The sequence below is a fragment of the Sinohyriopsis cumingii genome, chromosome 4 (assembly GCF_028554795.1).
Source record: "Sinohyriopsis cumingii isolate HCF-2022 chromosome 4, ASM2855479v2, whole genome shotgun sequence".
Taxonomy (NCBI): domain Eukaryota; kingdom Metazoa; phylum Mollusca; class Bivalvia; order Unionida; family Unionidae; genus Sinohyriopsis; species Sinohyriopsis cumingii.
Genome location: NC_142964.1, coordinates 118,264,961 through 118,409,139, shown reverse-complemented (window position 1 = coordinate 118,409,139; position 144,179 = coordinate 118,264,961). Strand labels below are relative to the sequence as shown.

General features: G+C 36.4%; 3 protein-coding genes across 4 annotated transcripts; all 3 read left to right on the top strand.

Moving 5' to 3' along the window:
* The first annotated feature begins 1,049 nt into the window (after window positions 1-1,049).
* Window positions 1,050-35,485, top strand: LOC149801975 (hillarin-like). Its single transcript, XM_089956371.1, has 7 exons — window positions 1,050-1,651; window positions 2,246-2,454; window positions 25,611-26,509; window positions 27,370-27,538; window positions 28,526-28,794; window positions 29,426-29,605; window positions 34,537-35,485. The coding sequence occupies exons 1-7, from the start codon at window positions 1,518-1,520 to the stop codon at window positions 34,585-34,587; spliced, it is 1,911 nt and encodes a 636-aa protein (XP_089812497.1). The 5' UTR covers window positions 1,050-1,517; the 3' UTR covers window positions 34,588-35,485.
* Window positions 35,486-52,931: 17,446 nt separating this feature from the next.
* LOC149801974 (uncharacterized) lies at window positions 52,932-81,407 on the top strand. 2 transcript variants are annotated; one of them, XM_089956369.1, is made up of 8 exons: window positions 52,932-53,050; window positions 56,867-57,205; window positions 57,705-57,776; window positions 58,784-58,876; window positions 60,409-60,472; window positions 64,150-64,201; window positions 71,325-71,427; window positions 77,776-81,407. In XM_089956369.1, exons 2-8 carry the CDS (start codon window positions 56,904-56,906, stop codon window positions 77,909-77,911), a joined length of 822 nt encoding a protein of 273 aa, XP_089812495.1. In that variant the 5' UTR covers window positions 52,932-53,050; window positions 56,867-56,903; the 3' UTR covers window positions 77,912-81,407. The 2 variants fall into 2 exon arrangements, with proteins under 2 accessions (XP_089812495.1, XP_089812496.1); XM_089956370.1 differs by lacking the exon at window positions 52,932-53,050 and adding an exon at window positions 53,179-53,400.
* A 3,089-nt stretch (window positions 81,408-84,496) lies between these two features.
* On the top strand, window positions 84,497-108,579 carry LOC149801973 (coatomer subunit epsilon-like). Its single transcript, XM_089956368.1, has 11 exons — window positions 84,497-84,655; window positions 88,288-88,451; window positions 90,212-90,314; window positions 91,513-91,562; window positions 96,908-96,961; window positions 100,005-100,086; window positions 101,910-102,065; window positions 102,895-102,963; window positions 103,322-103,396; window positions 106,680-106,753; window positions 107,611-108,579. The coding sequence occupies exons 1-10, from the start codon at window positions 84,557-84,559 to the stop codon at window positions 106,731-106,733; spliced, it is 906 nt and encodes a 301-aa protein (XP_089812494.1). The 5' UTR covers window positions 84,497-84,556; the 3' UTR covers window positions 106,734-106,753; window positions 107,611-108,579.
* The last annotated feature ends 35,600 nt before the right edge of the window (window positions 108,580-144,179 follow it).

The window sequence follows — 144,179 nt, the reverse complement described above, 5'->3', positions numbered from 1 at the left end:
CTGCAGGCGAAGTTTAGATCAATGTGACATCCAGACTGGATCCCAGAGAAGGAAAATAAGAAGGGAATGATGGAGAAAGTGAGAAGATAGTGGAAGAAGTGGAGAAAATAGAAGAAGAAGAACCCAAAAGGCCCTTTCCAGAGCCACACATATGCCTCGAAACGATTTACATTCTTGCCTAAAATTATTTTAGTCGATTGTATAGTTGTTTGTGTGATATATTAATGTTCATCCATCTATGTCTGTATGTTGTATGTGGTATATGTATGTGTCCCGCCAGTCTCGTTCCCGCTAAGCGTTCTAGGTTTTCCCCGTCGTCTGGTCAAATTGAGGTCAGCCCCTTGCTACGTTGTTGCCAATCTTCAGTACCATGACGTCATCTCACCTACTCCATTCCTATTGTCCCTATACAACTATCCACTTACCTATGTCGCTATGGTAGCCCCTTACATTTCCCATGTTAAAATCCCTTGTCACCAGAGTAGCCTACGACCTTTTAGACTGGGTTATCCATTGTCGCTAGTGTGGCCCACATACATACATACATACACACACACACACATACACACACACACACACACACACACACATATATATATATATATATATATATATATATATATATATATATATATATATATATATATATATATATATATATATATATATATATGTATATGTACCATACAATATTAAAACTGTTATTTAAGAACATATCACCGGTGCGTTCACGATGCACCATATTGAGACATTATTCTCACTGAATATGCTGAAAAAAAATCATCCACACGACCAAATGCGTTCACTTAGTTGTGTTTTAATTCTTAAAGAAATAACAAAATGATCAGATGAATTCATCTTGGAGGGCAAGTGGCTTCAGGGTCAGTATATGGCTATAAGGCGCCCGCGGTGAACTTTCTATCTTGCGACTCAACCAAGGACTTCGCTTATGATAATCTGTTAAAGACACTCGGGTTGATAGCTTATCTATTTTAGTATTTACACTGTATATTTAATGATAATAAATGAATAACGTGATAATGTACTTTGCTTATGGCGCCACCTAAAATTTCGGCGCCCGAGGCTGCCGCCTAGTTAGCCTAGAGGTCAATTCGGCCCTGGGTGGTTCATGTGAGTTAAGCTTTACTATTAATAAAAAACAATTATAGACATATCATTTGTTCTTCGGATGAGTGATATCGATAGCAATAAATGCATGAAGAACGAAAGACCATTACACAATGACCTAACTGAACATTATATACCTACATTCGAAGTATGGATTAAATGTCAGAATGTTCTTAATAACATCTGTAAACGCTAAGTATTTTCATTAAAAGTTTGAATACATTCCTCCGAGTACCAATGTAACATCAACGAACCTGTACATTTAAACACTGAACATATCGTACTTTGTTTGAAAGGTCCCTGACGAGAAGACATATAGCTACCAAGAGTTGAACGACTTTCTTACGACTGGTTTGGAAACTGACCTTCAAAAGTTAAGAGTAATTTTTATGTGGCTGGGACAACAAGACATAGAAAAGGGAGATTACTCCAAAGTATCTTCCAGTGAGACACCCAAAGGTTATATGAAATTGATGATGGAACAGAAAGGGACATACGCGTCGTTCTTCGCACTATTATGTCGGTAGGTATATCATGTGTATACTATACAAAGAGGATTCATAGTATTTAATTGTACATCAAGGATAATTCGCAATTGATTAACATTACTACGGACTTTAAAGGACGTAACACGCTTTTGTGCGCGGGAAAGTCGATTAAAGGCGAAAGTTTATTACCTTTTTACTTTCTAAAGTATGTTTTCGTCTCCTTTACTTTCCATGTTTTATCTATAATATTGTAACTGTATATGTTTTATTATTTTAATTATAGTTTTATATCTTACAGTAACTCTCATAAAGTTCCTTTGCATTACGGTTTCTTAGTCAAACCAAGGGTCTCCTTATTTATAACTAACATCATTATATTGACAGACGTTCAGTATTAGTGTATATAACCCTGCGCATTACCTTATTATCTGAATACACTACCACTGAGATAATAATTTTACTAGCTTTCTTTAAATAATGTATTTGATCATGAATCTTATGCTAATCCGAGAATGTTGCTATAATATTAAAGACTATATCAGCATTTTTACTATTACTCGGCATGGATTATGTAATAATTTAAAATTTGTGAATATCATGTGATGGGTGTGCAAGATTTTCGATTTTAGTGTTGCGGGGCTACAGTGTGTAGTCATTAAAGGAAAGGGAAAAAGTATGTGCTATCAAGTTGGGATGACCGAAGAGGAATGTCAATCCCTCAACAATACCTGGAATGCCGTGCTGGTCGAGGATTGCTGGAGACTGGTCTTCCCACTCTGGGCTTACAGGGCTAGAGTGGGCTACTCCGAAGGATATTTTGTGAAAGTTGAAGATAGAGGTATATATAAAGCATTTGTTCACAATTTTAAATACTTATATGCCATGGAAATCATATAATTTACTCGGCTTGTGCAGTTTTCAGTAACATTCGGTATGGCTGATTCAATCTCATTTATGTATTAATATAAGCTCTCTATACTGGCATTCAGTGTGTGCTTCTGTGACCGCAAATATCTGTAAGCAATAATTGATATCAACGAGCAGATATTTATCATATTTGTGTGACTTTAGCAGCAGAGAAGGCGAACAGCCTCTAAGTGATTCACTCTCGAATCGTAAAAATAATCCTTCCTGAAAATCGCAAAAAAATGGCAAAAAAGGGTTGCGGCGGCACCGTGACACATATAAGGCATTCGCCCTTTCTGCTGCTATAGTTAACTAAAGTTATAACAAATAATGCAAGAGAGAGAGAGAGAAAGAGAGAGAGAGAGAGAAAGAGAGAACAGACCCTAATTGACTCACCCTCGAAGTGCAAAAATAAGCCTTCTTGAAAATCGCCAAAGAAGGGATCGCGGTGGCTGGGTGCCGAGTAGAAGAGTTCGCACTCTCTGCTGCTATTAATTAAAAATTTTATCAAGACCACTTCGATATCGTGACCTTGGGTCATACAAGTTAATTGTTATGACACCATGCGGGGTTGACTGTGCGCTAGTAAATAAATTTTTTAACGATTATAATCGAAATCACCGCTACACCAAGTCTGCTGAATATATCTCAACGTATGTGTATCAACACCATTAAACACAGCAAAAATATTAAAATTATATCTGATCACTTTTGGTATTTGTGTATATAGCTGAATAACATAAATTACATCTGTGTTTTTATGTCTTCCCAACGAGAACATCCGAGCTGGATTTGACTGCTTATCCAGTATCACATCATCGTACACGACTAAATTGTTAATAGACCCATCAAGGTCATCCACGGACGGTGCTTCATTGATATCGGTAATAAAATCAATAACATCCTCGTCGTTTATCATCCATCCTCGCACTTTCGTTAAAGTCTTTAAGTACATCGTAGCATCGCTGGTCATCAACTGACGGAGCTATCAAACGCAACTTATCCCATTTCATCCACTTCATTATCAAATTAAGTAACAAGCGTGTCTTACCAGACCCGGACGGCCCATTTATAATCATTCGGACAGAATTTGGTAACGCTGGATGATGCTTGACCGGTTCGCGATTTCTTGTTGCCGAGAAATCAGTGACCTCCATGTTATAGAAATATAAAAAATAATATGGATTTATATTGTGTGACATGCAGGGTGCTTACCCTCAAAAGTGGACTAAAAACTACAACAACAAACAACAAACGACAAGCAGTTACAGGTAAGTGTGAACGATGTGGTACAAAGAAATTTAAGTTTAATTCAACAGGCGGAGTTTTAAAAAAAGTTAACTAAGTTACCAGGAACTCCATGGGCGAAATATCCAGGAGAAAACATCTTCCAGGATATAATTACTGTTGTCCTTGTACTCGACTAGCAGCAGGGAAGTTGTACAGACCATTTTTCCCAGCCAAAATAAACGCTCCTACGCGAACTTTCTCCGTAGAAGCCTCGGAATTCAAAAATAAAGCCTTCTACGAGACCTAATTTTCATGCATTTCAGACCCGATGCATCGTGTGGTCACGCCGGGTGTGTCAGCAAATATAGCATCCAAGACAGGAAAATAAATTATCGGGAATAATTTTTTGTGTTATTGTTTTTTGTTGCCACGCGCGGCTGCATTCTCATGAATAAATTTGATCAAGACCGATACGATACCGACTTCGTGGATCATGAAGATTTATCGTAATAAAACCATGCGGCGTTGACTGAGCGCGGCTGAACAAATTTTTAAATTTATTTATATCCATGTCACCGTTGCACCAGGTCTGATGGATATTTCTCAACGTGTGTGTATCTACGCCATTGAACACAGATAAAATATTACAATTGTCCCTGATCACCTTTGGAATCTGCGTATATCTCTGTGTTACGTAAATAACATCGGTGTTCTTGTGTCTGCCACGCGAAAATATCCTGGCCGGGTTGGTCTGCTTTTCTAGCATAACGTCATCGAATACAACAAGATTATTAGTATCACCGTCCAAATTATCCACGGAAGGAGCTTCGTTGATATCCGTGATGAATTCGATTGTGCCCTCATCGGTATTGTCGCTAAATTCCTTTAGCACTTGATAACAACGCTGATCGTCCACGGATGGTGCAACCAAATACAATTTGTCCCATTTTAGCCATCTCATGATCAAATTCAATAACAATTGCGTTTTACCTGATCCCGACGGGCCAATGATTATCATTCTAATCGAGTTCGGTAATGCCACATGATGTTTTACCTGCTCGCGTCGTTTCGTGGCTGAAAAATCAATTACATTCATGTTACTAAAATATATGGATCTATATTGTGTTAAGTGCCGCACGCACACAGCTACGATAAATCCAACCGAAATCATCACACGCAACAACAGAAATGCTATCGCAGGAGAATGCGAAGTTTGCAAGACACGCAAGTTCAGGTTTGTAAAAAAAAAAGTAGAAGAACCGGAGGAGATATCGCAGCCTCCTTGACAAATCTACCTGGGTTACCCTGGTCAAAATATCCCGGAGAGAAGCATCTGCCAGGGTACAATTATTGCGGACCTGGAACGAGACTCGATATCAGACTCGACGATAATAACCAACCAAATCAAGGTGAAGATCCGGTAAACGCCATAGATGAAGCTTGTTACTACCACGACCTCGCATATCGCAGCGGAGATTTACAACAGAGACATCTCGCTGATATCAAGCTAATTCACGCACTAGACGCGATTCCTGATAAAAATTTCAAAGAGAAATTAGCAACGTGGATGGTAAAAGGCGCGATGAAAGGCAAATTAGTATTCGGCGCTGGTAAATAATATGGAGCAGATATATTATTCTCCGCGAGGATTTTGGCGAGGAAAATCAGCGATCGCCAAACTCGCCAAGGCCGCATCGGTAAAACAATCTGTCGCTGAATCGTGGCTATCAAAACAGGCAATTTGACAAATATATCTTCCTCCACCTAAAAAAATACCATACGCGAGTTTCACCGTCAGCGTCCCCAATGAGGTCCATCAAGCGGATCTGATGTTTCTTCCTCACGATACCGTCGACGGAGTCACATACAAGTATGTTTTGACCATTGTCGATATCGCTAGTAGGTACAAAGAAGCAGAGCCATTATCGAATAAAACAGCAACGGAAATTGCTAAGGCATTTAACGAAGTTTATTCACGATCCCCATTAACATGGCCGAATCTTCTCCAGGTTGATCCAGGTCGAGAATTCCTTGGCGCGGTTACTTCATTGATGAAAAAAAATAACGTTAAAATCCGTCGCGGTATCGTAGGTGTTCATCGCAATCAAGCTATCGTCGAAAGATTCAATAAAACGCTCGCAGAACGATTATTCGGATACCAATACGCGCGTGAATTTATTGAGGATAATCGATCTCATGATTGGGCATCAAGATTGCCTCATGTAATCAACGCGCTAAATAATGAGACGACTCGAACAATATCGATGAAACCTGCAATTGCAATCACAAAATCGAATATACCCCTAAAGCGAGATTCCACAATTCAGCCTGTGCTAGGCAGCGTCACAGTCGGGTATTTATATAAAGAAGGTGAGGCCGAAGGAGGAAGAAAAAGAGCAACCGACCCAACCTGGAGCGTTACAACACATAAAATATCCGCCGTAACAAGATCATCTGGAAGACCGGCGATTTATATCCTAGATTCGTTAGCGCCACAACGCGGATTTACCAGAGAAGAATTGCAAATAGTACCCGAAGATACTCAATTACCGCCAGCGTCACTAATGTAGTTTACTCGAATTCGTCCTAGCTGAGATAATTTTCTTACTCTCGATACGGCCAAATATACCAAATTTGACCAAGAAATTCTATCATCGACGATCCAAACTTGACCATCGACGGTCAATCCCTGCGATGAGTGTATCGTTGTTGCGTAGCCTAATTTCCACGGTGATTTTTCTGCATTTAGCGCATCATTAACAAGATTAATATCAACAAATATAATATCATTCAGGACCAAAATCTTTTCCTCTCCGCATGGCAAAGTAACGCTGATATTTTGTTGCCTAGTATTAGCGGGCCTATAGCATAACGGTACCTGCAGCGTTGAAATTTCTCACAATGCAACTTGAACAACATTTCCTGAATAATATCACGAATAATTTTTCTACTAGCGACAATCAAATGATCAGGACGCCACAAATTTAGAAAATCGCTCATCGGAGTCTCGTCGATTATTTTCCTCATGACGTCACATTGAATCTTATTCGGTTGCAATCGAATCAATTTTTTAAACTCGGTCAACAAAATATCCGTCGATCTGTGATCAGCGTCGATTTCCTCGTAATAATCAACGAAGCTTCTGAGCCATTCGTGAGGCGATTCGCCATCAATCGGATTAGGTTGGCCATGATCGCCGCACATTATTACGGCGGTATTTTTCTCTCCTAGCCAAGCTAATATCGATTTTAATATATCTAAATTCACCGTGCAAATCTCATCGAATATTATAATCTTGTTGATATATTTATCGCCCATGCGCATTGAGTCCCATGATCCACCGCTGTACTTGAAATAGCTATGGTACGTGCAAGAATTAACGCCACGCTGCTTTATTTCTCGCGCTAATCTATGTGTCGGAGTTAATACAATCATATCGGAATTTGCAAATAAGTTTATTACTCGCGTTGTTTTACCGCTACCACCAGGTCCATTTAGGTAAACGAATTTGCTGCGTGAAATTGGATCGAATGCAGATGCGGCCACCGAAGATTCTTCAAATCCACCTTGGTGAAATTCATCGCAATCTTCAACATCGGCGTCCTCACAATAATCTAGAATATCCTCGTTTTTTATTCTCCAAGTTCCCCATGAACTACCGTCGGTAATTAAATTTTCCAACCTATATTGGTATTTTTTATCGATATAAAACGAATCCGTCGCGACTCTTACTGCGATATCAGAAAATTTGTTTATCATCGAGAGCAAATTTATACTCACATAGGCATGCATCGATGATCGCAAATGCGTATATTGCGCTGATTCTCCATCAAGATAGCTAATTACGGTACCTAACTTTTCTCCATCAATGATAATATTCTCTCTGTTGCAAAATATTCCTCGTGATACCGTATCGGCGATTATAAAATCCATCTCAGCGTCATTGATGAATAATCTAGCGTGCCTGTGCTTGTGATCAACGGATCCACCCTGAGTAAATTTGCCGATTATTTTTCTTCCTATATCTTTCGCGTTATCGCAATCTGTTGGCAACCACACATCGGTCTGTTTCCTGTACGATATAATCGCCTCACTCACCGTCAACGACACTAACATCGACGAATCTAGCATATATCTCAATAACACCGTAGGGACCCAGCGACGCTGAGAGAAGTGCTTGCCAAACCAAATGTAGCAAATTTTATGCAGATTTTCAGCAAATTCGAACGACGTAACACAAGCGAATCCGGTCATGACAAAATTAGGTAACGGTCCGTTAATTGCTACCCTTGTCATCTCGCTGGTAGGATGGCCGAATTTAGCAAAATATTCAGCACAATTGCCATATCCGAGGAAACTTCCAGGATAACACGCGCTCATGTCAACGGAGATCATATCTTCGAAATCGTACCTGGTATTCCATAATCCGCCATGGCCGTATTCGATACAGCTAAGTTGAATATCAGCAAGATACTCGTTTCTTGTAGGTCTCCACGAGTTTTTCTCTCTAGCGGCATGAGCGGCGACAGACGAAATTGTAAAGCAATTCGTTAGTAACTGATCGGGATTCGACGAATATTTCACCGCGAGTTTTTTCATCGACTCGTGTAGTATTTTGTTTCTGTAAATATCGCCACATGGCAGAATAAATTGATCGTATCTTTCTTCGCTCGAAAATAACCATATCGATATTGGATCAGATGCGCTTAATTTTTTGATAAATCTGAACATGTCATCGGAATTATCCGCCGTGGAATTTTCCACAGGATAAAATTTAACCACACGATCCCGCGGAAATATCATTACTGAATGCGACCACGCATGAGAATTGTGGTCGATAATCTCGATTGGTACTCCTCTGGATCTATACGGCGACGAGTATAATATTTCTCCCGATAATGTTTTCACCGTGATAGGAAATTTCAATTTTTTACTCAACACAGCTACGTCGTCCACCGATGCGCCATCAGCGACGGTCGTCGCCCACGCATTAATTTTATCCAACCTTAATTGAGACAAACCAGATCCACGTCGAGCGTTTTTCATATGCTCGATAACACGTTCAGCCACGCAATTTATCATCGGTGATTCTTTCATCGCAGGTAGGTTTTTCACATCCGGGTTGTTATTTAGCCGATAAATTCCATAAACAACAGCGCTGGCTGGATACGATCTAGCATAATAAGGGCCATCGATTCCAAGTAACAATCCTGGTTTAGAATTTGTATCAAGAATAACGTTTTTCTTACCGCCACGCACTGGATCTCGTTTATCGCGAATAATCCAAGTATCGTCAGGCATTTGTGCGATAAATTTTATCCCGAAGATAAATCGCTCTTCGGGGTGTTCGGTTTTTATATGTTCGATTATTTTCTTGGCTCGCTCCAGATTCATCGTAGCATCGATGGAATTTGTTTTCCATGTCGACCAAGTGTGAATCGCTCCATCATCGAAAAATTCTTTCTTCGCTCGATCAACCTCGGGAATAATATATTCTGCCTCATCAAGATCAAATGCATCCATTGATTATATTTTAGACAAATGTTTAAATAATATGAATCAATGCAAATGGCTATTAATCGGTTCAACAAAATTCTGTGACAAAGCCTGCAGAGGCGATTATTGCGGTGCTCATATACATGCGATTCGGCGTGGTAGTAAAGGACCACAGCGTTGATTAGTTTGTCAAGTTGGCACGCGAGGGAAAACTCGATTGTGTCTGGCGTGTGGAGGAAAAAATTATAGAGAATTGCGGCGATATTATGAAAAAAGATCCTCGTCTGTCATAACTTGCGAAGAAGATTATATTAATCGATTTCAAGCTAATAACGATTTAGACAAATAGATATTCCTATATGAATCAAAAATCAGCGATTCCAGAATCAATAATTTCAGAGAAAATGATTTCCGAGTTTAAAACTCATCCTACGATTACGGGATATGAATCGTCATCGGATGGTACTGTCAGACATATCAAAACAAGAAATCAAGTCGGCAACGTTGATAAACACGGATATCTCAAATTTACAATCAACAAAAACAAGAAAAGAAGATCCACAAGTTATTCCAATCATAAGTTCGTACACGAGTGTTTTCACGGACCAATAAAAGTCGGTCTTGTTATCGACCACATCGACGGAGATAAACTTAACAACAAGATATCCAATCTCCGAGCGGTAACTCCGAGTGAAAATTCCAAATTTGGTAATACCGGTGGCGGACGGCAACCAGCTAAGGCGGTTAAATCAGTAAATCGAGAAACAAGCGAGGAAATTGTATTCACGTCGATGAGTGCCGCTGCAAAATATTTTAGTATTAATTCAGCGTCGGTGCAACGTGCGGCAGAAAAAATGATCAACGCAGCATTTTCTTATAAACTTGGCGAATGGATCGAATTTTATTATATTCCGATAATATCAGATTCGGAAATTTAATTAAATATTACAAAATATAATATAAATGAACGAGGAAAACGTAAATAACATCATCGAAGCCATCGAGGATTTGAAAAATAAAAATATAAATTTGTCCTCAGATTTGGACGCAGGTAAAATCCGGTCCGAATTTGAGACGATCGTCCAGGGAAAACTCGAATATAGATACACGCTACCATCCGAATATAAGTTTATAAAGAAAATCCAGATTGCGATGTATCAATCGCTTGCGTCTGTCAGCGATGATCAAATCGAGGATTTTGTTAAATTATCGATGCTGGTAGAAAAAGTAAGGTCGAGTTTATCCGACGAGTACGAGTCAAGAAAAATTACTAGCTCGCGAGTCAGGCAGCTAAAAAAGCTGGTCGATGAAAGTAAAAATTAAAAATAAAGAATCTCCGATTCTCAAGATTTTCAAATTTCTATCACAAAAAAAACAAAAAATAAAAATTTTGCTAATTTTGAAAAATTTTCCGGTTTTTATTTAATTTTTTGGCCATTTTTTTCTGGCGGGCAGATTTTTAAGATCTCACCAGCAAATTGATACTAAGTGTTTCCTCACGTATATCAAGTAAATTTCCATTCTGGTCAGTTAGTTTGAAATTTATCCTCGATAATAATCGATTGTGACATCGCAGGTAAAACGGATTCACTGGCTCTTTTATTATCAAAAATCCCAGAGAGGCGCTAGGTGAAAAAGAATATAAGATAAATCCCTGTTGTGCCTGTTCTGACGTAGATGAATCCACATTATAACTACCTTCAACAACGTCCGCGTGAAGATTAATCGCGATAACTTCCGTTATATTAACGATACCCGGCGAGATATGCCGTCCCTGCCCGGTTGGATCATTATTGTGTTTGAGAATCGATTCTGATTGTGATTTTTTAGTCCACGCGGCATGTAATTTCGGAAATAAATCATCGATGGTATCAGTGACGGATTTTCTCATTTCATCAACGTCATAATCAGGAAATTTGAAATTTGGTAGCGTTTCCTCGGTTAATCCGAATACTGTCATGAATTTTTGTTTTTCTCCTGAATTTCTGATCAACTTGAAGCTGCTAATAGGAAGAACATAATCGGCAATTGATATATCATCAATTATCGCACGAATGAACATATCGTGATAGATTCAATATCATTCGCAAGTTGATTTAAAATCTTCACGCGTTTGATAATTTCGCTGCATGAGCCTGATTTATTTAAGATACATTCATGAAAGGATTCCCGCAGTAAATTTAATTGTAATTTATGTTCTTGATTAAATTCGTCGATGGTTCTTCTTATCAAGATATCGTCTATGGGGGCTATTATCCTGTTAATGTTGGTAACGGCGAAGATTTCCACACCTGGGGGGATTTTAGGAAGGGGCAACCACGAGAGAATTCTTTCGTCCCTGAAAGTAAAAGCGAACATTACCAGGTTAAATTTGTAGCTGTTCATGAGATTAATGGCGCTGTGGATTATAGGTTTATGTCTGATATCTCCGTACCATCCTTCATCGGTGATAAAATCAGATTTTTTTGGTTCCGGTTGCTCTGGAGGAGCTTCTTCGTGCCAACCTGGAATAAAAATATCTGGTTTTTCTGGTTTTACCGGAGGTGCGATTTCGGGCCAACCTAGCACTGTCCTGATCGATGATTGGTAAATATCAACGATATACGGCGATTTTACTTCGATGATCGACGACAGCGTTGGTTCGTGCGCAGATATTTTTATTCCTGGTGTAGCATCGCCGGTTATGTTCGATATTCTACCGATGAGTTCCTTATCGATTTGCTCAATTTCGTAACTGCCTGTTGGTATGCCAACGACGATCCAATCGGGAGTTCCATCGGGACGGTTTTTATTGGCAAAAACAAGCGAATTGTTCGATAATAATTTACCGAATGATTTCGATCTAACATTGGGCCAGCTGTTATAGACGCGTAACTGCGATAACGCAATTTCCTTAACGCTAATTGGGACTGGAAAATCGATACTAAATTCTGGCCTGGTTGAGCTTGCCGATATCAGCGTTGTTATCGGTGGCGTTGTGTTTGTCACGATTTGAGTTAGTTCGGACATTATTGATATTCATTTGTTCAATCTCGGAGTAGATATTTATCATCATGGAAAATTCGAGATCGGATATAACCCCGTCGTTGAGACTTTCAGAAAGCAGCGATGATAATTTCGAATAAGCTTCGTTGACCTGGGATAGTTTACTCGTGTACAGGGATAATTTTTCGTTTGTGCATGAGGATATTTTTTTTGCGATAATATTGAGAACACCCGCGATTGTCGTTGTCGACGAGATTACTATCGTTGCTACGATCGGCGCGATTGTTGTTACCGCGGATAAGATTATTCCTGCACCGGCGATTACTGCGCTTACCGCGTATACAGCAATATCGATGGTAACTAATCTACGCTGGTATTTTTTTATTTTTGTTTGATATTCGTCGAGGAGCTTTTTTAGCGAATCCTGCCATGAACGCGCCTGATTATATCGATAATCCGACGCGGTCATTTATTAGTTATTTATCTAACCAATTGTGTGGCGTGTACTGGATGAATATTCGATAATTACAACATAACTGGTTGGTCCCGTCGTGGTTCTATCTGGTGGTTCTAGCGTAAATGTTTCCTCGATATTTGCAATCATCAAAATATTAAAAAATTCGTCGTGGGTGTGACCCAAGGTTATTATTTTGAATCTTATCACGGAGAGAAAAAATATTCGATATACTCCAGTAATTGGCGCGGTAAAGCTAAATGTGTTATTCTCGGGTGTCCATGTACCTTTGTGTGTTTTTAACACAAATGGTACATGGCAGGGAAGATTTTTTGTTTCTACCTCCGATGGTATGACAATACGCGCTAATGTTTCAAGATTCGCTGACGATATTTTTGCGCTAATATCGTTAATTTTTGTAGTTGCGTCGAGAAGTTTCGTGTTCAAATCTCGAATCTCTCCGTCGTACAATAACATATCGACCTTTCTACGCGCCAAATCAGGCGTCGTGGAAATTTCCTCGTTAATTTTAGCAATATCCTCGTTGATTTTTCTCACATTCTCGCTGAGATCGTCGTGTGATGTTTTATCGACCTTTTGACGCGCCAAATCACGTATTATGGAAATTTCCTCGTTGATTTTAGTAATATCCTCGTTGATTTTTTTTGTTTTCTCGCTAAGATCGTCGTGTAATGTTTTATCGCTTTTCTGACTCATTACGATATTTATTTCGGTAATATCGGCGAGAATATTAGTAATATCCTCGTTGATTTTTCTCACGTTATCGCTGAGAACATCGTGCGATACTTGATCGACTTTTTTCTTTGCTAGCTCGTGTGCGGCGGAGGAATTATCGCCGGATGTTTTTATATCCTCGTCAATTTTTTTACTAAATTTATCTAAGGCATCGTCGAGTTTTTTAAGATCGTTGTTTAGCCTGTTAAATCTTTTTGTCACTCTGTCCTGAAGATCGTCGTGTAATGCTTTATCGGTCTTCAGAAGCAACGTTGCTGATAATTCGCTATCTCTTCGTTCCACATACGCGATATCAGCCTTCAGGGGCAACTTCGCTACAAAATCGGCGATATCAGCGATGGATTTTGATACCGACTCTGATAGGCGGGTAAATTGACCAATACGATCGTTATATTCGTCCCGCTTGATTATATCAGTTATTTTCACGTTGCTTGTTTGTAATCTTCCTTCTTTGTTCTGAAAAATGGCAACTTCGCCAGGATCTATCTCTGACAGCGACAGAAGATTATTAATATCATCCCTGGTGGCGAATTTTGATAGATCGACGTCGGCTACTTCCTTCTTCCTGTAGAGGAATCTTCCGTAAATATCAACCATGATACTTATCTGCGGCATATTCAAATACGATTCTATGATATGGACCAGATGATTTTGAAATTGCATCGAGGACGTTAATTGATTCAGGACCACATATCGGTGGATCCATTAGTGTCTGCGTCGGAAGTGTCGAATACCAAATTGGAATATTTAACTTTGACACGTAATCGATAAATTCTTTTGGTGGAGCTAGTCCGTACGAGTCAAAGTAAACAACTTCGCGAGGATTAATCGCGTAGGCGACCCAATGTGTACCAGGGCCGGTATTTGAATCGAGATTTATTATTCCTGTCTCGGTGGAATTTGGTTTTTCTGGTAATTGATCCCGCATAAATACGCCTCTGAAAAATTTTATTTTTTTATTTTTTGCTTCGCTGAATAAATCTAAATTTGAATAGGGCGTGCTAATCTTAGGCCGGATCCGTACGGAGGGGGTCGTCTTAGATAAAGGCCGGATCCGTACTGGGGGCGTCTTAGATAAAGGCCGCTTCCCTTTTTTTTACCGTATCGCCCTCCTATTTTTTCTAGTATTTTTTTACCTGCGTATCCAGCCGCGGTTGATGCTAGACCGGTTGCTATCGACGGAGCAATTGCGGCTAATAATCCAGGAATGGCAGCTAGTAGAGGGAAAAATCCACCTGTTTTGACCATATCTTTGATGGCACCTATACTAAGATTCACATGAACGCCGGAATTTGCTGATTTGGCTTTGGTAAAACGTCCATGTTGATTTTTAGTTAGCGATAGTTTGTTAGGCCCGCCCTGAATTTGATCATTCTTCAGGGTTAATTTCACACCGCATCGCTTTGCTATCGCTGACTGAAGTTTTTTCATCTGACCCGGGGTCAGAGTTACGCTGACGTGTTCGTATGGCATATTAATATCGTTTTAATCTAAATTTAGAAAATCTAGATTTTCAATCTTCGATGTTACATTTTCTCGACAGGCGCGTCGATGACTCTCATTCTGCCGCTGATGCCTTCCAGGATCATTGTTCTATCGCTGAGAATTACCGCAATTGCTTTATATAAATTACCTCCCGTGTTAATTCTGGCTTTGAAATGGATATCAACGACGGATTGTTTTACCAAATCAAGATGTTCCAGGGAAAAGTAATAGATAGGATAAAGTGTATTAAAATCCAGCTTTGATATTTGCAATCCGGTATCGATATTTTGATCGCGACCCATAAAACACAACAAGCGATGATACGCGCGAGCCGTAGAATGATTTTCAAAATTAATTGATATTTCCTCCGATGGTTCTTGTTGGCCATTTACTCTCAACGACACATTTGTTGCTTGGATACTATCAAATATCATGTGATAGTATAATTGATGATATCTTTCGGTACGCAAAAAAGCGATAAAGATATGCCTAGGTGCAGAGGTACCCTGCTGCGATGCAATACGCCAGGTAAAATCACCATTAATATCGGTATTTGTGGAATCTGTTGTTGTTGTCAGCCAAGACATAACAGATTTACCACCCTGGTTCATGAACGATAATAATTTTTCTTCCTCGATTATTGATGGAGTTATCGCTGGCATCCACAATGTAAATTTAGTTAATCTTACTATACCGTTATTATTCGCGGCATCATTGGGACCTATCACGCCAGTAGCGTAATCGACAGCACCTTCTCGCCAGATAGCATCGTTGCTATTTCCCTTTCTGACAAACGTAACGGTATGTTTTGCTCCGTAGATAATTTTCCTGAAATGTCTGCAAAATCCGAATATATGGGATAGCGGAATAGCACAAGAGAATCTTCTGCGATCTGCTGTTAGCATAGCTTTTCGCGTGGCAAATCCGAGATTATAATCAGGATAAGGTTTAATGATCATATCTTCGATACCAGCGGGAACAGCAGGATTGGCGCGATCGTTGGGTTGTCTAATATTGAACGGCCTACTTTCGGGACGATTAGAATTATCTTTGGCAAACATCATGCTAGGGCCAGCTGATCTAGTAAAATCATCCGAGTATCTAGCTAGACCTATAATCGTCGTTGCTAAATCAACATCATTGGTAATCGATTCAATTTCTCTTCCGTCGATCATGTAAGTGGCGTTTTTGAATAATGCCATAATGCCGTTGTTAACAAATCCGACTCTAAAATCTGCTGCATAAGCGGTATTATCCGCCTTAACAACTTCCCCGACAACTTCGATATACGCCTCAGATGGGAGAAAATATCTTGTCGTATCGTGAACTTGAATTTCCAAGCGATTAGGTGTGTTTGGTTCAACTGCGTCGTACGAGAAATACTGGAAATCACGCACGGATGTGTCCTTGCCTACAGGTTCGTCCATGTCGAATACCTCATTTGACACTTGTGCGAACATTTATTATTAAAATTATCGTCTAAAACGAAGACCGCTACCCGATATGAAACTTGTGTTCGCAACTTCATTTGCTAGATCATTTATTTTTTGATTTGCTGCGTCGTTTATAGCTTTACTGACATCAGCGGGCATTTCGCTGGTGCTAGGTAATTTGACAGGTTAATTTTTTTTACGCATTAAATTTGATATTTTGCTTTTGACAACATCGAAGCCTTTGCTGGCCAAATTACCAACACCAGAAATAACAGTCTCGTCGATCTTCTCTATTGCCTTTGATGCAATTTGCTTAGCTGTGGGTCCGATTTTAGGGACTACTCTTGTGACGAAACTTTTAACAATGTCACCTAATCCATTGCCGTGAATATATTTATATACGGGCAATCGAGAATTAGCCACGCATACCTGTCTAGGTCTGCGCTGATGCTTGTGAACTATCATGTTATCTAAATGTGATTGTTTTAATCGATGAGTTCGTCAACGAGCTCTTTATAAATGTAGGAATTGATAACACCGCCGCGAAATAATCCCTGACAAATATCTGAAGCCTCGTTGATTATTTCAGAAGAATTGTTTCCGGCTCGCTTTCCTCCGATTAATACCTCGAGGCGAGATACGTCGTTGACAACGCTGTCAGGACAAATAGTATATCCGCTTCCTGTTTTTGGTTCGTCATCGTCTTCGGGGACATATTCAGGATAACGCTCTATTCTCTCCATCATTTTTATGTCTTTAATAAAATTTTTAAACTCGGCATCGCTGATATCAGCAATTTTTCTTTTTGAAGCAAAAAATACCGAAGGAGCCCATTTTATTCTTGTCATTGTGTCTTGAAATCTTGGTTTTAAATATTTTTCCCTTTCATCAAATTCGAATCTAACAATTTTAATTAATTCATCCTTGTCATTGAACAATTTGAGAGCATCATCGGTAAAGTACAATTCTGGTTTAAAATCGGATCTTTTATATGCAGCCTTCTCTGGCGTGGATTTAGTTTCTTCCAATTTTATTTTCGCAGGAGAAAATACCGGAGATGTATCGATGGATTTTGTTTTTGGTATTGCCCCTAATTCCCAAGGTTGTGGCTCCTCCGAGGATTTAGATTTTCTTCTTACCAGGGGTTTTCTCCTATTATACAAGTATCTGTCATTTGCAATTTTCAAGAATCGGATATAAAGCGGGTCGGCACTCTTCGCCTGGGCTAAATTAAATCTAGCTCGAAATAGCGTATTATACCAAAGATCTCGTTTATTTTTTTTTTCTAATCCGTCCCGCGTCAAATAAACTTGCTTATTGCTGAAAGAATCTTCCGCGAATGTAGCAAATGCAAAAATATCATCACCGCCAGATGTTCTAAGTTCATCAAATTCTCCAAATTGTTTTATCAATGAGTTCCAACCGCCATCGGTAAAGTTTTCCATTAATTTCTCGCGAGGACTTTTCTTTTGGCCTTCTTCTTCTTCTTCTTCTTCTTCTTCTTCTTCTTCTTCTTCTTCTTCTTTTTTTTTTCTTCTTCTTGCCGCAATTGTTCTTGTTGCTCTTGTGCTTGTTTTTGCGCCCTTGCCTGCCGTAATTCTTCTTGAAACTTCTCCCGCCGCGCTTGTGCTTGTGCTTGTGCTTGTGTTTGTGCTTGTGTTTGGTGAATTTGTTCCAGCCGATCTGGCACTAATCGAGTCTCTCAACACAGGGAAAATTCCGCGTTTCTTGATATCTGGATCTTTTACGTCACCAAATAAGACTCGCTCAGTTGATTCGGTAACTGGCTTTAACAATTTCGACGATAATTCGGTAAATCCCTGTTCTGCGTCTTCGTGTTCACGAATTTTTTTCTTGAATAATTCTTTTGCTGGGATAAGTTTCTTTATTGCCGCTAACTGTTCTCGCGCTAATCTAGCGGAATGCGGCTCTCCAATTACGCTGGTTCTTGGACTCATATTATTTTCAAGTATATTATTTTAATGTGAGGTAAAATGGACCAAAGCAGCCCACGCGTGACAACAAAAAATAAACACAAAAATCTATCCCGTTGAATTATTTTCCTGTCTCGGATGCTATATTTTACGACACACCCGGCGTGACCACACGATGCATCGGGTCTGAAATGCATGAAAATTAGGTCTCGTAGAAGGCTTTATTTTTGAATTCCGAGGCTTCTACGGAGAAAGTTCGCGTAGGAGCGTTTATTTTGGCTGGGAAAAATGGTCTGTACAACTTCCCTGCTGCTGCTGGATTTATATTGTGTGACATGCAGGGTGCTTACCCTCAAAAGTGGACTAAAAACTACAACAACAAACAACAAACGACAAGCAGTTACAGGTAAGTGTGAACGATGTGGTACAAAGAAATTTAAGTTTAATTCAACAGGCGGAGTTTTAAAAAAAGTTAACTAAGTTACCAGGAACTCCATGGGCGAAATATCCAGGAGAAAACATCTTCCAGGATATAATTACTGTGGTCCTTGTACTCGACTTGATATCAGGCTTGATAACCAAGATCAACCAAAACCAGGTGAATATCCAGTTAATTCACGCGCTAAATTCCATTTTAAAAAAAAATCTTTAAAAGAATCATTAGCTAATCGGATGGTGAGATCTACGATGAAGGGTAAGCTTGTATTAGGAGCTAGTAATTAATCAACTGATTATTATCATAATGGAGTCGATTTATTATACCCAAAAGGATACTGGAGGGGTAGAGCAGTAAGCTCACCAGAGTAACAGGTGTCGAATGTGTTGCTGCTGAAAAATGGTTAGCACAACAGGCAATATGGCAAACTTATTTACCACCGCCTAAAACAAGACAGTACGCACATTTTGATGTCACCGTGCCAAATGAAGTTCATCAGGCTGATATTTTATTTTTACCTCATGATATTATCAAAACTGGAGGACGTCGTGTAACATACAAATACTCGCTAACTGTCGTTGATGTTGCAAGTAGATACAAAGAGGCAGAGCCGTTATCAACAAAGACAGCAATTGAAGTAGCTTCTGCGTCTGAAAGAATTTATCGACGTGGTGCTCTACGATGGCCACAGCTGCTGCAAGTTGATCCTGGCAAAGAATTTCAGGGTTCAGTATCATCGCTGATGAAAAAACATAATGTCAAAATCAAACGAAGACATACTGCAATTCATCGGGATCAGGCAATTGTTGAACGATTTAATCAAACACTTACTGAGCTGTTATTTGGATATTAATACGCGAAGGAAATAATTCAAGAGACCAAATGTCGCGAATGGGTTGCAATATTACCAAGTGTGATAGCTGCATTAAATAATGAAATTACTCGAACAACTGCCATGAAACACATCAATACAATTACAAAAATACATATACCCGTACAAGACGTAATTTTTCAAAACAACCAGTACTAGGTAATATTACTGTAAGATATTTATATGAAACCTGTGAACTTGAAGGTGGTAAAAAAAAGAGTGACTGGTCTGGAGTATTACCACACAAAATGTCCAGTGCAGTTACATCTACTGGTATACCCGCAATTTACAGATTAGATTCCACTGCTCCTCAACATGGATTTACACGTGAACAATTACAAGTAATTCCTGAAGACACACAGTTACCATCGCGATCACTTAACTAGCACCCCTACTTCAATTACACTCGAGACAGGTCAGCATCACATTTTCGCGTGTATGACCAAGACGACTATCTTTTCTATCCACGGTAAATTGTTTTGGATTATTACTCGAGTACTGCCACAACATTACTGTATTACAGCTGGCACAATGAAATTATTCTGCTTCTGCTTCAGCACTATGACAAATTCAAACATAGAGATCAAAGTTTCGTTTGTTTGTTTTTTGTCACTTTGTTTATAACCAGCTAATATTTTTCTTACTATATCATTATCACTTTGACATTTATCGAGGCTTTCTATAGCGTCAATGACAATTCTCCGCAGCTGAGATATTTTTTCTGACTCGAGACACTGCGAGATAAACTAAGTTTGACCATTCGATACGATCATCGACGATCCAAACAGCTGTATCAGAAATAGTTAACCCCTGAGATGAGTGAATTGTCATCACGTATCCCAGTGTCCATGGAGTCTTATCAGCGCGTAGCGCATCCTCAACAACACTGACATCAACCAAAACAACATCATTTAATAAGAGATTATGTTTCTCAGTCTGTCCTGGTATATCAATGTCGATATTCTGTCGTCTTGTATCAGCTGGTCTATAACACATTGGTACACGTAGACTTGAAAACTTTTCTTTATGCAACTGAAATAACCGCTGTTGAAGTGTATCACGCACTATCTTTCTACCTGCCACTATCAACTCATTTGGTCTAAACGTTTGCAGAAAATCGTTCATAGAAGTTTCTGAAATTATTTTACGCATTATTTCACATTTAATTTTATTCGGTTGTAGTCCGGCTAAGTTCTTAAATTCCCTTAATTCTACATCAAGAGATATATGATCATCAGTTATCTCCTCGTAATAATCCACAAAATTCTTTAGCGACCCGTGTGTCGATGGCCCAACGAACGGCGGTGGTTGACCATGATCGCCGCACATGATCACAGCTGTATTTTTCAATAACAGACATTCGAGAAATATTTTTAATATATCTCAAATGATCTTTGGAATATATTTCTCTCCCATTCGATCAGGAGTCCATCCGTCACCCTTGTATCGAAAAAAGCTATGATAAGTACACGATCGCACTTCTCGTTGTTTCATTTCCCTTGCGATTCTCTGTGTATAATTTAAAACAATCATATCATCCAAACTGTCTAAATAATTCGATCACTCGAGTCGTCTTACCATGAACCTCCCGGTCCGTTTAGATAAACAGTCTTGTGTCTGGATACTGGATCATACACAGATGCCGCAGACGATAATTCTGATAAATGATTATTTTTTAATAAATATCTTTGATTTCAACATCTGCGGATTCAGAATAATTATATAACATTTCTTGTTTTATTCTCCATTCGCCCCATTATGCATCGGTGGTTGTAAATTGTGTCAGTAATTCTGAATATTTTCTTTCGATATAAAAGGAATCCATTGCAACCTGACTGCAGTGGTAGGTAATCTATTTATCATCGATAATAAATTTATAGAAACATAAGCGAGCATTGAAGGTCTTAAATAAGTAAATTGAGGTGACTCACCATCAATATAACCAACAATTGTACCTAGTCGTGTTCCGTTAGACAAGTAAGCGTTTTCTCGACTTACAAATATATCTCTCTTTGTTGCATCGGCGATTATAAAATCATATTCAACATCGTCTATGATCAGTCGTGCATAATGTATTTTATGATCATATGCCCCGCCTTGAGTAAATTTACCGATTATTCTTCTACTGAGATCCTTTGCGGTGTTATCGTCATCAGGTGGTGGTAACCAAACTTTTGTCTGAGGACGGTATGATATAATTGCTTCACTTACAATCAACGATATTAATATTGCTGCATCAAGCATATATCGTAACAACATTATTGGTGCCCAAAGTTTTTCTGAAAAGTGCCTACCAAACCAAACATAACAGATCGGATGAAGAACCTTAGCACACTTGAATGATACAATACCAGCGAATCTAGTTAGATCAAACTCAGGAAAGGGTCCGTTTATAGATACTCTACTCATCTCGTGTGTGGGGTGTACAAATCGTTTACAATACCCAGAACACTCTCAGTAACCTAGAAAACTTCCAGGATAATACGCGACCATATCCACGGAAATAACATCGTTGTGGTCATACTTGGTATTCCACAATCCACCGTGTCCGTATTCACAGCAACTTACTTGTACGTCTTCAAGAAATTCAAATTGCGTAACAATTATTTAGCAATTGCTCAATATTCTCTATTGAAAATGTCTGCACAAGATTTTTCATTTCTTCGTGGAGAGAATTTTTACTATATATTTCGCTGTTAGGTTGTACAAATTGATCATATTTTTCATCATCGGAACTGTTAAATAGCCATATTGACACAGGATCGTTTTTGCTTTTCTCGTGAATAAAATCAAACATACCTCCTTGGTACAATCATACGGTTCGATCGCGTGGAAATATTGTCACTGCGCTGGTCCACGCGTGCGCATTATGATCAATAATTTCAATTGGAACCCCTTTCGATTTATTCTTTGATTCGTATAAAATCTCTTCTATTATTGTTGCTATATTATTGGAAATTTTAATTTACTTCGTAACTCGGCGACATCATTTATTGTACCTCCGGTGTCCTTAACTGATTCAGCCCATTTGTTTATTTTTTCATGTCGTAGATCCGTTAACCCATTTCCATGTATCGCGTTTGTAAAATGTTCGATTACTCGTTCGGCTACACAATTCAACGATGAAAATCTCATTGGCGCAAGATCATTAATATTGGGTTTATAATTTAGCTGATACGTTTCATAAATAACCCCGGTCATAGGATACGCTTGAGCATAATAGGGTCCGTCAATTCTTGTCAACATTCCTGGCTTGGAATTTTTACTTAGCACAGCGGTTTTCCATTAGCAACGACAGGATCACGTTCATCACGGATACTCCACTCAGCGGAATCTGTTTCTGCTAGCACAATAAACTTTATTCTGAAAAAATATGTCTGATCGTTGAGATAATCGATAATCGTTTTCGCTCGTTCATCGTTCATTATAACATCAATGACTTCGTCGTCGCGTATAATTTTGAATGTTGACAATATGTGAGATCCCCCATCATCACGAAATTCTTTTTTAGCATTCCGAATAATGTTAATCAGATTATTCGTTGGATCAGCCAGAGCTGGCCTCCGCAAGTCAGGGATTCTTCTGTCAAGATCGAATCTGGATTCAGGAAACGAAGTTTTCTGAGGCTGGATTGTAGATAATTTCTCCAACTCTTCCATATTATATTTTAGATAAGTATTTAAATAAAACATATTATATATATGATGACTCAAAGAAGGAATAAGTGCAAGTGTTGATGATAGGGTCTTTAACTCCTTGTAACAAATCCTGCGTAAATGAATTCTGCGGACAGCATTTGCAAAGCGTGCGTCGAGGGAGTCTTGGTCCAAAACCGTGCTTGCGGTGTGGTGTTGTTGTTAGAGGGAAAACGCAGTTGTGTGTGCAATGTATGGCAAAATATCTAGAGAACTAAAGCGGTATTATGATTTTAAAAAATATCAACCCCGACTCTGTCAAGGACTCTGCTATTGATAAAGTTATGAGAAACCCTGAAGACTATATAGCAAGATTAAAGAATCAGTGCAAGTGATTGATGGTAGGGTATTTAACTCCTTGTAACAAATCCTGCGTAAATGAATTCTGCGGACAGCTTTTGCAAAGCGTCCGTCGATGGAGTTTTAGTCCAAAACCGTGCTTACGGTGTGGTGTTGGAGTTAGACCGAAAACGCAGTTGCGTGTGCAATGTGGTGGTAAAAGATATAGAGAACTAAAGCAGTATTATGATAAAAAAAATAACAACCCTCTGTCAAGACTCTGCTCGTGATAAAGTTATAAGAAACCCTGAAAACTATATAGCTAGATTTGAATTCAAATTATAATTTAGACAAATAATATTATATATAAATGGAGCAAAAAGAATTTGTCAAATATCCTATCATCAAATGAATCAGCTATTGATGGTGTAATCAGAAACTGTCAGAGGGAAAAACCAGTCGGTGTTGCTGGCGGCATTAGCTGATATAATTTTATTTTAATTGATAGCAGCAGAGGGGGCGAAATCTCATACTCGGCACCCAGTCACCGCAATCCCCTTTTTGCGTTTTTTTTTTGTTGTTGCGACTTTCAGGAAGGCTTATTTTTGCAATTCGAGGGTGAGTAAATTAGAGTCTGTTCGCCCTCACTCTCTGGCATTATTTGTTATAATTTTATTTAACTATAGCAGCAGAGAGGGCGAATGCCTCAGATGTGTCACGGTGCCGCCGCAACCCTTTATTGAATTTTTTGTTGTTGCGACTATCAGGAAGGCTTATTTTTGCGATTCGAGAGTGAATCAATTAGAGGCTGTTCGCCTTCTCTGCTGCTACTTTACATAATACAAATTTAGTCTCTCGTAGAGAGTGTTTAATTATTTTAACTTAGTTTTCCGTTATATTTGTCTCAACCGTATTATAGCAAATATGTTTCATCGTTTCGGTGATTGGTGGAGCGAGTATAGTGAAGAAATGGTTCAGTTTTGAATTCGTAATCATGTTTTTCTAATTCATATTGCAAAAATATACCTGATAAAATATACGGAACAACACTTTATATTAAAAAAATCAAGCCGAGACTATGGACTTGATACATCAGAATGATTAAATCCATAAAATATGTTATATTCAGGCAAAAGTAATGTCATTCAAGCAGTAATTAAAAGCTCTTTGGAGTTGTTTCTTAGAACTACAAAACTAGTATAGATTCCCTGGCGTCTATGACACAAAGTTTTTGGCTATAAATGCATCCCGAGTTTCATCAGAGGTATGAAAGTTTAAACATGTTTAGGTTACTACAGTTCATGTTAAACCTATGGCATCTTTCTCCCAAAGTTATGCCTTAAATATACCTCCACAGTAGGACAACAAAGTGGCAAAAGCGATGCGAGGGCGTTTGCTGGTGAAATACCGGCATATTTAATATTTTTACAAAATGGATAATTTGCCATACTAAAAGTCAAACCAATATAATAACGCAAAAACATATAGATTCTTGTGATTTTGTTGTACTTAAGTTTCTGAAAAATGTATGCTCATTTTGATAAAAATTAAAAGCAAGATGCAAAAATATTCTTTAGCAGCCAAAGACCTTAAATAATTTCTGAGAGATTAATGATATTTAATGAAACACACGAAATGTTTGCTAGTAGAAGATCATTAGTTATTTTTAATTTATATGTAGCCAGAAAACGTTAAGTTTCCTAAATAATGCTTATTTTAAATATAAAAAATACATATTATGGAAGCTGGTGATGATAATGTCTAGAATCAATTCTCCCTTCAACTGTAAATTTTACTTAGGATATGCATGTATCATATCAACTGATCAATAAGTATTTGGTCAGAACCATTTCAGTGAGTAATTGTTTAAGATAAAGATACATACAGATCACCTAAAATTTAAGGTGTTTATGGAAAATAACGTCAGCGCGAAATGTAATAGCAAGACGCCTCTGAATGGGAGTATTCTGTGATTTTAGAAGTACAAAATTTGGCACAGGGCCCAAATTAATTTAAAAGTATGTATCCATGCAGGAAATGTCACGAGACAGAAAGAACTACCTTCTTCTGGAAGAAGTGTGCGGCATTTAAACGAATATTACTTTCTGACGAATCCTGAGGAATTAATCTTCATGTGCTATCCAGACGAAAATGAATGGCAGCTGTTGAAAAGTCCTTGGACTTTACACAAGTTTCTTGAAGTTCCTTACTGCCGACAATCATTCTTTGAGGAGAAAGTCAGTATAACTAGCGAACATACATGCAGACTTTATGCAGTCGATGGCGAATGCACAGTGTCAGTCAGAGGGAAAGATAAGAAAACGTCATTCAACTATATACTCTATTATAACGAAAAGGAATCGAAAGAGCCCATCTTTGACAATCCTCAGCTGCACCGTTATGTTTGCATGTCTTATGAAGAATCGGACGTCCATTTCAAAGTCAGATTTCCACAAGCCGGGGTCTATAAGATACAGATTGTGGGAGGAACAACTGATCCAAATTTAGAGCTGTGCAGTTTCAAGATAATCTGTACAAAGGCAAAAGAGAATTGCCAGCCACTCCCAATAACTCCATTGATCGGATTTGGTCCAACTTTTGAGATGGAGAAGGCAGGAGTCAAAGCAGTGTCACATAGAGGAGGGATCGTCCCAATCAAGGCATGCAAAGAAATCAAACTGTCTTTCTCAATGAACAGAACTGTACACCTTGAAACTAATTTGGTCCATAATACGATATCAAAAGAAGAGTCACAGTACTGGATTTGGCAAACAGTCGTTAAAGAGATTATAACAGTTGGTGTCAGAGTTATTGAAAGAGGAGAATATGTCCTGCAGATGTTCGTCAAACAAGAGGATTCGAGAGAAGAACCCAAGAACATATGCAACTATTTGCTGACGGCTGAAATGGGAAAGAGAAAGAAAACATGGGAGGTATTTTGTTCACTTTTTTCCATGCATGCACACATACAAAACATTAAAGTGTTTCCGAGTTTTGAAATTTGGAAAGTATCAGGATTTCTTCATCAAGCTTTTCATTTATCAGAAATTCATCCAGGGTGTTTAAGGCATATACCATACGATATTAAGTTACTAAAGAAAACTGAATCGAAGCGTAACAATATACTCCATAAACAAGTTTTAGGCACCTAATCCATTTAATTTTACGTCATAATTGGCATTCAACCAATCAGAAATCTCTTTCTGCCTGATTCGAAAACATAACTTTCTTGGTTCTTATCCCCATCAGTCTTTTAACTTTGATGCTCAGTCAAATGCAGATAGCATGTTAACAACTATTCGCGAGATTTACCAGGATTAATTTAGAAAATATATATGACGGCAATTTTAGAACAGAATGAAGACTAAGACCCTAGTAATGAAACTAAGGGGAAATAGAGATCAAGCCTGGACTAGACTGTATGTTTGATCCATATTATTCGCACTATGGTAAGAATTTAGGGCCGGGGAAGGCTGACGTGCTACGCATCTATAGACTATTAACTACTCTAAACAAATGCCTTTCTGCACGTTAATATCCGAATTTTCTCGTTTTAATTTTCCTCAGTGTAAATTTTGTGTGATTTCAAACGTTTCCAGTTGAGACTTTTTTAATCTTACTGACTCATGCGACACCAGTTCATTCTAGAGTTATTTTAAAAAATATATTTATTATACAAGAATAAGAAATGAAATGAAACAAAGATTATACTAGACTTGTGTTTTAGTCAATAGAAGCCTAGTCCTTTTAAAAGATTTTTTGTTACATGGAAAACTTCTCTTTACTCTTGCAGAACGCCAGAGAGAAGATTACAAGAAACAAGATGAACGAACTCACCAAAACTCATAATAACTTAGATGATCTAGAAACTGCGATAGAAAAATTTCAGGACCTTGATTTGGAGGATGAAGGCGATCTTACGAGGGCAATAGCTACCCTTGAGATTGGGAGAGCAGAAAGAGGTAGTGTAAGGGAGTGAGCCTTAAGAAATATTGACATATTGAAAACAAGAGTCGTAAAAACTAGTGACATATTGAAAACATGAGCAAATGTAATGTGTATAATGTTCATACCTATATTAAGAAAACTCTAATACAAACGTAAAAATACTTTAATACACGTAGGATTATTTTATTGAAGTGTTCCGCAGAAGTGACCAGAAATGTACAAAGAATAGCTAGATATCAACCAAAAACACTTTCAGTAAGGCTATATCTGGGAAAAAACACTTTGACCAATTCGGTGTGATATTCGTGAATATATCTAAGATATGATAAATAAAATGTTGTATCCATGACTGTAAAATATGCCCGTAACATACTAGAACGAAGTGCAAGCAAATAAGGTATATATATATATATATATATATATATATATATATATATATATATATATATATATATATATATATATATCTGTGTGTGTGTGTGTGCTTTTTCTCGTTGTTACTCACTGTTCCTTTACAACTCTGCGTGAGGTCATATAGTGTTTTAAATCGAGATACATCAGCATAGAGTTTCCATAATTAGCCGTTTACAAGGAATTAGAAAAGCTGCTGAGTGGGCCTGGTAGATTATGCTGTACTTGAGCCTTGTCTGCATGTAGATGGTACATACTAATTCTTATTAAACCATGTGTAAAAACCTAATATCCGTATGTTGTTTGCGGTACAGAGACTTAAATGTCCATAAGAAGCCCCTAACATCCATTTAACATGGACCAATAAGGTGTCACGTTTCACCTTTGAATCACAGTTACTGCGGCCAATCAGCAAAATTCACCCCCACCCCCCACCCCCCAAAGATCAGCTTCTATCAATATCAGTTATGTTGACACCATGGCTAGGTGAACTTGATGGTATTCTCCCATTTAATTAAGAATTTCATTTAATATTTTATTTCGGTTCTTAAATTTAATTACAACAATGAAATTTCACCTTGTGTTTGCAGCCCTCAAAGATGCACATAATAGGAGACGGGCAGACGTGTTAGAGACAGCCATTTTGCAAGCTAAAAGCAGCAGATTTCGAAAGACCCTTCAGATCGCGATATCACGGTCCGAAAAAATGCATGTTTATCTGAAGGAATGTCCAGGTATTCAGGATTTAAACGTGGACACAATGTCGGAACTCGGGAACATCAGTGAACCTCCTCGTGTCATCCACGATGTTATGATCGCAACGTATTTGTTACTTGGAGAGAATAGAGAACAATTACAGGTTATTCAGTTTAACAGAATCTATATTTACAATTTAACATTGTGCATTAGGATTCGTATTGCTTTCAATTTATTAAAATTATGTTCATTCATATAAAACGCAAATAACGTTTTGTAAACCAGCTACTGGAACGTTACCTTTCAACGTGTTTTTGGATACCTAAACAAAGAACATAAAGTTTATTATTATTATTATTATTATTATTATTATTATTGAATCAATGCACGGAGGACATTTTTCAGAATTTCATCCTTTCTCACAGTCTCCAACAAAGACTGGAAAAATTTTCACCATACGTTTATTATCAATGAAAGGATTAAGCTGGGGGGAGGGGCGGAGTTTTTAAATTCCATTCAAGATTTTTTTTGGACAAAATGTGAAATTTTATAAACTACTCAATAGACTAAGAAAATATATACGGAGGCTTAATGGAGACAACATTATCAATATATATTGAGAAAAGCATAATGACTGGTTACATACACAATTTCTGTCCAGACTTGACTTTCAGTTCACTGCCAAAATTAAGACAATACATTATTCGACAGATTGTTACAAAATAGGCGCAAAATCTCAATATGGCTTTTTACGTGACAGCATGGTCAGGATGGTTCACTTGTATTATTTTCAGAACTGGGAGAGGATTAAGCAACTCATAGGAAGACCTGGTGATCTGTTAAGACGAGTAACGCTATTTGACCCGACACGAGTTTCTGTAGAGATTTATGAGGACGCCCTACATATATTGCAGCCATACACAAAGGACAGTGCCTCGAAAGCCAGTCTTCTTGTTGGAATGCTTTATGTTTGGGTAAGGCATGATAATTGCTTATTGTTAATTATCTGTCTGTTTTGGCATTTCTCTAATAAATACAATTACGACTAATGAAAGTTCCGTGGGTTGCTGATTGATGTTAATGATTACATTAATCTACGTAACGTAAGCAAGCTTGTGGGAACAAGCATGGTGATAATGAAAATGTATAGCATGAGATGCGCTTAGGATTCTGCGTCAACCAGTCACATATCAATTTGCTTATGAGATGTCTTTCTGACCACCTAAGACTGGGATTCAGTTTCAGTTGCAGTTGTTCTGAGTGGCTAAGACTGGGAATAAGTTTCAATTGCAGGTGTTCTGAGCAGCTAAGATTGGGAATACATTTCAGTTGCAGTTGTATAATCAACAAACCAGATTACGCAGGCTGTAATGAAATACTGAAAATAAAGTATGCATTTGAACTTGAATAAATCCACAATTATTCTTAATATTTCGCTGTCATATTTGATAAATTTTTTAAAAGTTCAAAGCAAGATTATATTTTGCCAGGCATATTTATTATTTATATTGATTATGAAGTAATATTTTCAGAGTGGTCACATGGCAGCATCAAAAATTTAAATAGCTTATATATCGTTTTTCTCTATGTAACCACTCCATGCATACTACTTATAACCATGCCGTCCATAGTTCTTATAACCTTGCCATACATACTACTAATAAGCATTCCATCCATAGTACTTACAACCATGCAATGCAAAAGACTTATAACTATTCAATGCATAATGTTTATAACATGCCATGCATACTACTTATATCCATGCCATGCATAATACGTGCAACCATGCCATGCAGACTACATATAACCATGCAATGCCTACTATTTACAACATGACATACATACTACTCATAACACGATATGCATACCACTTATAACCATGCCATACAGACTACTTATAGCAATGCCATGCATACTAATTTTAACCATGCTATGCATCCTACTTATAACATGCCATGCATGCTACTTATACCATACCATGCATACTACTTATAACCATACTAGTCATACTACTTATATCCATGTCATGCATACTACTTATAACGTGCCATGCATACTACTCATAACATGATATGCTTACTACTTATACCATGCCATGTATACTACTTGAATATATAGTATGCATATTACTTCTAACCATGCTACATATACTACGTACATCCTCGCCATGCATAATACTTAACCATGCTATGCATACTACTTATAACATGCCATGCATACTACTCATGACATCCTATGCACACTAATTATAACATGACATGCATACTACTTATAACATGCCATACATACTACTTATAACCATACTATGCATACTACTTATAACATGACATGCATGCTACTTATAACCATGCTATTCATACTACCCATAACATGCCATGCATAGTAATTATAACCATAATATGTATACTTCTTATATCCATGCTATGCATACAACTTATAACCATGCTATGCATACTGCTTATAACCATATTATGCATACCACTTATAACCATACTATGCATACTAATTATAACCATACTATGCACACTACTTATAACATGCCATGCATAAGACTTATAAACATACTATGCAAACTACTTATAACGTGACATGCATACTTCTTATAACCATGATATGCATACTACTTATATCCATGTTATGCATACTACTTATAACCATGCCATGCATACTACTTATAACGGGGCCCCGAGTGGCTGAGTGGTCTAAAGCGCTCTCTGTTACGGATCACTGCCATCTCAACTCTGTCTGCGTGGGTCCGGGTTCTTCATTCACCATTAATACTGGCCACCATGTATAGTCTATCGTGTGCTGAAAAATGGTGTTAAACCCTACAACAACAACAACAACTACTTATAACATGTCATGCCTATTTCTTATAACAATACTATTCATACTCTTATATCCATGCCATGCATACTACTTATATCATGTCATGCATACTACTCATATACATGCCATGCATACTACTTATAACCATGCTACGCATGCTACTTATATTCACGTCATGCATAATACGTATAACCATGCTATGCATGCTACTTATAACATGACATGGATACTCCTCATAACATGATATGCATACTACTTATAACATGTCATGCATAATATTTATAACCATGCTATGCATACTACTTATATCCACGCCATGCATAATACTATGTATACTACTTATAACCATGATATGCACACTACTTATAACATGCCATGCAATCTAATTATATCCATGCCATGCAGTCTACTAATAACCATGACATACATTACACTTATAATCATGCCATCCAAACTACTTTAAACCATGCATAATACTTAACAACATTCCAACCATAGAACTTAAAATCTTTTCATCCATTCTACTTATAGCTATGCCATGCAGACTAGCTATAACCATGCCATGCATACTACTTATAACTATGCTATGCATTCTATGTGCAACCATGTCATGCAGACTTCATATAACCATGCAATGCATACAACTTATAACTGTGCCATGCATACTACATGCAACTATGTCATGCAGACTACTTATTGCAATGCCATGCATACTACTTATAATCATGATATGCATACTACTTATAACATGCCATGCATACTACTTATAACCATACTATTCATACTACTTATATTCATGCCATGCATACTACTTATAATATGCCATGCATACTACTCATAACATGATATGCATACAACTTATAACATGCCATGCATACTACTTATATACATACCATGCATACTACTTCCAGCCATACTACGCATACTACTCATTTCCACGCCATGCATAATACATATAGCCATACTATGTATACTACTTATAACCATGATATGCACACTACTTATAACATGCCATGCTGTCTAATTATATCCATGCCATGCAGTCTAATTATAAAAATGCCATACATTATACTAATAACCATGCCATCCAGACCACTTTTCACCATGCATTATACTTAACAAGATGCCAACCATAGTACTTATACCTTTTCATCCATTCTACTTATCTCTATGCCATGCATACTATTTATAACCATGCCATGCATACTGTTCATAACTAAGCCATGCATACTACATCCAACCATGCCATGTAGACTACATATAACCATGCAATGCATTCTACATGCAAGCATGCCATGCCATGCAGACTACATATTATAATGCAATGCATACTACTTTTAACATGTCATGCATACTACTCATAACATGATATGCATACCACTCATAACCATGCCATGCAGACTACTTATAGCAATGTCATGCATACAACTTATAACCATGCTATGCATACCACTTATAACCATGCCATGCAGACGACTTACAGCAATGCCATGCATACCACTTATAACCATGCTATGCATACTACATATATCCATGACATGCAGACTACTTATAACATGCCATGCATACTACTCATAACATGATATGCTTACTACTTATAACATGCTATGCATACTACTTATATCCATGCCATGCATACTACTTATAACATGCCATGCATACTACTCATAACATGATATGCTTACTACTTATAACATGGCATGCATACTATTTATATCCATGCCATGCAGTCTATTTATAACCATGCCATACATTATACTTATAACCAAGCCATCCAAACTACTTATAACCATGCATAATACTTAACAACATGCCAACCATAGTACTTAAAACCTTTTCATCCATTCTTCTTATAGCTATGCCATGCAGACTAGCTATAACCATGCCATGCATACTACTTATAACCATGCTATGCATTCTACGTACAACCATGTCATGCAGACTTCATATAACCATGCAATGCATACAACTTATAACTGTTCCATGCATACTACTTATAACCATGCTATGCATTTTACTTATAACATGCCATGCATACTACTCATAACATACCATGCATACTACTTACAACCATAATATGCATACTATTTATATCAATGCCATAAATACTACTTATAACCATACTATGCATGCTACTTATAACATGCCATGGATACTATTCATAACCATACTATGCATACTACTTATAACATGACATGCATACTACATATAACCATGCTATGCATACTACTTATAACATGCCATGCATGATACTCATAACATACCATGCATACTACTTATAACCATGATATGCATACTAATTATAACCATGCCAGGCATGCTACTTATTTCCAAGAATGTTTATGTGTGCATATTATTGTGCCAATGGCTGATCCAATTTCATATACCAGTAGTATTGGTACATCAAATTGCTTTATACCATCACTTTAAAAGCCATGTTATTTTTAATGTATGTGGTATAAATAATTATACCATATACATTAAAAATAAAATTACTTTTAAAGTGTTGGTATAAAGCAATTTTAATATATCAATAATATAGGTATATCAAATTATGATCCACCCATATATTTATTCTACATACATTAAAACTAATATCGATTTTAAAGTGTTGGTATAAAGCTATTGATATACCAGTACTATTGGTATATCAAATTGGGATCCGCCCATGACGCAATAATACGCATACATAAACATTCAACTGTGTGATGTTGGGTCTATTCCTATAGATCGATGATGAATTTCCACTCATTAATCATTAGTGTATGTATTTTCAAGTGATATAAATAAAATACATGTATAGCATGTACGCTCTATGTATTTTCAAGTGATATAAATAAAATAGATGTATAGTATATATGCTGTATGAATGATACGCCACTCATATAAATTTTTAATCAAAAGGAAACTCGGACAGCCTCGTTTCCTTTTAATGAAAAATGTATACATTTCGTTGACTATCACTGATGCAACATACATGCGATATATATATATATATATATATATATATATATATATATATATATATATATATATACACATAATTATTATTATTATTATTATTATTATTATTCAGGCATACCAGACATCAGAGAAGATGGTTCAGGCGTGCTCCAGCTCTGAATGATGTCCAGTATATGTTGCTTTTAAAGCTGCAGTTACGATTATGTTCTGACAGATTTCACGTATATTGTGGATGAAAAAAGAATTATGATAAGACTGTTAGTTTAAATCTGCAGCACATCTTATATGCAAAGATTTAATACCCTTGCTATTTTCTACACAATTAAACCGAACATATTTACTAACTAATGCCTTTCAACGATTTGTTGATGCACTTTCAACTGGTGACTGATGCGTCCTGAAGTTTTGCCATCCAGCTAAGATGGCCACACCGGGCCGTTGTTGGATCAATTATCAGCTTTGTGGTTATCGTTGCCCATCACTGGCATTCTGCTCAGTGGATGTTTAGGATTGCCAGCATCATCCATTTGATTCACACGGACAGTGACCTTTGGTCGTCAATCGTTTCACAATACACTTGGCATGTGTGGCTATCCACAACAATTAACTACTACTCTTCTATCTGATTGGATGCAATTTAAAAAAAAACGATCTAATCAAAATGATTCTTTTTGGGCCTAAGAAAATAGTTGGGAATAATCATCGATGCGTCCGTTGTCAACAGCGTATGAACTGTATCAGCCTCCGTAATTAACAATGTTCACAAACAAGTTTTTCTTTCAAACAGAGGCATACATTCGTATACTAAATAGCCAATACCAGCAACGCGCTCTCACTGATCAATAAATGTAACTTCGAACGAGCAATACAATTTTCACCTAAAAGAGCGTTCTTGTTCAAAGTACGGTCTTGGCAAGCTACCTGTGCCATATGTCGATATCGTACGAACGAAATGGACCGACACTGAAAAGTTATCCTGGTCATCTGATTGTTTTGTTTTTATATTTGTATCACATGTTGACAGTGATCCACCTTTCATAAATAAATCATTTGTCAAATAACCTTTGTTGCAGTACTATATAATATTGCAGTGCTGGTGCGTTGTAAACTCTCAATCAACCAGTTGATCAGTGTTGACTTATTTGATGTTTACGTCTTCCACCATTGTTATAGATGTACCAAAGATGGTATTACATTGATGCAGCTTCTGTTTCTTAATGTGTCTCACTATTTGTGTTCTACATATTGCTTCTAAATTTATATTTTCTTATAGTTCCTTCCTTTTTGTCTCTTCCTCCAGATCTAACTCGCTTCTTTCCCTCTGTATGAATAACAATAACAATAATAATAATAATAATAATAATGACAAAAATGTGCTTTAAAACACACCAGTCTTTGTATATTATTTGTTGATACACTATGATTTCTTCTGGAAACTCACTATTAAAAATATGAACCAATGTGAAATGTTTCACGCTCCGGTTATCAGCTTTCTGATCTGAACTGAGTTTGTGGGAAAGGATTTATTTCTTCGGAGGTAAAAAGTAGGAACGATAACAATAAATAATGGTTCGGAATAACCAAAAACATACCCGTTACGATTTTGAAATACTACTTAATCACCATTATATCATGTTATGCATATTTGAATCAATTTATATTTGATTCAATTTAATTGTTTGTTTATAAGTTTCATTTTTTTAATTCCATTACTTGTATTTTAATTATTTTTTGACGTAAACAAATTTATAGAAACATTGTATCTAATGCAGATCTAGTTACCTACCTTGATTCAGAACCAGTGATAGTTTGTAGTAAACAACATTTTTTTTTTGGCATGTTTTATTCTTTATCAGAGCAAGATTCATAAAGTAGAATCAATGCCATACTTGGACTACATGTTAAATAAATGTATCAATTAGGTTTTTCCAGAGGATTGACCCACGTCCGGGCATCTGTTTTGCGCTGTAGCTAGATTTATTGTTGATATTTTGATAAATAATTGTCATACTTGCCTTAGCACTGGAGACGTCCATGTGTTTTATGTTGTGACCAGCCTTTTTGGGCTAATTATTTTATTCTATTTTAAAGGAAAGTGGTTATTTTCCCTAGAAACACTAGTGCTCTAAATTCTTGGACAAGGACATTTGTCGAAACTTATACAGAAGTCAAATTGGAATTTATTTTTTGTGATTCAACAAAGAACTGTTGACACATTAGTACGACGCTGACCACAACATACGTCATTGCCTTCTATTTTGTATTTCATCGGGATTCGAACTCAGTTTCAGTAAGACTTTTTGTTTCTAGGATTTCTATTTTTTAATTCTTGGATTATTTTTGGATTTGATTCGTAAAACCGAAAGTTCTTTTTCTCATTTTTAACTTGTTCTTCAAAGGAAAAAATTATCTGTTAAATTTTATAAAGCTTGTTGTCTTCAGTTTTAATGGTTATGTTTTGTAAGAGCCTAAAACACGTAACAATCATTTGTTCAGAGACGTTAGGCCTTATAATAAGAAAACCACAATATTATGGAAATTAACATACGTAGCATAACCTTATGTTATTTCTCAGTATGCTGACAATGCATCATTTGCTCTTGATGGTTCAGAGAAGTTTCTAATATCAACTTTATTTCTCTTATACTAATATTCCGATTTTGTAGTCTAAATATAAATATCGAAAACACAAAGCTGGTTTGGATCGGACAGTAAAACAATTTGCAATAAGAAATACCGTCCAGAATATAAATTTAATTGGAGCTGCACTGAGTGTGTTGTCTTGGTTATAAAGTTCTCAACTAACATGGGATCAACAACAACTCTTAAGACCCTGCTAATTCCGTGCAATGAAAGGTTTTTAACTCCATATCAAATAATAACTGATGAAATGTTTTTCTGTCTCCAGAATTAATCAGCTTTCCCTGTCATTACTAAATCCATATAAACAGGTTCTTAGTGAACTTTATACACACATTTGCATGGGTCAACGAACGTAAGCAAAACAAATACTGCCTTCATTGACTCTCATGAAGGGAATTATATGTGAGTAATATATTTCAGCACGTGAATTCTTTGAACAATTATATGGTTTTGAAATATTGTGTCTGATGAATCGAACAGTTCTTTCAATTTTCAGGATTAAATATTGATTATTTCTTTTTATTTGGAACATATTTTGTTACATAATTAAGATAGACGTCTTTGAAACATATTTAGGACAAACTAGATCATACAGTATGGTCACATTTTTTAGAAAAATTAATATAGAGCTTAATGTTATATACAATATATGGAAGATTGTATTACAAAGCGTAGTTTCAGAAAGTCTTTAGATTTGTGACTGAATTTTTTTAATAGGGATAGCTCCTCGGTAACTGTTGATAGTTTCAAAGATAGATTTATATTATCAATAATTTCGGTGGTTTTCTAAGTAAACCTAAAAAAATAATGTACAAATAATTTAGCATCAATTATAGTTAAGATCTCAAAGAAACTTATATAAATATTATAGTGTGTACCGTTACAGGAAAAAAATGGATGTAACGGTAGATATGAAAAACTGAATGGAAACAATGAATTATCAACTTTGGGAAGAAAATGGAATTTCAAATTGGCAATATTTTTAAAATAACGACAATCAGAAATGGTTCTTTTACTATTGAACAATTCAGAGTGTCAAATACATTTATGTTTTCAGATGAAAACATTGCGTACAATTTCGCCTAAGAATGTATTTCTCAAAAGCATTATAATTATTTCAAACATTCTCTGCTTCTTAAGCATCTTACATATAGAGGCAATATCTCATGAATTTCGGATTGTCGCATAACTATGTTTTAAATAGTATTTTACAATGGATAAGTGTGGTCGTTCTGTATGCAAATTAATATATTTATGTATATTTAAAAGAGTCGGATCATTTAATCCCAGTTCATGCTTTTAAATTTAAAGTAGAAAAGTACAGTGATTATTGAAACTATACATGAGTGGAAACTGTTAATAGAGTGATAAATGATTGCGTTATGTATATTGCTATGCCGCTACTTCATGTATCTTCCGATCAGCTGATTTTAGTCACAACACGTTGTTGTAGTCGAGCGTAGCCATTTTGAGATATCCCCTTGTACGTCGAAATGCTCGTTACCCGTTCGCATATTTTGTACAACAATACAAGATTTTAAAGTTAAATTACCTGCACAAACATTCGAAGCTGAGAATAATATATTCGGGTAGGTTTGTCACGAGAGATGATATTGTCTAATATTATGTTAAATTAGAAGAATTAATACACGGAGTTGTGTGTATTACTGTCGTGAAGTCATGTCCCGTCAGCATGGTCGATTTGGATTGGCCGATCGATTGCAATACCCACCAACCCATTCTTTGTTTACCAGAATGCTTACACGTGCCAATCTTGTATGTAAAGAGCGTCGTTGTTCCAAGTCGGGAGACAGAGAGAGGTAGGAAGATAAGGGGGCAGACGGAAAAGAATAGAGGAAAGGACTGGTGAAGATTAAGGTCTAGAATAAAGATTGATTAAGTCAGAAAAATAAGAGAGGTAATTTTCGAAAAAGGAAAATTTAACGTATGAAATATTGAAGAAAAATTTGGAATTTAACTTTAAACTACAAGTTCTTATAAGCAGACGAATTCGCTACACACGAAATTCGTAACCCAAATTGGAATTCCGAAATTCAAAACGTCTTATGTCAAACAATATAATTTGCCCACATTATGTTTTACCAATCATGCTTAGTTTTCATAAATTATGAACTGATTTTAGATCATCGAGATATATATGCACTATGATTCTATCTACTGATATATTTCTATACATACAATTTTAATCTTTAAACTGGTAAAAAGTGTGCAGTTTTGTTTTACAGAGGAGAAAGGATTTAATAAACCTGTCCTGGATTTTTAATCTTTCTGTATTGTTGTTTTATCTCTATTGCTAGAACCCTTTTTGCTTCATGGTCTGAAAAAGAAAGCAGCAGCAGAGAGGGTGAACAGACCACTTGATGAAAGGTCCAATTTTGGAAAATAAAGCTTTCCACGAAAACGAAAAAAAAATAAGATCAATAACGTCGAACCATAGCCTCTAACTAAAACCGAGAGTTTCTCTAATTGGTTTAGTTTTTTGTTACTTTATCTTTGTCGTTTGTGTTTTTTTTTTAAATTTGTATGTTAGTTTTGTTTACACACCGTGAGACTTATTTGTGGTCGCACCCTCTCTGCTGCTATAAACGTGTGAGTAATTAAATCATTATTATATCAATAATTGAATCTTACAACAGTAGATTAGCTCGAGAAAGATTAGAAGCAATTAAAAAATATCTTCCTCTTCTTGATGCTATCAAACAAAGTAATGCGGCTTGTTTACTTACATGGTAAATAGCAACACAGCAAGCGGTTTTCCAAGACAAATATGTATTGCTTTTCAGGAAAATGCTAGAATAGATTCACAGGAACGAAATCCAATGGTATTTGACAAAAAGGAGTTTCTGAAGTTGTTTTGAGGATAAACGGACGTCAATAATCTTCTGAAGAAGTTTTGTTAAATTTGATCAAAATCATGTTGCACGTGCTTATCATCGGTTGATGACATTTATGGGACGTGATCAAAATGTTGACAATGGTTTACAGATATCTCAGCGGGATTTCACAACATTATATCAAATCTATTACTTTTCGTTGGAACATTTAGATTTATTCAGGCAGTCTGTCGTTTATGTACATTTTCGAGCCAGTGTAGCTCGACTGCCTGCTGGTGGTTACAGAGCAATCGCTGTTATACTTTCAGACAAAGCAATGCTACTTGAAGGTGTTGGTGGACGAATGTTAGGGTTACTCTGATTCCTGGTCAGATTAAAAAGCTTCAGTCAAATTTAGCAAAGAACTGCGGAATAAAAATATCACTTACAAAAAGACCAGATGACAGGTGGTCGAAATAAAATATCGTTGTAAGGATGTCAACTCAGGTATTTCAATAGCGCCAATCAATCAAAAACATGCGTTAAACTCAATCTTTCTGTTGGTGCGGTTTAACACTCAATTAAAACAGGCTTTATATTTTCACTTCTTGTAGCTATATTAGCGTTAATAGCCGCTGCAGTCCCAGTTGCTGCAAAAGCAGTTGCACCTGTTGCTGTTTGAACTACTGATGTGATGGCATTAAAGAAGGCAACAGGACAAGGATCTGAAAAAGGGGAAGAGGTCTAAGATTACCAGGAACCCATTATCGATACGGAAAAGGTATGAGACTTCCAGGAACACTTCGTTAATCTTTCCAATGTCAAATTTCGATTTACTTGATGCTGCCAAAATATTAAATATCAAAATTTTCATGAGTGTTTTTGTGCGTGATCAATTACAAAAACAACCAATCAATATTGAAACAGGCATCATTAATCTCGATTATAATTCTGGTCCTGGTACTCATTGGGTGGCATACGCAATTGATCCACGTGGAATTAATTATTTTGATTCGTATGGACTGGCCCCACCAAAGGAATTTTTAAATTATGTAAACACAATAAAAACTCCAGTCAGGTGTTCAACATTACTAAAACAGACAAAAACAGACCCGACAATGTGCGGGCTTGAACCAATTGCTGTACTCGACGTTATATCTTCATCAATCTTACCACCTCAAAAAGTGATGCACTGGTATACAATTTGCCGCTATTCATTTTAAACAGATCTTACAGTATAACGGTAGATATTTAAGGAAGGTCTTCTCCGAGTAAGACTCGTGGCGAAAATCAAGACGATTTATCTAAATATGCAACCCTTACGTGGCCAAGGATGAACTCGATAGTCTTTTGAGTCTTGCAAATGTAGACCAAAATGAAGTCGTTGTTTTTTTTTTTCAAGATAAACAATGACGATTAAAGGCGAGTAATATCCCGTTGACAAATGGTATTATGCGGGTTCCTGATGCAAGAGATGATAACTTAGTGTTGTTCACTAAAAACGGTAAAATTAAAAAATCAGATGAATCAGTTCTATCTATCATGGGCGAAATTGCTGGACGTATCAGAAGAATTGGATATATTATGTACGGCGATCTCAATATGAGTAAACATACAATTATTAATGTGAGAGAACCAGAATCAGACGATGATCTGGTAACAAAAAGATATGTAGACAGCAACAACAACATGAACAGAACTGAGATCTATGATCGTGTGTTAACCACAGGTGATTCAAGGACTGGTTCTCTCAATATGACTAATAAATACAATTATTTATCTCGGAGAACCAAAATCAGGCCATGAAGCTGCAAAGAAGAAACATTTCGATGATAGCAACATCCCGATGATGAACTCGTTAATGACAATCAACGATGGAAATATATTCGCAAGATTATGTTGTAGATATTTATCAATCATCGATCAAAAGTGTTAGGTTGGCCTGAGATAACATCTGAATATCAACGACCACAATAACTAAAATTAAATGAATTTCTCACAGATAAAAAATATTTATAACAACACCAGAATAGCGAAAAAGATATCCATGTAATCCTGATCTGTATTATTTCCCTCCAATTGTACATGATTCTGATCCAGAAACCAATCTAACTATTACTAGTGAAGATGAATTTAGATCACTGGCCAATAAAATTAAAGACGATTATAAAATTATGTCCATGACATTAGTACAATTATTTAAAAAATTGTATTTTATAGAACCTTAACGACAATCTAAAAAGCAACTATTTACTAATCGTTATAAAATAGATGAAGCAGATTTACTAAATTTTACATTACCAGGATTTTGATAGTGACAAACTAAAAATAAGTATATTATCAATGAACATTATCCACAAATTGTTGATGAAAATAACCCCGTCATCAAATATTGGCAAATATAACAATGATCGATGTGGTGGCGGCAGAAAGATTTCACCGGGAATTGTAAATATCACATCAACACTCGCAGTCAGTATTCTGTGTGATGTAATAGATGGTAACTATCAAATAAATCTTTCAAAATCTAGTCAGGCTCAGCAAGGATATATTTTATACACATTTACACCTCAAGTAGCTCCTGGATATTTGATCGCACAAGAACCGATTAATGCGGTCTATTTGCGATGTCATAATCCGCTAATATCAAGGATACATCTCAAACTACTGACCGATCCGGACAGGTACTTGATTTACGAAATACAATTTTGAATTTGAATCTATATTTAAAAAATCTGAACTATTTCATGGATATATTCAAATTATCGAAAAAGTTTTGCACAAATTATTTTTTTAATTCCTCATTCAGAATAAAGTCAGACGATAAATAAGCACGATCCCAAATGCCATAATTTTCATTTTCTCCAGTAAAATGTTTACTTTCACTTTTGTCATTATTATCTGACATAAACATTTTCAACTGCCACACGCGCGTGTTAAAATATTTTTCGTTTCCTATACTGAGTCAATTCTGATCTAATTTTCTCAATCACGCTTGAGAGAGATCGATGGTGTGATTAAATTATTCTTGAACAGTTGTTCAGAAATTGTTGTATTAACACCTACACATAGACCCGCAAGAGAAATGAGAGAAAGAAATATTAAATCATGCACTTATCACAAGTCCTTTCGATGGAAGGGAGTTAAATTGACCCCTATTGAATGGGAGATAAATATATTCTAAATATTGTTGTTTGGTATGAAATATGCACCGTTTCATTGGAAACGTTAAAAATATTTCTTGATTAGTTATGGACAAAAAATACTTCTGTAATAATGTGTGGCGATCATGGTCAACTACCGCCTTTTGTTGGATTGTCTCCACATAAATGGTTGGAGAAAATAAACTTGTGGATTATTATAAAGAAATAACTGGTGGTCATAGAAGGCTTGATCCAGAAATAAGATAGTTTAAGAAACTAATCAGACTACAACCAAATAAAATTCAATTTGAACTAATGCGTGAAATAATTTCAGAAACTCCTATTAACAGTTTTAGGAATTTATGAAGACTAAATGATTTGATAATGTCAAGTAGAAAGATAGTTCGTGATACACTTATAATTATTTCTTTTGCATAAAGAAATTGTTTTAAAGCTACCCGTAACCAGATATACGACAACAAAATATCGACGTTAATATACCAGGATCGTCAGAGAAACAGAATCTATATTAAATGATATTGTTTTAGTTCCTGTTAGTGTTGTTGATGTTACAATATAAACGAACACATCGCCTTGCCTGCAGACACGAGCCCATATTCCCTCACGACTAAGCACAAATCACTGAAAAATGATGTTACTCAGTCGGTGTTATATGCACTCGTGTGTAGCAAACATACTCCCATGACGACCTAGTAATTAATTATCATGTATCTACCCAGTCATTCCGGATTCCTATGAAAGAAATCATCGTATATAGAATTATTTGCAGAGAATTAAAAATATACACTAGACAGAATGGAAAGTGCTGTGCCTTTATTCCTATAAAGAATGCTTGATAATAGTAGGCAGAATTAATAACACAAATAATACTATCATAAAGGTCGTCACGTAATTGTATAAATTCTTTTATTTATTAAACACATGCACACGGGTTTTGTTTTTTGTGTACAACGATACCAGAGGGTGATTTATGTATATTCTACAAAGATTTCGCAATAAGGTGCTCGGTTTATCCTATGCCGCACGTGCGAAGTGCATTATATGGGAAGAACCGAATACTTCCAGGTGCAGATAATGTATTGCGGCATCATCTGTATATAAATATCTCAAAGTATGTCAAAATCTTTACGTTACGGAACATCTTGTCAGTGAGCGGTCTACTTTAAAGACTTGCACATCTTCAGCTGTAGATGGTATTTGAGTTATTAATTTCTTATTTTTGACTTAGCTAGAGATTTATATTAGCAATATATAAAGTTGCATTTTTAAGAAACGTTTAGTACCGTTGGCTTCTTGTCGGGCACAGTTAGGTTGACTTCTGAACTTGTGTTGTGTTTTGTAATTATTGTTCCCATAATGTAACGTATATAACGCCGTTATGTTTTATCGTATATGCCCATCATGCATAGTACACAGTGTTAGATGTATTTTCAGCTGACCAGAGTGTATAGCAAATCGGAGTGACCAGAGTGATCATGGTTATTGGATTGGTCGGAGTCGTCGTGGTACCAGCTGCAGAACTAACCAGAGAAGTTGACCATACCAGCTGTTTAGCTGAACCATAGCAGCCGTAGAGCTGAATAAACAATGTTGGTGTTCAAGTCGCATGTGATCGGGCCTTGCTTACCGAGATTGGTGGGCGCTGATTCCTTGATTGACCAGCCTGGAATACTGTTGGATTGACCAGTGTGAATGGTAGCCAATTGTGCTGGTGACATGTAATATTTTAGCCGTGTGCTAATATTTGGGGTTTCTAATACACAGTGTGTTGTTGGGGACTGTAAATAAATTGTGTACATCTGTCCCTTGGTTTCATCATTTTCTCTATTTGAGTGAATACATTTTTACTATATGAGTAAAGTATCACAGTTTTACTGAGTAAAACACATCATTCTTTCGTTGTGAAATCACTGTGAATCATACACACTTTGTCCTTGTACTGTGTAACGTCATTTATTTGTATTTGCATTATTTATTTCATGTTGATTTTGCTAATTGATCCAATATTTGATTTTTTACGCACGTACCAATCATAATTCTTTTCTCATTCAAGTCATTCGTCATTAAACATTGTATTTGTATCACCATCACAAGTGTTCTGTTGTAAATCCGAAATCCCACCCGGTTATCATGTTACACAGGTTAGAGAATTTTCAATTCATACCCTACGGAGATTCGAAACCAGGTCCGCGAGTAAACGGCACCCATCGCCTTGCCTGCACACACGAGCCCATATTCCCTCACGACTAAGCACACATCACCCAAAAATGATGTTACTCAGTCGGTGTTATATGCACTCGTGTGTAGCAGACACATTCGCATGACGACCTAGTAATTAATTATCATGTGGCTACACAGTCATTCCAGATTCCTATGAAATAAATCAAGGTATATATAATTAATCATAGAGAATTATAAATTATAAACCTGGGTTCGAATTTTCGTAGAGTACGAATTAAAAATTCTCTAACCTGTATGATAGTATTATTTGTATTGAAATATTAATTCTTCCTACTGTTCTCAAGCATTCTTCTACATGAATCCACGGATAGCACATTCCATTCTACATGGTGTATATTTATAATTCTCAATAATTAATTAGATATACATTGAATAAACAGTAACAAAAGAACAAGCGAAAACAACACACTTTAAAAAAAATTAACAAATAATTTATTTCCTGGAACAACTCTGTAAAAAGACCACAAAAAACTTAAGGTTTTAACAAATCAAATCCAGAAATAATCCAAGAATAATCCACGGATTAAATTTAGAAGTCTTAATAATGAAATGTTCTATTGAATTCAAGTTCGAGTCCCGACGAAGAATCCATGATGGAAGGCGATGACGTATTCTATAGTCAGTATAAAGCTGATTTGCTTTGTGATCCACAGACTAATAATCCGATGTTTGGTTTCCGAATAAAATTTCAATAAATCTCTTTGTCAGGGAATTTTGAATGAGCACTCTAATATTTCCAGGAAAAGAATTAATCTTTTAGAATCGAAATAATCTGAATAAAAATTAACTTAAGCTGTTATAAGAGACACTTTCCAGTGTAAAGAAAAAGCCAGACTGAGAAATAGCTCTGTAGAGATTGGTATAAAACCGCGCAACTGCGCAATTGCGGAAAACCCAGAATTGCGCAATAGAGGCTGTTTACTAACATTAACAATTTATAACCTGGACTATGTCAAATACACTAAGGTAATTCCATAACCTAGACCTTGACCAAAAAAACTAATCTACTTCTTTTAATAATGATCTTGATATATTTTAGCTATGTAATAGATGTTTACAGAATAAAATAAAAAAAGAGTCAATTGAGGTCAAGCAGAAATGAACATAATATTGGACAAGGTTATGTTATCTTTAAACATACAATGTTACTTTACAACTGCAAGTAATGAAGTAAAACAAATACACACACACACACACACGCACGCACGCACGCACGCATACATATATGCATACATACACACACATACATATATATATAGATATATATTCATATTAATGGTTGCAGATGTTTGAACAAACAGCCGAAAATAGATCACAATTTGCAACGTAATTTGTATCAGAAAATAAATCGCTTTTATAAGTGTCACCCTCAAGGAAGCATATAATGGATGATCGTATCCTACCGCTCACATGGACTATTTGGTCGGACTTGACCCATTTTCGTGCGTTAACAATTTTGTGATCAACATTCATCACTTTATACAAATTAATGGTTACTTTACTGCAGTAGGCACTGAAAGGTCACTTTTGTACACCAGTGTTTCTTGGGAGGACTTGAGAAATAGCTCCTCAAGAAGGAGCTCCAAAGAATTCTAAGTTGTTGCGGATTTATTGTTATCCGGAATCAAAATGGTTCGAAACCAGCGACAATTTTATTTTTTAATCTACCGATTAACTTCACGTCAGAGACATGATAGATATCAAACAGGTATGACGTATGTTTGAATACCCATTCTACCCCAGAGGGTAACATACAAATTTACCTGTTAGGGGCTGTCCATTTAGTACTTACGCATGGAGGGGGAGGGGTAACCCAAATGCATACGCTTGCGTATGGGGGTGGGGGGTCTACTGATAATGTACGTACGCATAGGAAACGGGTGGGTAGGTGTGTGAAACCTCGATAATAATTTGTCTAATGCGTAACATGTTCCACTGGGTTCAGTCGGCGTTTGAATTTTAGCGGACACTAGACAAACGTTTTAAAGTTACGCAGCTTATTTCTTTGATGCAGCCAGACGTTCAACGTCAGTGGACTATCTGTTTTATTAAACACGTTAATAATATTAATCCTTGATCATTTCTGTGTTGATTAAATATAGAATTGTGGGGGGGGGGGGGTCAAGCGTACATAGGCGTGTGGGGGTGTAAAAAAGTACGCATGTGTACAGGGATGGGGAGGGTTAAGCTTTGCCAGATTTTTGCGTACGTGCTAAACGGGTGGCCTCTTATGCAAACCAGCTGTATCTCACCAGTATCTGCTCCCGACCAGCTGACACACAAACATGGAATGAAAAACATGTTCTCTTCTTAACGGCATGTGCATTTAGGTCAAACGCATATGTTTTAATTAGGCTACATTTGAAAAGAGGCTCAAAGACGTCCCTGACGGAGAGAATACAGAAAGAACTATATTGATGAGGATATTGACAAAACTAGACCCATTGATACATGAGCCATCTTGAAATATAAAACCAAGAAGAAAAAGAAAACAAGCTCGTCCCTTCGTGATTGCTTTCCATCCCGATGCCACAAAACTATACTATATCATCTAATAGCATTGGCACAACATCGAAATCTTCCTAACTTCTGAAGGGCATATTTCAAGTCCATATTGGTGCATATCGTAGACATAACAATTTAAATATCCAGTCGATAGTGCCAGGACAGCCTCGAAAAAAACCAGATTCATACACATACTGCTGCATAATGTACACGTAACGAACAATAATGGGTACCGCAATTGAAATAGCATGGGAAACTTGGCAAACTTTACGCAAGTAAATATTCAATGCCTCCTTATATGATTTATTATTATTAATTATTATTATTTATTATCATTATTATTATTATGAATTCTTGATCGTTAACCCACTAGAATATTCTCAAGACATTTTCTTTACTACTTCCAGGCGTAACTATATCGGGATATAATATCTATAGTACGGAATATAAATGGCGCAGATCCTCTTCTTTCTTCCAGTCTCGAGGAAGGTCAAAACAAACGTTTAGTTCTGTGAATGGTAGACACGATCGTCAACTTTAAGTTTTGTTTGAAACCATGTTAATCTGACAGTAACACAAATATCAACATGTGCTCTATCCATTTTAAGACCGGCTTTGAATTTGATTTTTGTCCCATTATTTAACTCTTGCTTGTAGGTTCCACTTGTAGTTCAAAACAGGCAGAAGGCTAAGTTTTCTATTGGCAATATGTCGAGTTTGCTTTGTAGATATATGTTGTTTCTTGTATTTAGAACTGTACATTTTTATAGTTATAAAAATTATGCTTCTTTGCCTAACCTGCACACCCCTCCCTATTTATAATTTATAATTTTATAATCAATGCCGTAAAATCAATTTGCATTAAAATTATCTACTCTCCTCAATTACATGCGTCTTCAATTTATGCATGCATAGTGACTGGCCAGTACATACATACGATTTGTCCCTGACCAATTTATAAGTTCTGTTTAAACATTAAAAGCACAGAAGTCAATTTACATCAGTAGAGTATACTTAACACTTACATGCAGTGTTGCAATACACTGGTCAAAATAATGGCCGGCCAATACATCATTGCATTCATACCAAATCTTAAATATAATAGGATAAAGACAACCAATCGCAAAACATACAAAAACACACATATCTGACAGGTGATAATGCATCAGAAGCGTATCACTGTTAGGTGTATCATCATTAGGGAGAAAAATCCATCCTAAGCCACGTGTAAGCCACATAATTCAACATACAGGGCAACCGAATGCTGCAAGCACATCCCCAAAACTAGGAAATGGTACGCCAAGATGTAACTGATTAAGGTAGAAGCAGCAACTAATTTATTTGTATTTATATTTAAATCATTTATACAATAAATATTTTCAGAGCAAGTCTTTAAGATGGATTTAAAATTGTTAAAATCTGAAGGTGTTCTTGTATTATTGGGGAGATAATTCCATGGTTTTGCTGCAACATAGCTAGAAGATTGTAACCCATGCCTGGATGGTTTCACTTTTAGGAATCTCCACGGTGTTGACAAACTTAAAAGGTTAAGAAGATTGTTTTAAAACTACTAGATCCTTTTGGTATATTGGACAGTTATTGGTTAAAGTTTGTGAATTTAAAGTACCATATAAAATTTAATTCTCGTAAATGTTTCGCCGTTAGTTGATTAAAGGAATATAATTGTGGTATTAGCGCATTTAAGAACCCTTTTTTGACAGCAACAGTTGTCTTGAGGCCTTTGTAAACAGAGAAAACATCGACTCAAGCAAGTTTCGACATTACTTGCTTCGTTCATTCGTGAGAAGTTGATAGACACCTTGCGTCCTTCTGAATGGTGTGTCAAGATAATTTTTACATATTAATGGCCCTATTCCATAAAGAACGAAAAATTATACATCACTAATTTGTTCTATTCTCCAAAATCAAAAATAAAGTTCCGAAAGGATAAGAGAGAGAGAGAGAGAGAGAGAGAGAGAGAGTATGTATTCCTTCTGCTCTGGGATTGGATGAACTTTCTTCCTGGATTTGTTTGCCTTAAAAAAGTAACATTGCTTTCATGTATCTTTTGTCACTAATATATCACCTTCATTTTTTAAAACTCCGACACTGAAAGCATGTTTCCTCTGTCCTTCATATAGATTTTTATTATTTGACTATTACTGTCCATTTTCAAGTCCTGGAAACTATCAGTATTCAAATAATAACAAAGCAAATACTTCCCATAGTGTGTATACTAAATCCAGAGGAAAATAGTTTGAATTGATACAGAAAAAAAATGTTTGTCTTTGTAATTAAATTATATATTTCGTCTGCAAGAACAAAAACACAAAGAATGATTCCTTCTTGAATTACAAACAACTCAAGATTAAACTTTAGGAATCCTGTTGCATACAAGAATCTTCAGTGCACATACATCGTGTACATGCGACTCTATTTTCAAAAAAGGGAAACTATGCGGCACACACGTCAACGCCGAAATATGATTGGCTCAAAAGGTTATAATTAAATTACATCCATGCACCGTCACCGTTCAACAATGCAGAATATTTGTACCCGGCAAAAATAAGTACCGGTATTAACCTTAAATTAAAATTTCCAGAAATACGTTTAGATAATGACTGAAATATGTATTTCTCTGATGCATGGATGTTATTTAATATGTAAATTTTGTTAATCTTCTTCCATACCTAATGACAAATGGTCATTAATTATCGTAACATAATTTGTTGCGTCAGCTTTCATAGAGAATAACCAAATTAAGTTAGATAGCAATGTTATAATAGTACATTTAATAATTTACCTGGAGGAGTTCTGACAGTAGTAAAAACAACAGAAAAAGGGCAAATCTTACGGTATTGAAGAATTGTCGCATGAGGTGTGGAAAGTAGAATAGTGAGGCGATTTCTAGCATACGGAGGAGTTCGAAATTATATCACTCTTTTATAATTAGTTGTGTAATAATAATACACATGGACAGTAATTTTCGTTTTGTTAAAGCACATGTTTAATTTGAAATGTTAGCGCAATCTAATTTCATAGAATTTGGTCACGCGATTTCACCGGTTAAGTAAATACCCGGGCCAACTGGATAAACCTGAGATATAAACCATGTACATGCAGAATTTAAAAAATATAACAATAAACCCTAACCCCCACCACACACCCTACCCCGGCCCGGCTACGACAAACAAATGGTCGGAGTGGTCGAAAGACATAGCTATATAACAAGGACTCCAACAATAAACAGGAGCTGGGGTCAAACAAGCCAACGTTTCAAGTAAACAACAAAAAACAAAAACAAAGAAAACAAAAAAAATACAGTAATAACATCAACACAGTAATAACTTCAACATTAGATTCACAGTAGGTAGTAAATTAGGGTCAGGGATAACTAAAGACATCATCCTCCCAGGTAAAGAAAGTTTTTAATATAAAAAAAAACACAATCTAAACATACCAGGCTAGGAATAAATAAGCAAAATTAGCATATATAAGATCTCACTGGATAGTTTCGTATGTTGATACCTCCATAATTTGTAAGATAGAAGGCATTAACCTAATTATGAAGAGCCTAGTATTATATATTCAGACATAAGCTAAATGTTAGGTATGGACGAAGATGGACCAAATTTACATATTTCCAAAAACCCTTTACTCTCTGTGTGTGTGTGTGTGTGTGTGTGTGTGTGTGTCCATAAGGGAACTAAATGACATATTTTTAAATTGTAGTTGTTCACATCGAAACCTGAGTTGTTTTCTCTTTGCTTTGGTTGGGAAGAGGTCCCCTCGTTTGGTGAAGCTCTCGATGAGTCACGCGGCAAATTTCATAGGACGAGACTACTTGACATCACGCAATATTGTTCTGGTCCTTAAATATTCCTCTGTTGGAATCAGATTATAATTAATATTACTATATATTCTCTACATCTGTTTCTTAGTATTGAATTTTCCTTGATGTCCTAATGATAATAAAACACATCTAATTCTAAAGTACCTTCAAATATAAACTTCAGCGAAGTTATTGTCATAGGTTCACCGGCATTTCTTTGAGAGACTGGACTGTAAACAAAGCAATGTGCGATGGAACACAGATTTCACTTCCAGATCGTTATCATTGCCTTATTACTCACAATGCACTATCGCCGAAACACACACAGACAACCAGATAATAACCTTATATTCTGAAGAATAAACAAATAACTTTAAATGTATACGAATAATGCCTTATTCTAACTCTTGTATCACCACAACAAATACAGGAATAATGCTCTAAAAAAAAAAAAAATAGACTGGGACTACATTCGAACCGGTACTAATACTTGTGATCTGATTCCTGTTCCAGCCAGTAGCTATAGTTCTGTAGTTAGGGCGTCCGACTCATAATCCAGTCGCAAACTGACATCGGCTGCCTGACGTGTCCTAGGGAATGGAAACTAGCTCCCATTCATGGGCTCAAAAAGCCTGTAATATGTTTAGTTGTCGTTAAAAATCAACCAACCAGGAACCAGCAGCCGCTCCAATTTTGGTAAGATCTCAGGTCAGTACAAGCAATATATTTAAAACATTCCAACGCACAAAAGTCATGCAAGGATGATGGTATAATGTATTAGATAATAAGGTACAACATGCGTTATGATAATTAACTTACCATTTAAAAAAAAGACAAACTATGCAAAAGAAAACACTATAGAAGAAAACGAATTTTAAAATCTCTTACTATATTTCATGTGCTTTGTAAACTTGTATTAAAATGAAGTATATATCAAGAATTTTATTTTATAAAGAAAACAACAGTAAACAAACAAATAAAAGGAAAAACAGAAACTAATAATTTCGTTAATAAGGACCTTTATACATGGAACGGATTATTTCGGTCAGTGTACACACATACTATTTGAGATTGGTTTTACTTCATAGCTTCTCATAATTAAATATCGTTGCATAGTTATAGTTAAAATAAATCATGCATATGTTTAAATGTTCATTTATTTTTTTTACAAATATTTTGCTAATAACATATATTGGAAAAAATTCATCAAATAAGCAGTGTTCTAATTCAACAGATAGAATCATATTTTTCCGGAACGAATCAAACCGTTGTAGAGTATTATATTACACGCGATGTGGTTCCGTGCAATTCAATTTTGTTTTATCTTCTTAGTGTCAATTTCAATAAACCAGACAAATTGAGCGCGAGAATCAAGTATTGTTTGTGGGAGTATTAATTTATTTTGAGGTAAATATGTCACCTTCTTGCTATTATATGTGTATAATACTTGATCTGCCCTCAAACTTTATTTTATTGCCCTGTTGAAAGCGTTAAAGCTTTTGGCGAAACCTATTTTCGTTGTTCAACATCGATAGGCCGGTACGTCCTATTAAGGCGATACCACTTGGGAATCCCCATAGGGCTTTAGTATACTTTTCATTACTGCATCAGAAATCAACGCGCGAAGCGTTGATGATGAGCCAACGCGTTATGCGTTGGTGATGATGTTTGGTTTTCGTTTCCGATCAACTGATTATGCTGGGTTAGCTGACATCTGAGGGAAGAAGCTCTACAGTATAGTAAAGGTCTTATCACAGGTTAGCCCTAACTGTAAGACCTGACGCTGATATTTATGTTTTGGGCGTCACCTAAACAAAATCAAAATGTGCTATGTCTTACAAGTTACACGTAGGACTAATCACAGGTGCACGACGCAACCTTAATGTTACCCTTGAGTCCTACATGTAAGACATAGCACATGTGGATTTTGTTTAGATGCTAGACGCCCACAACATAAATACATGTAGGACTAAATGTTACCCCCCCCCCCCGCAATAACCTGAAGGAAAAGTCATACCCAGTGACAAAATTTCCTCAGATTACAACCATGACAAATGACCCTGTCTGTCTGTCTTATCTTACTTTAAAACAGACATTGTAAGTAACTTCCAAAAACAGACTTTCCTCGCCTTACCATTGATCTGCTGTTTTCGTCTTTGAAGGCACACGACCATAACCTATGGCTTATTTTACTTCTGAGATATTTTCCTATTCATCAAGCTATATTGATTTTTCTGCAATGCACCAAACTAAGTATTGCACAATGTGATAAATAATGTGCATATACATGAAATATTCATGAATCTGAGTATAAGATCATGTTAGAAAATTCATTTATCAAATCCCCTTAGAAAATACAATATATATATATATATATATATATATATATATATATATATATATATATATATATATATATATATATATATATATATATATATTTGAATCATAGTTCTCATTTGATCTGTATCCCATTGTCAGCAAACAGATTTAACGAAACACTCTTGTACACACTATCCTCGTAGCATGTGGCTGTATAGTTGTTTATGTGCTGCATGTATTTGTACTTAAACTGGCATAGACTTTGGTCAGAGGCAACTGTGATGCCGAGGCTACCAAGGGGATGAGGCTATTCATAGGGAAATGAAAACACTTTCATTTCATTTGACAGTCAGATTCGTTTAAAAATATTGGAACTTCAACTTTGGTTTTACATCGCCATTGGTAGTGATCATAGGCAGGAACTTTTTAGTTGCAACAGGAAAATTTCATGGCACAATAAATACGTTCCAATCGCTATGAAAAATTAACAATGCTTTTATTTAAGTTTGTTGCTGATATTCTTTGATCAAAGGTCTTCGGCTTACTTTGATGCAGGTACATGTGTTATTGAAGGCGTTCCTAAATTCCCTCTTTGAAGGACCAAACAAATGCTTGTTTGTTATTGCTGCAGCAACATCAGATAATTGTAGAACATTGACCAAGACAGAATTTTTCTGCCTTCAGAGGTGGTTGATTATAGTTAGTCAGGTAGCACAAATATTTTGGTTACGTTACAGCACACTGTACTAAGGCCAGACATCAGCATAACCAGATTATGATATAACAATGCCATAAGTAGGGTGGTTTGTCAGTATGAAGAAAGGATTTGTTTATGTAACGATTTTATATCCAGATTTGCGGCTTCCTGTCATTGTGCCTTTGAATATCCACTCTGAACCCAAGATTGTTTGTATAGTTTTTAACAGCCAGAAATGTTGTTACCCAAAAAATTGCCAGATGGTATATTTTGTCACCAGTAAGGAAACAAAATCACAATTTGTGATATTGGCAAAGCCCAGCGCAATCCCAGGTTGCACAAATTTTGCCTGCAGGTACAAGCTTGCAGTCGTATACAGCTTTATTTACTGAGATATACAGCGTTTATGATGCAGTGATACATTCCTTCATTATTGAGAACTGGTAGATGCGAAAGTTCCTAAATTGATTCAACTTTAGGAATCCTGTTCCATAGCACATTTGTCATGTTAAGTCCACACAGATGATATGCAAGTTAAACTCATTTTCGAAAGACTATGTGGCACACATGTTAACAGAGAAGTATGATTGGCTGAAAGTGTAATACTTAAATAAAACCCATGTATCTGGTTCATGTTACCTTTTGAGCCAATCATATTTAGAGGTAGTCACTGCAAGAAGTAGAACTGGTCATACTTGAATAACCCACTCCAACATATTAAAGGGTGAAGATCCACCTAAGTACATTTCTTACAATGAAGCCTTTGCTGTGAAGCAGTTTATGACATGTTATTGCTGTCTCCAACCCAAGCATGATTGTAACTACAATGTTGTGCACCGGAAGGAACTTTTGGATACCATAAATGTGTCTTGGATTTTAAATTTCTGGGAGGAAGTTAACATTTATTCTAAAATGTAGTTTTTGTGCAATCCTATTTCCTCTGAGTATTTTAACCAGCATTTGTAACTTTTGTTATGTTAATCACTGCATTTTTTAAATTTTTATCTAATTAACATTTTTGCACTATTTACATCCCCCTTTCATTGGGAACCTACATATATTTTCATCACATGATTGTTGTGATTTTTTATTTTTTTCATTGATATATTTTTTTATCATTTAACCTTTTTTGTGTTGCTATATAGCCTTATACCCCCACCCGTAAAATCAATAATCAACCGTCAACCAACTTTACAGTTTTGCCACATTTCTGATCAGTTTATTATTGATCAGATTATTACTTTTATTGATAAATGAAAAAGTATTGATGTAATCACTATCAGAATTGTTACATTTATCATCTATATGTTACTCTATATCCTCAATTTAATATGGTGCTTGCCAGAGTGAGTGTGGGTTTTTAAAAATTGATTTTTTCTTGTTGCTGTATATGAATGTATCATCTAAGTTACCAGGTTAAATTATCTCCCTTTCACATTAGTTCAAATCCTTTTGCAGAAACTTAAAAGAATTTATAAATTGTCAAAATTAGCTCAAAATACATATTGTGCTTTATTTTTATATATCCATATCTCAGCTATTTAAATTACAATTTTGAAAGTGCAGTACATGATGTGGAGGTGTTTGAAAACGGCTTCAATATCACCATATGACAGTCTAAAAATGTTGGCTAAAAGCAACATGATTATTTTTTAATAAAGATTATGCATGCACTAGTTCCCTGAAGCTAAAATTTGGTTTTGTTGGGTAATGGATTTTTCTGTCCCAGCAGTAAAATTCTAACTATAATTAGGTGCATATTCACCAGAAGTAACATAATCAATTTCAAGTTATTTAAAGCTTGTTTCTACCATTTTACACCATAAACATAAGTTTCGAGATGAACCATGTAAGAGTTTGCAGTTTTGTGCTAAATATCAGTGGATTTATTCAGGGAATAGATGTGTATGTAAAAGTCAGTTTGTTACAGGACCAAGACATGCTGAAGAAAACATAAGTGAATGTCCAGATGACCCAAATAATTTTCTTGAGTTGTGAGCCAGAGCCCATTATTCTGGTAAAGAATGGACCCATTGGGATAACAATATTTAGGAATAAATTGCCAAATTTGAGAATTCTGCTTAATTTTTTACTCTTCCTGATTTTTATCTCTGAGGACCCCTTAAAAAACATTACTGGATGTCCTAGCATGATCAGCCTGTTTATAAATATGGACAACTGCCTGTATGTTGTCTTTATTTCAGATTCATGTGAATATATGTATCAGAAAGAAACAGAAAAATGTCTGTAGCAGGAACACCTGAACTTTTGAATGTTAGCTCTCTAGGCCAGGCACAGGAAATAACTCCTGAGGGATTCACAGTCAGTCCCCTAACAAAGAACACAGATTTTGCTGGCAGTGTGCATGACAGTTGTGCCAACAATAAAACTACAAGGATGAACAGTTATAGGGCAGAAGATGGTTTCCTGTATCATGACTGGTTAAAGGCCCAGGTGCTGCAGCATAAAGCTGAGCTGCTAACGCTGTCAGACCCAGAATATAGTGAATTTGACTCCATGACTAAGGAAGAGCTTCAGGAGATGTAAGTATTGGGGACCAGACTAGAAACTGTTTAGACTTTAAGTGGGTCTTTAATTTCTTGCCTTTGTCAGCAGCCAATGACATATACAGTAAATGTCACTCTCTTGTATCATTAGCAGTCTGATTAAAATCACTGTCCTCTGTGAAGGTATGACAATGGCCACTTCGGGGTAATGTTCTGGTGACTCATGTTTTTGCCATAAGTACACATTTTATCAGCCAGTCAGATGAAGTCTTGTATCCTTGTATTTAGAGACTGAGCAGTGAGGCTGATGAGCATCAATTTATGCCAAAAGATTTGATTCACTTTCAGATTTTTGAAAGCTGCATTTCATTCGGCTAATTCAAAAATCACCAAAACATTATTATTAATTGTGAAAAATATCAAGTACTATATCAGTCAAGCAAGTAGGTTTATCCACATGATATGGTGATTTTCTGTATTAAAAAATAAATTTAGTTATATTTATTAATTAAATTGTCTTAATTTAATTTTTCAGTATGCCAAAATTAAAGAAGGACCTTGTGATTGCAGCCTCTGTACATAGCTGTCAAAACAAAGTCATGAAAAGGTTTGCTTCTCTTTTAATTATTACATTGCTTTTCTATGGAATAAAAGGCCTGGATTATGTTGTCCTGCCCATTTTTACTTGTGTCCATCTATTAGTAATGTCGTGTATATCATCCTAGACCATTGAAGATACAAATTTGAAACTTTGAATATTATTGGGGATCATCTTTCCATGTGGACAGCAGGTATCTTGCTGATAGATTCCTAGTGATCAACAGTGTTTGTGATAAAATATTATTTTTTATACATGTTTGTATTATTTCAACACTTTTTGAAGAAAAACAAAATATAGAAAGCATTATATTTTGTTTCAGTGTACTTGTTGTAGCTGCCATTTCCCAGCATTGCATTACATTGATATGAAGATAATTAAGGTGACAGAAAAAGAAAGAGCATCAAGTATTAACATGGGGCCCCAAGTGGCCAAGTTGTCTTAATCTCTCTCCATTATGGTCACTGCCATCTCACCTCTGTCTGCGTGGGTTCGAGTCTACGATTTGGCCAATGTGGGTATGTAAGAAAGCGTGCAAGTAGCTTCTCGTGCGTTGGTGGTTCTTCCCAGGGTTTTCCCTGGTTCTTCCTCCACCATTAATACTGGCCTCCATGCATAGCCTATCATGTGCTGAAAAATGGCGTTAAACCCCACAACAACAACAACAACAGAAAAAGAAAGAGCATCAAGTATTAACTGGTAAATGCTAGCATCATGGAAAATGAAAGGATAATGAAATATCTTGGAAAATGTGATTTTATGCTTATTTATGTCAATCTTTCATTCAAGTGAAAACTGCTGTTTTATGAAAACATTGCACAATATACATGTGCAAGAATGTAAGATGCACATGCAGATTTTTGATGCAGGATTCCAAGTTACAACTTTCTTGGCCAAAGCTATAATCTTTTCATGTTCGAAGGTGTCAGCATTTATTTATTTAGTTATTTATTTTAAGCATGGATATATAAAGGTCTGGTCTTTCTCTTCTCAGTTTATACATTTCTTCATTTTAGCTTGTATTTTACAAAGACAATAGAACAGATCTTGTTTGGTGGAGATGCCTCATATGGAAGTGGAGACAGTGCAACAGTGTCTGAAAAGAGAAGGTAACTCCTGATACCTTAGACAAAACTGCATGCATTCTTAATAGACAACTTTTTTTGCAGTATCAATCAATTCATTGATCAAGCAGATTCAAGCATTTCATTTATTAGTATAGGAAGAAGAGACTAACTTAGGTCTGAAAGAAGATTAATTTATCTTGATGCTAGTTAATTTTTTGAAGAAAGCACTTCATGAATGTTCACTGTAGACCTTTCCATTTAAAAGTTATTCCATTTTTACTTTCCCAGGCCACTGTGTCAGTATTTGTGTAAGAAATTGATGTACTGATTGTATATAAGTCATCACTGTTTTAGCAATCTATGCCTTAAGAAAATACTGTATGAGTCATCATTGTTGTATCATTATCACTGCCTTAAGAAAATACTGTACGAGTCATCATTGTTGTACCATTGTTGCTGCCTTAAGAAAATACTTTGAGTCATCATTATTGTACCATTGTTGCTGCCTTAAGAAAATACTTTGAGTCATCATTATTGTACCATTGTTGCTGCCTTAAGTAAATACTGTACTTGTCATCATTTTTCAAATATATCATCGTTAAATACTGTTCAAGTTGTCATTATTTTACCAGTGTCAGCCTTAAGATATTTCTGTATGAGTCATCATTATTTTACCAGTCTCTCTGCCTTTTGAAAATGCTTTTTCAACCTCAGCATTAAGAAAATACTGTATTTTCAAGAAGTCTGTATTTTACAAGAGTCAGCTCTCAGAAAATACTGTACAAGTTTTACAAATCAGTGTGCCTTAATTAATAAAATACTGTACAAGTTTTACAAATCAGTGTGCCTTAATTAATAAAATACTGTACAAGTTTTACAAATCGCTGTGCCTTAATTAATAAAATACTGTACAAGTTTTACAAATCGCTGTGCCTTAATTAATAAAATACTGTACAAGTTTTACAAATCGCTGTGCCTTAATTAATAAAATACTGTACAAGTTTTACAAATCTCTGTGCCTTAATTAATAAAATACTGTACAAGTTTTACAAATTGCTGTGCCTTAATTAATAAAATACTGTACAAGTTTTACAAATCGCTGTGCCTTAATTAACAAAATACTGTACAAGTTTTACAAATCAGTGTGCCTTAATTAATAAAATACTGTACAAGTTTTACTAATCGCTGTGCCTTAATTAATAAAATACTGTACAAGTTTTACAAATCGCTGTGCCTTAATTAACAAAATACTGTACAAGTTTTACAAATCGCTGTGCCTTAATGAATAAAACATTGTACAAGTTTTACAAGTCACTGTGCCTTAAGCAATAAAACACTGCAAGAGTCATCGATGTACTGATCATATGAAGATAGAAGTTACACGTTGAGTAGATATGTCAACATTTTAGGAAAGTCATCTGTCTGTGCAGTATGTGAAGGCAGATCTGGGTCTATGCATTTTTCAGGTGGACCAGAAGTATAAATGATTACATATGGTTAAAGATAAACTTTAAAATAACACTGTAGCGACATTAGTAGTATTAAAGGATCATTTTTGAAGTTTGCCATTTCAGACATTTGGAAGAGCTGTTTGAAAATTCCTGTAGGATAGTCACAGAGCTGGGTCAAGTACAGCAGGTAGGTATAATCTGTGTTACACTTGTCTCTGTTCTGTTTGTTGCCACAGGTGTGACACATATATCTTACATTTGTATTCAGCAGTAAGACTGGACTCAAACTTAAATCCACCCTTTTGTACAGACTTCAAGCTCAAAAAGGGACCTCAAAAACAAACCCATGTCCTGTTGATGACCTGTTGGTAACATTCCGAATGTTTTTCGGTTTAGCTTCAAGAAATTACTGAAAGTATAAGGGCTTTTTTCTTTTCACCTTGAATGGATTTGGTATAATTATCTCCATTCCTTGTTAAAAACCACATCTACTGATTCTTTATGTGACACTTAGTTAAATGATTGTAACTGCTTAAATCATATAAATTAATTCAGATAATTAATTATTGTTAAATATTCCATTGTCATTCATTTTTACCACCATAGAATTATTCAGAGTTGACTTGTATGTCAAAGCGCATGTCAATCAATGATTAGTGATACTGTGATTTTTATATGAAATTATATTAATTGTGTAATAAATCTAGTATGAAATTATTTCAGCTCTGTTTGAATATTAGTTCAAACATTTTTGTTCTTATCTGCATTGTTAGATCTCTCATTATCATTACTGACAGCTGTGCTTCAGGTGGTCATTTTCAGCTCACCTGGCCATAAGGGCCAAGTGATCACATGGTATGACCTTCAGTGTTAATTGGAACTTCTTCGCAAAACTTGTTGAAAAGAATGTTACAGTTGTTTAAAAGAGAGCATCTTGGCATGTAGCCCACCCTCCATCAAATTAGGCCACTGTTACTATAAATAGAAAAAAACTTTCAATGACTTCTTTGTAAACACCAATCAACAAGATATGACCAAATTGGCAGAAAATGTTAAGGTCTATCAGATTTGTTCAAATAATATTGATCGACCTTTGAAAATGTCTGTTGTTACTAAAAGCAGTAACAGTTAAATAAAATCTCAAAAGCCATTCAACAAAATTTATAACATTCAGATATAGATGGATTTCAGATAAGGTTACCATTTAACCAAAATGTTAACAACTTACAACTTCCTCACAGAAACTGCTGATTAAAATTAGGCTAAATTTTGACCCCCAACAATTTCGGCATGAACAGTTTTAAGATTTGTGTAGAAATTATGCAAATTCACTATTAACTAGGGCCAGTGTTACTAAAATTAGAACGACTTTGAATAACTTCTCAAAAAGCACTCATCAGAATTTTACTAAATTTGATAGAGCATCTTGAAATGATTTTTTTAAAAAATTTCTACAAATGATGAAAATTGACATCAAATATGGCTACTTTTGCTACAAGTGGAGAAACATAATAAACTTATTTGTAAAGGTTGCTTAACAAATTTGAAGGAAAGCATTCTATGTTGACTGTGTTTCACATTTGTTGAAATGATGTTTATTCACCATTAACTATGGCAGCATTACCAAATATATTGCATACACAACTTTATTTTTTTTAAAAAGACAATTTGATAGAAAGCATTGTGACATCAAGGCCTTTCAGTATTTGGCAAATGATGTCCATGTGCCATCAGATGTGAATGAAGATACAGCAGCTGGATAAACCTTAAAACAGTTGTTTTCATAACGTACACAATCCAGAGTATTGGAAGAAATTTCAAAAGCAAGCTTGTTACTGACACTGACATTTTGGCCTATTTCCGTTGCATCTGGCTGTTGGCATGTCAGCTGGTGAATGATCTTGAGCCCATTTGGCCCCCTAATTTTAAGATGGGAAGAAAAGATGGGTACCCTTTACAATAAGTTCCTTTTCCATTTACTGCAGTCTTTATTTGGTACAAGGGAGCATTTTGGGCAAACAATGGACTTACTGCCATTGAAAATAATTTGAATGTCTGGATTTATTGTCAGCCTTTTCTTAAAATAAAAGTGGACAGAAACACTTTGTATGTATCAAACAATTATTGTACAGTTGTATACATAAGAGAGTTCAAAGGAGGTGTTTCGGTGATTAGGAGAGGGGCAAAGGGGGGATGGAGGTAGTTGTTCCACTGAATAGATGTGGAGAGTCGCAGAGGGGTTAGGGAATATGGTTCATTGATCTGGAGCAAAGCAGGTAAGAAGTGGCTGGTTTTGTAGCAAATACTTTTCCACAGACAACATTGTTCCTCACCCAACAGTTTAGTATTTCTTCAAACAGGCTTCTTGAGAAATGTTAGCTTTAAATCTGCACCATTTTTAATGATCTTAAATTTGTATGTTCTTCCTCAGAAGCATCATTGAGTTTTGAAATGAATTCCTTGGTACATAACCTTATGTAAATAACTTTATGTACAGAACTTACATATAGAATGTACACACCTTTATTAACAGAACTTGCATACAAAACTTATATACAGAACCTTATGTACAAATTATTATGTATAAAACATGCTTATAGAACTTGTGTATAAAACTTGTGTATGAAAAATTATGTATAAAACTTATTTATAGAACTGTATGCACAGAACTTGATGAACCAATCTGGGTTGGACAGTGTTGTACTGGTACATGTAGGACATTATCTGCTGATTCATCACTTTCTGATAGAGCTAAATTTTAAATAATTACATGGTCCCTGATGAGACTTGTACAGTGTTACAGCATTACCAGGAAATCTGGAAAAGTTGTGAGAAAGAAGATGCCTGAGGAAAGCTCTTTGACTTTGCAAATATTAATCAAATTTGGAAAAAAAAATGGGAATTTTCATTCACCACTTGATAATAGAAAAATATTTAATTGAGTTGTAATTGGACTGATAGTGAGTTAAATTAGTTGGGTTTTTACCAAAATGTTCAGAGATTGTGGAACTCTTAAATCAGTTGATATACATTTGCTCTATATATATATATATATATATATATATATATATATATATATATATATATATATATATATATATATATATATATGGGTGCTTATTCTAACCATATTTATATAACCCAAGAACTCGGGCAGTCAGATTGGTCAAGTAGATTTGTTTTGCCTTAATCCGTACCATATCATTATCTTGTTTGTTAGATGTGAAAAGACTGGTCAAACATCTGATAGTGACAACACATTGTAAGGTGTGACCTTGATTAATGTTATAATGTTATAGAAGAGATCCTTGAGTGGGAACAGTGTTGAAGATTTTTGTCAGTAGTACCCCCCCCACTCACCTCTGCAATGAATTTTTCTGTCAGAGTTTGCCAAATATAGAGAAATCTATTGACTATTGGGGCAGTTTTTAATACAGAACCTTGTGCTCTGGGTGTCCTTTCACAATGATTGCATTAAATATACAGCCCATAGACAGATTGTGATTTTCCATGAGACCTGTGGTTTAATACATGGCCACATGTCTGAATTAGATGCTATGTAAGAGTCTCAGCATAGAAATGGTTTTGATTTTATAATCCATGTTTTCTAAACAAAAATGTTTTTTTTAACATTCAATAAGAGTCATAAGTGAACCTTGGGGGGTAAAAAAACATTTTCTTACAGTAAAAACCAGGAAATTTTTGTTTTAAACTTATACATATTTCTATACTTCTTAGCTTTCGCATTATCTGCTGTATTAAAGTTGTATACATGGTTGTAAATGTTTGCAAATATTGTTCACTTTAAACATATTTTCAGCTCTTAAGTTTCTTGTAGATATGTAGATGTTTCACTCTTTTCAGGAGCTAGAAAGACTTAGGGATGAAATTATTGCTATTAAGAAGAGGAACTTTGGTGAGTAGCCAGATACTAATTAACCCCATGAAATTAATTAAAACTGATTGACTATTATATATATACACACCACATACATTAAAAATAACATGGCATTTAAAGTGTTGGTATAAAGCAAATGATATACCAATACTATTGGTATATCAAATTGTGATCTGCCCATGGCACAATAATACGAATATATGAACATTCTTTAAACTGAAGGCCTATAGATCAATGATGAATTTCCACTCATTCATTAATCATAAATGACATATGAAAATAACGATAAAAAGTATTAATAGTCCCAGTTTTCTAAATGAAATTAAAATGGTACATAATTTCATCTGAATCCTTTCATTTTTCCATTCCCCTCCCCATTTTGTGCGTAAGGGACAAAATAAGCAAAGTATATGGAGTGAGAAAGAAAGCATATTGCACTGGACGAAAACATTAAACTGAACTTGTACCAAGTAACCTACAATAATCTGGTTCATCATGACAGTATGTTTACTCTTTCCTTGTGATCTATTTACAGTGTTCATAAAATCAATGATACATTGTTCCAATAGCTAGACGACACTAGGCCTATATGTTTAATTTGTTGGTTACAAGGAACACATACTGTAGCATATTTAATGTTTTGTTGTTGTTGTTTCTTAAACCTATTATAATGTCCTAAAAATCGAATGTTAATTACTTGATATAAAAATGTCCAAATGGTTGCCCCCACCCCCCTCTCTCTCTCTCTAATGGTTTATCATAGCTAGATATGGGTGAAAACCATGACAATATGAGTGTTAGGGATTTTTGCTTGTGTCATACGATGGTGTCTCTGGATCTATGAATGATGGTAAAGTTTAAGTTTAGTCAAATCGTCCAAAGGAGAGGAGGGGGGGTCTATAGTCTTTAGAAATGTTAATTAAAGCAGAATAATGACTGAATAGATGAACTGTCAGTATATTAAAATATTTTAATTACTTATTGTTGGCTCGTCATTTCACTTAGTTTGTATTCCACACTAATTTCCATATGCCAGTACGTGAATGCCTGACAGTTCGAGTTCAGTGTACAAGAAGCTAACTGTGCACATAGTGCACTACTTTCTTCATAAAAGCCATATTTCATGTTTAAATCATGAGTGTCTTATACTGATTTGATAAATGTGAATAAAAATAGAAACTCAAAACCATATTTCATGTTTAAATCATGAGTGTGTCTTATATTGATTTAATAAATGTTAATAAAAATAGAAACTCAAAAAGAAAACAATCAACTTATCAATTTGCATATGTGATTGTGAACAACAAGAAAAATCGTAGAACTACATTTTGTAGCAGATACACTCACAAGGATGTGAGGAGTTCATTCACTCTGTCAATACACAGTTGCCCAGAGCATATTGTAACTCCATTCAAAGTGCAAATATGTGTATTTGTAAGTGAATGTAAATAAATTAAATGTATAGTACATATGCTGTATCAATGATGTACCACAAGATGTATAAATTTTTCGTTTCCTTTTAATGAAAAATTTATACATCTTGTGGTATATCATTGATACAATGTACATACTCTCTCTCTCTCTCTCTCTCTCTCTCTCTCTCTTTATATATAATCACTTTTTTTTAGACAACCTATAAGTTGAAACCTTATGAAAATAATGTGCTGTAACAAAATATATTACTTGCCAGCATTAAAGGCTGTTAACAATCAGAAATTTGAATGCATCAGACAAATGAAACAGTCAAAGATGTAACACATTAACAAGTTTCATTTTGGTTAAAGTAAAAAAATGACAGAGAGAATATGAAAAGATATACTAAGCCTCATAACCAGACAAACGAAGTCAACAATAATGACACAGTAATACTCCAGAAGAACTTTTATGGCTCTAATCTAAAAGTCTTAAAGATGCTCTGAGCACTCATTAGTTTTGAATCATGCAATACACAAACCAAATTTCCTCTTTATGAGTGTAACTACTGTAGATCAGATGGTAGTAGAGCTGGGTACAATGAAAAATGTTGTACCACATATTTCTGAATATTCCATGGTATTTCACAATTATTTTGAGAAACAACAATTTAATAATTCTTGGGCAAGGTCCTGACACCTTGGTGGGTGCGGGGTGGAGGGGGATACAAATTTCTGTCTGTCAATAACTGGGAAAAGTATCTAGCTCAGATTGATAAGAAAATAACACCATATCATATCCGTTGCATTTTTAAAGAGAAAATATCACCATATTGTATCCATTGCATTTCTAAAGAGAATATAACACCATATTATATCCATTGCATTTTTAAAGAGAAAACACCATATTATATCCATTGCATTTCTAAAGAGAATATAACACCATATTATATCCATTGCATTTTTAAAGAGAAAATAACACATATCATATCCGTTGCATTTTTAAAGAGAAAATAACACCATATTGTATCCATTGCATTTTTAAAGAGAAAATAACACCATATTGTATCCATTGCATTTTTAAAGAGAAAATAACACCATATTGTATCCATTGCATTTTTAAAGAGAAAATAACACCATATTATATCCACTGCATTTTTAAAGAGAAAATAACACCATATTATATCCACTGCATTTTAAAGAGAAAATAACACCATATCATATCCGTTGCATTTTTAAAGAGAAAATAACACCATATCATATCCATTGCATTTTTAAAGAGAAAATAACATCATATCACATCCACTACATTTTTAAAGTGAAAATAACACCATATTATATCCATTGCATTTCTAAAGAGAATATAACACTATATTATATTCATTGCATTTTTAAAGAGAAAATAACACCATATTGTATCCATTGCATTTTTAAAGAGAAAATAACACCATATTATATCCATTGAATTTTTAAAGAGAAAACACCATATTATATCCATTGCATTTCTAAAGAGAATATAACACCATATTATATCCATTGCATTTTTAAAGAGAAAATAACACATATCATATCCGTTGCATTTTTAAAGAGAAAATAACACCATATTGTATCTATTGCATTTTTAAAGAGAAAATAACACCATATTATATCCACTGCATTTTTAAAGAGAAAATAACACCATATCATATCCGTTGCATTTTTAAAGAGAAAATAACACCATATCATATCCGTTGCATTTTTAAAGAGAAAATAACACCATATTATATCCACTGCATTTTTAAAGTGAAAATAACACCATATTATATCCATTGCATTTTTAAAGAGAAAACTCCATATTATATCCATTGCATATTGCATTTTTAAAGAGAAAATAACACCATATTATAACCATTGCATTTCTAAAGAGAATATAACACCATATTGTATCCACTGCATTTCTAAAGAGAATATAACACCATATTATATCCATTGCATTTTTTAAGAGAAATAACACCATATCCTATCCATTGCATTTTTAAAGAGAAAATAACACCATATTGTATCCATTGCATTTTTAAAGAGAAAATAACACCATATCATATCCGTTGCATTTTTAAAGAGAAAATAACACCATATCATATCCACTGCATTTTTAAAGAGAAAATAACACCATATTGTATCCACTGCATTTTTAAAGAGAAAGTAACACCATATTATATCCACTGCATTTTTAAAGAGAAAATAACACCATATTATATCCACTGCATTTTTAAAGAGAAAATAAAACCGTATCATATCCGTTGCATTTTTAAGGAGAAAATAACACCATATCATATCCATTGCATTTTTAAAGAGAAAATAACACCATATTATATCCATTGCATCTCTAGAGTGAAAATAACACCATATTATATCCACTGCATTTTTAAAGAGAAAACACATATTATATCCACTGCATTTTTAAAGTGAAAATAACACCATATTATACCCGTTGCATTTTTAAAGAGAAAATAACACCATATCGTATCCATTGCATTTTTAAAGAGAAAATAACACCATATTATATCCATTGCATTTTTAAAGAGAAAACACCATATTATATCCATTGCATATTGCATTTTTAAAGAGAAAAGAACACCATATTATATCCGTTGCATTTCTAAAGAGAATATAACACCATATTATATCCATTGCATTTTTAAAGAGAAAATAACACCATATCGTATCCATTGCATTTTTAAAGAGAAAATAATACCATATCCTGTCCATTGCATTTTTAAAGAGAAAATAACACCATATTATATCCATTGCATTTTTAAAGAGAAAAAATGTAATTACAATATTTTGAGATAAAAGAAAACAAAAATATCTCAACTCAAAAGAAAATTGCATCCCCTACCCCAGAAAATTAAGTTGTCAGTACCTTATAGTGGATGGATAAGCTGTGCATATATTAATTTTTGTAATAATTTTTTTAAAGTGAGATGAATAAACTTACATGGTACATAATACCCTGTGAAAGAAATTTAACTGACACTAGAGAATATGTTAATAAAAATAGAAAATGTTGACACAGAATCCTACAATTTACTAGCCACTCTATCAATATACATGTAATAGATGCATAAACTTTTGGATGACAAAACCCAGGCAAGATTCTTATCAGAAAGGACCAGAAAACATGAAACATACAAGTGGTCTTGAGAAATTGTGTGAAATTTAAGAAAAAACAAATCGCTGTCCTGGAAATCTTAGACTGATGCACAGTTCTACAAAGGAATACATGTACTTAACACATAAATATATACTAGTAATTAGCTAACAAAAATGACATCTTTTGTTCGTTGAATTAATCCAAAATGTTCCAAAAAAAAGGATTTGGCCCGAATATATTTACATCTTATTTAGCCACCACATGTCGGACATTTGATTCTGGAATTCTGAATTCTCCTGACTTGATAATGATTTTATTATATATGGTCTATTTTATAAAAAGAAATTTAATCATCTCCCGTCTGGTTTTTAAAAAGTGTTCAGTACAGGCCCATTCCAAAGTAATTTAACTGTGTAAGGACTATTTTTGTAATTGTATTTGTTCTGTATGTGATAATGGTCAAAAGTTTTCTAATTGGTCAAAAGCTTTCTAATTGGTCAAAAGTTTATACATGTCACATAAAGGGAACTGATGCAAATAAGCATGCTTACCAAACATGGTGTCTTGAATTATCATTAGAGACACAGACATTGACTGTTTTGAAAAATATGTGGAAATGGGGAATGGCTTGAATGCAAAGTCAGTGGGAACATAGTTGGTCAGTTTGTAACAAAGCTCAATGCCAGAGGAATAACAAAAGATTTGAATTGGTGTAGCATCTAATGTGTTAAATAGAAAGAGTTTGACCAGCATAACGTGGAAGTTAGAAGATTACTAACTGATTCCCATTTAGAAGGGCGGCATATGGATCACTGGTGAGGACTTGTTGCCAGATACCTGTATCTTTCAAAGATGGTAATGTCTTAACTGAGTTGTTTTCATGACCCTCACATAGAATCATCTTTGAATGTCTTTAATAATAATATTGACTCCAAATCAGGGAAGATAAACATAGAAACTTAGAACTTAGTACAGAACAGCAAATATGGTTTGAAAACATCAAGAAAAAGTGCAATACTGTATTTTAAGAAAGATTTCTTTCACAAGAGGACAGATACGACCCTGTCAGAAAATGAAAATTGCATGTAGACAATGCAAGCAGGAACTTGAAAGGATAAAAAACCTTGTGCTGGAAATAATATTAGAGAACAAGTTGGTGTGGCAAAGAACATTGTGAGGGAATATTATTAGAGAACAAGTTGGTGTGGCAAACTCTTGTTGGGAATAATTATTAAAGAACAAGTAGGTTTGTCAAAGAACATTGTGAGGGAATATTATTACAGAACAAGTTGGTGTGGTAAAGAACATTGTGAGGGAATATTATTAGAGAACATGTTTGTGTGGCAAACACTTGTTGGGAATTATTATTAGAGAACAAGTTGATGTGCAAAGAACATTGTGAGGGAATATTATTAGAGAACAAGTTGGTGTGGCAAAGAACATTGTGAGGGAATATTATTACAGAACAAGTTGGTGTGGCAAACTCTTGTTGTGAATTATTATTAGAGAACAAGTTGATGTGCAAAGAATATTGTGAGGGAATATTATTATTAGAGAACAAGTTGGTGTGGCAAAGAACATTGTGAGAGGGATATTATTACAGAACAAGTTGGTGTGGAAAACAACATTGTCAGGGAATATTATTAGAGAACAAGTTGGTATGCAAAGAACATTGTGAGGGAATATTATTAGAGAACAACTTGGTGTGGCAAAGAACATTGTGAGGGAATGTTATTACAGAACAAGTTGGTGTGGCAAAGAACATTTTGAGGGAATATTATTAGAGAAAAAGTTGGTGTGGCAAAGAACATTGTGAAACTTTTCAAGTATTGTTTAAAGATGGGCAAGTTTTTTTTTCAAATGATCTTTTCTTCTTCTTGGAATGAAGTAACATTATTGTCAAATGTTATGATAATAAGGGTCATCAGAAGCACTTTTGTGTGCTGTCAGAGTTTATATTGTATTTGACCTGGGGACATTGGCCCCTCCTCCCCCCCCCCCCCATCATCTTGGGTGCCACCTTGAGACCACTGGTGGAAAACCCACAGACTCCACTTCATAATTTCATTTGTTCTTTCTTCAGAGCCAAAATCATATCTAAAATGTGACTGAAAGATTAGACTTTTATATTTAATGTAGGCACAGATTCTGTAAAGACTGGCACAGATGTATAATACAGTTGTGTATAGGTTACAGTTTCTGTAAAGACTGGCACAGATGTAGGATACAGTTGTGTATGAGTAAAAGTTTCTCAAATCATTGCATCATTTAAGAGCTCATTAAAATTTAACAACTACATTTTCGTTTTGAAATGGTCAACTGTGAAATATGATTGAAATCTGACTCAATTGTAAATAAATAGAAAGATGTCATGTTGAATCCTTATTTCTTGTGAAGTAAGTCCATTCAACCTTTATTGCTTTCAATCATGTGGTGTAACAGTCTTTATGAATTAAGTAAAGTTGAAAGATTGCATTACACAAACCAGACAGAAGCATCAGCATTGAAATGCACTCTTTGAAGATTGCATTTAATAACAAGTTCACCAGCTCCAGACTGAAGATATTTCACAGTTACAATCTACTTAACATTTCAGAGCTTATGAAGAAAAGTAGACAGTTGTACGCAGAACTTCAAGCCAGAAAACAGACAAAAGAAGATAATATTGTAAACCTTTCTCAAGATCAAGAAAGCAGAAGGTAAGCATCCTTGGGAAATTTATGGAGGACACTCAGTTTGCATGTACACTTTATGAATCCATGATTTGTAGTTTTCACTGTTTAATAAAAGCTACACCCCCCAACCCCCAAACAGTCTCTTGTATCATTTTCTCATTTGTATAGACTGGTTAAACTTGGCTATCACACCACATGCCAGGAAAAGGTTTTTCTTACATTGCCCACAACTTGCTCTTGAATGTGAGACTTAGCATTTCACATATTGTCTGATCATTCTCAAGTATATTAAGGTTTTGCATTCAAGCTTTTAGAAGTCATATAACTTGTGCAATAGGACAGATGAAAAAGGGTTTCTGCATTTGTTAGTATATCTAAATTGTTAATCCTGAATACAAGAAGGAACCAATAACAAAAATGTATATAATAGATGTGCAATAATGGAACCACTTAAAACATTTCTGAATAACAGAGAACCAATTAGAAGATCAGTGTAAAATGGGGAACCCATTGAAAGGAGTCTTTGTTAGTCAGACTTGCATATGAGGGAACATATTAGAAGAATGAAATGCAGTCGTTATGAACAAGCTGGTCTTTTTATCAGCCTTGAAAAATATACTGTCTGGATATTCAGGAGTTACTTCCCTTATTAGTCAATCATTGTTGTGCTGGATATCAAATTATAACTAAATATAAATGTTATATAGTATGAAAATTCAATATTAGGGGTAGGTTTTTTCATCAGAACAATACTCAAATTTTTTTTTCATGAATGTTTTGGAGTAGGAATTTTGGTAAGATTTCATCCCTACTTCATAGCTTAATGTATATATTTTTTTTTAAATACATACATGAGGCCTACATTGTCTGACCTTATTGTTATGCACAGCTGGTCATTGTAATAGTTTGATTGTCTATCGCCTTCAAATAAATACATCTTCACATTGTATTAGGATAACTTTGTTTCCTACCTCCAAATCTTTTTGTCAGTATTATATGCCTGGTTTAAACCACTTTTTACTTTTACTAGCCATGCTGTAAAGACATCTTCCAGAAAATCCAGTTAAATTCCATAACTTAATCATCCACATTTCTTTTTCATTGATACAGTAAGTGAAATTGTTGTTTTATGATTCTTGAGCAGTCTGGTCAATTGATTCATACTTTAGCAATTATCATAGCATTTGTTATTGTTGTGTGATTTCAGTCTACATGTAATGTTCAGTTTCTGCAAAGAAATTTTTGGGCAATGTAAATTTGATAATGTTGTTTACATTATTTTAGTTTATATGTATGTTTGTTGTGTGCACTTATTCATTCCTCTTTTTCATTACAAAGATGATTTTGAAATGCAGATAATATAAATGAAATCAGGTTGTGGGTAATGGACACAAGATGGCTATGAAATAATTGGCCAAGTGTTTTGAAAAAGCAGCTCAAGAGCTGCAAAAACAAGCATGCTCAAATACATTCTTACATACACCTCACATCTGAATAATTTATTAGTCTTATTCGAGGTGACTTCCAAGAATCGCATCAAGTTGACAAGAAGCCATCTAACTGACCTAATCCAGCCACACCGGACCAGCATTCCATAACACGATCGTTACTGATGGCGTATCCAATGGGCAAAATGATGGTGCTTGCTGGTGATACTTTATCAACATTTCCCATGATATTAGTGCAGGAATATGCTGATCCAACAAAGAACAGAATTAATTTAGTTGACTGTAGCAATTGAGAAAATCTATAGGATTTTGTCTACATCAGAATATCATTGTCCACCTTCAGTCAGTTCTATCTACAAGTCCATTGCCTTGGTAGATGTAGATAATGATGATCACAGTTCAGAATCTTGCTATAATTGTTAAAGATTGTAAAAATTACTGGGCATCTCTTGGAGCATTTACAATTCCAATTACATAAGAGCTTCTTTACGATGAGTCAGTTGCATGCAGCTTTCTCATCCAACATTTTAAACATCATGTTGAGAGATATTTTCCCTTAAGAAGAATCTTGTTTGTTTGTTGATAAAGTACACAGACAAACCTAACACCATGTTAAAAGTATTCAAGAATGTTGTGTCGACTTCCTTTCTACTTAGTCCATCTATTTTTGTCTTATCAAAAAAGTCACCAATGATCTTTTCTGTTTTGTATGTAATCTCCTTTTCAGTTCTCCGCATATGATCAGGAGTAAAATTGAGGAGATGAGAAAGCAAGAGGCACAAAAGTTTTCATTTAACTTTTGATGCAATCTCTGCATGACTCAGGGAAGATATAAGAGAAAGCACGATTGTTGCCAGAGAATTAACAGTTGAAGTTCTCAACAATGGAAGTTTTTTTTCCTTAATTTTTTCTGGCCAAGCAAATTACAGGTGGTCATATGCTTCTATTTTCATAGGCTGGTGGTGGGAGGAGGGAGGAACACAGTTTCTCATTTCCCCAGGCCATCATCAGATTTACACTGTTGCACATCCACCCTCTGATGACTAACCAGAAGTGTCAGACTATTCCTTTTTAGTCAGATTTGTATCAACCATCCTCACATTGTCAAAGGGTATTTCTCATTTTGTTGTCCAAACCCCTTCTCTTTTATAGTACTACCTTCATGAATGAACTCCTAAGAGATCCAATGAAGGTGGATATTCTTACACAAGAAAATCCAGTTTTATAGCTTGCATAGATAGTATGAAAACTGCACAGGCAGATTGTATTAAATGTGAATCTGAACTGCTTTGTTGTAAGTTTATACCTGCAAGAGAGGTATAAGCATAATTATTACTTATTATGTAAGTGGCAACAAAGCTTAATATGAGCATATGAAAATGTTCAATTAACATCGCGAGTCACATTCAGCCAAATAACATCATGAGTCACATTTAGCCAAATAACATCATGAGTCACATCCAGCCAAATAACATCATAAGTCACATTCAGCCAAATAATATCATGAGTCACATCGATGAAAGCCCTTTTCTCTTAATATCTGGCATTGTTGTTTTTTCTTTCTTCAGTTTAGACTGGTCTGCTACATATGTGTGTAAAACAAATTACTGAATCTGACACTAGGTTTCACATTCAAGAAACTGGCTGTTTTAAAAGTTCTCCTTCCGGGAACTTACCATTGTGTCTGTGCCTTTTGAAGCTGTCTGATCCTTGACATTTATTTATTTATTTATTCACGACCTTAGAAGCATGGGCTGCACATGCTCTTGTAATTAGCTAGGAGGTTATGTGGGCATACTCCTTGTAGTTAGGTGGTTATGTGGGCATACTCCTTCTCTTCATAAATTTTTATTGAGAAAACAGTTAAAAAGTTAGGGAAACAGACTGCATTATTTCTGAATGCCCCACTAAGATGAAGACACACTGGATCAATAAGCTGCTCAATTTAGTGAGACATACTCAGACAAGTCATTGTGACTTCCACTCTACTCATGCAGTCAAGATTACCACTAATCCATCCATGACCAAAAAAACTCCTCCTTCACTCCTGGCTCCTTTCAAGGATATCTTGATTGATAGAGATCATCTAAACAGCAGAAAAATCTCTATTTTGAGGATATGCAAGTGGAAATCTTTTATAATGTCAATGACTGGTGTCACGTAAACAAAGTCACACCACTCTCAGTGCCCATTCCCCAATGACGGACCTTCTCTTTGAAAAGATGATAGTCCCGATGATACAGTTTCATGATCTTAGATACATTCAAACTTCATGGAAAAGACGATTTTGGATGGAACAAGGTAATCTCCAACTTGCTGACCAGTTATAACTTATCCAGACCACCATAGAATCTCTCATGGGGCTTTCCATGGCTAAACAGATCTAAGTTTAAACCACCAGCACAGCCTGTGAAATGCAGATGACTTCTGTGCCTGGTCTTGAATGTAATGTTTCAATTTAGGATATAGTGGTCGCAGCTGACTGGCACACCCAGTCTTCCATCTTTAATTTCTATTTTGCTTGACATGGCCTCACTTAAGTTGAGAACTGAATCACACTGGGTTAGTGGTAGTGGCACAGGCAGGGACCACTCCCCATTCATGACAGTACAACCTAAGACCCAGACATGAATTTGCTACTTTTGCTTGACGCACTTGGGAAAATTTTGATGGTGAGACAATAATCAAGTGTGAAATCCCACACTGATTACCCAGGTTCATGTATAAATAAATTGTTTTTTTATCTAAACCAACATTAGATGTTCATCCATTTAGTAGAGTAATCATGCACATACTGGGTTACACAGGTAGAGGTTGAATGCTTAGTATTTCCTTGTCTTCTTAACTATTACCTAGTATTTTAATGGGGGCCTTGAGTGGCCAAGTGGTCTAAAGCGCTCTCCGTTACGTATCACTGCCATCTCACCTTTGCCTGCGTGGGTTCAAGTCTCAAATTCAGCCAGTGTTGGTATGTGAGAAAGCTTGCCAGTAGCTTCTCATGGGTCGGTGGTTCTTTCCGGGGTTTTCCTGGGTTCTTCCTCTACCATTAATACTTTAATGTAATGTGATCAGGTGATGTATTTGATGGACAAAGTAAATGTTTTTGTAAATTATATTTCTCGATAATACTTTCCTGATCACATTAGTCATTACAGATAATCTCTACGGCACATCCATGCAATGTGTGCATCCTTTAAGGTGTTGCTCATGTAAAAAAACTGGTTTAAATCATGTGTAACAGAAGCAACCTAGCAAGTAAAAAGGGAAGCTATCTTGAAGATGCTTCTTCCCTTTGTCTATATAATATATAGATGGAAAAATGTTTTTCAATCTTTACAAGAAGGCAGCATGGAGAGTTATCCTAATGCAATGTGATCAGGTAAGTGTTATTGGAGAAACGTATTTTGCTAAAAAAAAGAGTTACTTTCTTTGACTGGATCATAAAGTTCAGAGCAGTCTTTAATGATATGGGAAAAAATCCAACCTGCCAATAACTAAACAAAATACAGTGTGACCCTGCTATAAAACATTGGTTGGAGTCCCTAGAACTCAAATTTGTTATAGATCAAATCATGTTATAACCAACCAAGTCATATAGCTGAAGAAAATGATGCATGTACGTATAAAATGGTGGAGGGGGGCAAGATAATAAAAGCGGGTGCAAAAATATGTGCTTTTGATTAAAATAAGACAGACTTGTCTGAAAAACACTTGTACATTGTACCACTCACACTTAAACTTGTGTAGTACAATCCATAATCTGTTAAGTATTGTACATGTATATAATAAATCCATGAATTAGAGTATTGATTACATGTTATAAAATGATTACATGTTATAAAATTCAGGTATGAGTCACATCCCCTTAAAAAACACAAATGACACATATTTTAAAAAAATGGTAGTCCTCACTTGATCTATATCCAATTGCCACTAAACAGTTCACTGCAATATTGTCACCAGTAGCATGTGGCTACAGTTGTTTACATGCTGCATATACATCAGTCTGAATAAAATCAGATTTCCACTGTGCTACATGAATATCTAACAGCGGCCATTTAGCGGTCTTGTTCCGGTTTCCTTTCATGGTGTCTTTGAGTGCATTTTATATCAAGGTTGCAGTTTCCTTTCATGGTGCCTCTGAGTGCCTTTTATCTCAAGTTTGCAGTTTCCTTTCATGGTGCCTCTGAATTTCTCCAAACCCAAATTGTATATACAAGTTTAAACAGTCAACAATGTCGCCCTTCAAAAAATTGGTGATGGTATATTTTATCGCTAATAAGGAAAAAAATTGAAATTTGTGACATTGGCCAAACCTAGCCTGATCAATGGATAAACTTTGTACTCATTAGTTTTTGTATTTTTAAGAAAGAAATTGTTTGTGTACAAGAAAAATACATGTATATAAAATTTCAGGAGCCATTCCATGATTGTGTTATATCCGAATTCGTGTTAAAACAGAGTGTTATAACGGTGTCACACTGTAGCTATATTCATAATTTTATTCAGATTGTTGAGAAAAATATGAAAAACCTGAGACTAATCATATGGTACTGTTTATTGGGTTTTATTCTATAAAATAAATCTTTCCTCATTCTTTTATTCAGCATTTATCAAAGTTTTTGGAAACCTTTTTTTTATTGTTTTAAAAATAAAACCAACAATATTTGAAAAGTAACCAAAAGATGCTCCAAAGCACACGATAGTTTTATGGGATTCTCACTCCTGCTAGAAAGGAAATTATTTGGCATCAGCAACAATATTTGTGGTATTTGCTACATTGTACTGGTTTACTTTCTTCATTTGAGAAATGTTACAGCAAATCATTTTAATTTTGTCACTGTTTTGTTAAAGGGAGATAACTGTAATGCCTTGTTGCTACTGGTATTCTATTGCTAATAGTTTTGTACAATTTTTATTGCAGGCTGAGTGATCAATACAAAAACACAGTGCAGAAAATTACTATTCTCAAGGAAACATTGCAAGGACTTATTCTTGGTAGTGGTGTTAATTGGATGCAAGATGAGAAGCTAGCCAAAGTGGTTGAGCTGCTTGCTTGATGATATCATGGAACTTTTCTATAGCATGTGAACTTACTATTCTTGTGTGAGATTATGCAACTAGCATTTTTGTTTTGTAAACTGTATAATAAAGAAAATGATGTTTATCACCTAAGTGTAGCTTTCTTTCATACAACAGTAAAATCATTTTCTGACTTTTTACAAATGTCTTTCTTCCAGTAAATTGAGCTTTGTAAAGTACTTGGCCCATCACTGAAAATTTTTTAAAATTAATAGTGCATTCCCAGTTTTACATTTTACATAGGTTCAGTTTGTTAATTTCAGAACTAATTTTTTTACTTTTACAGTTTATTTGTTAGTTTAAATTTCAGCTCAGTAATTGGTCACATATCTAGTTTAGATCACTTGTGGACAGAAATGATGTGGATACTCTTGCTAAGGCAATGTGCTCCAGAAATATTTCAGATTGAATGTAGCTGGTAATCCTCACTAAGATCTGGCAATATGATCTTTTCATGGAAATTATTATTTTCAGCCATTGTAAATAAAAAAGAATGTCTCTTAGATTTGCATGACTTTTAGGCAAATTGTGTGCTTCATGTGGCCATGGTTAATGTGTTTAAATACTGCAAAAAGCAGTTGCCTCCAGCATCATGTCTTTTATCAAACATGTCTGAACTGTTATCTTAATGTGGGTTTAATATTAGTGCAAGACCACAGGAAAGAATGCTGCACCTGAAACAAAATCTTAGGCATGTTGAAACTAAAAGATGGATGGGATTAAAGTAAGTCTTATCCATTAATAGTTCAATCTTCCTATGAATTGTCACAGTTTAGTGCCAATTTAGAGATAAATTTATTATATTGTCATTCATGTAATAATATAAAAAAAATGTGAACAATGATCAAGCTCTTTGATCTTTTTTTCTTCTCATAATAGTAATGCTTACATGGTATTAAAGCTAAGGCATGGTGGCAAGCACAAGTTTATCACTAAGGCATGTGACAAGCACAGGTTTGGCATTAAGGCATGTGGCAAGCACAATTTTGGCATTAAGGCATGTGGCAAGCACAAGTTTGGCATTAAGGCATGGTGACAAGTGCAAGTTTGGCATTAAGGCATGGTGGTAAGCACAAGTTTGGCACTAAGGCATGGTGGCAAGCACAAGTTTATCACTAAGGAATGGTGGCAAGCACAAGTTTATCACTAAGGCATGGTGGCAAGCACATGTTTGGCACTAAGGCATGGTGGCAGGCACAAGTTTACACTAAGGCATGGTAGCAAGCACAAGTTTATCACTAAGGCATGGTGGCAAGCACAGGTTTATTTCTAAGGCATGGTGGCTAGCACAAGTTTATCACTAAGGCATGGTGGCAGGCACAAGTTTGGCATTAGGGCATGGTGGCAAGCACAAGTTTGTTACTAAAGCATGGTGGCAAGCACAAATTTATCACTAAGACATGTTGGCAAGCACAAGTTTATTGCTAAGGCATGGTGGCAAGCACAAGTTTATCACTAAGGCATTGTGGCAGGCACAAGTTTGGCATTAAAGCATGTGGCAAGCATAAGTTTGGCACTAAGGCATGGTGGCAAGCACAAGTTTGGCATTAAGGATTGGTGGCAAGCACAAGTTTGGCACTGAGGCATGGTGGTAAGCACAAGTTTATCGCTCAGTCATGGTGGCAAGCACAATTCTGGCAGTAAGGCATGGTGGCAAGCACAAGTTTGGTATTAAGACATGGTGGCAAGCACAGGTCTATCACTAAGGCAAGATGGCAATCAAAAGTTTATCACTAAGGTTTGGTGGCAAGCACAGGTTTATCACTAAAGCATGGTGGCAAGCAAATGTTTGGCACTAAGGCATGGTGGTAAGCACAAGTTTGGCACTAAGGCATGCTGGCAAGCACAAGTTTGGCACTAAGGCATGCTGGCAAGCACAAGTTTGGCACTAAGGCATGCTGGCAAGCACAAGTTTGGCACTGAGGCATGGTGGCAAGCACAAGTTTATCACAAAGGCATGGTGACAAGCACAAGTTTATCACTAAGGAATGGTGGCAAGCACAAGTTTATCACTAAGGCATGGTGGCTAGCACAAGTTTGGCATTAAGGAATGGTGGCAAGCACAAGGTTGGCACTAATACATGGTGGCAAGCACAAGTTTGGTACTAAGGCATGGTGGCAAGCACAAGTTTAAGACAATGGCATGGTGACAAGCACAAATTTATCACTAAGGCAGGGTGGCAAGCACAAGTTTGGCACAAAGCATGGTGGCAAGCACAAATTTGGCATTAAGGCATGTGGCATACACAAGTTTTGCACTAAGACGTGGTGGCAAGCACACGTTTGGCATGAAGGCATTGTGGCAAGTGCAAATTTGTCATTAAGGCATGGTGACAAGCACAAGTCTGGTACTAAGGCATTGTATCAAGCACAATTTTGGCACTTTGGCATGGTGGCAAGCACAAGTTTGGCATTAAGGCATGTGGCATGCACAAGTTTTGCACTAAGACATGGTGGTGAGCATAGGTTTGGCATTAAGGTATGGTGGCAAGCAGAAGTTTGGCACTTAGGTATGGTGGCAAGCACAAGTTTATCGCTAAGGCATGGTAAGTTTATCACTAAGGCATAGTGGCAAACACAAGTTTATCACTAAGGCATGGTTGCAAACACAATCTGGTATTAAAGAATATTCGCAAGCACCAGTCTAGTGCTAAGTCATGGTCATTCCATCATGTCTTAATGGCTTTGGGAAAGCCCTGCTCTGCATTTCACTGGAAACCAAGTGACACTTTATGTTCCACATTTTGATTAGTGATCAGACAGATCGACCCTCATTGTCACTAATGTAGAATCTGTTGATGTATATGACTTGATGTAATGTGCTAATTACATTATCTTTTTTATCACTTATCTCTAGAGTCCACTGTATACAAAAAAACAGTAGAACTGATTAAAGAAACATAATATGGGACTACAAACTGAAGGCCCTGGAAGCTGGGGCACTTAGTATGGAGGGGTCTATTTGTGGTATCAGAACTAGCTGTTTAAGTAGTGAGAGTATATTTCTATAATAGTTTTATTTTGAAAGTATGGATATTGACTAACAGGTCTTCCTTTACTGTCTTTATTCTAATGCATGAAAATTAACTCCTGCTTTGGAAATCATTTGGGGGGTACAGTGCTATCTGTATGATTCAGTCTAAACAACCACATTTCTAGAGAATTGAGGGTGTTTCATCTTGTGAGTCTAATTGGTTCAGTTATGAATACTTTATATGTAAGCACACCTTCACAAATACCTTAACCATAATTGAACTGAGTTCCAATTGCTTTCGGTATGGTACTGTATTATACTGCCACATGACAAAGTATCAGTGAAATACTTGATGTATTAACTAGCACGAAAGGAATCCTTACTTGTATGCTATCAAAAAAAGTGATTCCAAGTTAACTGATATACAATATTTTTGACTTGCATATATGAATCTTTACCAAAAATACTAAATTCAGAATTAAATCATATGATATTTGTTCTTTTTCTCTTATGTTATTATTTAGAAGTTTTTCTGAAGCAGTTGGAAAAGCTATCAGCTAGAGCAGTCTCATGTTCAACTGCTTCTGCAACATTAAATGCATTCAGTCTCTTTAGTGAATTGTTCATGCTTTAGTCCGTGGTGAACGTTAATGAGTTTAACATCAAACGTGTTTTGTAAAGCTTGAATACCAATCTTTTGAAAAACTTTTGAAAGTAGCAAGACTACAAATTACACTTATTCTACTTGACAAAATATAAAATGAAAGAGTTAACTTTTAAAATAATATCTTAATACAAAACAATACAACACGATCTGACACTAAGAATTCTTACAGAACTTGTATCACAATAATATAATTCTATATATCTTCACTGATTTGCAGTCTGCCATTGGATATAGTCTCAATTACCAGAAAAAATGGTAGTTTATTTGACTTCTTAGAATGTTTTTTTCAGTGTTGAGCAAATTTCTCCAGCAGAATTTTTGCATTCAGCTTTCAAATGGTACTGTTCCACACCATCACAGAGAGAAACAAATATTATTTTACCCATAGGAAGACTAAAGGGGAGGTACTAAAGGTGCTGCAAAAAAAATAGAGGTTTTATTAATAACGTGAAAAGCAATATTTTTCAAAGCATTAGCTTGAAACTTTCTTAGTAAAGAAATGAGTCACACACATACATCTGCTATATACTCATGTATGAGTCAAACAAATACACCTACTAAATACTTATTAGATGAGTCACACACCTACACCTACTATATACTCACTTATGAGTCACATATACACCTACTATATTCTCACTTATGAGTCACACAAACACTTACTTTATTCTCACTTATAAGTCACACATACACCTAATATATTCTCACTTATAAGACAAGTCGCACACATACACCTGCTATATACTTGCTTACAAGATGAGTGATACACGTACACCTACTATATTCTCACTTATAAGATGAGTCACACATACACCTAATATATTCTCACTTATAAGACAAGTCACACACATACATCTACTATATTCTCACTTATAAGACAAGTCACACACATACACCTACTATATTCTCACTTATAAGATGAGTCACACACATACACCTACTATATTCTTATAAGATTAGTCACACAAACACACCTACTATATACTCTGAGTCGCACACCTACACCTACTATATTCTCACTTATAAGACAAGTCACACACTTACACCTACTATACTCTCACTTTTATGATGAGTCACACACACACACCTACTATATACTCACTTACAAGATGAGTCACACATACACCTACTATATTCTCACTTAAAAGATGAGTCATACACACCTACTATATTCTCACTTATAAGATGAGTCACAGACATACACCTACTATATTCTCACTTATAAGACGAGTCCAACTGCAAACTGCACAAATTCAGATCTGCCATCACTTAATACTCCAGCAGATCTGGGTCTGTGCAGTTTGTTAAGAGTAAACAGTTTAACAAACAGCATAGACCCTGATGGTGCATTATGCTGCAGCAGATCAACATCTTTGTTGTTTGCAGTTTGATTTCACTTGTAAGCAAGTATATATGGTATAAAACAGTAAGATATACCAAACCTTTCATTGGATTGCATTTAAAATTGTCAGTAAGCCATGGTTGTGACTACTGTAATAAAACTAGTAATCATCAAAGCCACTTTGAGTTTGAACAGAAAAAGTTTTCCTGGATTTCTTGGATACTACAAACCAAGAAACCATGAAACTTTGACGGATTATCAAAATAATATTTTTTATATTTTTTTTATAAAATCACTAAAATTTGTGTCCATGAAAAATAAAAAAATTCACAGTATCAAACTACATACACACACAGACAAACCTTTATATATCAGCCACTGATGGAACCACAGAAAAGTGGTCAGTATAAGCAGATGGTCTATATATATATATATATCTGCGAATGAAACTCCAGCAGGCTTAGGAATGTAAAATGTTGGAACTACAAAAGTTTAATGTTTAGCATGGCAGAGTAATATCCAAAAGAGTTTAAATTCTACAATTGAATTGCTGAATATAATCAACAATACGTTGAGCCCAGCTGCAAACAACATAGATCCTGATCTGGCATAGTAAAATGTGCCTGTAGATCAGGGTTAATGTTGTTTGTTCAACTGATTACTCTTAACAAACTGCATAGATCCAGATTTTATTGTGTATGATGCAATGGGTCTGTGCAATTTTCAGTAGCACTTGTCTCAAAAGCAAGTACATATGGTAATCTGGGTTGGTTACAGGGGTGGGGTGGGGTGGGGGAGTGTAACTGGATAAGACACTTTACTCCAATATCCTCATTATAAAATAACCTACCTGTATTGCTTTTCTGGAAAATACCAAATCTAAATCTTTTTTTTTACAATTGGAGATAAAGGTGGATTATACTATATATACACAGATGTACAAATGCCTTTATCAATATACAATTTTCTATCTTTTTACTGCATGCATCATTCATCTGTTTATAAAAGCATATACAGACTTTTAATAAAAAGCAAAAGGAACTAAAGAGTTATGGGTGGATGGCTGCTTGAATATATATAATAATAATAATGAGGACTTTGTATAGCGCCTAATCTTTAGAAGATCTAAGCGCTTTACAACATTAGACAACACATATAAGATAAAAAAAAACATATAATGATATGATTACAAAAACAAACACCATGAAATTAGAAAACATTAAAAAACAGGCTGAGAATATTTAAGGTAGGAAATATTATTAGGTCTTTAAGTTTGTTCTTGCAGTTGAAATAAGTGAGTTTTGAGAGCCCTCTTGAATGTGATCACTGTGTCTTTGTGTCTAAGTTCAGTGGGTAATTCATTCCACGTTGCTGGGCCCTGGTATATATAAAATCATGATAAGATGTTAATTTGCTGTAAAAGATACATAAAAAATAACAGCTAAACTAATGTGAATGAAAGAATGGATAGGGTTTGGCTAAGGGAAACAATCGAAGAAACTTCTTTTCGTTTAAGTTAAAACAGTTGCGTCCCTTATAATTTGACGTGTTTCCGTTTCTTAAATGCATACTTTTTAACGATACAGATGTAAAACATCTCTTGACCTAAGACTTCCGTTGGCCACGCAAATCGAGGAAAAATGGCAACGACCGGCGATGTAGACGAATTATTTGAGATTCGCACAGCTTTATACATCGGAAATTTTCAACACTGTATCAATGAAGCTCAGAAACTGAAGGTAGTACAGATCAGACATGCATTCTTATAGTTTTCTCGCATTTCTGTTTATTTTCACTTCATAATGTCAACATATTATTGTTTTTGTTTTTATTTCACAAAGGTGTTCCTCAGCAAAGCAGACTTGTTATTATTTTTTTTTACATTATCGGTACTGGCAGAGAACAAACTGTATCGTGACATATTGAATGGTGGACGTTCTGCCCCGTAGAAATACTTGATTTTGGTCAACTTGGATGAATTTATATAGACTGGCATTTGCCCTAGTCCTACAGTATTAGACGTATCACGTTATTTATGTTTTAGTGCTACGTCCTACTGCACAAATAATAGCATTGTGTAGCGTGTTCCGATGTCGGTTAACATGCTGTCTTTATCCTGGCGGAATCAAAACCAGACACTTGCACATGGACGCATTTTCATATTCTGTTCAGTGTTGGCATACATTTGAACTGATTGAAATGTACAAGTAGTTGAGGTATGCCAAAGTAGGTTCATGTAAGGATATGTTTATTGATCGAAACAAAACAAAACGTTGCTTTCTGCTCCAATAGGTACTATAGACATTATATATTTTTTATTTATTTCATTAAAGAATAAAACTTTAACTGATTTCAGCATCCCTGGCTTCCATCACTTACAGCCAACTGAAATATAGTCCTTCAAAACTTGAAAAAGGTCCATTTGGTTTTGAGAGAATTTGAATTTATTAGGAAAAACACATCAAAGTATGTAAAGTCTGACTAATACATTATAACTTGAGCAGCAGAGGGTGAACAGCCTCTTATTGACTTATCTGTCAAATAGCAAAATAAGCATTCCTCTGAAAATCACAAAAACTCTAATTGACTCACTTTTGAATCACAAAAATAAGCCTTCCTGAAAATCATTTTTTAAAAAGATCACGGCGGTGACTGTGGGGGCTGAGACAGCGCCCTTGTTGCTGCTGTTAATTAAATAAAATTATAACAAATAATGCCACCAGCGCAGGAACCTTACACAGCTAGAATAGCCCGAGAGAGCCTAGATGCAATTAATAAATATCTTCGTTAAGAGATGCTGTTTAACAAAAACTCCAAGCGCAACAAGAAGCACAGTCAAGTTGAATATGTAGAAGGCACAGAACAATTATTTAAACCCGTTACGACGGTTACTGAAAGAGTTGCAACCGCTACTGAAGGTCTTCTTCCAGCATTAAAACAAACCGCTGGACAAACTGAAAAAATAGCAGCAAGAACTAAACAAACCAAAAGGATTTTTTGACATCTTCCCACTGATATAGCTGCCGCACAACCTCCACCCATCGATGAAGAAATACTTGGAAGGTATTGGCAGAGTTCTCAGAAATTGCCGATGTGAAAAAAGAACTTGCACCTAAACCCAAAATAAAAAAAGAAAATATTGAGTTGATTGAAAAATTTAACAAGGGTATTGTTGAATATACTAAATATACTTAAGAATGTGAATTACTTGAAAAAAATACTACTGTACTTGGTTTATATGATAAAACTAAAATATCAAAACCGGATTATAAATCTGTAATGGATGAAAAATTTATTAAATGGATATATAGTTCCGTTATTTATGCAGTAAAACCTCGATGCCCAAAACAAAAATATCAAAAATGACATCTTACATTGCAGGACTAGCATTTGCTCCAGATGGCAAATCAAATCCATTTTCTTATGACCCATTGCAACAAATTTTCCAAACGCGCACTGTAATTGCACTGGATTGACTATGGATTACTTAAGCGGTTGTTGAACTATTACATGCATAAAAATTGCCTGCCATTAAATTTGTGCAGTAGGACTAAAATTTTGATTCAAAATCTAATCAAATATAAACATATTCAGACCAATGTAATAAACTCAAAACATTAGTCAAAACATACATACATACAAATAATAATATAGTTACTTTGAAATATGATATCCATAGTTAGATATTTCCATGGCTTTTCCCGTTGCATGTTAGATATTTGGACATTTGTGTTGAGTACATGTTCAGAATATGTCTGCTATTCACAAGATGGAATTTGCCACATTAGCAGCATAGGGTTGTTTTAGCCAGGGGCTAGTAAATATGTGACAAGGTATCAAACCCAGATTCACATTCATCCCAAGGTATAGTTCTAAATGAAAATTGCGCTAATTAGCATATGCAGTATGGCTACCATAATGGCCATCTTGAAAATCTTGGTATTGCTACTCCTTTCAAAAGGATGGTCATACCAACTTGGACTTTTCACTTTAAGTCTCCTCATGACATCTAGTTGGTCATAATTGAAATAGGTGCTAATATAAGATCTAAATATGACCACCACAACAGCTATCTTGAAAATCTTGTTATTGTTCCGAAGTGAAAAGTTATATTGACATTGGGTTCTCACCAAATACTTGTGAGCTCAACATTTTCATTTATGAGCAATCAGATATATTAATGACAACATGCACAATTGGGAGTCTTTCAACACTGAATGTCATTGTAAATATCTGCACAGCTATGATGATCAGTTGATCAACACATTTTCCAAATCAGCAAGGATTGAAGCTGGAATGGCAAGGCTTTGAATTTGCCACCCAGCTATTGTGTGTGTATGGAAGACTATTGCGTAAGTGATTTTCCTAGATTAAAAATTTGCATCCAAATGTGCATGATTAAACGTTTCCAAGACCTCAGGTTGACGAAGATTACCTACAGTTCTCATGATTGGTCATATGGTAAAGTGCAGTTCTCAATGGATCCTATTCATATGGAAGTTTTTTTTTAATACTAATACCAGTACCTTTATGACTATGATCAAATGTCTTATTGCAGAAACAATCAAGAAGGATTACTGAAATGTCTCCTCAAGGGATATAGTAAATTGATTAAATGATCAGCCATTAGGGAAAAATCTGAAGCAGAACAGATATGAGTCATTACGAAAGTAGATGTGGGCTTCCTCCTCTTCATGTGAAAACTTTGGTACTGAAGGAAAATGATGCTGATAGCATCCTCTATGGCTGCCACAATGAACCAACCTATTGAAAATCTTGTCACTAATTGTCATAATTGGATGGTTATATTGGTCTTGGGTTTTCACCAAAAATCCTTGATGCGGACTGCTTGAAGAAACTGCATGAAGACTCACCAGCTGAGAAAATCTTGAATTTTGAGATGGAATGCTGTGTATATTAAAAATTTGCTTTTTGTGTTTTACATTTGTTACCTCTATCTGTCATTATCCACATATTTTACCTTACTAAATTTTTGAGCAATTCATTGTTACAATTTTAGAAATTTAGTTGATGCTACATAGCCACTTTTATGCTAAGTTACCATTAAACACTACTATATACATACATCTAATGGTGTCTAGTTTGCCCTAAATGAAAATGGTGCTGATCTTGCATCCAATTTGGCCACAGCAGCAGCTTAATTGAAAGTGTCGCTTGAGAATTTCAGTTTGAACACTCTACATTTAAAACAATGGTCTTATATTAAATTCCTGAAAATTTGGTTTGGATATTCAAGGGACTCTTTTTTGTGGAATTTCTTTTTAATCCTTGATAGCAGTTTTTTCCATTCCAATTAATTCGTATGGAAAGGCTTATGTTTTTGCTCTATCAATTTTTATTTCTCTTCCAGCCCACAAACCCAGATATTAAGACCCAGCGAGATGTCATTTTATATAGAGCTTATATTGCTCAACGGAAATATGGGGTTGTTCTAGATGAGATTAATTTTTCAAGCCCTGAAGAACTGCAGGCAGTCAAAATGTTTGCTGATTATCTATCCAATGATAATAAAAGGTAGATTTTGATAATGTAAAAATATAATTGCTGAGTCAGCATGAATGAAAGTTTTTTCATATCCTCTTTTTTTAGGTTTATTACTCCCTGTCTCCAATTAGATTATGACATTTGTTTATAGCTGATGATTTATTATTGCAATTTTATTTGTTTTACTGTATTCTGAGTTTTCTAGTCTCTATTACAATTATCCTTGTTTTGTATTGTATTTAAAGAATGTTTTATATCATTAACTTTTATCTTCAAGAAATATTATTTCCTTATATCTGAAGAATTTATCTTCCTGAAGATATGTTTTTTTGTTTTAGCTTTACTACATTGCTTATCTTTAACTCTGCAATATTTAGCCATGATTGTGGTGATGTACTGTTCAACGCTGCACACACACACACATCCCACTAATGTTTATATGAGATTGGCATGTAATTGATGATTTTTTAAATGACCTTTTGGTGCACAAATATATTGAATGACTGGGAATATTCCAAGTCAAAGGACCATTCTCTTGGAATTCACACAAGTTTAGTGATGATAATAAGAAGATTTACCTTACTTGAAGACGTTTCAGTTTTGCTTGAATATGACATCTTTTTAGTTTGTGGTTTGACAATTTGGAAAATTTTATTTGATAAGAAAATTAAGAGTGCTTTTCCAGTTCCAGTTTATTTGATTTTATATGGGGGCATGCAGAGATCCTAATGCTTATTTGTTCCAGACATGTCGGTTGGATTAAAGATTTTGACCTGCACATACTCGGAGTAATTGGACATTGGTCATAGGAGTTCTTGAATGTCATCATATCTGCTTTTCTTTGAATTGTTTTTCCATGAAATTGCCAAATAAACATCTCAATTCAGAGATCATTAAGTTTACAGATTGAATTCTTTCTTTGTCAGACAATCAATAAAGCCTAATTGAAAGGTGACTAGATCTAATTTACACATTGTTTCTTTGTTGAACAATCAGTAGAGGTGTTGCTGACTAAGTTTGTTTGATCATTATGTTTTCTCATTGCTTGAACCATCTGTAGGCACAAAATACAAAGCAAATGAGGGGTGAAAATTTATCTGGACACCTCTGTAATTGAATGATTGATAGTGTCTGTATTATCAACCTTACATTAGACCTTCTCGCCATCTGGTCTTTGTTGGCATGTGTTAGCACACGATACCTTTAGAACAGACTATGTGAAGCTTAGACCCAGATGTAGAACAAAGATGTTAGCAGCAACAAGTAACTTTTATTATGATGTATATTATTTATTTGGGCACCTGATTAAACAAATGAAATTTAACTACATGGTTAATCCTTATAAATGCCCATGATTAGGTGTTTTATATTTTCAAGTCAGCATGTTGTCAGTAAATAGATTTTAAAATGACAGATTGTTTGTTGCTGGGTGAAATTCTGTTGTGCATTTTTCTAAAGAAAAATGATTTTTATAAATAATTAGTTTGTGAGAAAACCAATGTATTGTGTATGGATAATACTAACAATAAAGCAGCATCATTTCCATAAGCAAATATGGCACATTTTCTTGTATATTTAATAATTTGGTTTGTGATTGTTTTCTCATTTGTTACAACTTGTTCTATTTCCTTTGAAAATTTGTATGTTAAACTTCACAAATTTATGGCAGTCACGTTGTCAGAAAAAATGGTCAACAAGAGCCATTAGAATTTCAGGATGAGGTATAACATGGGGTTGAATATTTTTCTTTGAAAAGAAGTAAACTGACATAATTTCATCTTTTATTACAGGGATGCTATTGTACGGGACTTGGACAGCAAAATGAGTGGGAGCATAAATGTCTCTAACAGTACATTTCTCGTAATGGCAGCTTCCATATATATGCATGAACAGGTAATGTTTAGCAGCATGTACATTTTCTGTGCAAGAGCTGTTCAGCTCATCAGTGTATTACATATCTTGATGTCAGTTTCATTTGAATATATATATATATATATATATATATATATATATATATATATATATATATATATATATATATATATATATATATAAAATCTCCATTTCAGTTGCAGATATTTATTTCCATGATTTCTATTTTATTATTTTATTATTGAAGATGGTAGCAAGTCAGTATTGTATCAGCATTTTTTCTATTACATATCAAATACCCAAATCTCCCAGTCCCTTCACTCTTCACTGCCTCAGGCTCATGCTGGATTTTGGTAGATATCACTTTGTAGTAAAACATTTATTGCAAGTTTTTCCCAGGTTGTGTTGAAAATTTTTGTTAACCAGTTTTACGATACATAGAATTTAGTATTTATAATACTTGAAAGAAGTTAAACACAGCAGTAACGACAGTATTTGTATGATATACATTGTTATACTTTTTTCTTAGAGGTCCTCAAGGGAGAATAGTCTTTGATGAAATGAGTCATGGTCTATAAAGTATATGAAATGAGTCATGGTCTATAAAGTATATTTTTATTATTATTATTATTATTGTCATCAGGCCCACTTTAGCAGGATATGAAACATCACAATCGCTTTTCTGACAGTGACATCATCAATAGTATCTTGGGGTTTTGGTTAAAAATTTTGTTGCATATATTTTTTAAAACCCATCAACACATTTTCATCTTACTTGGGGCATGAATCATTACGAAGCAGTGAAATTTCTTTTTATAACCTCTTTGCTTACCTTTTAACCTAGAGTCAAGGTCAGTGATAATTTCTGTGAAGGTTATGGTTCAGTTTTTAATTTGTTGCTTTTATTTCCTAAACCCATTGATGGGTTTTCTCAAACTTGGAGTTAAAATTTATGAAGCTAAGACAATTCGTTCATTGCCATGCATGCTTGCTTTTTAACCTTGCTATCAAGATCATGGTCATAGAAAGTTTGCATTAAGGTTTTCGCAACAGTTTTTTCATTTGCTTATATTTCCTACAACTCGTGATAAATTTTGTTCCACAGTGGGGAAAATAAAATTGTGAAGTTTAGACAATCCATTATTCATTATGCTTGCTCTCCTGGTTGACTTTACACCAAAGCTTTGATTGTGGACTTGACATTAGTTTTCTTTTTCAGAATTACGATGCTGCATTGAGGACTCTTCATCAGTCTGATGCATTAGAATGGTATGGTAATCATTCACGTTTTTAATTGTACACTCAAATCTCTCTTGAGAAGATACCCCCCCCCCCACCTCAGCCAATAAAAAGTCTCTAATGACAGCTGGGTTCTCATTAAAAGTTAACACAAATTTAAACTATTGATTTGTGCATGAAACGCTGGTCTTTAACGATGGATGTTTTTTCAGACAGTGGTCTTTCAGTGCAGGTTTTACTGTAATATAGAAATACTATGAAAAACAAGTCACCTTTTATTTTGTATCACTAAAGCAGGCATGGTCCTGGCTTTTAAAGAGTTGTCACCAAAAAAATCTCCAACCTCTACTTTGTCGCCAATTTTCAAAAATGGTCACCAGAACAAGTACTGAATATTTTTCCTGAATATTTTTCCAAGTCTGTTAATGTGATAGGCAATGAAAAGTCTGTTAATGTAATAGGCAATGAAAATTGCAAAAGAAGGGATAGTTATTATTTTATTGGCAACAAGCAATACAGCTGTAATATTACAAAATAAATCATTACATGACTTTTGCCCTATTAAAATGTTATTGAATCTCACATGATGATCCGTCATGAATTTAGGGCTGCCCACTTATTGAATGCAGTTTCAAAGCCTAATTCTTCGCATCTGTACATGCTGGATCTCAGTAAATTATCTAGAGTTGAGATGCCGAGTTTATTTATAATGTCAGTCTTTATGAGGTTCATCTTACTGAATCCACGTTCACAGTCTGCAGTGCTGATAAGTGACACCAGTAGTCTCTCTACAACCACAGATGCACAAGGATATGTTGCCCTGGATCTCACTGCCAACTGATTCAAGTCCTTAACACATCATTACACCTTACCATTCCTGAAAACTTGAACCCTAACATAAGCCGCAAAGCCATCCAACTCCTGACTGACCTCTGGCAGATTACCTAACCCACAAGTAGACAAGTAATCTGAAACAATCCCTGAAACCTCTGAAAGAATGGAACTGTTAACCTGTGAGCCATACAAATTGGGATCAAACTACTTGGTTAGAGCACTTAAAACTGTTGAATCCCCCTCCTCCGTGAACCTTGCCTTTAGATTGTCTATAACAATATTTACAAATTTGGCACAAGACCATGCAGCCTCTGACCTTTGCTTAGCACCATTGTTAATTGTATGGCCTTTGTACTCAAAAGTACACAAACCTGATGAATCTAAACTTGGTTCTGTTGGAATCTCAAAGAAACCTAGAAATGTTACTACCAGACTTGGACCTCAGACTTTCAAGAACCTCAACAGTGGAGTGGAGAAGGGGATTAACCTTGGTAAAGTCAATACCGGATCTCTGATAAGCTTGACACAGAACTACCAAAGGCCTCAGAATGTCAGCCATATAGTGTGCAGTATAAACAAATTTGAAACAAGTAATGGGCTTATGCAGTGTAAGAGCCTTTGCAGACTTGTCTTCCAAGAAGACACTAACTAGAGCTGGAAAATTATCAACAACTGCCTGCACACTACCTTCAAAACTCAGCCACCTTGTGTGAAATACCTGATGCAAGCAAGTGTGAGAAGCCTCCAACACTGACTGAATAGCCTTAAGCCTATACATACGGGGGGAATATGCAAAATACTTGTACGTATTATTCAGTAAATCTTGAAACTTTACCATGTCTCTAACCTCATTAGCTGCAGCACCTTTACCTAGAGCTAACCTATGTGCAATGCAGTGAGTTGCAAGCAAACCTTTAGTAGCCTCCTTCAGTCTGGTAACAACACCTCTTTTGCAACCCAACATGACTGCAGCACCATAGGTTGATACACCAATAAGATTGTCCAGACTAAAACCAAATGACTTAATTAAAACTAACAACTCTCAGTACGCAGATTCTGCATTTGCAGTTTGAAGCTGACGAATACCTAGAAATTGTGTAACTGGTTCAACACTGCCGACCAAACTCGTTAAGTACGCAACATAAACAATCAAATTCTGATGTACTGAAACATCTGTGCTCTCATCAAGCATGACACTGTAAACATGAGATTCCTTGACCTCGGTAACCATCTGTTAAACTATTACTTAAGCCAACGACTGCTGAAACTCACTGGTGCTTTTGTGACTGTCATACGATGTGTGCATATCTACTTTAAGGCCAGAGCGTTAGGTGGTGCCCTGAAATGGAAATAATCCTTAATTTTTTATGCCATAAATATTTCATTTATAATTATACATGATCTGATATACATACATACATATAAATATATCATAATAAATATTTTAAGGTTGTACACGTGTTTTTCCCCATGTTACTGTCAATTAAATCCATAGAATATTACAGTTAACAAGCTATAATATGATATTCTCAATACCTTTGTGATACACAACTGGTGCAGCTTTGGGACAATTGTATTAGCCAGGTTGTAGTAAGCCGCAAAGAAAGTGTTCCTCATGGCACTGATAATGGTATTTTTACTTTCACTAAAAGCAGCGATCTTTGCTACTTCCATTGTCTTTGCATCCTGCATCACCGTTATTGCATTGATATGACTTTGTCACATGAAAAAATGCATTATCAAATGTAAAATATCTACTTTCCTGACATCTACAGTCTCGCTCATTTTGTAAATAGAAACATCGGATATTAAGCAAATCTATATTGTGTATATTATTTTCCAAATAATAGCTTTGTAAGGAACTTTAGTTAATGACATTTTAATAATAAAACCCTATCATCTATGATTGTACTTTGCAATGTAAGATTAGTGAAATATAATGCAACCTTTGATTTCATGCATTCAGTAATTAAATGCCCTATCTTTTTTATGGCTAGCTTCACAATGTACATTTCCATCAACCGGGATTCAGAAATTTATTTTTGCCACACTTTACATGCTTTGTTTGTAGTGAATTGCTTCCTAAATCCCAAGAATGATCACTGGATGCTGTAGAATTTTTCTCGACAAGCAAAGTAGGATCTCCATTCCCACCAATGAAACTTACACGAGTCAACACCTGGCATTTATGTACCATATATATAAGTATCAATTGACATCATTAAATTAAAAGTAGTGAAGAAACTTAGAGCATGTGCCCCCCACAAAAAAAACCAGTTCGAAAAAAAAATTGTATTGAGTCAACAGTGTTATATGCATATACTAGTTATTATTAAAGAAATGAGGTGGGGTATAAAATGTGGGAAAGAGTTATCACATGTATGGTAGTTTAAGACAACATTTGAACTGTTGAAATAAATTCATGTCCATTTTAGGGATTTTTAGATGTAGCAAAAACGGGCATGGTTTATTTGCCAATCAATTGCTAGTGATTTCTGTAACATTAACATAGGGAAATGTACAGTACTTCTGTATAGGCGGTTTCACTGAAGTATGTCAAAGAGGCTTAAGCTATTGTATAGATAATGAAATGGGGATACTGGGGGGGGGGCAAATAAGGCCTCCACAGGGAGAAACTGCGTGTCCTTTTTGAAAATTTCATGTGTATTGGAAAAATTGGAGAATACTTAGTGATAATGATGCTTAAATATGCTGCATAAAACTGCCTGATTGTAGGTCCCAATATGCCTGTTTTCGGATTCAGTCTCCCAACTTGGCTTTTGAAAAGATTTATTTTTTTGCATGACATGCTAGAATAACTGTACTGTATGGTATGAACTAAGTTTATTTAATGACTATTTGAATTCTTTTAAAATTAATTAATTCTTTACCTACGTTTGAAACTTCAACACAGAAGGGGCATTTTTTGTTGAACATATTCGGATTTCTTGCAACTATTGAAATTGATAGGACTTTTAGGAACTAGGAATTCATTCACCATGCTGTAAGTTATTTTAATTATATCACTCCTATATTTTGAGAAATAAATTATTTTTAATTATGCAAAACTTGTTTGTTTTGCTATTTCTTGTTGCGTAGTTTAAGTCTCTGCAGTCATAACACTGGATTGATGGCAAAAGGAAAAGATCAATGAGCAAAATTAACATATTACTTACCCCGCCTGGATTCATGTTTGGTGACACACTCCTTCAAAATATCACAGCCAGTTGTAAATGAATTGACGACTTGTGCCTTGATACATATATCACTGTTTTCACAGAACATCTGCTTTAACTTTGTATCATGTCTTAGCCACGGATGCCAAAGTTTCCAGCTGTCTAGAAATTTTCTGGAACTTTTGACCTGTTCATCATGGTTTGGTGTTGAACTTGAAGCATTACTACCATCACTACATGTAGATGATGTTGGACTGTCAGGTATAACTTAGGTTCTGTGACTGTGTTGTCTGATGAATTTGCAAAAAATCCATATGCTGTTAATTTTTTTAACTTAACTCTTTGGATGAGATGATGAACATGAAACGTCTAACTTACATTTAACCATGATAATGTTGCACTGTTGACAGTATATAATTGTGATTGAGATTTTTTCCATTTGCTTTGTATTTATACACAGCAATCGGTCTTCAAAATTAATCAGTTTTCTTTGAAGTTTCAGTAAAACTATTTTATTGATATATTTTTTAAAAAAATAACAGAAGGATTAGCCGTTCAGTTAGTTGTAGCTGTTTCTGTTCGTGTCTTCAGAGGTCTGTCAGTTGTAGGTATAGTCCGGTAGCATGACTGAGTGTATCACAGCATACAGTACTCAGGCCAGATGTCAACATTAGTGGTTTATGATGTAACAGTGCACTGTAAAGATGGGGTTGTCATTACAAACATTGGATTTGTTTATGTAACAGATAGATTCCAGTGTATTATATAGCCAAGTTTGTGGCTTCCATTCATTGTCCCTTTGAATTTCTCTGCTCCAAATCCAAGACTGTATGTACAAATGAAACAATGAAAAGGCTGTCGCCCAAAAAATCAACAGATGGTATATTTTGGTGCCAATAAGGAAAAAAAATCGCAATTTGCGATGTTGGCAAAGCCCAGGATGATCCCTGCTAAAGCCTGTCTCACTTAAGTCAGAGAAGCCACATAGTCCTGTCATCAGTTTTGTCCATTTGTCTCATTTACTAGTCTATTTATCGGTTCCATATTTTGTTTCCACACCTGAACTCCAGTATCTGCTATTGCAAATTCTTTTAATTGGATTGCATTTAAGGCATTAAGGCAAGGAAGAAACCTATTGGTGGAGTATAATTTTTTAAATCATTTTAATATGAATTCTGTGAAATCAAAGTATGCTGGCATATATTTAAGAAAAGCTGCCTTTTCTGGGTACCCCGTATGTTTAAATAGAACAGCCCTAATGAATTACATGATGTTGTTGCATTCTGTTTTATAGAATTGTAGGAAACAGTTTCAGTTTCAGAGGTATTGTATGTTTGTTAATACAATGCAGTTTATCTTTTTCAGCTTAGCACTGATGGTACAGATATTGTTAAAACTGGATAGAGTTGACCTAGCCAAGTAAGTGACAAAATAATTTATACATGCTTGAGAATTTAAAAAAAAAAAAAGTGTGCAAACAGTTAATTAATTTCCCATTTTTGACACAGCAAAATAAATCTGAGCTTTCAAAATGTAACTTTAATATAAATGTACAAGTCTATACTCACCTAGTGCTTCACATATTATCACTACCCTTCCTTATCTTCTGTAAATTGACCAGAACAGATTTCCTATGATTCTTAATTCTCAGGTTATACTGGCATTTTTGCTAGTTTTAATTATTTTGGAGACGAATACTCTATTTTGCACTAATTGCCTTCATTTTCATGCTCATTGATTACCCCAGGCATTGATCTCTAACTGTCTTCTGATAAGTTTTTAAAAAGTGTTCTTAATGAACTTTACAGGGGTAACATAGCAGAAAATCAGCATAGTCTATTTTTTTGAAAAAGATATAGGTTGATTCTAATATTGAATAATGCACCAATCAACTTCATGAATGTTGATTTCCCTGTTAATCCATGAAAGATAAGTGTCATATCACTTGATAGAAACAAAGCAACTTGCAGTTCAAGATGCATCAAACATCGTTGGACACTGTGGTTGCCACCATTAATGTGAAGGTAGCTTTGTTTTTTTTTTTTATCCAATGAGTTTTTAAGAAAATCATTTTTTTTATGTCAGTCTAAATCCTCAGTGCCAATTTGTTAATCTACATGCTATAATTGTGTGATAACCATCTAAAATGTTGCAGTTTTCATCCCTGTTGAACAATATTGTGACATAGTACATTTGGTTTTAAGTTTCTTTGTACAGTTAAAACATTTGATAAATTTCTTTAATAAATAGCTACTTTCAAGCAAATTACTCCACTTAAAACAATATTGTCGAATTAATGGAGAGAAATTCTGAATCATTTATGTGTGTGGCTGCCATAATGTGTGTACAGTGTCCAACTCGGAAATATTGCCAACTGTTATGGATAGGTCTGTTAAGGTGCCAACAATTGGATTGATCATAAGTTTATAATGTCTTTAGTGTGGGTACACAAAATATCAGTGTGCATGTCATTAATGGTTACTAATCCAAAATATACATATACCTTCGGAAGTACTTAACTGTGCCCTACATTATGGAAGTACTGTACAGTTTACTGTGTTACATAAGTTCAGTACTGTGTCCTATTACAGAAGTATTAGACTGTGCATTAAGTTAGAAGTACTGTACTATGCCCTGTGTTACAGAAATATTCTACCTTGCTGTATGATAGAGAAGTATTGTAACTTTCCCTATGTTATAAAAGTAATGTACTGTGCCCTACGTTACAGAAGTATTGTATGTGCCCTATATTACAGAAGAACAGTACTTTGTCCTATGTTACAGAAGTACTGGGGGGGGGGCGAGTGGTCTAAAGTGCTCACCATTATGGATCACTGCTATCTGAGTGTGTTCAAGTCTCGGGCTCGGCCAATGTGGGTATGTGAGAAAGCTTGCCAGTAGCATCTGGTGGGTCAGTGGTTTTTCTGGGTTTTCACTGGTTCTAACTCCACCATTAATACTGGCCGCCACATATAACATATCTTGTGCTGAAAAATAACATGAAACCCTATAACAACAGCAACAACAAAAGTTCTGTTCTGTGCCCTATGTTAAAGAACTACTGTACTGTGCCCTATGTTATAGAAGTATTGTACTGTGCCCTATGTTACAGAAGTATTGTACTGTGCCTTATGTTACAGAAGTTACTGTACTGTGCCCTATGTTACAGAAGTACTGTATAATGCCCTATATTAATGAGGTATTATATCTTGCTCTATATTATAGAAAGCACTGTACCGTTCCCTGTTACAGAAGTATTGTATTGTGCCCTATGTTACAGACGTACTGTACTGTGCCCTATCTTAAAGAACTTTTTAAATTTGCTCTTGATTATAGAAAGCACTATATCATTCCCTATGTTACAGAAGTACTGTACCTTTCTCCATGTTATGAAAGTACTGTATCATGCCCTATGTTACATAAGTACTGTACCTTTCCCCATGTTACATAAGTACTGTACCTTTCCCCATGTTACAGAAGTACTGTACCTTTCCCCATGTTACAGAAGTACTGTACTTTTCCCCATGTTACAGAAGTACTGTAGCTTTCCCCATGTTACAGAAGTACTGTACTTTTCCCTGTGTTACAGAAGTACTGTACCTTGATCAATGTTAAAGAAGTACTTTACCTTGCCCCATGTTTCAGTAGTATTTTTATGGTACATATAGTACAGATGAATTTAACAAAAGAGCTTGGTATTTATTTATGTTGACCTCTCTTTATCATGTAGAAAATCCTTCCTATTTTCTTAAGAATCAAACATCTTTTTTTAATAAGAGTCTGATATGTAATCAGAATAATAATTTGTGAATTATTAGTTTAGTTTATACATATAGTTGTAGATAAAAACATAATAATTTGTCAATTATTAGTTTAGTTTATACATATAGTTGTAGATATAAACACAATAATTTTTGAATTGTTAGTTTAGTTTATACATATAGTTGTAGATATAAATGTAATAATTTGTGAATTGTTTAGTTTATACATCTAGTTGTCGATATAAGCATAATAATTTGTGAATTTTTAGCTCATTGTATACTTATGATCATAATAATAATTAGTGAATTAATAGTTTGATTTGTGCATGTGGTCACTATCTCTTGAAGTAAATTCGTGCAATAATGGAGACAAAAGGAAAATATTTCATCCATGAAAAATATGCTTTTTTGTGCTAAATGTTTGCAACTTTTAAAGAAAGCTCAAAAAGAAATCTTTGATTTTGGCAACTGCTGAATATTGTTTCTGCTTCAGCTAAAGCAGATTTGTTTTATAATTGTTATTATGTAATAAAATGACAGCTTGATTATTATATCTTTCTTGCTAAAGAAGAGCTGTTTACATCCAATACCTTTGTCTAGCATGCAATTAAAGAGATCAAGCATATTCTGAAGTCTTTGTATAAAAGTTTGAAATCATTTAATTAAAATAACACTGGATATATATTTTCCTTGTGCTACAGAAAGGAGCTGAAGAGAATGCAGGATTCTGATGAAGACCATGTTCTCACCCAACTGGCACTGGCCTGGTTCAACCTAGCAGTGGTAAATCAAGTTACTTCCCCTTAGTCTTTGTTTTCCCATCCTAAAAAATCTTCCAGAAAGTACCAATTATTGTTGTCCCACATCTGTTTTAACAAGTTTGTAGTGATTACAAATCCACAAATATGACAAATTATTGAATATTATTTTGTACTGCTCACAGTTAGATATGGAAGATTTCACTGACAACAACATATTCTGCTTACCAAATCCACTGTAAATCACTTTTCTCATGCCAGGATTATACTAAGACATACAGATGACATTAAGTCATTTCCTCCCCTTTTTACTTTTACTCCGGCATTAATTTTTACTTGATTCATCTCATTTATGACATGGTGTTAACCATTTTAAAGACATACTGTATACCAAGGGTCTCAAACACATGGCCTATGGGCTGCATGTGGCTTGCCAAGCAATATCCTGTGGCCTGCAAAATGATTGGCATCACAAGGTGTCATGTGAGATAACAAAGGTGGTGCGGCCCTTGGGCCGTTGAAAATGCCCTCATGCAGTCCTCAGGGTGGTTTGAGTTTGTGACCCCTGCTGTATACACTAGACTATAAGTCAGATCCAACTGCATAGATTCATGTCTACTGTTGCACAGACTGGGAAAAATGTTCTGTATTCTTGAGTGCTTTGTCACTTTGGTATGAAGGGTAATGAAATGGCAGATAAAGCTGCAAAAGCTACCGATCAATAACCATTTCCGAATCAAAGATTCCATATACAGACTTCAAATATTGTATAAATCAGCATGTTCATTATATTTGGCAAAATATGTGCAGTGAAAACTCCACAAACATCAAACCCACTATTGGAGAGTGGCATCTCTTGTATGAGAGAGATGAAACAATGATGAGTTGATTATGTTTTGGATACATATACTTTGCTCGTGCATTCATCCTGAAAGGTGAACCTACCAGAGTGCATACTCTCTCCATGTAGCACATTATTGTCAAGTATGTCGACTTACACCCTGTGAAACATAATTAGTTTGACACAAATTGCTTAGAGAAACTATATAAACATGTACCAACCAAGAAAATAGTTTACCTTTTTAATGGAAAATTGGTTTATATAATACATTTTCACCATGTGTTTTAGGGATTTTGTAATTGCTACAATTATCTTTTATGTTATATTCATGTTGCATAATTTTAACATATTTACTATTTATATTTCATCATGCTGTAGAACATTGTAATACATTTATTTGGTAGGGTTTATCTAAGTTTCTGTTGAATTCATTTTTACATATTTTTAAACTTTACCATTATGGACACCATATAGCCAATATTGTGCTGATGTGCCCTAACACCCTTCTATGTACATAGATAATGAATTATGTGCCAGCAGACCAGTGTCTTTGTTGTTTGTTCTACTAAGTAGTCCTAACAAAAGGCATAGACTCCAATCTGCCAGGGGGCCCCGAGTGGCCGAGTGGTCTAAAGCGCTCTTCGTTACGGATCACTGCCATCTCACCTCTGTCTGCGGCGGTTCGAGTCTAAGATTCAGCCAATGTGGGTATGTGAGAAAGCTTGCCAGTAGCTTCTCGAGGGTCGGTGGTTCTTTCCGGGGTTTTCCCGGGTTCTTCCTCCACCATTAATACTGGCCGCCATGTATAGCCTATCTTGTGCTGAAAAATGGCATTAAACCCCACAACAACAACAACAACCAATCTGCCAGTGCATGATGCAATGGAAGATCTAGATACGTGTACAGTTTTGCAATTGGGTTGGGTCCAACTTGAACAATATCATGTACAATACTTATCTGACAGAAAAGAAAAGAAATCTAGACTTTTTTGTATTCATTTTTCCAAGGGAGGTGAAAAGTATCAGGAAGCTTACCACATATATCAGGAGCTGGCAGACAAGTTTTTGGGCACACCTCTACTGCTGAATGGGCAGGCAGCAGCCTACATGGCCCAGGGAAGGTTTGATGATGCAGAATCGGTACTACAGGAGGCACTGGATAAAGTAAAATTTTTTGACAACAATTTGCAAATCTAACAAATATCATCACAGATGCATTATCATGTGAATACACAAGAAATTATTATAAAATGGTGACACAGTGGGTTGCAATCTTTATGATAAATAGCTATACAAATAATTATAGAAGCTGCATGATATCACCTGACCTCATTTGTAAATAAGGTTCATTCACATCAAATTGCAACATCTGTAGTAACTTGATCATGTAACCAGGAAACTCATCAGCCATGAGTGTTCATTTAATCACAAGTTTGTATATTAAATAATGATATCAATATACACAAGATTTTGATTTGAAATTCATCATTTTGCTAGATGTGATTGGTTGTTATTTAAAAATCAGTTAATATAGGAGAAGCAAATTTAGCGGTATTTAAGTTCAGGCATGTACTTAAGTTCAGGAGTTTTTAAATATCAGGCCAGGTTACGATCAGAAAATGCAAAACGATCAAGCTAGGTTAAACTGTCAAAACTTTCCATTACATTATTTTATTTTATTTTGGCATTTATGTAAAATCTTTTTATGCTTTAATTGCATGTCATCGCCATTTGTTAAAATTGGTTGCGTTTCCAAATATGTTTACACTTAAGGCATAATTTAGTTTAAAAAAGCGTAATGATTGTGCCAAAAGCGTAATGGTTGGCATATATGGATAGACTCAGAAAGTGCCAACAATTCTTTTAATGAGTTTAATAGATTTTAAAAAAAAAGGAAACTCTGTACATGTGCATATTTTTGTTTATGGATAGAGATTTTTGGCATAGAATAGTTGATGATGCAGGGATTGCACATTTTTGTGGTTATTTTTAGGACAGCAACAATCCTGAGACTTTGGTCAACATGATAGTTCTGACTCAGCACTTAGGAAAGGCCCCTGAGGTAGGTTATATTCCATATCATCTATATTAGTTTATAAAAATGAGAGTATTTTTTATCAGTATACTTGTGAAATGGGTAAGGGCAAATGTCTGCTTTTTTCTTTGTTATTATTATTGCAACAGCTGTTTTATATTATCACATTATTATTATGCTGTTCATATCTGTTGAAAAAATGTCTCGGTCAAGAGTATATGCTTTTTTTCTACATGTTTTTCCCAATCTTAAAACATGTTTCTTTGTTTTCTGTTAAGATACTGAAGAAAAGCCAAATTAAAATTTTCCCTGATTTCTCAGGGATTTGGTAAGAAGATATGAAAAAGTTGGCTTTTGAAATATGTTTTCTTTTTCCATTTTTCAGGTCAGCAACAGATATATTTCACAGCTAAAGGATTCACACAGAAGTCATCCATTCGTGAGAGATTATTTGCAAAAGGTACTACCTTCAAAAACCATATTCTTTCATATTATTATTGTTATGTATATTTGATTTAATTTATATTTGATATGATTTAATTGTTTGTTTGTCAGTTTAATTTTTTTATATTCCATTACTTGCTATTGTAATGTAACTTTTCTGGAATAGAGTTCAGTTCTGACTGATTTATTTTATTTTTGACGTAAACAACTTCATAGAAACATTTTATCTAATGCTATTCTAGTTCCTGACCTTGATTCTGAACTAGTGATAGTTTGTAGTAAACACCTTTTTGTTTTAATTCTTTCTCAGAGTAAGATTCATAAAGTTGAGTTGAAGCCTTACTTGTAGTATGTGAAAAATAACATGTAGCAGTTGTTGCAAACTCTGGTTTTTGCAGAGGATTGACCCATATCCGGGCATCTGTTTTGCGTTGTAGCTAGATTTATTGCTGATATTTTGAGAAATAATAGTCATACTTGCCTTAACACTGGAGACGTCCGGGTGTTTTATGTTGTGACCAGTTTTTAGGCTAATTATTTCGTTTTCTTTAAATTATTTTAAAGAAAAGTGATTCTTTTCCCTGGAAATACTAGTGCTCTAAATTAATTCTTGGACAAAGACATTTATCAAAATTTTTACAGGATTAAAAAAAACTGGAATAATATTTTCTGTGATTCAACATGAGACTGTTGACACTGCAGCACTTCACAGGTTACAACTGACATTGTCTTCCATTTTGGATTTAATTGGGACTCAAGCTCAGATTAATTTAGGACTTTTTAATAACAGGACTTCTATTTTTTAATTCTTGGATTAATTTTTGATTTGATTCATAAAAAGTAAGTTCTTTTTCTCATTTTTATCTTGTTTTTCTAGTGAAATAAATTAATTTGTTAAATTTTACAAAGCTTTTTGTCTTCACCCTTTTTTTGTTACATTTGTAAGAGCCTACACATAACATTATATTGTCATTTGAATTGGTGACCTAATTTAAAATGTATAACTCCTAAAGACCATCCATGCTGCTTTATTTGTTGAGAATTTTTGGAAGAATTTTAAGATCATAAGGTAGATTAGATTGATCGATAGGTGGTTAAAATAAAGAAAAAATGTTGACAATAGATTGTTATTATACTTAGTCTGTCAGCAAAGATAATTGCCTTTGACATGGATCTTCATTCATTAAGGCCCAATCTATGAACAAGAAGCCCAAGTGGGCCTATATCACTGAACCTGGCATACATTAGCTAAATGGCAAATGTTATGACAAAGCATGTAACTGAAGTTGCAAGAAACCTGTGTTTATTAAAATTTCCTTATGATTGATTGAAATTGGTAGTATTTGACACTTTTGGATTTTTTGTGTATTTGTATTTGTATTTGATGTCTTTCATATGAATAAGAAACATATTCATGCTAGAACTCCACCATACAATTTTGTTTGGTATGGTTAGGTAGTCCTGGAGAAAAAGTGGTGCTGCAATTTGCAAGTTTCCATCTGGTTGCCATGGGGGCCACTAGAAACATAATTCAGGCACAGAATTTACTAAAGAAAAATTCCTGCCATGTTATAATTGGCTGAGCCATTCTTAAGAAGTCAAAAACGTTTCTGTGTGGTGCTGTAGAAGCCACACCCTTGTTAGATGTTCCACCCACTCACCCAGACAAATCTAATTGAGAATGTTCTAAAATTGTTCTTACCAACTCTGATCACAATTGGCACAGTTGCCAAACATATTTTTCAACCTGGATGCTATGGAAATCATAATGTTGCTAGGGGTAGCATAATTCTGGTAAAGGTCATGTGAAAAATTCCATCCAATTTTAATTGAAATTGGGGGGCCTCGAGTGGCAGAGTGGTCTAAAGCACTCTCTGTTACGGATCACTGCCATCTCACCTCTGTCTACGTGGGTTCGAGTCTAGGATTCAGCCAATGTGGGTATGTGAGAAAGCTTGCCAGTAGCTTCTCGTGGATCGGTGGTTCTTCCCAGGGTTTTCCCAGGTTCTTCTTCCACCATTAATATTGGCTGCCATGCATAGCCTATCGTGTGCTGAAATATGGCGTTAAACCCCACAACAACAACAACAACAATTAAAATTGGGAAGTTGAAAACAGTTATTACATCTAATTGCTGTGGAAGCCACACCATTGCTAGGAAGCCATGCTTCAAGCGTATCTGATAGGATACGTCATACAAACGTATATTTGACAGAGCATAATTGAAAAGACATTCCTACCAAGTTTGATTAAAATTAGCTTAGCTCTGGAGAGGATGAAACATTTTCCATATGGTTGCTGTTGAGAACACACTTTTACCAGGCAATCAAACCCAACTACAGTTTTGTTAAAGCATATCTAAAGAAATATTTTTACCAAGTTTGGTAAAATTTGCCTTGCCAGTTTCATGGAAGAAGTTAAAAATAAATTTTCCCACCTGGTTGCACAGAAATCTGCGCTTTTGGTTGGGGAAGTCACTCCAGATACAATCTTTATAGAGCATGTCTGAGTAAACCTTGCTATCAAATGCTAGTAGAGCTATTCAGCACATGATTTGGATTAAGTTTCCTCTAAGAATGATTACCTCATTTGATCAAAATTGGCTTAGTCTTTCAGAGAAGTTGATAAATAGGCTTCCACCTGGTTGCTAAGGAAGCTATACCTTTGTTAGGAGATTCACCCTGAACTCAATTTTTATGGAGCATGTCCTAAGATTGAGTTTTATTAAAATTCCTCAGCCATTCTGAAGAAAGATACAAATATGGTTCTCAATAGTTGCTATGGAAGCTGCACCATTGTTAGGGTCTCATTTCAAACACAGTTTTGGACCACTGGTCTAAGTGGTTAAAGTATCCACCTCAGATGCATAAGGTTGCTGGTTCAAACCCTGGCCAAGTCATACCAAAGACTTACAAAAATGGTACTAGCAGCTGCCTCACTTGGCGCTCAGCATTTCTGGTTTGTGTTAGGACTGGTCACCCTGATGTCAGGATAAAACTTGGGTATACTTTTTTAAATCACACTAACAAATGGCAAGAGAGTAAACATTGGTAATGTGATCCATGTTGGTGTTCAGTGTTAATAGTTGGGGTGAGGGGTCAAGTTCGATAAATTTGGAGTAAATCACCACACAGTGTGAAGGTGAGACACCACATTCTGCAGAATCTTTAGTTGTTTATGAAATTTGTTTTAAAGCCACAGCTATGCATGATGAGTAATTGTTATATTAATGGCGTACATTCTTTTTCGTCATCTTTAAAGTTTTTCATCACAATTGCTTTTTTTGTTTTCTATACAAGGAAGCAGAATTTGAAAGAATTGCAAGGAACTATGCTCCTTCTGTCATTGCCTGAAAAATTGGATAAAGTCAATTGTAAGTATGAAAAAACAATGGTAAATTCACCTGCTTGAAATTTTTTAGAGGGATAGAAAAAATTAGAAACTGGTTGACAGTTGATATCAAGTGGAGGTCATGCCATGAATTCATTTATTTTTGTTGATATCAGTTTTTAATGTTGTGCAAAAAATTATGTTTTTGTTGGTACTTCATTGATTAATGGGGGGCCCTAGTTTTTCCTCGGAAAAGTCATTGTGGGGTCTTTATATTAATGGTTTTGTAGCAACCACTAACATTTTTACCCCCCACATAAAATGGTGCATTCACAAGATTCAGTCTGATAATCTTCTTATGATTTTTATGGTCTACCAGATCGCTTCATTGTACAAATGGATATTAGTACGATAACATTTGCTCTGTACAACATTTGACAAAATTTGTAAAAAGAATTATTTTGTGAGACTATTTATAGTATTTTAACTTCTAATTACAAGTTTAACTCTCTTTGTTTAAAAGTTAAAACAAAGGACAGCAATAAGAATATATCTGTGTTCAGAAGAACTATACAAAGACAAAATATAAATGACACAGATTACAATGAAACTTCCCTAACTGGACCCTCCATGACATGACTTCCCTGCAGATTGGCCTCATGTTTTAGTTTTGATTCTTTAAGACCGTTCACTTTTCAGATCAAACCTTGTAGACTGGCTTCATGTTTTTTCCCAGTAAGACTTTAATTTATAATAAGACATCTTTTTCCTGGCTACCTCTGCATAACCGCCGAAATTAGTCTCAACAATGTCCACCTTAGGAAAGTTTCACTGAATATTATTTATTAAAACTGATAAATACTCAAAGTATAAAACCTCTTTACTTTTAATATTTTACAGGCACTTGATGATCCAGTGTCTAAAAATCAATCATGTGGCTCGCTCATACTGAGTTCCGAAGATGTTGCATTACAGATAAATCTTGTAAACTACATTGGACTATATATTTACATCCCTTAAACTATAATATTGTCTATTTCAAATGGCTTATTAAATGAAGAGTTTTCAGTTAATGACTGTCAATAAAAGTATGTAGATGGTCTGGACACCAGTTCTATTTATTTTGGACTAGTTTTGTACAGTGGAAAATAGAACATGGCTATAGATTCAATGACAGCCTGGGTGATAGGTTTGAATCTGGCCTTTGATCATGTGGTCCATCATCACAGTGTTGCTCCACTTGTAATATTACACACACTAGCCCAATGCCATCTGCCCATGGGGAGGATAACAAATCGGCCAGTCTGCCACTGGATAGTTATACATGACATTGGTAGTTTTCTTTAGAGGAAGATGGAGAAAATAGGATGATTTTATCTTTGTATGATTTCATTTCTCATCATTTATTTGTTTTACAAGAGAAAGAAACAGTCACTTTGGTTTGTTGTGTAAATGCCTTGATATTTCATTTACTACAGTCGGTCTTATATGCTTACAGTTTCTGGCTGTTGATTGCACATACAGTCATATAGAATTTTTTTCTTCTCCAAAATAAGGGATAAACATTAGTTTAGCTATCAGCTTTAAATTGTTTTAATTGTAATAAAATTAAGGACTCCTTATCTTGAAAACTTCTTAACCAGGCTTTCTCAGTGATAGTTCTCCATACCAGAAAGTGGCAAAAATTAGTTTAAACTCCTAGTATATACATATTGAAAACTCTAAAATTAGGCCTTCCAATTTATAGCTAAAGTTCAGAGAGTAACATTTTCTGTTAGGACATTGGATTGACAACAAAGAGATGTATTTATATTTGCCTTTGTCATGCCAAGCATTGTATATTGAAAAAATAAAATGAATGAACAAATATCACATTGCGTTCTCATTTATATTGCACCTTGGATTGCCTTTACGAACGTGAACCAGTTTACCGTTTCCTTTTGGTCATAACTTTCATCTTTTATATTAATAAGAAATAAATTTTGCATCTTATCATATTTGTGTTGCCACATTTTTTAAACATCATTAATATTTGCATCTGGATGTTTGTTACATATATTTAGCTGGAAAAAAATATATCATTGTGACCTATATCCGTTTTTCCCACACTGTTTTTTCCTGTTCTACCAGATTCAGCAACCAATAAGATGCAACTTTTGCTCATTCCACATGGATTTACAAGTGGTCACAACATAGGATTTGATTCAGAAATATACTGTTCATATCACCAAAAGGACCCTTCAACTAGCCACACGAGCATGAGAAATACTAGTGTCTAAAATGTGCCCTGATTTTGTAGACACATTCGCATACACCAGAAACATGATTTAATGAATGATGAAATCAGACCTCAAAACTGTCCATCAGTATCATTACAGGTTTGGTTTGGACCGCTCTGGTGGCCTAGTGGTTAGTACATCCACCTCAGATGTGGGAGGTCATGGGTTTGATCCCCGGCCGAGTCATACCAAAGATTTATAAAAATGGTATTAGCAGCTGCCTCGCTTGGCACGCAGCATTAAGAGGTTAGTGTTAGGACTGATTGGCCTGGTTTCAGGATAATGTGACTGGGTGGGACATATGCGGCACGATGCCCCACTGCTAGGCATCACTATAAACTGCCACACTGCAGACATAGTAGCGATATGACTAAAAAAGTGTTAAAGCTGTTAAAAATCCAAATCAGTACAGGTTTGGGGACTTATTTATCAGACTATAACTCCTGAGGATGGAAGATGTCAACATGGGTTTCCACTCCCCAAAATCTTATAATTTCTATGTAGTTCCAAATGAAACTGGTTCTGATGTGACGTCCACTGTGTTGTTCATGATCACTGACTTGAATACTAATGCACCTAAATAGAAAGTCCTATCAACATAGGGTTTTCATAGATGTTTTATGGTGACTAGGTGGTTGAACGTGTAAATGATTTGATCTGACATACTAAAAATTTGGATTTTGCTACTTTTCCAGAATGGATAGTAATATTGACAAGTGGGTTTCAGACTTTTTATGAAGTCTAGTTGATCCCGAATGAAATGGTGCAGGTCTTCATCCAGTATGGTTGCTATGATGGACATTTTGAAAATCTTGTGTTTGCGACACCTCCAGTGAATTCTCATATTGACATACAATTTTCACCAATAACCTCAAATATTTATATCCAATATGGCCATTTTGAAAACCTTAGTATTGCTAAATTATATCGGAGATGGATTCAACACTGAGCAATTAAAAATTAACAATAGGGTTTTATCTTGGATTCCTGTAAATTCTTTTTGGCAGTAGAGTGCCAGACCGTTTGAAGGACTTTAATGGTGATTGCATCTTTATTTCCTTTCTTTCCTCTGCTCTCAGGAAAACGTCAAGTTAAAAATATTATTAAATTGTAAAGCTGTAATAATTAATGAATTTTCACTTGTAAAACAAGACCTACCTCAGATTTAAAGGAATAATTGTGGTATAGCCATCACCTGTTTAGTTTCCTGTGCAGATCATAAAATGAAAAGTGAGATTTGTATGCACTTGCTCAGTAGAAGTGAGAATTATATTCACTTACCCATTAGCATTAGTGTTCATGAAACTGAATACTTGAACATGTGCAAGCACAAAGTTTCCAAATTATTTATGTTCCCTACCACAAACGTAAAAGGGGCAATATAGTATTATTTATGTCTTTCTCACCATCTCTACATCAGTTGGGTGACATTTCGTGTTTGGATCAGGGATTTCTTCTCACGATACATTTTCTAGTAGATTCATGAAAGTCACGTGATTTATGATTTCCTAGGAAAGCAAGGGAGAAATAAGGATCTCTATCTCAATGTCGCACCGTGTCAAGATCTGGGTTAGGCCAGAGTTACTCTAGACCATTCAATATATTCATTGGAGTTGACTGAACCTTTGTTGATCTAAACCATTATTGTTCATGTGAAGAAATGTGAACATTTTGTTTGCGATTCTAGATGGACCATTTTGTGTGTTCTAAAGATCCTAAAATCATAAGAGTCAGTACATGCCATAATATTGATGATAGGGAGAATGAACAAGGGTTACGCAGAACATGGTGTCAAAACTTTTTCCGAGTTATGAGCTCGCTCAAAAACGTTAACACTGGCTTGATAAAAAAGAACTTTACTTCATGCCACCTACGATGATGATGATGACACCTTGCATTTTTGTGTCCAAAAATGACAAGACAAATCAAATTATATTTCACATTGTGATATCTTCTGAAAGTTGTTTTATATAGGACCAATACCTGGAACTATTGACCTGGCAAAAGTCTTTGATGCAGGCAGTCATGGTGGCCTTTGGAAGATATGGCAAAATTTGGTTGCATAGGGAAATTTATCATAATGGTTTTGGCAATTCCATGATGGCATGATCATTTGAGTCGTGGACGATTGTGAGTCATCTAAAACATTCCTAGTCACCTATGGAGTCCAGCAAGGCTGTGTGTTAGCCCCGTACCTCTTCAGGATGAAGTTCTCAGCCATGCTTACTAATGCCTCCCATGACTCGGACATTGGAATCAACATCACATATTGGACTGAGGGCAAGCTATACAATCTAAGGAGAAGACAAAGATAAAGTTATAAGAAGTGACTGTTCATGATCTGTTTGCTGACCACTGTTTCCTGATTGCCAAATCTGATTTGACATGCAAGAGAGTATGGACTATTTCTCTTCAGCTTGCGACAATTTTTATTTCACACTCACTATTAATGAAATGGAGATGATGCCCCAACCTGCACCAGGAAAGCCTTACATAGTGCCTGCCTTCACAGTAAATGTCCAAACCCTCCAGGCATTGGAAAAGTTCACATATCTGGGCAGTACAATGTCGTGCAGTCCACATCGATGATGATGCCAATGCCAAAATTGCTTAAGAAATTGTGGCCTTTGGCATACTACACACAGATGTATGGGAGTGCAGAAACATCACTCTACAAACAAAATTGAAGGCCTACAAAAGCCATATTTTTGCTGGTTCTGCTGTCTGTATGTGCAGCCTGGTCAAGTGTACAGGCATCGTGCCAAGAAGCCGAACCATTTTCACATCAGCTGCCTGATGAAACTAATAAGTATAAGATGGTTGAACAGGTTCCCAGACACTGAGGTTCTCACACACAGGCATATCAAGCATCCACACTCAGCTGATGAAATCACAGGCCATGTCACTGGGATGTCAGAGGAGCGACTACCAAAGATATTATATGACAAACTGAAGAAGGGAAAGCGATCTCTGGGTGGTCAGAAGAAACACTTCAGAGATTCCTACATGTCATCAGTGAAACACTTCTACATTGAACCTGAGTCTTGGGAAGGTTGCGCACAGGATTGCTCCACCTGGCACAGTATCATCAAAACTGGACCTACCGACTTTGAACTGATGAGAATTGCACAGGCAGTGAAAAAGCATGAGCAGCAAAAATCTCAGAAAAGCAGCACATCCACTATTGATCAAACAAACCCAAGCGACATCTGTCCATTGTGCAACAGACAGATGAGAACACAAATTGGCCTGATCATCACTCATGCAACAGCGTAAACCAAACCAGTTAGTAATGTCATGGTCATGTTTGAACTCAAAGAACAAAATACAACAAAAAATAAACCTGCTTCTCTGCTTTATCTTTTTATTCTGACGTGTGTGTGATTAGGATTTGTAACGTAACAATTTTTCAGTCATATCGCTACAATGTCTGCAGTGTGGCATCTTATAGTGATGTCCAGTACTGGGGCATCATGCCGCAGACATGTAGCTTGATGCCCCATCCAGTCACATTATCCTGACACCAGGCCGAACAGTCCTAACATACATCTTAATGCTGAGCGCCAAGCGAGGCAGCTGTTAGTACCATTTTTGTAAGTCTTTGGTATGACTCGACCGGGCATCGAACTCACAACCTCCCGCTTCCGAGACGAACGCTATTCTGACTTGTTGAGGATAGCATATCAGTGATCTTTACCTTTGGGGGAATTTTTAAAGAGTAAGGGACTATATTTCCACTGCCAGTTCCCTATTTCGGGTCATTAAAGGAAATGCCTGCCCTCGTTGAGAAATAGGCAACTGCACTACACTGCTCATCTAATATGTATGGTCATTCTAAATGTGGCTTCCAAGGCGAGTCAGTGTTCTGGTAATTAAATTATTATGTGATTTCTAATAATTGCGAAATTATCTAAGATTATCATTTTGAAATCTGTTTCTTTGCAGATCCCATAATAAGTGATGAAAAGTTATGTCCCTTTGCCTAAACATTGACTGTCATGTGAGTCAGCTGTTGATTTTGACGATTATTTGCTTAGTTTTGTTCATATTGCTGATTTTTATTGTATCTTGTAATTCTAAACTTTATAACTGGATTCATGCTCCTGAAGAATTTTATTTTAATTTAATTTTTTATTTCTTTTCGTGGTGGATGTTAATAATAAATTAATAGATATAGCATTTCATTAAGTTTAAAAACTTATTTTTCAGGACTTTTGCATAATGTTGATATTAGTGTTGCTCTTAAAAGAAGTAGAAAACTTTGTTTCATTAGTTTTAGATGCCTGAGCTACAACAAAACCAATAATAATAATAATAATAACAAATAAAGATGATGATTGAAAATTGCCTTTATTGCTCTAACAAAAACTAATTCATCATCATATTTCTGCAAGACAAGGGAGCAATCATGGTGAAATGTGAAGACCCCCGGCATCACCAAGTCTAAAAGTGTTGACACTGGGTCATTGATCACACATGAGATATATGAAATAAACCTTCCCAGCAAATCTGATCTCAAGGGAGGGACCACTATTTTAAAACTCATGTCACATTCGACACCCATATGACTATCATTCGCCCAAGTTTCATGTGCCTAGCTTTAACGGCGTAGGACGAGTTCAAGGACATCAGACATATGCAGTGTATGTATGGATGCAGAGTAGACAGACAGATTGACTGATCACAATATCAACACCCTTCCTTGAGGTGATAATAATAACTAGAAAAAGAAAATGAAGCAGTAAGATAAGAAATGCTATTATTATTTTAATAATAATAATTACAGTAATGTAATAATAATAATAATAATAATATGATTATTATTATAATTGTTGTTGTTTTTTTTATTGGATAGATGTGGCTTGATACACCTTACAGAGAATTCGATATGGTCACATGTCTTAAAAATAAATGTATGTTTAGATAATAGACATCAATTTCAAGTTGTTTCTACCCCACCCCACCTCCAACCCATAAGTAACACAATGGTACAGGAAGAAGGAAATGCATATGAGTGATAAACGATGGGTGGGGAATATTCACGTGATACATTCAGTACAAGCCTTGTTTCACTGTCAAAATAGTTACTTCCTTATTCTTGTAATACAAATAAGTTCTTTAAAGATATCAGCCAAAACCAGATATTTCCTCATGTATCTTATATGATGGTACATACAAGTAGTGAATGGGGGCGATATAGGGACAATGCGACTTATCGTTAAAAACACCTCTGCGCCTGTATAGGGACTATGTAAATTTAACTTGGAGAAAAATCGTGGGCCTGTATAGGGACAAAGGAAATTAACATGGGAATCTATTTTGGGTCAGTCTAGGGACAAGGGAAATTTAACATGGGAGAAAAAAGCAATTCTAGGGACAAGGGGAATTGAACATGGGATTTTTTTTTGTTTTTTGTTTTAAAAAATAAAAAAAATAAAACAAATGGGGTAGGCAATTGAAAGTCGATCTCTTTTCGAGAAATGTGGGTGGCCCAGAAAAGGGCCTTTGGGTTTATGTTAATGTATCCATTAACATAAGGGGCACCGCATTGGTCTTCTTGTCTTTAGGCTGCGTCTCACTGTAGGACCGTAAATCAGGACTCTTTTGAGGCATCCTTGTCTTTCTACGTAGATCCTACGTATCCACAGACTGGTGTCTGTCCTGTGGACAACTGTCCAGTTGGATTGGACATACATGGGTATGTCCGTCCGGAACATCATTGAAGACACAAGCGTAGAAGATTGCACATCGGTCCACATCTTGAGGCGCCGAGAACAGGTGAATCAATGCAGTGAACTGCGCTTATTTATAGGTAGAGGTAGGATTGAAACGGATTGAGTTTGTTGACCAATCCAAACACGCGTTACAAAATTCAGTCAGCCCGCATCCAATCCGAAGAGAGCAGTCTGTGACGTCACGTGGTCTATATAGATTCGCTAGCGCCTGTGTGCAGTCAATCTATGCGACAGTTATTCAACATGACTGAAACTCAGAAACCGATCCATTGGGGTGCACCAGCAGTGGAGACCACCCAAGGGAACCCGGACTTACTTTCAGAAGAGGTGAATTGGGATTTTCTGGATTTTCTTACCTCGCAAAAAATTTGTTCTGGAACCTTCGTCACCTTCATTACCACACGTGGAGAATTTTAGACAGAGACAGAAAGAAGAATTGGAGAAATTTATACAGCGACAAAAAGAAGCGGAACAAGCTTTTCTTTTACAGCAAGAACAGCAAGAAGAGGTAAGAAAAAAACAACAACAACAACAAGAAGCAGCAGCAAAGAAACAAGAGGGTGAAAATCAAACCGTCACGGTACTGTTAGTCATTTTAGCGAAGTTAAGAAGTCTGAAACAAATGTATCAGACTTCTTTATCACGACCGAAGAGAATACGACCTTCCCGAGCTAAACAAGCCAACCCTGTGACTAAGCCTACCGTACCACCCTTAGTGATTTCAACTCAATCATCATCATCAGAAGTAGGCCTCGGCCGTGGCAAAGGCTTAAGGCAGTTAAAGTTGATTGCTTAAACTCACCCCTACACCAAAAACCAAAGGCCCTTTTCAGGGCCACCCACTTCTCTCGAAAAGAGATCGACTTTCAATTGCCAATAACTCAAAAAAAAAAAAAAAAAAAAAAATACATTTTACCCCTATAGTACGTGTATATGAGTGCGTGAGTGTAGCTTCTTATTTAAAATCAAAACTCAAAGACACTTACCTTTTTATACCTAATTTATTCTTTTATAAATAGTTACAATCCAATTCACAATTCACAACAGAGCACTTTAAAAAGTACATTCACTTCTTTTGTCTCACTGTTTAGTCTCTGTTTTTTAAATTTCTTCACCGTCACAGTCTTTTCCTCCTCTTCCTCCTCACTTTCTTCCCTTCTTCTTTTCTTCTCCTGTTTCTTTGTCTTCACCTGTCTGCTATCTTCCTTCTCTTCTTCCTCTGAAGAATCCCTCTCTTCTTCTGACTCCTCTTGTTTCTTTTTTGGGCAATCTGGAGACCAATGTCCTTTTTCTTGACAATAATAACAGGTATCTTGACTTTTGTCTCTTTTAACCCCTGTTTTTCTTTTTTGACGGTCTGGACACTCTGAAGACCAATGCCCTTTCTTTTGACAGATATAGCAAGTATCTTCACTTTTATCTCGAAAAGAAGGAGAGTAGTCCGAAGGCTGGTCTGAAGAAAAGTTTCTAATGACCCCTCGCAAAGCTCTGATGAAACGTTCGATTTGGCTAGTCTCTTCCATCGTTGTGCTCGGTTTGAGAGTGAAATGAATAGTGAAAGGACAAGACACATACCCTTTTATATACGCTGGTCTGCCATGACTATAAATTAGTCTATGGTGTTTAAACTTGAGTCATTTGACGTTTTGCACTCAAAATGAAACGATCCAATTCATTTGAGAAGAAAGAAGAAGAAAGTAAGAGGCAGAAACGTGATCTATCGCCTCGTACCAGGGCTGAAGTCTTGGCACAAATTCATGCCAGTGATTTTGAAGAGGACATGAGTGAACCAGAATCTAAACCCTCTAAACAAAGTTCGCCACCCTTAGTCAACCCCGAAAAATACTATGACATTCGAGAGACGGAAAAGCGCTCCTCTAGAAAATTTAGAACCACGGCTTACAAATACACGGTGAAGTTTAAAGATTTCAAGTCCGAAGTACCGTTAGAGAAAGCAGAAGGGTTCATCACCGGGATGTGGGATTCTTTGCTCACCACACTCAAGCGACAATGTCAACCCAAAGAAGACGATCGCTTGAGACTTTCCATACAACACGACGGTTTGAAATCCCCTGTTTGGATCGAGTTTAGCACCCCTGCAGAATTGACCGCTTCCAAAGTCATGGACAAGATTCAACACGTGCAACAATCTAATGACCAGTTTGACATCACCGATGGAAAAGCCACACTCGACATGACCCACGTCTCTCCTCCTCAAGGGACCGGACAACGCAATAAGGTGTTATTGGTGAACGACCTTCGCAGCACCAAAAAGAGTCTCGTCCAAATTCACAATTCTCAAGACCAGATGTGTTTAGCCCGAGCCATCGTGGTGGGACGAACCTATGCCGACAAGAACGACACGGCAGAATGGAAAAGAGACTGGGAGAACATTCGAAAATCGAACCAAGCCAAACAACGAAGTGAAGCAGAACTCCTGTTGCAACAAGCCGGCCTGTCCAAAGACACACCCTGTGGCATTCCTGAAATGCAAAACTTGCAAGATGTCCTAGCTCCACACTACACCTTGAAAGTGCACCCTCAAGAAGTGCGCGGGCCTCTTTTGTTTCGAGGGAAAGACTTTAAGGATGGAAAATACATTCATGTCTATTATCACGATGACCATTTCGATACCATTACCAGTATCACTGCATTCCTGGGACACAGTTATTACTGTGAGAAATGTGATCATGGTTATAATAATCGAGAGCAACACAAACATTGTGGATGGAAATGCTCAGGATGTTTGGCCTCTCAACCCTGTCTGGATGAAGGACAAGAACCAGTGCATTGTCCAGCTTGTCAGCGCACGTTTGTCAGTCCTATCTGTTACCAACAACATTTGAAAACACAAGGTTCACAGAAGAAATGTGCTTGTCAATTGCTGAGATTGTGCCTACGTGTGGACAAGGCATACGCACCAACAGTGCCAAGGTACACGTATGTTCAGGAAAGAAAAAATGTCACATTTGTCACCACATCGTGGACTTGGAACACCAATGCTACGTGCAAAAATACCAATCCCCACCAGAGAAAGAGGATGGACACAAGAACAAAGGCAATTTCGTCTTTTTCGATTTCGAATGCATGCAAGAGACCGGTATTCACATTCCTAATTTCTGCGTGGCTCATCGAGTGTGCGAGAAGTGCATTCAAGAACCTATCTTCAGTCATTGCCCTCACTGCAGCAAGATTCCCGGAGGGCGTGAAAAAATCTTTCGGGGACCGAACACGCTAGCCGATTTTGCCCAATGGGTCTTAGACCCCATCGACAAGACGTGGAGCCAAGAGGACATCGAACGTTACGGAGATTGTCATCGTCATGCCACAGTGATGGCTCACAATTTCTCCGGATACGATGGACAGTTTCTTTTGAGATACTATACGGAACAAGGCACCGAACGTCCTAAAGTCACTTTGAACGGAGCCAAAATCATTTTCATTCAAGTGGGACAAGTGCAGTTTAAAGATTCGATGAGTTACTTAGCCATGCCTTTGAGTCGAATGCCTAAAACATTTGGAATGACAGAAATGGCTAAAGGGTACTTTCCACACTTTTTCAATACGGAAGCCAATCAACACGCCGTTCTACCCCATTTGCCTGAGGCTCACTATTACAACCCTGACAAGATGCGTACCGAACAACGAGAAGCTTTCTACGCTTGGTACCAGGCTCACGCCTCGGACCCTTTCGACTTTCAGGAAGAAATGTTAAAGTATTGTCGTTCCGACGTGGATATTTTACGACGTTGCTGTGGAAAATTTCGAGAACTGTTCATGGAACACGGAGGGGTCGATCCTTTCAAGGAAGCTTGCACCATTGCCAAAGCGTATTCCTTAGTGTACCGGCAACGATTCATGCCTAAAAACACCGTAGCTGTCATCAGTCCTCAAACGACCAACTATGTCAAACGTCAATACTCGGTCAAAGCCCTACGCTGGTTACATTACTTGTGCGACAAGGAAGACAAATGGATTCAGCATGCCCGCAACGGAGGGGGCGAAAAGACCATCGGAACGCATTCGGTCGATGGCTGGGACTTAGAAAACCCCAAGATCGTGTACGAGTTTAACGGTTGCTTATTTCACGGATGTCCCGTCTGTTATCCTGCCCGTGGCACTAAAAAACAGTTTTTACAACGAACCATGGAAGACTTGTACCAGGCCACTTGTCAGCGACGCCTAAAGTTAGAACAGAAAGGATACCAAGTGGTGGAAATGTGGGAACACGAATACGATCACCGTTTGAAAACCGATCCCGAGTTTAAACGCCTCGTGGAAAGTTACCAGTTCATGGACCCCCTGAACCCGAGGGATAGTTTGTACGGAGGAAGGACCAATGCCACATCTTTGCTGTACCAAGCCGACTAAGAGAAAGGAGAAGAAATTAAATACTTGGACGTGTGTTCGCTGTATCCCTACGTGTGCAAATATTGTCGCTTTCCTGCAGGGCACCCGCAATTGTTCACGGAACACATCGACCCGAAAAACATTCGACAATACGAAGGTCTGATCAAGTGCAAAGTCTTGCCTCCCACGGACTTGTACCATCCCGTGCTACCTCACCATTGCCAAGGCAAACTGATGTTTCCTTTGTGCCGTACTTGTGCCGAAACGTGCAACCAAGACCAACCTTGTCAGTACACCCAGGAAGAACGGGCCTTGACGGGGACGTGGGTCAGCGTAGAATTGTTCAAAGCTCTGGACATGGGATACCAACTGTTAGAAGTGTACGAAATTTGTCACTTTCCCAAGACAAAACAATACCACAAGGGTGACCCCACGCAGAAAGGCATTTTCGCCGACTACATGGATGCCTTTTTGAAACTGAAACAAGAAGCCAGTGGCTATCCTTCCTGGTGTCACACTCCCGAAGACCAAAAGACATTCAAAGAGAAATACTGGGCACAAGAAGGCATTACTTTAGATCACATCGAGAAAAACGAAGGCAGGCGATCGTTTGCCAAAGTGATGCTAAATTGCTTGTGGGGTAAAATGGCACAACGTCCGTGTTTACCCAAGACGGAGTATTTGACAGAACCTTCCCGCTGCTTTCAGATGATTCACGACAAAACCAAATTCATGAAACACGTGGACGTCGTTCGCGAGGATTTGATCTTGGTCAATTACGAAGAAGATCTGGACTTTGTACAAGACGACCCTTTTGGAAATGTCATCATTGCGGCTTACGTGACAGCTCATGCTCGCTTAAAATTGTACGAAGCTTTAGAACTGTTAGGGGAACGCGTCCTGTACTTTGACACGGACAGTTGCATTTATATCCATCACCCGAGTCAACAGCACCCTGACATCGAAGGAGACCGTTTAGGAGCCTGGACAGACGAGCATCCCGACGACAAGATTCTAAGTTTCGTCAGTGGCGGTCCCAAAAAGTACGGCTACGAATACCGGGACGAACAAGGAGAAGTGCACACGACGTGTAAAGTGAAAGGATTGACTCTGAATTATCGTACCAGTCGTGTGGTCAACTTTGGGGTATTGAAAGAAGCCTTGCAATCTGGAGAAGATGAACACTTTAAAGTGACCACCTATCAATCCAACAAGATTGTACGTTTACCCACTCACCACATCGTCAGTAGACCCTTGGAAAAAGTCTATCAAATCGTGTACCAGAAGCGAGTGCGACTGCCCAACCACTTTACTTTGCCGTATGGACATGTTGGTATAAAACATTGGTTGTAAGAGGATAGCCACCCACCAGAAGGATGACTTCGCCACAGCAAGAATCGAGTGAGAAACCCGATGAGAACTCCAAGTTCAAACCCTACCATTTTCCGGTTTTCTTGCCTGACTATTGTGATTGTGCCCGTCGATTGGACACGTTTCAAGCATGGCCTACGGATAGGAGAGGATTACCTTCTTCGCATGTTTTAGCTAGAACAGGATTTGTCTACTTGGGACCTGAGTCAGGATTGGGACACGAAGTACAGTGTTTCGCTTGCGGACTGAAGTTACGAATGGATCTATGTATCTATAAAGATTCAGCTATTCTGGAACATATTCGATGGTCTCCGCACTGCCCTTACCTTTCTACAGCCTTTCCACCCATGACATTACGGTACAATGATGACGGTACCTTAGAAACGGTACCTTCCAAAACAAGATATAAAAAAGGAACGATGTACAAGCTTGAGACTGCATTGCGACTAGTATAAAAAGGGGCTATGGTCAAGATCGATAGTTCATTGTGACTACCAAGACCAAGCGAACAAGATGAATACTTTCAGAGAAACACAAAACAAGTTCAGACAGGTACACTTCAAGTGTGGGACTTCTGAAGTGGAATGCGATTGTGAGCCTTGCGATGGGAACGATGCTGTACGCTGTGACCTCAGCGATGCCGTAAAGCATCATGGGAACTTTCTTCTCACTACCCCTATCATGGAAAGTGATGCTGTGCGTGTCAAACCTGAGGGATGCGAAAGCGATGCCGCTCGTCCTCTTGGACATTTTACTGGGTTTCGTTTTAAAGGTGGATGTTCACCTTCACGTCTACCTCCCTACGGATGTCATCCAGCCCTGAGCAAACTCCTGTCCATGTCACCCAACCCTCATCGAAACGAACCTGTGAAAGACGAATATTCGTTTCCTGTGCGTTTGTCGGAATACTGCGACTTTGAAAATCGTCTTCAATCGTTCAAAAGAAAATGGCCTAAGTATCTAGGAGGCCCGACCCCCGAAGAATTAGCCAGAGCCGGATTTTTCTACTTGGGCGAAGGAGATAAAGTCAAGTGTTTCAGTTGCGGTGTGTCACTTCACCACTGGGAACCGCAAGATTCGGCCTACCTAGAACATGCTCGTTGGTCACCGAATTGTCATTACTTACCCTTAGTGGGACCGAGACATTGAAGTAACTTACCATGTCGTTGACGAAGAAGAAACCAGATTGGCTAGGAATCAAATATTGGACATCACCGAGACCGGTATTTAAACTTCATTTGAAAAACGATATTGAATCATTACCTAAAGAACTGCAAGAGAAGATTTACAAGGAAGTTTGGCAGGGGTTTGCCAGAGTGAAATCTCAATGGGTGACTGTAGAACTTTTGTGCCGAGAAATTCAAAAGAGGAAAGTGAAAAAAGTCAACCAGTGTGTTAGATTTCTTTGGGTCAAGTGTGCATTCGTCCGATTGTATTACTCTAGACCGTTTACATCAAAAGAGTTCAGTGACATTCTTGGACGTTACCCTGAATGGCAGTGGTCAGAAATTACTCACTATGTGGATTACTTTTGCTCTAGGAGAAGATTGTGAATTGTACGGACTGACTTATTCATGGATACTTTACAACAGAACATTCGTGCTTTGCCTGTGGAGTTGAGAGAACACATTTACCGAGAGCTGGTCAAAATACAAGTCAAATGTAAAGAACAGTTGCATCCGTTACGTCACCAGATCTTTAACCACTGGTACCTGAATGGTATAAGAGGACTGATTCGTCAGAAATTGTTTCAGTGGTCAGACCTTGTTGAACACTTTCAGTTAGTGAATGAACTAAACGTTCGTAATTTTGGTTACTTCGAGATTCACCTAGTGCAACGTATTGAGGAAGACGAGTTAGAGGATTACCAACATATTTTACGTGGAATCTGCTTAGCAGAAGACGAAACATCTAAACAAACTCTGACGTTTCGGTTACACTATGCAAGATTTAGATTCCCTACTGGAGAACGAAGATGTCTAGTTAGAAAGTACCTTTATTGCTTCCGAAACAAAGAGACTATAAAATCAGGCTACCATGCCACGGCTTATGTCACATGTAATTGAACAGATTCCGTGGAAGGAACTCAGTGACCATATTCAAACCGTGGATCATTACCATCGATTATTACAAGAACTGTATCCATTCAATTTGGGTCGACAGGTGGTGTGTGTCTTAGTGACTTGTTTTCTGGGATTTCCTTTACCAGCCGATTCCTTGTGGATTCTTTACGAACAGTACTTACCACCCCAATGGCCTTAAATGGTCACGAAAAACTCCTTTTGCTCAAAGCCTTGCGTTTTCATCTGGATACTTCTCGATCTCTACGGGAACAAAAGATTCGTCAACTTTTAGCTACCGAAGACGTGTATGACGATGTGTGTGTAGCTTGTGACTTACACCCCCATTAGACAGATGTCCGTGACTGGAAAAAGGGGGTTTTGAGGCTAGGACCCAAGAAGTGGCCCAGTATGCACGAGAGTTGTTCAAGGAAAAAAGTTACTTTTCAACCTGTGTTAGTGACAGTGCCAGAAGAACCCGTCACCCAGGACAGGACTGTCGTGGACATGCCTGAAAGACCCTTTCGGGAGGACACTTGTGTGACCTTACCCCCTATAGAACTGGTCAGAACATTACCCAAAACATGTTGTACAGACACTTGTGTTTATTCCACGTTGATGGTTATCATGTGCCTTTTATCGTTGTACTTAAGCCCTTGGCTTTTATGTATTTTTGTCTTTCGTGTTCATGTTTAAAACATTCAATAAACGTGTCCTGAAAAAATATATAAACTCTTGTCTTGTCTGTTTTCGTGTCACAAGTGACATTCCTAACACTATGGCTACCTCTGCTGTCTCTGCTCCCTCTTCCTCTACTGTCAAAGTCATCGACGAACACTTAGATCGTGCCAGTTGGGAGGCTTTGTATCTTCGCCATCCCTTTAACATGCTCATTGCTGGACCTAGCGGTTACGGCAAAACCGAATTCGTCAAACGCTTGATCGAACATAAACATCATTTGATCGATCGACCACCTCAGCGGATCGTGTGGTGTTACAAAGAGTGGCAATCGGCGTACAGCCTTTTGCGAGAAAGTCAAGGCGATTCCATCGTGTTTGTGGAAGGCATTCCTAAAGAAGACGACGGCATCGTCTCTGACTCCCGTCAAACCCATTTGGTCATTTTCGACGACATGTTAGGAGAAGACGAAGAAGAAATTAAACTGTGGTTCACGCGCAAAGGGCATCATCGTAATGCCAGTGTCGTTTACATCACTCAAAATTTGTTTCAACAAAGTAAAGCCCATCGCACCATCAGTCTCAATGCGTATTACGTGGTCTTGTTTAAAAGCCCTCGAGATAAATCGCAAGTGCAAGTCTTAGCCAAACAGTTAAGAACGCCTTGGCTGACTCAGGCGTACGACGATGCCACTCAAACTCCACACGCCTATTTACTCGTCGATTTGAAACCTACGACCCCCGAGGATTTGCGATTTCGTACCCACTTGTTTCACCACTGGTACCAAGACGGAGGGCCTGTCCTGTACACGTCTCCGTCCTCGACTTAACTTCATTCCACAAAAAAATCTATAAAATCCTCAGACCCTTTTCGTCTGTCTCACACAACGTCAACATGACGTCCCTTCTGTCGCATCTTCCCGTCAAATTGATTCGTGCCTTGTATGGCATCAGTCGAGAAAAAAAATCCACAAACACGAGCTCGTGTCTTAGAAGCTAGTCTGAAAGAAGTCTTACGATGGTTCACGGTGACGGCACGTCAATTACTCCAAGGAATCATTCAGATTCCTCATCAAACCAAACGCTTTTTTGATCGAAACAAATTCGCTTTGAGCCAACTGGCCAATCCCCGCATCGACACTCAAACCAAAAAACAAGTCATTTTGAAACCTGGAGGGAGCGGTACTCTAAGAGGGGTCATCATTCGCTCTCTCGTAAGATGGGGTCCTACTGCCCCCAAAGTTCTCCCCAAGAAAAAAGTCAAACGAAGTTCCAGGAAGAAGAAAAAGACCAGGTCCCCAAGGAGACCCGTGTCTCCAAGAACTTCTCCAGTAGCGGGACCCTCATCTTACCAGACACCAACCCGGAAAAAGAAAAGAAGCCCCCAGAAAAAGAAACAGAGAAAAAGTCCCCAGAAAAAGAAAAGTCCACAGAAGAAAACTAGTCGCAAGAGAGGCACTTCGGCCAGGACGCAACCTTACACTCGCAAACCACGACCTGCCTGGTGACTGCGTCTCCGGCAACCGCAATTTCATCCACTTCTCCGTTGATTAAACCAAGAACTGAAGAGTACTTGGAGACGTTGATCACACCAAGAACTTCTCCGTTGATGACCCCAAGAACTTCCCCAGTGGCAGGACCCTCCAATTTAGTGGCAGTGGCTGCTGCTCACAAAGTACCTTCTCCCAAAATCAAAGTCCAAAAAAGATCGGGCATGTTACAAAGTTTACTGGATTTGTCCAAGCAAGAACTGACTCGATTTAGTCCGTTACGTACCCCTGCACGACGTGTCATGCCTGTCCTCAAGTTGATACGACGTAAAGACAATCAGTGGCGACGCGTTCCAGTATAAAAAAGGTGTGTGACCAAGTAGGGTATCAGTGTTTTGGTGCTCCTGAAGATATCACCCTCCAGAAAACATCCCTCTTCTAAACAACCCCAAGGAAAGAAAAGGAAAGGACTGCCACCACGTTTAATCAAACATGGGGACATGTTATCTGTCCTGTCCAAAGCTTCTCCACCCCTACGAAAAAAACTCATTCAATCAGCTTCCAAAGAGGTCATCGATACCGTGTGCGAATGTTGTCTGAACATCTTGAAAGGTACGATCCCTTTGTCCAAACACCAGAAACAATGCTTAGGCAAACATCGTCACGTTCTTCGCCAGATGGTTCAAAAGAGAATCCCCCTTCGTCAAAAGAAGATGTTGGTCCAACGTGGAGGCATTTTACTCCTCTTGTTTGGCCAATTGCTGAAAGGAGTCTTGGGAACCATGTTGGGAGGACTGATGGGAGCAAGATAAAAAGGCCCTCTGAAGTCCCAAGATCTCAGAATCGACCCTTGACAACCCCATGGAAGGACGAAAACTAGCTTTAGTGCCTTACAAACGATGGATGGAATACCATCGTTGGCAAGAACAACGCACCCCGCATTTACCTCCTAATCCCCATTTGAGCGAAATGTCCCAGTTACAACACGAATTGCAGTCCTTGATGGATCGCCAAGATTTGCCCGAAACAGAAAAATCGCAAAAGTACGGTCAACTCTTGCAACGACTGCAACTCTTTCACCAGAAAGCTTTAGACGAAACAGCTCTACCCACTCTGAAAGATTTTAAGACCTTGATGAAAAGTCCAGCACCATCAGCAGTACCACCACCACCACTACCAGTGACCAAGACAGAAAAAGAAGAAGAAGAAGAAGAAGGGTTTCAAACTCCACCAGAAAAAGTACGCAGGTTAACAACACCACCTACCTCCAGAATTGGATGGATTAAAAAGATGATGACCACCCCTTCTTCATCACAAGAGAAAAAGAAAGTGAAGACAGAAGTGAAGACAGAAGTGAAACAAGAACCGATATCCCCTGTTCCGACATCCTCCTCTTCGACACCTATTGCTGGTCGCACACGCAAAGCATTGCAATCCAGGAAAGTACCCCAAGAGAAAAAGAGTAGCATCTTCAAAGAGTGGGTGCCTTATTAACACACAAACACAAAATGGAAAAAGTATTAGCCAGCATTTACTACGATCCCTCGCATTCTGCAGGTTACGCAGGAGTTCAAAAATTGTATCGTGCTGCCAGAATACGACTGCAAAGTCTCCGTTTACCTCAAATGCAACGATGGTTATAAGAACAAGCTACCTACACTTTACACAAACCCATTCGACGCAAGTTTTCCAGAAGTCGCACCCAAGTGGAAGGCATCGATCATCAATGGCAAGCCGATTTAGCCGATGTCTCTCATTTGGCCAGCTACAATCGTGGCTACAAATATTTGTTTTGTGTCATCGACATCTTTTCCAAATTTGCCTGGGTCGTACCCTTGACTTCCAAATCGAGCAGCGAGTTACTGCGAGCCCTGCAACGGGTGTTGAAACAAAGCGGTCGTCACCCTCTTCGATGGCAAACGGACAAAGGTACCGAATTTCTGAACCAAGCTTTCCAAAAAGAATTAAAGAAACGTGACATTCATTTTTTTTACCACCGAGAATCCCGAAACCAAAGCCAGCATCGTGGAACGTTTTCAACGCACTTTGAAAGAACGTATGTGGAAATATTTTACGCATCACCACACTCTGAAGTACATCGGCATCTTACCGCACCTGGTGCAAGCGTACAACCAATCTTACCATCGAAGCATCGGACGTGCCCCGCAAGAAGTGACTCCCGAGAACGAAGCGCTGATGTTTGAGCGCCTGTTTGGTACGTCCCCGACGAGGGCTGTCCCCAAGAAAAGTGGAGTGTTGACCGTAGGAGATTGGGTACGCATTGGCAAAACCAAACGCACTTTCGACAAAGGTTACTTACCTAACTGGACGACCGAATTGTTTCGTGTCACTGGACGAATGCATGGCCGTCATCCTGCCGTCTATAAATTGGAAGACATGAACGGAGAAGTGCTCAAAGGAACGTTTTACTTACCCGAGTTACAACGTGTCACCAAAAAAGAAGACGTGTATGACATCGAAAGCATTCTCGAACGCAGAACCCGTAAAGTGGGTAAACGACGTGTCAAAGAAGTCAAAGTACGTTGGAAAGGATATCCACCCAGTTTTGATTCTTGGATCGACGCTTCGCAAGTCATCGACTATAAAAAGAAGTGACCATCATGCCCTTTTACACAGACGCAGCTACGTCGACCACTCCTTCACCCAGTTCTTCTCTGCAAGATTTACAGAAACAACCCTTGTGGGTGTGGTGTGGAGAACGTGTGCCTAAAACGCAAATCGTCTGTTTCTGCCAAATCTTCGTGGTGTATTGTGTCATCGGTGCAGCCATTGCCAATTTGAGTTTGCAACAAGGAGACAAACAATTGTGGACCATTTTATTGAGCAGTTGCATCGGTTACCTGCTTCCCAATCCCTCCCTGAAATTCTCCTCCAACGGGAACCACGGGAACCTTGTGTCCAATGCCAGTGTCAGTCACCACTCCAATAACAACAACAACCCTATTTTGGGCGGAACCACGCCTTTGACGTCCAGTAACCCCTCGAACAGCCAAAGAACTCTGGAATTATGAGTCACCAAAACCAATTTTACTTAACCTTACCCAGTGACAGTTCCATGGAGGTGTTTCCCAAGAACACGTTGTGCTGTTACACGGCCAAATTACCTCAGACCATCCCATTAGATCACGAAGCCCATTGGGAAGTGGCTGTAGTAGAAATCATTCACCCGACTCAAGTCCTCAATGTCCTTCCCAATCAAAATGTTTTTGATGTGGAAGTTCATGACGAACAATTGCAACAGTACTTGAATACCCATGGCAAATATGACAAGAAAACCCCTGGCACAAAAAATCAAAAGTACACCACCTATCACTTGTTCGTTCCCCCAAGGCTATTATTTTAGTGGTCAACATTTGGTAAGCACCATAGCCTCCAGGTTTAATGTCGTGTTTCTGAAAGCTTTGGAAAGTGTCAAAAAAGTGTCACCATGGAATACCACAAAGCAGCTTGTCGCTTCTTGATGAAATTTGACGGGAGTAAAATCGTGTCCATTTTATTTTGTCCTGAATTGTTTGACATGTTGGGCGGAGACATGGACATGAGAATGGCCATGATGAAGAAAAACGAATTGCCAGTCATTTACGACAACGAGTCTTTTAGCAAGTTATTTCGTGCCCCGGTAGAACTGAACCAAGGACTGAATTTGATGTTTGTGTACTCCGATGTGGTGGGGTATAACGTGGTGGGACACACCTCTGTGCCGTTACTGCGTGTCATTCCTTTCAAAGTGGATTCTGCCACGACCGCTGACGAGGAAGGTGGAAACACTTACCACGCTCACCGCGAATTTGTACATTCTCACTATTTGCCTGTCAGTAAGTCTTATTTGGACACGGTCAACATTGCTATAAAAGGAGATCTGGGACAAAATATTTCATTCACCAAAGGAAAAGTCACGGTGAAACTCCATTTTCGAAAACGGTTCTCTCACGACTTGTAAGTCATGTATCCAGTGTACCGAGGGGTTGCTGGACAGCGAGGACACGGTTTAGGAGATATGCTGAAATCGGCCTTTCGTTCGGTGGCCCCGGTGTTGAAACCGATGGTGACACGCGGATTGCACGCCTTGAAAGATGCGGCACTGACACAAGGCAAAGAATTTCTCCAAAATGTCATCATCGACAAACAAAATCCTAAAGAAGCCTTCATGAGGGCAGGTAAAAATGTCTTGCTGTAAACGGGCAAAGACCTTTTGGGCCGACGAGACACACCTATAAATGCCCTGCACGCTACCGAGTCAAGCATTCAGCAAGGACAAGGCAGAAAGAGACGACGAAGAAAACACCCTTTCACCAGACTTCACACGTCTAAGGCTAGAAAGGCAAAGAAAAGAAGAACCGTTCGAGACTTAGACGTTTTCGATTATTGAGAAAGAGAAAAAAATGATGCACCGAGAGTCTTGCGCTTGTTCCAAGTCGGAACTGGATCTGTTTGCCATGCCCCCCACCATGATGATCATGCAAGAATCCCAGTGGGTGGAATTTCGTCCCGTCTCCTCTTTGACGGATTCCGCTCCCATCGAGTTTGAAATCAAAGGACAACCCGAAGATTACATCGATCTGAATAGCAGTTACCTGTATTTGAAAGTGAAAGTGATCAAAACGGACAACACCAATCCAGGAGGCGATGCTAGAGTAGCTCCTGTCAACAATTTCATGCATTCCTTGTTCAGCGAAGTGGACTTGTACTTGAATAACAAACTGGTCAGCAGCAGCATGGATACTTACCCATATCGTGCCTACCTGGAAAATCTCTTGACGTACGGAAAAGAAACCAAGAATACTCATCTGGATGCTTGCGTGGTATGGAAACCTGACACGGCAGGTGTAGGCACGTTTAGCGACACAGTCCTGACAGAAGATGACAATCCTCACAATGTGGGGTTTAACGACCGTCGTAAGAAAATTCTGCAAGGGCGAAGTTTAGAACTGATGGATCGTTTGCATTTGGACATATGGTTACAAGAAAAGTATTTGCTGAACGGGGTGGATATCCGTCTGAGACTGAATCGTAGCAGTGCCGCTTTCCATTTGATGGCCCATGCCAATGAATACAAAACTATCATTCAAGAAGCCCGACTTTACGTGCGTCGTGTGGAAGTGTTACCTAAAGTGGGAAACGAAGTCAGTCAGACGTTGAGCAGAACGACCGCCAAGTATCCGATACGACGCGTAGAAGTGAAAACGTTCACCATTCCCGCTGGACAGCGATCTATGATCGAAGATCATCTGTTCCAAGGACAGTTACCCAAGCGTTTGATTGTCTGTATCGTCAGGAATTCAGCCTTCAACGGAACCCACGGTCAAAATCCTTTCGAGTTTCAACATTACAATGTGTCCAAGATCGAAGTCAGTCGCGACGGCAAGACCTTGTGTACCCAACCCTTTGAGCCCAACTTTGGTGTCGCGAAGAATTATTTGAGATCGTACTTGTCCCTGTACGAAGCCACGGGACAGTTAGGAACCAACACCAGTCACGGTATTTCGTACGAGGATTATGCAGGAGGCTATGCTTTGTGGGGTTTTGATTTCACTCCAGACCAAGGCAGCGACGAGGGACATTTCCACCCTATAAAATCGGGTCAGATTCGTGTGGAACTTCAGTTTGCAAATCCACCTCCAGATCACACAGTGAACGTCATCCTGTACGCAGAATTTGACAATACCATAGAAATCAACAGTTTGAGAGAAGTCATTCTAGACTATTAGAAGCCATGGAAGACTGTTATCCCTCTTTGCCTAGTGGAGAAACTTTGAAGATGGAATGTGAAGAGACCGGGGAAGAAGAATCTCAAGACAAAGACGAAGAAGTTATCATGATGAAGTCAAGATGGCCAGAACAAGAAGCCCATTTAGTCTCCTGTTTTGCCAAACACTTGGTCGAAAAAATGACGGAATTGATCAAGAAAGATTGCTATGGATGTCAAAACGATCATCCCAGTCAAATTCAACACGATAAATGCCTAATGCTGAGTCAAGAAGAAAAATTGAACGAGTATTTGGACGAAGCTTGGAGTCTCATCTCGGACGAAGTCGTGTTGCATCAGTGGTATAAAGACTTGCGTGAACATTCTTGTCCACCATTTACCACTCAAGAGATCCATCGTATCGAAGCTCTCCTGAATCAGAGTGGGGAGACGAAGCGAAGAAACGGTTATTTGTCAGACATTTTCAAGCAAAAAGTCAGGATCGAATTGATGACTTATTATTACCTGTGAAGAAAAAAAACAAACACACAAAACATGGATACCTGGGAACTTTATTACCTTTTGAACCACAGTTCGTACACGGCTTCTTGGAATCCTGTCGTATGTGCTAAAGATGAACTCCCTCATCGCAAACCTCAAGACCATCTAGCTTATGTGATCAACACGGACGACAGTCATCTCCCATGAACCCACTGGGTAGCCGTTTACTTTCCTCAAGAAGGATGTGTGGAATATTTCGATTCGTACGGATTGCCCCCTTTGGAAGACGATATCATCGACTTTATGAGAAGAAATGCTCAGACCACCCGATTCAATAATGTGAAATAACAAGGCACAGATTCCTTGGTGTGTGGACAATATTGTGTGTATTTTCTGCATCATCGCAGCCTGGGCTATTCCTTAGAACATTTAGTGACTCATTTTGAACCTCGTTCTTCTTCTAGAAATGATGTGAAAGTAGATCAATGGTTTTGTGACCATTATGCTTATCTTTTGTCTCAAGCTAGGAAACGTAGTGTCCATCAATGGCCTAATGACTTCCAACAGTGGAAATCACAATTTCATTCACAATGTTGTCAGCCCTGTTTAAAGTAGAGTGTTAATTGAAAAAATTGTTTGATGTTATATTGTTGAGTTATTGTTAAAAAATCTTAGAGTTGTTTGTTAGTTTTAAGTGATTTTGAATAAAAAAAATGTTGTGTTTTGAAAAAAATGCCTTTGTCTTTTGTTTGGCTATAAGAATTTTGATTCATGCTCTTTGACTTCTTATTATCCCTCTCATGGCACTCATTGAACGTTTCAGCTCGAAAACCGTGGAGGGATGTTTTCCATCACGTCCGCGCTTTGACTTTAAAGCCGGGGTAGCCTCCAGTCTAACCATCCATTGTCGACTCATCCTCCTACGAAGATGTGCTTCAAACTAGCTAAGCTAAACGAAGCCTACGTGAATTTGCATAGGATCAGACACAGTCTGATACCGCAGCCAGAAGAGATAGAGAATGTGAGAATGCTAAAAGTCACTGAAGACCTGATAGAAGAGCTCTTCAGAGAAGGAGTGAACAGGGAGAAAGAAGAATGGACAGAGAAGTACAGACCTCAGAAACAGCAGAGAGAGCAGCAACAGCAGCAGCATAAACCTGAACCTGACAGAGGCTTTGTCGATTGTCGTATCGACACCAAAGAGTTCTTCTTCTCTTTCCGAAGAAGCAGACCTATCGTCAGAAAGTCTATCGGCAGAGGACGTCGCATTCTTAGAAACTAAAAGATTGCCATAGCAAACAAAAAAAAAACCCCCAGCCCTTTTCAGGGCTACCCAATACTCTAGAAAAGAAATAACAATCAATTTGCCAATGTGTGTAGGTAGAGTAGTGTGAATATAAACACTGACTCTTTTTATAGTGTGAGTGTATGTGTTTGTGTATATGATTGTGTGTTTGTAAGTGCTCACGTACGTTTGTGTGGATAGTAGATTAAGATCATGTTTTTTGCTGTTTGAGGTGTGGGGAGAGTAGATTTGGGGTTTGATTTGATTGCTTTGCGTATGTGGATAGTATATTATTGATTAAATGAAAATTTTTTAGAATAGTGATGGGTAGTATAAAAAAAGTCAGTGAGTGTTTCTTTTAAGTCCGCGCGTTGTTTGGTCATGATCTAGGTAAGATCAATTTTGTTTTAGGGGATGTTTTCCTTCACGTCCGCGCTTTTAGTATAAATTGAAAATCGCTCGGCAGTCTAGCTACCCTTGTTGATTGATCAAGAGAATGAACACCAGAATTGTAAAGCTTCTAGAACTCCAGATGCACCTGGAATATGCCAGGAGCATACTAAATGAACTGGCCGCGGAGGCCATTGTCGAAGAGGGAAGGAGGAAAGAGGAGGAGGAGGAAAGAAGAAAAAAAGAAGAGGAGGAAAAGGAGAGAGGAAATTTCAGAATCCCAGAGACAGAAAATTGGGATTCTGAAGCCACTTATCCCGCCTCTGCTCTCCCCCAAAAAAGAGTGAAAAGAGACTGGGGAAGAAGATGTGTGTGGTGCCAGGCCAGGAAGGTGCCAGCATTAGATAGATGCGTCTGGAGTTAAAAACAAACAGCCCTTTTCAGGGCTACCCAAACCTTTAGAAAAGAAATAGTAATCGATTTGCCAATGTGTGTATGTAGAGTAGTGTGAATATAAACACTGACTCTTTTTTTTTCCTTGTGTGTGTGTGTGTGTGTGTGTGTGTGTTTGTAAGCGCTCACGTACGTTTGTGTGGATAGTAGGTTATTGGGTTTCATTATAATGCTTTGCGTGTGTGGATAGTAGATTTGGGGTTTTTTAATTTCTGTTTCACTTATGTGGATAGTAGATCATATGAAATGAGAAAAGTAGGGGATGTTTTCCTTCACGTCCGCACGTTTTAAGTGATGATCTAGGTAATATAACTTTTGGGCTTTAGGGGGATGTTTTCCATCACGTCCGCGCTTTTCGTATTAGAACCCACAGTAATCGTCTTTCAAACCATTCTAAGGAATACACAAAGAAGATGGAGGTGACAAAATTATTTAACGATTTGAGACATAGCTATTTTTGGATCATGGATGGGACTTATGTAGTAGAAAGATTGAATAAGGAAGGAAGATTTGAAGGTAGCCTGAACAATGTGAAGAGTCTTGGAGTAGCAAAAGATCTAATAGGGGGAATGATTGAGGAAGAAGTAGAAAGAATCAGAGGATTCATTGACCTACCTTACCTGAGATTAGGTACTGTAAAGTAAGCCTTGCCATGTCATAGAAGTCAGGAGCTTCCTAGAAAATAGCTTTTATTGGACTGACTGGTGGTACGTAAAGTGGGGTTTTAACCAGTTGATAAAAGCAGAAGAACTAATTAGAGAGGTGATGAAAGTAGAAGTGATGAAGATAAAAGAAAAATGGAGCAAAGAGAGAAAGGAAGAAGAGAATAAGAAGAAGAAATTAGAGTTTGAAAGATTGAATTACAACTGGATGAAGATCCAACAGAAATTTAGAGAGATGGGTCATCCTGACTGGATAACAGAAACTGAAAAGAGGAAGAAGAAAGGAATAATGGAAAAAGTGAGAAGATGGTGGAAGAAGTGGAGGTGTTAGAAGAAGAAGAAGAAACCCAAAGGCCCTTTTCAGGGCCACCCACATTTCTCGAAAAGAGATCGACTTTCAATTGCCTACCCCATTTTTTTATTTTTTTTTAATTTTGTAAAAAAAACAACAAAAAATCCCATGTTCAATTCCCTTTGTCCCTAGAATTGCTTTTTTCTCTCATGTTAAATTTCCCATGTCCCTAGACTGACCCAAAATAGATTCCCATGTTAATTTCCCTTGTCCCTATACAGGCCCACGATTTTTCTCCATGTTAAATTTACATAGTCCCTATACAGGCCCAGGGGTGTTTTTAATGATAAGTCCCATTGTCCCTGTATCGCCCCCATTCACTACTCATACATTATGTTTTACACATTAAAGCTTGCAAATGATAATGACAAAAATGTTTAATCAATTATACCTTCATAAACTTTCCAACTATGAATGAATTTCTCCCAGTAAAAGTTTTTGTAGGCTGCATACTTTTCTGATTTGTACCGACATATTTATTTCTTAAATGTTACCAAGTTTGGTACTTGTTTTGTAATTTAAATACGTAGTTCTAACGGTAAAGTCAAATTTTGTCAGATTTGATGTCTTTATTTATTCCTAATATTAAAATTAAAATGCAAGGGGAATGCATTTGTCTATCAGCCACTTGAACAATTACATGTATATCCAAAAAATTACAATACAGCATTATCATTCAATATATGAAAAAGTGATTAGTTTTTTTCTCTACAAAAAGAACTGTCTTGTCTAATTCCCATTTTGTGTTAAAGAACTTTTGTAGGTAGAAATGTATGGAAACCATTAAGATAAATATATATTGTGTACTAATGTATCAAGAAATACTTGTTTGTTCCAGTCAAAACATGCATTTAAGCTAAGTTCACCCCGCTTTTTATCTTGTGCATTTTGACGTAAATTATTTTTTGGGGATAAAAATCGATAAATACTTTGACAACCTTTCTTTTGTTGAATAATGACTCGCAGCAGAAATGACAATTGTTATATGTAAGATAAACATTGAAGCTTCTAATTGTAGTACTTTCAACTACTCTTTGATAACACTTATAAAACCTTCATATTACAAAAAGTTGGGACCGCTCCGGTGGCCTAGTGGTTAGAGCGTCCGCCTCGGAAGCGGGAGATCGTGGATTAGAACCCCGGCCGAGTCGTGCCAAACACTTACAAAAATGGTATTAACAGCTACCTCGCTTGGCGCTCAGCATTAAGAGGTTAGTGTTAGGACTGGTCGGCCTTGTGTCAGGATAAATGTGGTTGGGTGGGACATCATGATACATGTCTACGGCAAGATGCCCCAGTGCTAGGCATCACTATAAACTGTAGACATCGTAGCCATATAGCTAGAAAAATTGTTAAAGCTACGTTAAAAATCCTAATCAGACACACAAAGTTGGTTCTGCATGGATAAATTGCTAAAAGATTTAAAACTAATAAAAGTGATTGTTGCGCGTGAAATCTCTGATTCTGTTTATTCCATAACAGTACATATGTTTTTTTTTTCAAATATGTTGTGATCTCCAACTTTAATAATAACACTGGACGTCAATGATTCTGAAATGATTGTCAGGATTCAGGATCACATCTTTCTATAAGTTTTAACAAACTGATGAAAACATCCTTCCAAAAACTTGTTCTTCAGACCTCAAGAAATATTTTTGGTAAACTGAATTCCAAAAACAAAAGTATCTAATAATTTTGGAAGTAAAGATGTTTTTCTCTTCTAACTAAACATAAGTGTCTAGATTGCTTTTAATGCCGTCGTAAATATTTTAATGTTAATCATTTTTAGTCCGTCTTTAGAATATTTTAGAGTACAGACTAGTCTGTTTATCATGTCGTTCGATGTAAACCAAAGAAATGTTTTTTTGAACTTTTTTTAAACGTACTTGATTAATAACCTGATTGTTTGCAATATCATATATTTTGCTATCCTTGTATAATATTTAAATGCGTTTTTTATTTGGCCTAATAAAAAAGAAGAACGTTATCTGATAACTTCGATGAAACTAAATCGAAAGCTATGTCATAGTCGACAATGAGAAGACCAAAATTTTATTTTCCTCCCTACATCATATGACACATATTTCTTTATTTTTTTCCCTATTATTACACATATTTCTTATATTTTCCCTTATTATTACAAATATTTCTTATATTTTCCCCATTTATGACATGTATTTCTTATATTTTACCCTATATATCGACCAGAATTGAAACCCGTTTCATCTCATTGCATCAGTTTTCTGTTCGCAATAGTTGCGGGTGCAATCAAATATATATTATTGGGTTCTGGAATGAGCTATATTTCCTTCTATTCGAGAAGTTGATAATTCACCGTAATCAAAATAAAATTGATATATTTAAGAAGTCAAAACACTAAATCTTGTCAAAAGAATGTAAAATTTTTGTAGTAAAATTATCTGAGAGTGGACTTTTAAAAGTTTTCATTTTTCTGAACTTTAATAGTTTTTCATTTTTTTTTTAGACTGAACAGTAAGTCATCATATGTAATTAATCATTCAATTGAATTTTTTTTTAAATTGAAATTTAGTTAATTCAAAGTGCCGGCTTCAAAGATTATTTAAACTTACCTCTTCTGCTTATATAAATATATTAAGATTATCTTAGGTCTTAGTTTATTGTAATATTTCTTGAGAGTCGTTTGTTATCAAACCAACGTTTTTCTTCAACTGAAGCATGGGTTTTGAAATATTATTTCTCTTTTCCAGATTTCAGAATTTTTCACCCTTTATCCAAGTTTCTTTATATATAATTCTACACCCATCTAATCTTTCATCTGTAATTCTACAAAGTTTATATTTATATTGGTCTGATTTATCTACTGAACATCTCTTGCCTTCCTCCAAGTTATTTCATCAATTCAAGTTTTTTTCTTTTATCCATTTTTGTGGAATGTTTTAAAAAAATTGCAACGCTTCTAATCTCTCTCTCTCTCTCTCTCTCTCTCTCTCTCTCTCAAACTCCTGTTTTTCCCTCTGAACAAAGAACATATTCATGATGTCTTAGTAAAGAGTTATAATATTTCCAATACGTTATGCAATTTATTTCGCCCCACATTTTTGCCCTTGTATCAAGCCCTATTAAGAGGCATCAGATCTCTATCCTGTTTCAACACCTTACACATCACATATCAGTTTATTTTAAATCGAGAAATGTAATTGTGCTTAAGTAGATGTTTGCGTCTACAAGAAAATCTGTTTTATTTTTTCTCTCCATATTTATCTCTCTTTAGATATCAACTAAATGTAATGCATGTGTCACACCTTCTATTACGTCTCTAGCTTTAGGATTGCTTATATGAACCTAACATTCTGTATTTCTATAAGGGTTCATGATTAGGTTAAGATCCACTATCATAATTACGGAAGCATTTTAATGTACGCTTTGAAATATACTTATTTCCTTTAATATCTCTACATAAACTTCTGGTTAATCACAGTTGGACCATATTACAGTCACCAGTAAAAACTGTTTTACTTCTATTACTACAGCTAAACTTAGTGGTACATGTGAGCAGGTAGGGGCAGATATGCCGTACCACTAAGTGTTAAATCTAATTCCACCACCATCTAATGTAACCAATTTCCGTTGTATCTATTATCAAACTGTTTAATTTATATTCAGAATTATTGTTGAACAAACTTCAGATGAATGATGATAAAACTGAAGCCATTCTGATTACAACACACTTTCTCATTCACATCCTTTACCTCAAACAATAAATATCAGCAACACCGACATTAAATTCACAGTCAGTACGAAACCTAGGTGTTACTCTCGACAGTACTCTTTCACTGCATCAACATGTCATGAACTTATGCAAGGCTGCATATCTTGAGCTGAGACGCATCAGCTCCATTCGCAATTATCTTTCAGTTGATGCCACTAAAACACTTGTGTATTTCTTAGTACTTTCAAGACTGGACTTATTGTAACCCAATTATGTCTAGTTTGTCTTGTTATCTACTCCAGAAACTTCAAAAAGTTAAAAACACAGCTGCTAGGATCATCCTTAGAGTACCACGATCAGAGCACACCGACCACCCCCCCCCCTCCCCCTCCGTTCTGTACCTTACACTGGCTATCCATTCGATTCAGAACCAAACAAAATTTTTTTCTCAGTGCTACGTTTCACTGACGGGCTCCAGTCCAACATACCTATCCGACCTCACCCATGAGTACACAACAGCAAGATACTTACACTCATCTTCTGACACTCGTATTCTCATTATTCTCACCACGAAAATAAAGTCATATGGACAACGTTCTTTCGCATACCAGGGCCCAGCAACGTGGGACGAATTGCCCACTGAACTTTGACACAAAGACACAGTGATCTTATTCAAGAGCGCTCTTCAACCTCACCTATTTCAACTGCATGAACAGACGTAAAAATCTAATAATGTTTCCTTACCTTAAATATTTTCAGCATGTTTTCTGTTTTCTAATTTCATGGTGTTTGTGTTTTGTAATCGTATCATGATATATGTTTTTTTAGGTGTTGTCTAATGTTGTAAAGCGATTAGAGCTTCTAAAGATTAGGCGCTATACAAAGTCCTCATTATTATTATTATTATTGTTATTGAATAGGTTTACAACTCCCCCTAGACTGATCAAATTTGACCATAATAAAATTCATAATAATACGCCATTTTAAGTGATCCCCTTTACGATTTACTAATATTATTCAAATAATATTCTCTGAAGTCATGTCAGGAAATCTCTTCACATATAAACCTATTTTCTGATTGCTGAGATCAAGAAATATAGTGTACGTAAATCTCACTGTTGATTTAATTGGAAATGCTTGATTTAGAGCACATATTTTTCAATATGTGATATTGAATCTCTATGCTTATGGTATTTCTCATGCGCAAAAAGCACGCCACTACCCCTTTCCAGGCCCTCAGAGTTCATACAGGAAAAAGAGAGAAGACCAAATCAAAATAACCGTGTAGTATGTGAGACAAAAGTATCACTCGCTTCATAATCTACTCTGGTCTAGTCAAAGTCAATGACTTCATATTTTCCTGCGCAATATCAGATGATGCATTTTCACGTTTCTCTCTCATGCGACAGAGAAATCTAGCTGTTTTGCTAACCTTACTTTTCTTATCTCAGTCTAGTCATCTCATGTCAGTCGTCTCAGACAAGGTGTCCACGCGCTCAGAACTACTTTTAAAAAACAAAACCCTTGTTGTCTTCTGCTGTGCCTGACGTCTTTGTTCTAAAATTAAACGACAACAGCAACAACAAATATATAACAAAAACATTGTAACTTAGGGGAAATCCATCTTTGAGAACAGACCATACAAAAACATTTCGAGAGAGACAAAGACACACGCACACGATGTCGAGCCTTTGGTATTATGCTAGTTAGTTCCATAAAGCATGATCAATTTTATCCTATATGCAGGGATAGCTCAGTACATTTTCAGGTCAGCCTCATTAAAAGTAGCTAAAGATACCTAACTAGTTTTAAATACGTCGAGTGAAACAAAGTATACACTGTTAGCTACATTTAATGACGCTGACCCGAAAATTTACTGTGCTACAAATAGGATAAAATTCTCAATGCTATATGAAATGAACTATGACAGAAAACACTGATCCATGCACATAGACTATATACCTATACACTTCATAGCCTTCCAAAGCTCTTAACAACTACGAAAACTTAGTAACAGCTAGAAATGTGTTATGTCAAGTATGCTTTATTCTAATTTTGTTAAGCATCTCCATTATGCCCCAGTTGAATAAAAAACATACCTACAATATTTAATGACAAATAATGCACTTACAATCCAGAAGGAATCATTTATCCATCAAAACATTAATCCATATGCAAATTTCACTGTAGTACTTGCCATATTTCCAAGACAAAACTAATTTTTCAAAGAATCCGTGAACTTGAAAGTTTAGCACATGGTTATCCACTAGGGTCCGTATTTGGAGGGTATTTTTTTATACATATGGGTAATTTTACAATAAATATTAATAAATATTAACACAAGTATGTCACAAACAAGTTTCACCTCCGCCAAAGAAAAGGAGAGTTATATACGATAGTGACAAAGATCACTAATTACCCGTGAATAACCCAAGCTCGGACACTCATTTTACTTTAACTTTTCGTTATAATAATAGCCTATAAAACTACAACAGAGGTGTGAACCCAGTATAGTTTCATTATTTACAATATATAAGTTTCTAAATTATAACTGAAGAAAATGCAACATTTTCTTGTATTAAATATTAAGTATTTATTGTTAATTTCATTTAACAACCATATATGAAATATGATAATACCTTAATTCTATGCAACGTTTTATGTTATTGTTTTGGCTCACGCATAAAATCTTTGTACTTCGGATGACACGGTCACGCCACAGTCCTCATAAAATATTTATATTAATGCACCGCATGTAAACATTTGCGCGTGAACCATATTGCAAAAGCAAGAAGTTCTTTTTGACTTTAAAGGAAATTGATGGGTGAGAAAAAGAATCTACGTTTGGTTTTGGACCGAGACTTGGAAAGCCCAGTCGCAGGGTTACATTATAGCCTATAAAACTACAACAGAGGTGTGAGCCCAGTATCGTTTCATTATTTACAATATATAAGTTTCTCGGCAATCCTCGTGGGGAGACAAATAATGTAACCCCTTGACTGGGATTTCCTTGTCTCGGCCCAAGCCCTACCATAGATTCTATATTTATTGTCATACTGTTCTCCAATTTTACATCACAGCCGTTCCAATATAATTTCTAAATTGATTAATTTATCAAAACTCTCCAGATACATATTTGAAAGATCATACAGCTTTTGAGGCTCACCGACAAATCTGAATGATGCATTTAAAAAGAGAAAAGCGATATAAGGGTTTGTGTAACCTTACACACACTCCTCTGACCCAGTAATTCATTCGCAGAATGGTTATACTCATAAATTCTATCAAAGTACTACATTCATTAATCGGTGATTTTTCAGCATTATATATGAACCGCGATGATTGTTTAATATTGTAATAAATTTGGAGTATGCACATTTGGTCATAGCTCCCCATTTTAAGAATTCGTGGATTTTTGTGATTTCTTGTCTGATTATTGGAATTCGGTGCAATGGAAATATTCCTTAGCCCGAAATAATTAGCCACTTACTAGGAGCAAACGTCAAGGAGTGAAGTGTTAGCGAATTTCCATGTTGCTATGGTTCACTAGTAGTGAATTCAGGTCAAAACAGAATGACCCTGTCATACCATAGTCCCTATTAAAATCTAGTGGTGTACATTAATGGTGTGACTGCAGTGGCAGTATTTACGGTAGAAACCGGTAAATTACACAAAGGAATCAATAAGAAGTGACTGGGCAGATACCGTTTATGTCACCATGTTGGCAAATGTGATGCCGTTTGACTGGCGAAGTGTGCCTTGAAGACATGGATTGATATTTTATATAATAATGTGGCTATCAATAATCATATTCCTGCAGTAGTATTTAACTGCAAAGAAAAGTAACGTCCACATATGTAATATAGACACAATCAATAATAATGTACTGGCCTGACGTCCACATATGTAGTATAGATACAATTATTAATAATATACTGGTCTGACGTCCACATATGTAATATAGACACAATCAATAATAATGTACTGGACTGACGTCCACATATGTAATATAGACACAACCAATAATAATGTATTGGACTGACGTCCACATATGTAGTATAGACACAATTATTAATAATGTACTGGCCTGACGTCCACATATATACTATAGACACAATCAATAATAATGTACTGGACTGACGTCCACATATATAGTATAGACACAATCAATAATAATGTACTGGCCTGACGTACACATATGTAGAATAGACACAATGAATACTAATGTACTGACCTGACGTCCACATATGTAGTATAGACACAATCAATAATAATGTACTGGACTGACGTCCACATATGTAGTATAGACACAATCAATAATAATGTACTGGCCTGACGTACGCATATGTAGAATAGACATAATGAATACTAATGTACTGACCTGACGTCCACATATGTAGTATAAACACAATCAGTAATAATGTACTGGCCTGACGGACACATATGTAATATAGACACAATCAATAATAATGTACTGGCCCGACGTCCACATATGTAGTATAGACATTATCAATAATAATGTTCTGGCCTAATGGACACATTTGTAGTATAGTGACAATCAATAATAATGTACTGACATGACGGACAGCAGAATTTGATTTGCAATATCGTTTACGTGACCAAGGGGTAAACCCGCTATCGCAAGCAGAATTTTGTTGCACAACAATCATTCGCGTAAAGAACAGCACCCTTTTATTTTTTCAAATAGTATCCTTTAGAAATATAAATCACGAAAACAATGTACACCGTATGCACAAAGACAGTATTGGATGCCTCGCCAGTGTCATAGTGTTGTAGAAATTATATTGTTTAAAAATTAATAATTGTATTTTTGAAAAATTAATCATATTTACAAAGTTTTATGCTAGCCATTTTTGCTATGCAAAATTTTTCACACCAGCGTTAGAACTATTATTTATTAGCCCATAGCAAATGCAGTGGGAGGATCGAAGTAAAAGTAAAATCATAGAAAAGAGAAGGTGTTAATCTATCTCAGCTACAAAAGTCTAAAATGCCTATTGTAATACTATTTATGAACAAGTTACAGAACAGATTTTCAAAGGAAATTTGATATGTTAACTATATCCATGTCGATCCCCTTCAGCTGATTTTAAGACAGGTAGGAGACCTACAGAAACTGGTCTGCGGTTGGGTTGGGTGTGGATGAATCCACGAATGTAGTCGTTTCCCTGGCAAAGCTGTTAATGACTGTCCACAATTGTCAGGTAAGCAGAGGTTTTAGTCAGTGGTGAAGCAGAACAGAATCAGTAGATTTTACTTGAATCATGTCGATTGGTCTGCATATAGAACTATGCCAATTAATGACTTTTGCCAGACAGTAACTGGTGTAGCATGGATTTTCAGGGAATTTGTATTTTTAGGAGACTGTTATCTCCCATTTGCTTACAAATTAACTACGAGAATTTTCCACCAACTGTCCCAAACTATTAGAATAATGATGACTTGGAAACGTTCAAAATTATTTGAAACGTCAAAATGCAGGCGCATTCTAACAGTCAACAATTTGCTGTAGCTTTTGAGATACCTTTGCTTTCAGTTTAATTTGTCAAAAGTTGCAGATCCTACACAAAAAATACCGTCTTGGACATAGATATTGACTCGGTAGCAATGCAGTTACAACCCACCTCAGAACACTTCGCAAAGCTGAAAGACGAATTGGCTTTATTCGCAAACGAAAAACGTGCTTCAAAAATAGTTGGAAAGATATTTGAAATCATTACCAGACAACTTCAACAGGTTTGATGCAGTAGTTTATAGTGGAAGAGTGTTCATCTGCAGACTCGTTACCGTTATTTTAGTGCTTGGCAATGATTAACACAAGATTCTCATCAATCAATATATAAAGAAAACATTGTCTGGTGGGAAACGTTTGTCATTTTTCAAAAGTTAATTCTCTTCTTCAAGGACAAGTTTTATATACAGGAGTGTATACTATATTCATGTGCAAAAAGGTTTAGAAGTCCACATGAAAACTGACTGGTTTTATGTGAACTGATACGCCAGCATACCATCGGTCTCTCATTTGACATCGATGCAAAGGAAATTGTAGCGGTAGTATTAGTTTCACAGCGATGGGGCAATGTGTTGTAAAATCAAGCACGTTTCCTTAATTTATATTTTTATTTTTATATTTATTCTTAAATAATAAGTATACAATTAACTCGATAGACAAGAGTACATCTAGGAACAAAACAATAACGCAGTGCCTTGGGAGTTTGTTCTGGCTGTCCGCCATTTTCACTTTTCGCATCACTTATAATTTCCCTCGAGTGAAACAACAAAACAGATCTTATATCTAGATCATATAAGCCGCAGACGTGTTACAAATTCTCAATCTGATTTCAGTGTAATAACCTCGTATAGCAACTGCATAGGCATATTTCTTATTCTTCCCTTCTTTTCATGATGAACGGGCATTTAGGACAGCAGCTAGTGGACAACATCC

Bases quoted from the DNA above. Each gene is read 5' to 3' on its own strand.
- LOC149801975 (XM_089956371.1), top strand. From the start codon at position 1,518: ATGTGGCTGGGACAACAAGACATAGAAAAGGGAGATTACTCCAAAGTA. The intron at 1,652-2,245 runs GTAGGTATATCA...TTTCGATTTTAG, and splicing joins TTCTTCGCACTATTATGTCG to TGTTGCGGGGCTACAGTGTG. The intron at 2,455-25,610 runs GTATATATAAAG...GTATCCATGCAG, and splicing joins TGTGAAAGTTGAAGATAGAG to GAAATGTCACGAGACAGAAA.
- LOC149801974 (XM_089956369.1), top strand. From the start codon at position 56,904: ATGTCTGTAGCAGGAACACCTGAACTTTTGAATGTTAGCTCTCTAGGC. The intron at 58,877-60,408 runs GTAACTCCTGAT...TTGCCATTTCAG, and splicing joins ACAGTGTCTGAAAAGAGAAG to ACATTTGGAAGAGCTGTTTG. The intron at 64,202-71,324 runs GTGAGTAGCCAG...TTAACATTTCAG, and splicing joins TATTAAGAAGAGGAACTTTG to AGCTTATGAAGAAAAGTAGA.
- LOC149801973 (XM_089956368.1), top strand. From the start codon at position 84,557: ATGGCAACGACCGGCGATGTAGACGAATTATTTGAGATTCGCACAGCT. The intron at 90,315-91,512 runs GTAATGTTTAGC...TTTCTTTTTCAG, and splicing joins CCATATATATGCATGAACAG to AATTACGATGCTGCATTGAG. The intron at 91,563-96,907 runs GTATGGTAATCA...TATCTTTTTCAG, and splicing joins CAGTCTGATGCATTAGAATG to CTTAGCACTGATGGTACAGA.